General features: G+C 45.8%; 1 protein-coding gene and 1 long non-coding RNA gene across 2 annotated transcripts; both read right to left on the reverse strand.

The window, feature by feature from the left end:
• Positions 1-2088: 2088 nt before the first annotated feature.
• Positions 2089-65849, reverse strand: GINS2 (GINS complex subunit 2). The gene is made up of 5 exons (XM_068259582.1): positions 65708-65849; positions 32440-32554; positions 16635-16734; positions 10028-10154; positions 2089-2639 (listed from the first exon to the last, which is right to left on the reverse strand). The coding sequence occupies exons 1-5, from the start codon at positions 65795-65797 to the stop codon at positions 2514-2516; spliced, it is 558 nt and encodes a 185-aa protein (XP_068115683.1). The 5' UTR covers positions 65798-65849; the 3' UTR covers positions 2089-2513.
• Positions 65850-76564: 10715 nt separating this feature from the next.
• Positions 76565-109531, reverse strand: LOC137539199 (uncharacterized). The gene is made up of 2 exons (XR_011024963.1): positions 109074-109531; positions 76565-77070 (listed from the first exon to the last, which is right to left on the reverse strand). It is a non-coding gene; the product is annotated as an uncharacterized lncRNA (long non-coding RNA).
• Between the last annotated feature and the right edge of the window lie 24367 nt (positions 109532-133898).

Raw genomic sequence — 133898 nt, forward strand, 5'->3', positions numbered from 1 at the left:
GCTGGATCCTGCGCCCAAGTCTACCGGCGCCGATTTCAAATGCACTCGGGATGGGATGGGATCAGTTACCCCCCCCCCCCCCAGCCTGGGAATTATAATGCAGACGCCGCGGAATGAAAAGGGGGATGTGGATGGCGTCCCCTAAGGATGATAAAGAGGAATAGGTATTTAACTTTTTTTTTTTTTAAGTTTTTTGCCTTGTAAGTCCATTAAAGTAAAATTAAAGATCTCCATAACATGAGAATTTTTGCAAACATTTTTCCATGTTTGGAAGTACTGCATGTGCAGACAGATACACACCGCAAAACTCCAGGCGGGTCAGAGCATGCCGATTACTTCAGGTGTGTAGGAAGAGTCCCATCGTTCCTGCTCTGTGCACCTCATTACTCATGCAGGAAGACAGGCGTTACTGGGCAGTCTGTACAGAATACACCAAGGCACAACCCCTACTATGGTTGGAAAAAAGGTTATTCGAGTTTCTGGGCAGTTTCAGACATTCATTCACAGGCTGCAAACTGAAATGAAGTCACAATTCATCTGGCACGGATGTATTATAACAAATAGGGATAATGAATGAGATGCAAATCATTTCTCCTTGCATTTAAATGTCATGTAAATTATATGCAGCATGAAACAGGGCGAATCAGAATAACTTCCTGTCAGCTTTTCTAGGTCCAAATTCAAGCTGCATAACATTTACATGAAATTTGAATACAAGGAAAGTGATTTGGCTGATGAGAGTTCAGATGAGCAGCTTGGTTCTCTGCCAAGCAGTCCATTCTACGCTATGGAGGGGAGGTGGAGTATAGTGAGCAGCTGATGGGGGAAACTACAATCTCCATTGGCAGAGTTGTATCTAGATAATGGTGGCCATACATGGTAAGATTGTATGAAAAAATTGTACCATTTCTATGTAATATAAGGGAACTGCCTAAATTATCCTCACAGTATATTCACTTAATTTTCCCTTATGGTGCCCATACATGATACAATAAAAATGTTCGATTTTCCCATTTATTCGATCTAAATGATCGAATTGAATGACAGTTGAAAACTTTTTTTTTTTCGATCAATAAATTCGAACGATTATCCCGTTTGAGAAAAATCAGATTGGACATGCTGGGAAAAAAATTTATATTCGATCTAATATTCGATCTAATAATCAAACTAAATTATCTAATCAGAAAAAAAAATGAAAAATTGTACCATGTATGACCACCATTAGACTGTTAGACTATATGCCAGGGCCCTCCTCCCTATGTGCTCTTCTCCCCCACCACATGGACTCAGTGACTCGTGTGCTATATTTATCCCGACATTGCAATCTGCGCACCACTGTTTATTGTTACATCACTATTTTGTGCACCACTGTTTAAAGGGAACCCAAATTGAGAGGGGCTGCCATATTTATTTCCTTTAGTAGTGTTTGAATCACACACATGCAGCTAACCCAGAGTCACACTTCAGCCAGAAACACCAGATCTCCTGCATGCTTGTTCAGGGACTATGGCTAAAAGTATTAAGCCCCATCTACACAATACGATTCTTTGTACGATTCGATTACGATTCTATTTACGATCTGATTAAACCCAACATGTCCGATCGGGATTAGATTCAATTCGATTTGCCATTGTTTTGCAATGGCAAATTGAATCGAATCCCTATCGGACATGTTGGATTTAATCGAATCGTAAATAGAATCGTAGTCGAATCGTACAAAGAATCGTATCGTGTAGATTGGGCTTTAGAAGCAGAGGATCAGCAGGACAGCCAGGCACTCTGCATTGTTTAAAAGGAAATAAACATGGCAGCTTCCATACGTACCTCGCCTCTGGTTACCTTTAAAAACAAGCTCTGCAACGGAATGGTCTATGCTTAGCTAGGAAAGCATTAGTGGGTGAAGTGTTGCTTTAAATAAAGTTCATATATTTCCGTCTCTCTAAGAACAGAGCTATGAAACTAATTTTGTGAAAAAGCAGAACACATTTTATTATTAGTTAAGTTTCAGCAATAGACACACATTGTGATGAACATGTCAGCACAAATCTTGTACCCCCAGTCCCCCCCCCCCCCCCCCCCACCCACCCCATTAGTACAGTTCTAGGAAGAGATACAGTTCCAGGTCCTGAGGCTTCTCTCTCTGTCACCGGCACCAAAGTAATTGAGTTCTGCAGACTTCACAGATGCCCCGTGGGCTTAATAATGCAGCCATGTTGCTCAGCCTGTACCCAGATCCATTTACAAGGGAAGCAAATGAAACCGGCCACCAGAAATGAAACCTGCCACCAGGTTACTCCGCTGAATCTGGCCCGTGGTGCTGATAATTTACTGCGATTCTTCTCACCTAAAGCTTTGGCGGGCACCCGGCCGACCTACTCAGCGCAGCGCTGGCAGGGGAGGTGAGGAGAGAGCTTGAATTTTGTGCTCGGCACAGATGAGCTTGCTTCTTCGCCAGCAAGCGGCTAATTACGTCCCCCTCTCTCTTTTTTAATTAGGCCGACACGGTGCACTGGTTAGTATTCCTGGGACTGTCCCTCCTCCGGGGTCTGCAGGCTGGTCCGCAGTTTGTACATGTGGTTTAAGGACTCGGTGAAAAAAGTTCCAATGGTGTTAATCTCCATCAGTGTCAAGTTATCCAGCTGGCAAAGGAGAAGACAGAGAGAACGGTCACAGCCGGGAGCAGAAAAGCAGGTGGCTCAGAGAAGGCCAAGCTGGCCGCAGTAGGCCTGAGCCAAGTTGGACGCTGGTGCCGAGAACAGTTGTAACTGGAAAAACAGATTAAAAAAAAAAAAAGAACAGCCTCCTCTACGCTAATGCATGCAGTACTGCTGGCTCTCTGTGCAGCCATATTTCTGTCCTCGTCATTTTCAGGCTCAGATTTTCATAACTGCTCTTGCCATATAAGTGGGACAACAGCTCACCGTGCCTGCCAGCATCCCCCTCCCATGTATCCCGGGTACCTAAAGAGCTGCTGGATTCCCTCTATGCAGCAGAGCCTGAGCGGAGCTCCAGCACTGAACGCCGGGGCTCTGGCGCTGATCGCAGGAAGGGATGGGAACTGGCTGGACGAGGGACAGAGCTTAGCTCAGGCTGGTAAAGTTCAAGCTCTGTTACATTAAGAGCTTCCAGCAGAGCTCAGGTGCACAATGCTGATTTGTGAGCATTATTATACATTCCAGCCAACACCACAGGGTGCTGCACTCTGGCAATATTATTATTATTATTAATTATTATTATTATGGCCGCTTCAAGCAAAGAAGTCCACTTTGTTTTTCATGGGCGGCTTCCTTGCTGTATTTTAATGCCCAAAAATGCCAAAGGGATAGAGACCCATTAGTTATCCAGGGCTGCACCACAGATGGATTTATTAAAGGACAACTGAGGTGAGAGGGATATGGAGGCTGCCATGTTTATTTCTTGTTAAATAATTCCAGTTGCCTGGCAGTCCTGCTGATCTCTTTGGCTGCAGCAGTGTCTAAATCACACACCTGAAACAAGCATGCAGCTAATCTTGTCACACTTCAGTCAGAGCACCTGATCTGCATGCTTGTTCAGGGGCTATGGCTAAAAGTATTAGAGGCAGAGGATCAGCAACTAGTATTGTTTAACCACTTGAGGACCCACCCTTTACCCCCCCTTAAGGACCAGCGCTGTTTTAGGTGATCTGTGCTGGGTGGGCTCTGCAGCCCCCAGCACAGATCAAAGGGCACTCAGAGCGATCAGATCGCCCCCCTTTTTTCCCCACTAGGGGGATGATGTGCAGGGGGGGTCTGATCGCTCCTCCTGGCTGGCATTTTGCGGGGGGGGGCACCTCAAAGCCCCCCTCCGCGGCGAAATCCTCCCCCTCCCTCTCCTACCTGCCACCCCCGGGAGATCTGGGCTGCACAGGACGCTATCCGTCCTGTGCAGCCAGTGACAGGACGTCCCCTGTCACATGGCGGCGATCCCCGGCCGCTGATTGGCCGGGGATCGCCGATCTGCCTTACGGCGCTGCTGCGCAGCAGCGCCGTTAGCCTGCAAGCCGCCATCGGCGGCCCGCAGGCTATTCACGGAGCCCCCCGCCGTGAATTGACAGGAAGCAGCCGCTCGTACGAGCGGCTGCTTCCTGATTAATTAGGCTGCAGCTGGCGACGCAATACTGCGTCGCTGGTCCTGCAGCTGCCACTTTGCCGACGCACGGTATAAGCGTGCGGTCGGCAAGTGGTTAAAGGACAACTGTAGCGAGAGATTTGTGGTGGCTGCCATATTGATTTCCTTTTAAGCAATACCGGTATCAGTTGCCTGGCTATCCTGCTGATCCTCTGCCTCTAATACATTTAACCATATACCCTGAACAAGCATGCAGCAGATCCAGTGTTTGACATTATTGTCAGATATGGCAAGTTTAGCTGCATGCTTGTGCCTGGTGTTATTCAGACACTACTGCAGCCAAATAGATCAGCAGGGCTGCCAGGCAATTGGCATTTTTTTTTTTTAAAGAAATAAAATATGTCAGCCTCCATATCACTCTGAATTCAGGTGTCATTTAAAAGGATAACAGAGCTGACACCAGTTGTAAAAACCTCCTCCATGACTATCCCATGCCCCACGCAGCTACTTCCAGGTCGGCGAGTCGGGCAACAGTGCGCAGGCGCTGGCCCTACTGCAAGTGTCTTAAAATCGCATGGCTGGGAGTGCTCTGCACATGCGCACAACTTAGTTGTGACGTCATGCATAGATCACTTGCGAGTGTGCCATCTAGTACATGTGCAGCTGGGCCAGTGCCTGCGCACTACTGCCAAACGTGAAATAGGCTGAGGGATGGAGGAAAATGGGGGGGGGGGGGGGGCAGTGGGCATGAGGATTGCTTCCCATACATGCCTGTTCCCCCAGTTTTTACAATAGGTTTCATCTCTGGTATCCTTTAATGCTGAAGAATAGGAGTCAAACGAAAAAAAAAAAAATGGAGGCTGCCATATTTGTTTCCTGTTAGACAATACCAGTTGCCAGGCAGCCCTGCTAATCTATTTGGCTGCAGTAGTGGCTAAATCACACACCTGAAACAAGCATGCAGCTAATCCAGTCACTTCAGTCAGAGCACCTGATCTGCATGCTCATTGAGGGGCTGTAGCTAAAAGTCTTAAGGGGCCCATACACCGAACGATTTTCCCGGCGATATACAGCAGATTCGGTCACTGATCAAATCTGCTGTGAAATTGTTGCGCAAACGCTGACAGAACGATCGATTTCCATCCGAAATCAATCTTTCCCGTCGATTCTCATCGATCCGTCCGTGCGGAAAGTTTCGCTCGATCGCCGGCGGGTCGGGAGTGCGTCGATATCGGCGTTCGAATGCCCGACAACCGACGCTAGCGGCAATACATTACCTGCTCCGGCCGGCGCGTGTCCCCTGGTCTCCGCTGTCCCTTCTCTGTGCTCGGCTCCTCCAGCTTCACGGAACTTCCTGTCCCGGCAGGAAGTTTAAACAGTAGAGCGCCCTCTACTGTTTAAACTTCCCCAGCAGGAAGTTCAGTGAAGCTGGAGGAGCCGAGCACAGAGAAGGGACGGCGGAGACCAGGGGACTCGTGCCGGCCGGAGGAGGTAATGTATGAGGGGGGGGGGGGGGGCGGCAACTTCACGATTGTGATCGGTTTCATGCTAAAATCGATTCACAATCTGTTTGCAGTAAAGGCAGCCATACGATCCCTCTCTGATCAGATTCGATCAGAGAGTGATCTATCTGTTGGTCGGATCTGATGGCAAATCGACCAGTGTATGGCCACCTTTAGAGAGACACAGGATCAGCAGGAGAGTCAGGCAACTGGTATTATTTTAAAAGGAAAAATCCATATGCTTCTCAGTTTAGGTTCCCTTTAACGTATCAGAGGCAGAGAATCAGCAGGACTGCCAGGAAACTGGTAATGTTTAAAGAGACCCTGAATTAAATTCAATTTTGTGACATGTAGTCATGTTAAGAACTATAACCCCTGCTTAACCGTTGCATTCCCTCGGCAAAACGAGGGGTTTATACCCCCCCAAATCCCCTCTCCTTTGTCCGGGGAGCGCTTCCTGCTAGAGGCAGAGCTAATGGCTGTAGCTCTGCCTCTTAGCGCGTCAATCCCGGCTGATCGACGCCTCTCCCCGCCCCTCTCAATCTTCCTTCACAGAGGGGCGGGGGAGAGGCGGAGATCCGTGCGGTGAATGACGCACATGGAGGCAGAGCTACAGCTAAAAGCTCTGCCTCCATGAGCAGCAAAATCCACGACCAAGAAAGTCATGCATTTTGCAGGGGGGGGGGGGATTTGGGGGATATAAACCCCTCGTTTTGCCACGGGATAGGAGCATTTTATCAGGGGTTATAGTTGTTAACAAGACTGCATGTTAAAAAAGTGAATTTAGACTCGCTTCACAGTCTCTTTAAAAGGAAATAAGGCAGCCTCCATATCCCTCACACTTCAGTTGTCCTTTAAAGCGGAACTGTACATAGAAAATAAACACATTGTTTCACATACCTGAGGCTTCCCCAAGCCCCCAGCAGCCGTCCTGTCCTACGCCAGTCCTGCCCGAGCCACCGTTCTCCCGCCGCCAGCTACTTTCGGTTTCGCCCGCCGGGCCACTGCGCCTGCGCGGCTCTGGCCACGTGTATCCTTTCTTCGCGTTCCCCGCTATTGCAGAGGGGAACGTAAAGAAAGGATACGCTTGGCAGGGCTGCGCTGGCCTCGACTTACAAGTCGAGGTACGGGACGGAGCGGCGGCGGGAGAACGGAGGCTCAGGCAGGACCGGCGCGGGACAGGACAGCTGCTGGGGGCTTGGGGAAGAACCAGGTAAGTGAAACAATGTGTTTATTTTCTATCTACAGTTCCACTTTAAAGGGAACCTAAACTGAGAGGGACACGGATGTTTCCTTTTAAACAATACCAGTTGCCTGACTCTCCTGCTGATCAATTTGCTGCAGTAGTATCTGGATCTCACACCTGAAACAGGCATGCAGCTAATCCAGTCTGACTTCAGTCAGAGCACCTGATCTGCATGCTTGTTGAGGGGCTGTGGCTAAAAGTATTAAAGACACCGTATCAGCAGGAGAGTCAGGCAACTGGTATTATTTGAATAAGAAAAATCCATATGCTTCTCAGTTTAGGTTCCCTTTAAGTGATCTAGCGAACCTGGACCAGGTGCACCTTTCTTCTAGCAGAGCATATGCTGGCTTACTGGGTACAAGAAGCAAATTAAAGGGGCACTATGGCTAAATTCTTCTTATATTATCATTTAATATAAAAGATGTGCAATTGTAGCAATGTGTAAGACTTGCATTGTGGCTGAATAAAACTCTGCTTCAATATTGCTTTACCCTAAATCAGTGCTGGAGTCCTGTCGCCAGAGAAAGCTAAGCGACGCTGAACCAGCACATTCCATTCTGCAGGAGGAGGCTGCCTTATCAGTCGTTTCATCTGAAGTTGTAATCTCCCCCTTTGATGTATCAGGAGAGGTTTCACCCAACGTCTAACTGCACATTAGTGCTGTTACAGCTCCTCTGATCTGCCGGACGTCTCCGGACAATGACGTACGGCTCTGATGAAAAAAATGCTCCCCGCTGAGGCCCCCCTTCAGAGACACAAGCAGGACACTGGCTACACAGCACTTGCGTGTGCTGAATCAAGATGCTGGAATCCTGTGCATAAAGAGAAGCTGGTCTCCATGGCAACTGACAACAAGTGGTGACCTGCCTGTGCCAGCTTCTCTGAAGGGGGGCCTCAGCGGGGAGCATTTTTTTCATCAGAGCCGTAAGTCATTGTCCTGAGACATATGGCAGATCAGAGGAGCTGTAACAGCACGAATGTGCAGTTAGACGTTGGGTGAAACCTCTCCCGATACATCAAAGGGGGAGATTACAACTTCAGATGAAACGACTGATTAGGCAGCCTCCTCCTGCAGAATGGAATGTGCTGGTTCAGCGTCGCTTAGCTTTCTCTGGCGACGGGACTCCAGCACTGATTTAGGGTAAAGCAATATTGAAGCAGAGTTTTATTCAGCCACAATACAAGTCTTACACATTGCTACAATTGCACATATTTTATATTAAATGAGAATATAAGAAGAATTTAGCCATAGTGCCCCTTTAAGTAATGGGCAGTTTCTCCATAAACATATACCAAGCAGATACAGATCTCCCAAGTAGGGTTGCTGCAGTATACCGCAGAAACCCTACTTGGGAGATCTGTATCTCCCACGTATGCTGAGTGAGTGGGGCACATCTGGCTACCATACTGGTGTGTGTGGTGGGGGTGCATCATTTAATGCAAGGGGGAGGCCCAGGTCCAAGCAATTGTATAATCCCGTATACCATGGTATTTTATTTATCATACCGTGGATTTTCATACCGTTACAACCCTACTCCCAAGGCTACAGTCTTCCCTATACAGTATAACCCATAACAGCGGTTTCTATTATATTGTTGCCAGGCACATGTAGCCCTTTACCCACTTCAGGTTCCAGAGTTTTTAATCTAGGCATTCGTTGGGTAATATTTTAACAATGGTTTAATTTTATAGGCATTTGACAGGGTTGAAATAGGCAGAGATGCAAAAAATATACATGTTTCAAATGTTTTATCCTTCATAATTGCTAGGCAACAACATAATGATGCATCTGTGCAGCGTTGAGTTCCCAAGATGTCGCCCTCAGGATCGCATTTGATGGTTACATGTGGCAGTCGTTACAGGTGTCCACAGATTTTAAGGCAGTGGCTGGATAGTGTACTGGTTAAAGGCTCTGCCTCTGATACAGGAGACCAGAGTTCAAATCTCAGTAAGCCAGCACCTGTTCAGTGAGGTGACCTTGGGCAAAACTCCCTATTACTGCTACTGCCTACCGAGCACATCCTAGTGGCTGCAGCTCTAGTGCTTTGAGACAGGCAGGAGAAAAGCGTTTGATATAAATGCTCTGTGTCTCGTCTAAGGCCAAGTATAGAGGACAGAATGGGTTAATTAGTTAGATCTACAGTTCAGTACAGGAAATAGAAAGAAAAAAAATATATATATATAATTTTTTGAGGACACTTTACAAAAAAAAGCGCTTTTTTTTATAGTTTTACAACAATCACTCATGTGCGTGCATAGAAGGCTTTGAGTGCAGGACGTGAGTCCCGGAACTTACAGAAGCACTAAACTGGACGAGAGATCATCCAAAAACCTTATGCCGTTTAAAGTGGGAGATGTTATTCTCAGTAGAGATTGAGATAAGACAAAAACCATCAGTATTTTATCTTCACTGCTCTATTCTGGTAATGAGACATATGGGAAGGGTTTGTCCTGCACCCATTGCATGTTAGAAAAAGGCAGGGGAGCCTCTAGGCATAGGCAGTACAGGCCATTGCCTAGAGTGCCATTGGTCCTGGGGGGCGCCATGTTGCTGGATTAAGTCCCACCCCCCAAATTAAGCTCCACCCCTGATAAAGCCCTGCCCTGTGTGTGTGTTCTATTACTTGCTTCTGCTGCATGTACTTAGTGTAAGTAAGTTGCAGGCAGCTGCCACCTCTGTGCCTTATGCATCCTTCTTTCCCCCTTTGTGCCTCCTTCTGTCCCTTTTGTGCCTCCCTCTGTCTCCTTGTATCTTCAGTCTATTGTGCCATGTCTGACCCCCTGTTTTTCCTATCTCCCTTTGTGCCGCCTTTCTCCATGTGCCTCCTTCAGTCCCCCTGTGCCACCTCTGCCTCCTTCTGTCCCCTGTGCCTCCATATGTCACCTTTGCGCCACAGGTTTTCTCGCCTGGAGGGACAAAATGGCTAGAAGCGCCCCTGGAAAAAGGACTACTGGTACACGTCACATAATCCCTAGTGGTGACTGAACTACTAAGGTCAGGGTGACAATACTAAATCCTGATGCTGGATGTCAGTCTGTAGCCCAGCTGGCCATGGTATAAGAGTGGAAGGAGCAGAATCAGAGTAACCAACCCCTTTTGCCAAGAATTGCAGCTAAATTGTTTGTTTTCAGCAACGTCTGCAGTGCAGTACTAACAGACTAGCAAAGTCCTTTATAAACACATGTGTACCTTGGCGTGGGCTTCCTGCTCCCGCACAAAGCTGTCCGCAGACAGCCGCAGTTTGGCGATGCGCGTGTCCCAGGTATCCTTCACAAGCGTCCTGATCTCGTCAGCTTTGGGGATGTTGTCCGAGGCACTGTGATGACAAATTATCAAGTTTTCAGTACAATGTGAGAGAGCCCCTAAGTGATTAAATGTGTACTGGATTGGTCTGTTTCCAAAAGGGTGAAGTATTTCATACCATCTCAGGCTTCTTTTACATTGCAAATCGCAATTCCAATTTTCACTGGATGCTAGCAACACAAGTAGAAAAACACAGAAAAAAAACGCAGCATGGAGGACTTATAATTGCATCAAAAATCCAATTGCATGTAGTGTAAAAGAGCCCTTAATCTGTTTACTAAAGAACATAATGAAAACAAAGGAACATTTCTACAGTAGAATCCCTTTATGGAACACTCCAAGGGACTGGGCAAAGTAGTTTTGCTATATCAGAAATTGTCATACTCAAGCACATGAAGTATTCTATAATACCGGATTTTAATTCAGTCAACATTTGGGAGTAATTTTTCCTTTTCAATGCTTCAGCAAGCGAGCACAGGCAGATCAAAATGCACATTGCCCAATATGCAGGAATTTTCATGGGATAATCACACAACAGCTTGCGCAGGAAGCATAGATCTCACCAGGTAATGCAGTACTGATAGTGTGCTCCTCTGTCCACATTTATGTGCAGCCTGGATGATGCTTTAGCACAAGCAAGTCACAGATGACAAGCAATTCCCTCAGTAATCAGGCAGCAGCTTAGACAGGAAGCCAGGAAGCATAGCACAGTTCGATGCAGTGCAAAGTTTTGAGGCGCCGATCTACCGCAGCTCCTGCAGAGCATCAACCTAGATCTTCCATCCTGGCCAATTAATCAGTATCGATTTTGAGTCTCAAAAAAAAAACAAAAAAACATTTGACCAAAAGTCAATTGATTGATTTTTACAGCAGTCAAGTGACCTATTTTTTTTTAACCTCACTTGGTTAATAGGGATTTGTATGGGATATAGGAGTACAACACTAGGTAGAAGCAGGGCAATTGAAAACTTGTTGGATGATCAAAAGTTAAGTGACTAGTGGCCCACACACACTGCAAACGAGAGATCCTGGCGATTCTCCTTAACCACTTAAGGACCAGAGTCTTTTCGCCCCTTAACCCACTTGCCGTTCCAATTCCGACGGCAAGGGGGCGACGCAGCACTTTTTTAAAAAAAAATTTTTTTAATCATGTAGCAAGCCTCCGGCGATCAGAGTAAGCAGGAAATCCCTTTCAGAGCGGGATTTCCTGCAGGGCTTCCCCCGTTGACTGGCTTCCCCTGGCGACGGAGCGGGATGACGTCGGGACGTCAGAGGGAATCCCGATCCACCCCTAAGCGCTGCCTGGCACTGATTGGCCAGGCTGCGCAAGGGGTCTGGGGGTGGGGGGGTGTCGCGGCGGGTAGCGGCGAATCGGCAGCGATCGAGCTATGCACGCAGCTAGCAAAGTGCTAGCTGCATCCAGTAAAAAATAAAAATTGTGAAATTCGGCCCAGCGGGGCCGGAGAAATCCTTCTGCGCAGGTTACCCCGAGCTGAGCTTGGGATAACCGGCAAGAAGGTTAAGGGCCGGAGCCTTTTTTTCCCCCATTCAGACCACTGCAGCTTTCACGGTTTATGGCTCGGTCATACAACCTACCACCTAAATGAATTTTACCTCCTTTTCTTGTCACTAATACAGCTTTCTTTTGGTGCTATATGATTGCTGCTGCGAGTTTTAGTTTTTATTCTATTCATCAAAACAGACATGAATTGTCAAAAAAATGATTATTTTTTACTTTCTGTGATAAAATTTGTCAAATAAAGTAACATTTCTGTATACATTTTTGTCCAAATGTATTGTGGTACATGTCTTTGATAAAAAAAAAAAACATTCAGTGTATATTTATTGGATTGGGTAAAAGTTATAGCGTTTACAAACTATGGTGCCAAAAGTGAATTTTCCCATTTTGAAGCATCTCTGACTTTTCTGAGCATCGGTCATGTTTCATGAGGTGATAAAATTCCAGGATAGTATAAATACCCCCCAAATGACCCCATTTTGGAAAGAAAAAACATCCCAAAGTATTCACTGAGAGGCATGGTGAGTTCATAGAAGATTTTATTTTGTGTCACAAGTTAGAGGAAAATGACACTTTGTGACAAAAAAAAAAAAAAAAAAAAAAAGTTTCCATTTCTGCTAACTTGCGACAAATAAAAAAAAAAATTAAATCTGCCACGGGCTCACCATGCTCCTCTCTGAATACCTTGAAGTGTCTACTTTCCAAAATGGGGTCATTTGTGGGGTGTGTTTACTGTCCTGGCATTTTGGGGGGTGCCTAATTGTAAGCACCCCTGTAAAGCCTAAAGGTGCTCATTGGACTTTTGGCCCTTTAGCGCAGTTAGGCTGCAAAAAAGTGCCACACATGTGGTATTGCCGTACTCAGGAGAAGTAGTATAATGTGTTTTGGGGTGTATTTTTTACACATACCCATGCTGGGTGGGAGAAATATCTCTGTAAATGGACAATTGTGTGTAAAAAAAATAAATAAATAAAAAATAAATAGTCATTTACAGAGATTTTTCTCCCACTCAGCAAGGGTATGTGTAAAAATAAATACACCCCAAAACACATTATACTACTTCTCCTGAGTACGGCGATACCACATGTGTGGCACTTTTTTGCACCCTAACTGCGCTAAGGGGCCCAAAGTCCAATGAGTACCTTCAGGATTTCACAGGTCATTTTGAGACATTTGGTTTCAAGACTACTCCTCACGGTTTAGGGCCCCTAAAATGCCAGGGCAGTATAGGAACCCCACAAATGACCCCATTTTAAAAAGAAGACACCCCAAGGTATTCCGTTAGGAGTATGGCGAGTTCATAGAAGATTTTATTTTTTGTCACAAGTTAGCGGAAATTGATTTTTATTGTTTTGTTTTTTTTCAAAAAGTGTCATTTTCCACTAACTTGTGACAAAAAATAAAATCTTCTATGAACTCACCATACCCCTAACAGAATACATTGTGGTGTTGTCTTTCTAAAATGGGGTCACTTGTGGGGTTCCTAAACTGCCCTGGCATTTTAGGGGCCCTAAACAGTGAGGCATAGTCTTGAAACCAAATGTCTCAAAACAAGCTGTGAAATCCTAAAGGTACTCATTGGACTTTGGGCACCTTAGCGCAGTTGGGGTGCAAAAAAGTGCCACACGTGGTATCGCTGTACTCAAGAGACATAGTATAACGTGTTTTGGGGTGTATTTTTACACATACCCATGCTGGGTGGGAGAAATCTCTCTGTAAATGGACAATTGTGTGTAAAAAAAAAAATCAAAACATTGTCATTTACAGAGATATTTCTCCCACCCAGCATGGGTATGTGTAAAAATACATCCCAAAACAAATTATACGACTTCTCCTGAGTACAGCAATACCACATGTGTGGCACTTTTTTGCAGCCTAACTGCGCTAAGGGGCCCAAAGTCCAATGAGCACCTTTAGGCTTTACAGGGGTGCTTACAATTAGGCACCCCCCAAAATGCCAGGACAGTGAACACACTCCACAAATGACCCCAATTTGGAAAGTAGACACTTCAAGGTATTCAGAGAGGAGCATAGTGAGTCCGTGGCAGATTTCATTTTTTTTTGTCGCAAGTTAGAAGAAATGGAAATTTTTTTTCTTTTTTTTTGTCACAAGTTAGTGGAAAATGACACTTTGTGAAAAAAACAAAAATCAATTTCCGCTGACTTGTGACAAAAAATAAAATCTTCTATGAACTCCCCATACTCCTAACGGAATACCTTGGGGTGTCTTTAAAATGGGGTCATTTGTGGGGTTCCTATACTGCCCTGGCATTTTAGGGGCCCTAAACCGTGAGGAGTAGTCTTGAAACCAAATGTCATAAAATGACCTGTGAAATCCTAAAGGTACTCATTGGACTTTGGGCCCCTTAGCGCAGTTAGGGTGCAAAAAAGTGCCAAAAGTGCCACACATGTGGTACTGCCGTGCTCAGAAGTAGTATAATGTGTTTTGTGGTGTATTTTTACATATACCCATGCTGGGTGGGAGAAATATCTCTGTAAATGACACATTTTAGATTTTTTTTTTACACACAATTGTCCATTTACAGAGAGATTTCTCTCACCCAGCATGGGTATGTGTAAAAATACACCCCAAAACACATTATATTACTTCTCCTGAATACGGCGATACCACGTGTGACACTTTTTTGCAGCCTAGGTGCGCTAAGGGGCCCAACGTCCCATTCACAGGTCATTTTGAGGCATTTGGTATCTAGACTACTCCTCACGGTTTAGGGCCCCTAAAATGCCAGGGCAGTATAGGAACCCTCACAAGTGACCCCATTTTAGAAAGAAGACAACCCAAGGTATTCCATTAGGTGTATGGTGAGTTCATAGAAGATTTTATTTTTTGTCACAAGTTAGTGGAAAATGACACTTTGTGAAAAAAAAGACTATAAAAATCAATTTCCACTAACTTTTGACAAAAAATAAAATCTTCTATGAACTCGTCATACACCTAACAGAATACCTTGGGGTGTCTTTCTAAAATGGGGTCACTTGTGGGGTTCCTATACTGCCCTGGCATTTTAGGGGCCCAAAACCATGAGTAGTCTGGAAACCAAATGTCTCAAAATGACTGTTCAGGGGTATAAGCATCTGAAAATTTGATGACAGGTGGTCTATGAGGGGGCGAATTTTGTGGAACCGGTCATAAGCAGGGTGGCCTCTTAGATGACAGGTTGTATTGGGCCTGATCTGATGGATAGGAGTGCTAGGGGGGGTGACAGGAGGTGATTGATGGGTGTCTCAGGGGGTGGTTAGAGGGGAAAATAGATGCAATCAATGCACTGGGGAGGTGATCAGAAGGGGGTCTGAGGGGGATCTGTGGGTTTGGCCGAGTGATCAGGAGCCCACACGGGGCAAATTAGGGCCTGATCTGATGGGTAGGTGTGCTAGGGGGTGACAGGTGGTGATTGATGGGTGTCTCAAGGTGTGATTAGAGGGGGGAATAGATGCAAGCAATGCACTGGCGAGGTGATCAGGGCTGGGGTCTGAGGGCATTCTGAGGGTGTGGGGCGGGTGATTGGGTGCCTTAGGGGCAGATAGGGGTCTGATCTGATTGGTAGCAGTGACAGGTGGTGACGGGGTGATTGATGGGTGATCAGTGGGTGATTAGATGGCAGAACAGATGTAAACAATGCACTTTGGAGGTGATCTGAGGGTAGGTCTGCGGGCGATCTGATGGTGTGGGAGGGTGATCAGATGCCCGTAAGAGGCAGGTTAGGGTCTGATCTGATAGGTGGCAGTGACAGGTGGTGATTGACAGGTGATTACAGGGGAGGATAGATCGAAACAGTACACGGGGGGCGGGGGGGGCTGGGGAGGATCTGAGAGTGTGGGGGGTGATCAGAAGCCCCCAGGGGGCAGTTTAGTCTAGTTAAAAAAATAGTGTTGGCAGATAGTGACAGGGGTGACAGGGAGTGATTGATGGGTGATTAGGGGGGGGTGATTGGGTGCAAACAGGGGTCTGAGGGGTGCTGCGGGCGATCAGAGGGAAGGGGGGGGGGGGGAGATCAGTGTGCTTGGGTGCTTACCTGCGTGGCTGCAGCCTGCCCTGGTGGTCCCTCAATCACTGGGACCACCAGGGCAGGAGGTAGCCTGTATAATACGCTTTGTATACATTACAAAGCATATTATACACTTTGTATGCGGCGATCCGGTAGCTAGTAACCCGCCGGCGCTTCCGAACGGCCGGCGGGTTACAGCGCGAGGGGACGGAGCCTGTCACCGGCGGCTGATCGCGTCACGAATGACGTGATCGCCGCACAGCCACGCCTACTGCTGCCGCCGCCGATGGGCGTATTGCGGTCGTTTGGGCCCAGCCCTTGCCGCCGCCCATCTTAAGGCGGTCGGCAAGTGGTTAAAATGCAACTGAAGCGAGAGGGATATGGAGGCTGACATATTTATTTCCTTATAAGAAATCCCAGTTGCCTGGTTATCCTGCTGATCCTCTGCCTTTAATACTTTTAGCCATAGACCCTGAACAGACATGCAGCAGATCAGATGTTTCTGACATTATTGTCAGATCGGACAGGATTAGCTGCATGCTTGTTTCTAGTGTTATTCAGACACTACGGGAGCCAAATAGACCAGCAGGGCTGCCAGGCAACTTAGATTGTTTAAAAGGAAATAATCATGGCACCATTCATATTCTTCTCACTTCAGTTGTCCTTTAAGTAATCAGTCTGTAATGATGATGTGCCTCCATGCTCTGAAACCCCCAAAAAATTGATTGAGTCAATTGAAATCATGTGAACATTAGCCGATTCCTTCACAATCGATCGTCTCCATCCTGCCTGATAGGGTAAATTTGTTGATTTGGGCAGAAATCGGCCAATTTCCAATTGATCGAGGACACTGAAACATGACTGATTCGCCACCCATCACATAGAGAATGTATTGGCACCTTAAGCCATGACTCGAACATGCTGATATTACTTTCTGAAATAACATGTTCACGCTCCATTCACTTACTGGTTTAGTAGCAGTTTGGTAAGCTCCATGTAATGTGGGTTCGGCATCGGTGCGAAGGTCTCCTCTCGGCGTTCCGCGTCGCGGATCTCCTCCAGTTTCTCTGGAAAGGAGTAAATGGAAAAGGTTTTTTTGCGTAATGATTTAGAGATATGATCAGCAGGCTATAGTCATCCCCATCAGCCTGAATTAAAGCCACGGCTATAAATACCGTTCACATAACAGCAAAACATCTCATGGCACATCCCCATAAAAGCCTGGTTAAGGTTCAGGTAATGCTCTTGGATTTCTCAGGGCTTCATAAATATAACTGCAATTTTACTATTCTAAAATCCACCTGCTCTCCCTTCTCTCTTTTGCTGCCATCCTCATTCTTATAGATGTCAGCTGATCCTCATATTGGTACTGGCTTTGGTCTTTAGCACTGTGATACAATGTCTATTGCTATGAAAAAAATGTTTATAGGACTCATTATGGTCTAATGACATTATCCCTTATGTCATCCAAATATGCTCATTAGAGTCAATTTAACAATATACTGTATTTGATGCATATTATATTTTTCTTTAAAGTGAACCTCCGGACTAAAAATCTAATTTTTCCCTGATGCTGTGCAAAGCATGATGGGATTTCCTATGTTGTTATTCACGTTGCCTAGCAACTGGGAGGGGTGATCAGCACACAGGATAGTTGGAACTGTGTCTCATTCTCCCTGTCACCTCCTTTTAACCAGAAAGATGGCTGCCATCATAAAATCAAACATTTGCCTGTTCTTTTAAAACCGGGTGGGTAAGAGATTATATTACCTATTTTAATTAACATAACTAATGTAACTTATTGACAGTATGTTTGTTTAGGCTGAAGTTCCCCTTTAACCACTTAAGGACTGCAGTCATAAAACCCCTTAAGGACCAGAGCCTTTTTTTCCATTCGGACCACTGCAGCTTTCACGGTTTATTGCTCAGTCATACAACCTACCACCTAAATGAATTCTACCTCCTTTTCTTGTCACTAATACAGCTTTCTTTCGGTGCTATTTGATTGCTGCTGCGAGTTTTAGTTTTTATTATATTCATCAAAAAAGACATGAATTTTGTCAAAAAAATGACTTTTTTAACTTTCTGTGCTGACATTTTTCAAATAAAGTAAAATTTCCTATACATTTGAGCGCGAAAGTTATTCTGCTACATGTCTTTGATAAAAAAAAACCCATTCAGTGTATATTTATTGGATTGGGTAAAAGTTATAGCGTTTACAAACTATGGTGCCAAAAGTGAATTTTCCCATTTTCAAGCATCTCTGACTTTTCTGCGCACCTGTCAGGTTTCATGAGGGGCTAAAATTCCAGGATAGTACAAATCCCCCCCAAATGACCCCATTTTGGAAAGAAGACATCCCAAAGTATTCAGTGAGAGGCATGGTGAGTTCATAGAAGATTTTATTTTTTGTCACAAGTTAGCGGAAAATGACACTTTGTAACAAAAAAAAAAAAAAAAAAAAGTTTCCATTTCTTCTAACTTGCGTCAAAAAAAAATGAAATCTGCCACGGACTCACTATGCTACTCTCTGAATACCTTGAAGTGTCTACTTTCCAAAATGGGGTCATTTGTGGGGTGTGTTCACTGTCCTGGCATTTTGGGGGGTGCCTAATTGTAAGCACCCCTGTAAAGCCTAAAGATGCTCATTGGACTTTGGGCCCCTTAGCGCAGTTAGGCTGCAAAAAAGTGCCACACATGTGGTATTGCCGTACTCAGGAGAAGTAGTATAATGTGTTTTGGGGTGTATTTTTACACATACCCATGCTGGGTGGGAGAAATATCTCCGTAAATGACAATTGTTTTCTTTTTTTAACACACAATTGTCAATTTATAGAGATATTTCTCCCACTCAGCATGGGTATGTGGAAAAATACACCCCAAAACACATTATACTACTTCTCCTGAGTACGGCGATACCACATGTGTGGCACTTTTTTGCACCCTAACTGCGCTAAGGGGCCCAAAGTCCAATGAGTACCTTTAGGATTTCACAGGTCATTTTGAGAAATTTCGTTTCAAGACTGCTCCTCACGGTTTAGGGCCCCTAAAATGCCAGGACAGTATAGGAATCCCACAAATTACCCCATTTTAGAAATAAGACACCCCAAGGTATTCCATTAGGAGGATGGTGAGTTCATAGAAGATTTTTTTTTTTTTGTCACAAGTTAGCGGAAATTGATTTTAATTGTTTTTTTTCACAAAGTGTCATTTCCTGCTAACTTGTGACAAAAATAAAATCTTCTATGAACTCACCATACTCCTAACGGAATACCTTGGGGTGTCTTCTTTCTAAAATGGGGTCATTTGTGGGGTTCCTATACTGCCCTGGCATTTTAGGGGCCCTAAACCGTGAGGAGTAGTCTTGAAACCAAATGTCGCAAAATGACCTGTGAAATCCTAAAGGTACTCATTGGACTTTGGGCCCCTTAGCGCACTTAGGGTGCAAGAAAGTGCCACACATGTGGTACCGCCGTACTCAGGAGAAGTAGTATAATGTGTTTTGGGGTGTATTTTTACACATACAGATGCTAGGTGGGAGAAATATCTCTGTAAATGACAATTATTTGATTTTTTTTACACACAATTGTCCATTTACAGAGAGATTTCTCCCACCCAGCATGGGTATGTATAAAAATACACCTCAAAACACATTATACTACTTCTTCTGAGTACGGCGATACCACATGTGTGACACTTTTTTGCAACCTAGGTGCGCTAAGGGGCCTAACGTCCTATTCACAGGTCATTTTGAGGCATTTGGATTCTAGACTACTCCTCACGGTTTAGGGCCCCTAAAATGCCAGGGCAGTATAGGAACCCCACAAGTGACCCCATTTTAGAATGAAGACACCCCAAGGTATTCCGTTAGGGGTATGGTGAGTTCATAGAAGATTTTTTTTTTGTCACAAGTTAGCGGAAAATGACACTTTGTGAAAAAAAAAAACCAATACATATCAATTTCCGCTAACTTGTGACAAAAAATAAAATCTTCTATGAACTCACCATACTCCTAACGGAATACCTTGGGGTGTCTTCTTTCTAGAATGGGGTCATTTGTGGGGTTCCAATACTGCCCTGGCATTTTAGGGGCCCTAAATCGTGAGTAGTCGTCTTGAACCCAAATGTCTCAAAATGACCTGTGAAATCCTAAAGGTACTCATTGGACTTTGGGCCCCTTAGCACAGTTAGGCTGCAAAAAAGTGTCACACATGTGGTATCGCCGTACTCAGAAGAAGTAGTATAATGTGTTTTGTGGTGTATTTTTACATATAACCATGCTGGGTGGGAGAAATATCTCTGTAAATGACACATTTTTGATTTTTTTTACACACAATTGTCCATTTACAGAGAGATTTCTCCCACCCAGCATGGGTATGTGTAAAAATACACCACAAAACACATTATACTACTTCTCCTGAGTATGGCGATACTACATGTGTGACACTTTTTTGCAGCCTAGGTGCGCTAAGGGGCCTAACGTCCTATTCACAGGTCATTTTGAGGCATTTGTTTTCTAGACTACTCCCCACGGTTTAGGGCCCCTAAAATGCCAGGGCAGTATAGGAACCCCACAAGTGACCCCATTTTAGAAAGACGACACCCCAAGGTATTCCGTTAGGGGTATGGTGAGTTCATAGAAGATTTTATTTTTTGTCACAAGTTAGTGAAAAATGACACTTTGTGAAAAAAACAATAAAAATCCAATTTCCGCTAACTTTTGACAAAAAATAAAATCTTCTATGAACTCATCATACACCTAACAGAATACCTTGGGGTGTCTTCTTTCTAAAATGGGGTCACTTGTGGGGTTCCTATACTGCCCTGGCATTTTACGGGCCCAAAACTGTGAGTAGTCTGGAAACCAAATTTCTCAAAATGACTGTTCAGGGGTATAAGCATCTGCAAATTTTGATGACAGGTGGTCTATGAGAGGGCAAATTTTGTGGAAACGGTCATAAGCAGGGTGGCCTCTTAGATGACAGGATGTATTGGGCCTGATCTGATGGATAGGAGTGCTAGGGGGGTGACAGGAGGTGATTGATGGGTGTCTCAGGGGGCGGTTAGAGGGAAAAATAGATGCAATCAATGCACTGGGGAGGTGATCGGAAGGGGGTCTGAGGGGGATCTGAGGGTTTGGCCGAGTGATCAGGAGCCCACACGGGGCAAATTAGGGCCTGATCTGATGGGTAGGTGTGCTAGGGGGTGACAGGAGGTGATTTAGGGGGGTCTCAAGGTGTGATTAGAGGGGGGAAATAGATGCAAGCAATGCACTAGCGAGGTGATCAGGGCTGGGGTCTGAGGGCGTTCTGAGGTGTGGGCGGGTGATTGGGTGCCCGCAAGGGGCAGATTAGGGTCTAATCTGATGGGTAACAGTGACAGGTGGTGATAGGGGGTGATTGATGGGTAATTAGTGGGTGTTTAGAGGAGAGAATAGATGTAAACGATGGATTTGGGAGGTGATCTGATGTCGGATCTGCGGGCGATCTATTGGTGTGGGTGGGTGATCAGATTGCCCGCAAGGGGCAGGTTAGGGGCTGATTGATGGGTGGCAGTGACAGGGGGTGATTGATGGGTGGCAGTGACAGGGGGTGATTGACAGGTGATCAGTGGGTTATTACAGGGAAGAACGGATGTAAATAATGCACTGGCGAATCGATAAGGGGGGGGGGGGGGTTGAGGGCAATCTGAGTGTGTGGGCGGGCGATTGGGTGCCCGCAAGGGTCTAATCTGATGGGTAACAGTGACAGGTGGTGATAGGGGGTGATTGATGGGTGATTGATGGGTAATTAGTGGGTGTTTAGAGGAGAGAATAGATGTAAACGATGGATTTGGGAGGTGATCTGATGTCGGATCTGCGGGCGATCTATTGGTGTGGGTGGGTGATCAGATTGCCCGCAAGGGGCAGGTTAGGGGCTGATTGATGGGTGGCAGTGACAGGGGGTGATTGATGGGTGGCAGTGACAGGGGGTGATTGACAGGTGATCAGTGGGTTATTACAGGGAAGAACGGATGTAAATAATGCACTGGCGAATCGATAAGGGGGGGGGTTGAGGGCAATCTGAGTGTGTGGGCGGGCGATTGGGTGCCCGCAAGGGTCTAATCTGATGGGTAACAGTGACAGGTGGTGATAGGGGGTGATTGATGGGTGATTGATGGGTAATTAGTGGGTGTTTAGAGGAGAGAATAGATGTAAACGATGGATTTGGGAGGTGATCTGATGTCGGATCTGCGGGCGATCTATTGGTGTGGGTGGGTGATCAGATTGCCCGCAAGGGGCAGGTTAGGGGCTGATTGATGGGTGGCAGTGACAGGGGGTGATTGATGGGTGGCAGTGACAGGGGGTGATTGACAGGTGATCAGTGGGTTATTACAGGGAAGAACGGATGTAAATAATGCACTGGCGAATCGATAAGGGGGGGGGGGGGTTGAGGGCAATCTGAGTGTGTGGGCGGGCGATTGGGTGCCCGCAAGGGTCTAATCTGATGGGTAACAGTGACAGGTGGTGATAGGGGGTGATTGATGGGTAATTAGTGGGTGTTTAGAGGAGAGAACAGATGTAAACGATGGATTTGGGAGGTGATCTGATGTCGGATCTGCGGGCGATCTATTGGTGTGGGTGGGTGATCAGATTGCCCGCAAGGGGCAGGTTAGGGGCTGATTGATGGGTGGCAGTGACAGGGGGTGATTGACGGGTGATTGACAGGTGATTGACAGGTGATTGACAGGTGATCAGGGGGGATAGATTCATACAGTACGCAGGGGGGGGGAGGGTCTGGGGGGGTCTGGGGAGAATCTGAGGGGTGGGGGGGTGATCAGGAGGGAGCAGGGGGCAGTTTAGGGACTAAAAAAAAAAATAGCGTTGACAGATAGTGACAGGGAGTGATTGATGGGTGATTAGGGGGGTGATTGTGTGCAAATGGTGGTCTGGGGGGTGGGCAGGGGGGGGTCTGAGGGGTACTGTGGGCGATCAGGGGGCAGGGGGGGGCAGATCAGTGTGTTTGGGTGCAGACTAGGGTGGCTGCAGCCTGCCCTGGTGGTCCCTCGGACACTGGGACCACCAGGGCAGGAGGCAGCCTGTATAATACACTTTGTATACATTACAAAGTGTATTATACACTTTGTAGCGGCGATCGCGGGGTTAACAACCCGCCGGCGCTTCCGATTGGCCGGCGGGTTGACGTCGCGGGTGGGCGGAGCCTATTGCCGGTGGATGCGCGCGCATCCCAGCGCGCGATCCCCGGCCAGAGAGTGCCCCAGGACCTGACGCCAATCTGCGTTACGTGGTCCTGGGGCTGCCACTTTGCCGCCGCCAATATGAAGTAGGCGGTCGGCAAGTGGTTAACTAAAGGACCAAGGTGATTGAAATCCACGCCCTGTTTTGGTGGTTACCTGGCTGGCAGGGCGTAGATTTTAATCACCGCTGCTGCGCGCATCTGCTGTTTTCGTCGCTCCCGACGATCCCGCCGCGTCTTGTCTCTTGCTCTGCCTATCTATTTCATTGGCTCCTGGCCGTGTCTATCAATGAAAGCCTATAAGAGTTGCCTACATTGATAGACATGACCAGGAGCCAATGAAAGCGGCTCCTGACCGGCTCACATGACTCTGCGATCATAGAGACGGCAGAGTGGATGTACTGAGGGTCCCGGCGTGTGGCGGTGACGGCGGGTATATGCGGCAATTCGTCGGGATTCCATTGTTATTGTACCAGCGGTCTCTGAGCAGAGACCGCTGGTACTTAAGTGGTTTATGCTTATACCTTTGGTTATAGGGGTAAAGTTATCTAAAGCCAAATGTACACTACCTATTGATACTTGCTGTTCTTGGCGTCTGAAGATCTCATGTTGTACTTTTCTATTGTCTCAATAAACTTATTTTACTGTTAAAAAAAATTCCACAGCTGTTGCCTCACCTCTGCAATTATTTTTATGAAGCTACATGTTTGGCATCACTTAGAATTGGTTGATAAGGGTATTGAGCATACATGTGAAACTTTGGCCCACGGAGCCATCAAATTTGTCCCACAAGTCGTTTCACCACTTTGCATTGTTTGGTCTACCTGGGAAGCCATATGGGGGAGGGAGGGGGAAAGGACTAGACACCAGGGAACTGTTTAGGAATGTGAGGTAGGACCACTAGACTCGGAAACTGTATGGAGGAGGGGGGGGGGGGGGGTAGGACCACTAGACACCAGGGAACTGTATAGGAATGGGAGGGAGGACCACTAGACACAAGCGAACTCTATACAGGAGGGATGGAGGACCACTAGACACCAGGGGACTGTATAGGGGTGGGTGGGAGGACCACTAGACACCAGGGAACTGTATAGGGGAGGGAGGGGGAGCACTAGACACCAAGGAACTGTAGAAGGGAGGGGGCCACTATACACCAGGAAACTGTTTAGGAATGTGAGGGAGGACCACTAAACACGATGGGATTGTATAGGGGAGGGAGGGAGGACCACTAGACACCATGGAGCTGCTGTGTTCTCCCCAGGCTTTTTTAGCCAGGTGCTCCACCTGGCTAGTTTTGGTGACCACCGGCTGTCATCAGCTCACCTTCTCCTCTGCTGTAAGCAGAATTGTGCAGTAAAACGCCAGCCCTGCATTCTCTCATCTCGCCCCACCCGGTTACTTTATCATGCCACCCGGCTGGAAAAAAATTCTGGGGAGAACACTGAGCTGTATAGGAGATGGAGGGAGGACCACTAAACACCGGACTACTTTATACTTTATAGGTGAGGGAGGACCACTAAGCTTCAGTGTACTGTATAGAGGTGGGGAGAGGTATTAGACACCAGAGAACGTTATAAGGGAGGGAGGAGGGCAGTAGACATTGCCGTTGGCCCGCAACTTGATCCCAGTGTTCAGTTTTAGCCCACTTTGTATTTGACACCCCTGGTATAGAGGATCTTCCCACAAAAGGTAATTTAAACTATAGGCATTCCCTGATTAAAGTGGACCCAACTTAAAAAAACAAGATTTCAGAAATAAAATCTATTTTCTAAATTATAATAATAAATAGCAGCCTTTTTTCAGCTGCATGACGACAAATATAAAATATTTTACATTTATTGGAAAAACCCCTCCCTTCCTTTCATATTGCCGGGAAATAATCCGGCAAACTGGTGGAGTAGAGTGGGAAGGGTCTATGGGATCCAGAGCTTTCCCCTCCATATGTGACGTAAGCATCAAACTATTGTTTTTTGGGGTCGCTTCAAAGGACATCCGAAGTGCAAATAACCTAATGAAACAAACAATTGTATCTATCCTCCTCCTCCTAAAAATGACTTAAGATATTCATTGTATTTTATATTTAAATTTTTAAGTTTGTATTGTTTTATTGTTTTTGCTTAACCACTTGCCGACCGCCCACAGCCATCGGCGGCGGCGGGCGTGGTTATGCGGTGATCGCGTCATGCGTGACGCGATCAGCCGCCGGTGATAGGCTCCACCCCCCTTGCACAGTAACTTGCCGGCCGTTCGGAAGCGTCGGCGGGTTACTAGCTGCCCGATCACCGCATACAAAGTGTATATTACGCTTTGTAATGTATACAAAGAGCATTAAACAGGCTGCCTCCTGCCCTGGTGGATCAAGGGACCACCAGGGTAGGCTGCAGCCACAAAGGTAAGCACCCAAGCACACTGATCTGCCACCCCCAGCACCCCTCAGACCCCCCCTGCCCACCCCTCAGACCCCTGTTTACACCCAATCACCCCCCTAATCACCCATCAATCACTCCCTATCACTATCCGTCAGCACTATTTTTTTGATTAGGTCCTAGACTGCCCCCTGGGGGCTCCTGATCACCACACACACAAACACACACACACACACTGTACTGTATACATCTATCCTCCCCTGTAATCACCCATCAATCACCACCTGTCACTGCCACCCATCAGATCAGACCCTAACCTGCCTCTTACGGGCATCTGATCACCCACACCATCAGATCGCCCGCAGACCCACCCTCAAATCACCTCCAAAGTGCATTGTTTACATCTGTTCTGCCATTTAATCACCCACTGATCACCCAATCAATCACCCATCAATCACCCCCTGTCACTGCTACCCATCAGATCAGACCCTTATCTACCCCCTAGGGCAGTGTTTCTCAACATTTTATTGGTATGTACCCCTTTTAAAACCCTGTACTCACCAAGTACCCCCTAGCATGGTAAACATTATCACACGTACCCCTTGACAAATATATATTTAATCGTAGTACATTATAATTGGTTCTAAACCATTTCCAAGCATTTACTATTGCTTTTAATTAGCTAAAATACTAATTTGGTGCTGTTAAAAATAAGATTTATCATTTTCTAAAACTCTAAATTTGTTATTTTTGGTTAAGTATAATCAAGCCCGAGTACCCCCTAGAACCCTCAGAAGTACCCCCTGGCGTACGCATACCACACGTTGAGAACCTATGCCCTAGGGCACCCTCAGAACACCCTTAGACCCCCCCAGACCTCCCCCCCCCCCCCCCCCCCGTGTACTGTATACATCTATCCTGCCCTGTAATCACCCGTCAATCACCCTGTCACTGCCACCCATCAGATCAGACCCTAACATGCCTCTTACGGGCATCTGATCACCCACACCATCAGATCACCTCCAAAGTGCTTACATCTGTTCTGCCATCTAATCACCCACTGATCACCCATCAATCACCCCCTGTCACCGCTACCCATTAGATCAGACCCCTATCTGCCCCTAGGGCACTCAATAACCCGCCCACACCCTCAGAACGCCCTCAGACCCCAGCCCTGATCACTTCGCCAGTGCATTGCTTGCATCTCTTCCCCCCTCTAATCTGCGGGCTTCTGATCACCCAGCCAAACCCTCACCCGCCCCACCGCAGTGACAGAATTTTTTTTTTCTGATCACTGCTGGTCTCTACGACTTAATTGTGGCTGAGACCAACCGTTATGCCACACAATGCGCAACCGCCAATCCCAGAAGCTACCATGCCCAGCCTTTTCGGTGGAAACCACTCCAAGTTTCTGAACGTCTTATTGGTCTACGCGGTCTTATTGGTCTACGCACCCAACACATCACATGCCCATGTTCTCTGCTGCCATGTCACGATTTGAGAACATCCTGCGCTTCCTGCACTTCAGTGCCAATACAACCTGTCATCTAAGAGGCCACCCTGCTTATGACCGGTTCCACAAAATTCGCCCCCTCATAGACCACCTGTCATCAAAATTTGCAGATGCTTATTATACCCCTGAACAGTCATTTTGAGGCATTTGGTTTCCAGACTACTCCTAACGGTTTTGGGCCCCTAAAATGCCAGGGCAGTATAGGAACCCCACAAGTGACCCCATTTTAGAAAAAAAGACACCCCAAGGTAAAATCAATAAATTGATTTTTATAGTTTTTTTCACAAAGTGTCATTTTCCACTAACTTGTGACAAAAAATAAAATCTTCTATGAACTCACAATACTCCTAACGGAATACCTTGGGGTGTCTAATCTAAAATGGGGTCACTTGTGAGGTTCCTATACTGCCCTGGCATTTTAGGGGCCCTAAACCGTGAAGAGTAGTCTAGAAACCAAATGCCTCAAAATGACCTGTGAATAGAACTAGGACCCCTTAGCGTACCTAGGCTGCAAAAAAGTGTCACACATGTGGTATCGCTGTACTCAGGAGAAGTAGTATAATGTGTCTTGGGGTGTATTTTTACACATACGCATGCTGGGTGGGAGAAATATCTCTATAAATGGACAATTGTGTGTATAAAAAAAAATAAATAAAAAAAAAAATAAAAAAAAATATTGTCATTTACAGAGATATTTCTCCCACCCAGCATGGGTATATGTAAAAATACACCGCAAAACACATTATACTACTCCGGAGTACGGCGATACCACAAGTGTGGAACTTTTTGCACCCTAAGTGCGCTAAGGGGCCCAAAGTCCAATGAGTACCTTTAGGATTTCACCGTCATTTTGAGACATTTGGTTTCAAGACTACGCCTCACTGTTTAGGGCCCTAAAATGCCAGGGCAGTATAGGAACCCCACAAGTGAGCCCATTTTTTTTGTCACAAGTTAGCGGAAATTGACACTTTGTGAAAAAAAAAAAAAAACAATTTCCGCTAACTTGTGACTAAAAAATAAAATCTTCTATGAACTCGTCATACACCTAACGGAATACCTTATGATGTTGTCTTTCTAAAATGGGATCACTTGTGGGGTTCCTCAACTGCCCTGGCATTTTAGGGGCCCTAAACCGTGAGGCGTAGTCTTGAAACCAAATGTCTCAAAATGACCTGTGAAATCCTAAAGGTACTCATTGGACTTTGGGCCCCTTAACTGCACTAAGGGGCCAAAAGTCTAATGAGCACCTGTAGGCTTTAGAGGGGTGCTTACAATTTAGCACCCCCCAAATGCCAGGACAGTAAACACACCCCACAAATGACCCCATTTTGGAAAGTAGACACTTCAAGGTATTCAGAGAGGGGCATGGTGAGTCCGTGGCAGATTTCTTTTTTTTTGTCACAAGTTAGCAGAAATGGAAAAACGTTTTTTTTTTTTTGTCTCAAAGTGTCATTTGCCGCTAACTTGTGACAAAAAATAAAATCTATGAACTCACCATGCCTTCTCAGTGAATACTTTGGGATGTCTGCTTTCCAAAATGGGGTCATTTGGGGGGTATTTATACTATCCTGGAATTTTAGCACCTCATGAAACATGACAGGGGGTCAGAAAAGTCAGAGATGCTTAAAAATGGGAAAATTCACTTTTTGCACCATAGTTTGTAAACGCTATAACTTTTACCCAAACCAATAAATATACACTGATTTTTTTTTTTTTAATCAAAGACATGTAGCACAATACATTTGGACAAAAATGTATACAGAAATTTTACTTTATTTGACAAATTTCAAACAAAAAAAAGTGACAAGAAAAGGAGGGAAAATTCATTTAGATAGTAGGTTGTATGACCAAGCAATAAACCGCAGTTTAAGCTGCAGTGGTCTGAATGGAAAAAAGGGCTCTGGTCCTTAACCTCCTTAGCGGTATGGACGAGTTGTTACGTTGAGCTGGGCCGATTTACATAATTTTTTTTTTTTTTAAAAACAAGTAGCAAGCACTTTGTATAATATCACCGCCACTCTCCACCGATGCGCCGCTACCCGCCGCGTAAGGGCCCCCTCCCGAGACCCCTGCGCAGCCTGGCCAATCAGTGCCAGGCAGCACTGAGGGGTGGATCGGGACTCCGGATGACGTCATCACGATCGTCGCCATGGCGACGGGGGAAGCCCTAAAGGAAATCCTGTTCAAGAACGGGATTTCCTTATAGCTAACAGCGCCGGCGGCGATCGGAGGGGTGGGAGGGATGCGGAAGGGAGGGGGGCATCATGTAGCTAGCGCTAGGCTAGCTACATGATTGAAAAAAAAAAATATTTAAAAAAAATAGCGCTGCGCTGCCCCCTGGCGATCTTAATAGAACGCCAGGGAGGTTAAGGGTCGAAAAGACTGTGGTCCTCAAGTGGTTAATGACACATTCATTGAAGCATGCCAGCTAAAATCTATGACCTATTGACCAATTTTATCTCTTTCCTGCTTTAGAAGCCATTTTCTGCTAGGAAAGTGTTTTATAGTTGTAATTTCTTATCAGTGAAGGTCACTCTGTAGTCTGACCCAGTCCTGACTCACACAGGAACTGCCACTTGCATACCTGATTAACTCTTTCAGGCAGAGAAAGAAAAAAAGGAACACAGCCTAGTTATTTGTGTGCTAGGCACTGTACATACACAGGTCTATCTCATTATGTCACCTCAGGTAATCTTTCAAGGTTACATTAAAGATTGTAAAGTGCAGAGAGATTTCTCTACACTTTATTTATTCATAAAGAGTTTGCACATTGTAAAATCTCTCCTTTCTGATTTACATTCTGAAAAGAAGGTATCCTGAATAATTTGCTGCATCCTGCGTCCACTTGCATCTGTGTGTGGTGCCAAACTGTGCAGGGCCGCACGGCGTGCATGCAGGGCACTTGGGGCCGCAGGTGCAACACTAACCTAGCGCCTGTTAAACAAATTGGCCTAATGCCTAGTACTGCTATATGTCACTACAGTGCCTAATTAAAAATGATCCCATAAAAGTGCTGTTGCCCCGAGTCTGATCCCTGTGCAATATTTCAAAATCTGCAATCAGATTGTTACGTTCAAATCACATCACTACTGGTCGTGAATTTCTCCTAAAAGAAACTTCTTTTAACGCATCAGCTGCCTTAGGGCCTTTCTATACGGATTTCAACTGCTGCAGGAAATTTAGGGATATTTCATCCCTTAGGCTGGTTTCACAGTGGGACGTTACAGGCGCACGTTAGAGCAGCCTGTAACGCACCCCACCGCACAGCAATGAAAAATCAATGGGCTGTTCACAGTGCCCACGTCGCGTTACTTAGTAATGCTGCGCCATAAGACAACGTACTGCATGCAGTACTTTCTAAGCGGCAGAGCCGTGTTAGACTGCTTGCACATGCTCAGTATTGCTGGGGAGGAGCGGAGAGCGGCCAGGCACATGGCTAATTAATATTCACTGCACTCAGTGACGTGCAGTCTTTACTTCCTGGAGCGGCCGCTCTGGGCGGCGATTGGCCGTGCGGGACCACGTGATGCCGCATGCGTCCAAGAGCACGTATCACGGCATCACGGACGCCAGAGTGAGCTGCACAACGCGGCTCACTCTAACGTCCGCATCAGAGAGCACCAGGCGTTGCGTTAGGGGCACGTTATGCAACCTTAACGTCCGATAAAACGCAACGTCCTGGTGTGAAACCAGCCTTAACCATAATGTGCAGCACTAACCATCTTAACCCTCCTGGCGGTTTGCAAAAAAATCGCCAGGGGGCAGCAAATCTTTTTTTTTAATTTTTTTTTTTTTTTTCATGTAGCGATCGGCGATCAGGAGATCCCGTTCAAAGAACGGGATCTCCTGGAGGGCTTCCCCCGTCGCCATGGCGACGGGGCGGGATGACGTCACCGACGTCGTGACGTCATAGGGGATTCCGATCCACCCCATAGAGCTGCCTGGCACTGATTGGCCAGGCAGCGCACGGGGTCTGGGGGGGGGGGGGGGGGGGGGGGCGGCTGCGGCGCGACGGATAGCGGCGGATCGGCGGGTAGCGGCGGCGATCGGGCACTGCACGCAGCTAGCAAAGTGCTAGCTGCGTGCAGGAAAAAAAAAATTATGCAAATCGGCCCAGCGGGGCCTGAGCGGTGCCTTCCGGCGGCATAGCCCGAGCTCAGCTCGGGCTTACCGCCAGGAAGGTTAAGCTGGCCACTAACGGTCCAATTTTTAGCTGAAAATCGTTTGAGCGATCAGAAATTCTGATCGGATTGGTTGTAAATAATCTCAGTTGATGGGCACAATCGATAGTGAACGATTATAAAAACAATCGTCCGATTGAATTTACGTCGAATCAAAATTTGGATTTTCTTGTTGGTCGTGATAGATAGGAAGCAATAATTGGTTAGTTGATGGTGTAGTGAACGATTTTTCGTTGGATCAGAATTTCTGATCGCTCTAATGATTTTTCGCTAGAAATTGGACTGTTAGTGGCCACCTTAAGGCCTCGTTCACATCTGATGAGCTGAAAAACGTATTAAAACCCGCGGTAAAAACCGCATGCGCTTTAGTGCGCGTTTGTGCGTTGTGCTGCGCTTCTTTAACCACTTCAGGATTCTGCGTACGCATAAGTACGCCCCTGAATCCTGAAGCGGTTTCCATGGAGCGGCCGTTCCATGTCAGTTCACAGAGGGTGTCTCCGTGAACACCCTGCGAGCCTCCAATCGCGGCTCGCAGGGTAAATGTAAACACGCGGGGAACATCTTCCCCGCTGTTTACATACATACGGCGCTGCTGCGCAGCAGCACCGTAAAGGAGATCGGCGATCCCCGGCCTCTGATTGGCCGGGGATCGCCGGCATCTGATAGGCTGAAGCCTATCTGAAGCGGCGCAGGACGTATTTCCGTCCTCCGCAGCCCATAATGAAAAGGGGAGGGAGGGAAGGAGGCAAAGGGAGGAATAGCGCTGCGGAGGGGGGTTTTGAGGAGCCCCCCCCCCCCCCGCTAGGCACAGCAGCGCGGCGGCGATCACACACCCCCAGCAGGACATCCCCCCCCAGTGGGGAAAAAGGGGGGGGTGGGAGTCTGATCGCCCTGCTTGATTTCTGATCTGTGCTGCAGGCTGAAGAGCCCCCGCAGCACAGATCAGCCAAACCACCCGAAATCCGGAAGTGGTTAAAGCAAGTTTTGCTTACTGTAGCAGCAGCAGTTGTCAATAAAACTTTGATGGAGTATGTAAATGTATTTTTTTTCTCCAATTAGGGGTAAAAACCGCATGTGCTTCTATGCGCTAAAAAAGCGCACCCATTCACTTGCATTGATGTGCGCTTTACAGCTCAGCGCACAGAAATGCATGCAACCCTACGTTTTCGTAACGCTGCTCAGCGCAGCGCATAGATGTGAACCAGCTTCATTTAGTTACATGGAAAAATCAATACCTTGCTGTACACACAGGGCAGTGCGCTGTGGAAAGCGCACAGAAACGTCCCTGATGTGAACGAGGCCCAACTCTGGCAGGCACCCGTGGGAACTCACAGACCTTTAGACCATGAGTTACAGAGCATGGTAAAAAGGACTAACCTGTACAGAGCAAATGTATCATTGCTTGTGCTGAGAGCAGAATTATCTTGTTTAGACGTTACCCAAGCAGCATCTACTCACAGTTACAAGATTCACTTACCAACATCCATCCACGCAGGGGGGACTATCCGACATTTCTGCCTCTGCTTAAGATTGATGGCCATCCATAGAGGAACTTGGACAGGCAAACCGGGATTGAAAGGACCCAAATCACCCTAGTAAACGGCAAAAAAAAAAAAAAGCCACATTAATGTTGATATACAGCGCAACCGACAGTCCCTCCTCCCATCGGAATAATCTACTCAGTCCAAGTGAATGCAACGGGCAGTGACAGACCTGTCTGTCATTTTTTATAAGGCCTGGGACCCACTAAGCAGGCATTTGAAGAGCTTGCCAATCATTAAAGTGCTACATGAGTGGATTCCTATGCCGGTGGTCCCGCTAGCAGCGTTTTGGGAGCTAAAGTAGCCAAATCACGATAGTTCCAGGAACTGCGTCTTGTGTGCCTCCTTCCACCCTCCATTCTTGGTTGCTTTCACCTTGTACCTGAGGACCCTCTATCCTGGATCATGTAAAGTATATCCATCATCTGGTTACATTGCCACATCTTGCACTTTATATAGGATTTATATCCCCATGGTTATGGGCTTTGAGCATACACACAGTGCATAGATTAATATTGTTGTGGTGGTGTTCATGTTCTCAAGGCATGTTTTAAATGGTTTGAATGTATGTTACAGCATTTAATAAACTTTTGTATTGATTTATAAATGGTGCAGCCGCATATTTGTCAGGATTTCTATTTCTTCTACACATTGAGTTCCGGGAATTGCGGTAAAACTGCAGCACTCCCATGATTCAGCGAACCACCTGTAGTGGGTCACAGGCTCGGAGCGATTTTGGGTAGCTGAAGTCGGAGGTTTCATAAACTGAGGAGTCAGATGCTTTTCGTACAAACTCCATAGCCCTGCCCAGGCCTTAGGTGTGTTTTTCAGTAGTGGTTTATACAAAGATAAAAACTTGTAAAAACACCTGAATATTTGTCATCAATGTTCTTTCCTTCCTTATTGACCTAAAGGGGTTGCTTTAGATTAACAAATTATGTAGCATTCTACTAAAGCATTGATCTGCAAACTTGACTCTCCAGCTGTTAGGGAACTACAAGCCCCACAATGCATTTCCTTTATGAATCATAACTGTGGCTGTCAGACTCCTGCAATGCATTGTGCGACTTGTAGTTCCTTAACAGCTGGAGAGCCAAGTGTGAAGATCACTGTACTAAAGTATAACTCCAGGCATAAACTAAGATAGTGTTGCTTTCTGCATAGCCAGTCTGCAATCCAAAAGCCTGATCCTTGGATTCCTGCACAAATCCCTGTTCCCATTAGTCACAGGAAGGTGCAACCAAAATGGCCTGACCTAACACAGCAGACACATGACTAGATTTCTGTATATTGCACTGGGACAAGCTGCACAATATTATAGCCATCGGTGCCAAGCAGTGCATGTTAACAGGTCCTCCCAGCAGTGTGAACAGGTCCTCCCAGCAGTGCTGCAGCAGTGAACTGCACTCACGCACCACCTACCCAATTCACAAAGTGAAGCCATGCCACACACTACCACAAGTAATGGCAGTAACACAAATGGAGTCATAGAGCATTACTGCATTCAGTAAAGCAGAAAACAGCTGATTTTGCCAAACATTTTGTCGAATGACAATTCACTAGTTGTTAGAGCATGAAAATCAGAAATTACCGACTAGTGAGTTTCCAAGATTACCAAGTTGTGCAGAGAATACCCCAATAAATATAAATTCCCAAAGATTACAGCATTTGGTAAGACAAGTGAGATGTTCAGCTGTCTGTAACTAACAATCAGCTATTCTGTAAAATGAAAAGGCAAAAGGAGGCACCCCATCCTACTCCTCATTCCATTAGTACCAATGTACTGCCGGGCGGGAAAGCAGAAAGTAAACAAAACACAGATGCAAGAGCAGGGCACATTCATAGGAGGTTTCCCTGTAACCCTTTAGCTGTGCACATCTATAGCCTGATACAGAGAATCAGAGAGACTAGAGGAAGCATGCAGCTATAAAGGGATTACTCTTGTACGCTGTCATAGCTCAGAAGCAGAAACTTGCAAAGGAACGGCTCATGTTTTAAAGGTGGCCAAATACCATACACGTTTTTAAATTTCTTTTCAATTCAAGGATTACAATCAATTTTTCTGATTGATTGAAACATTAAAAAGCTAACCAATGTGCCACGCACACACCAATTATTGAGAACTCTTAATTGCTTGGGTGTATATATTAACCACTTTGTCCTCCTTGACGTAGTTCTACGTCAAGGAGGACATGTGCGCTCCCGCGGCCGATCGCGCGCGTGCATGTGCGCTTCCGGCCCACGGTTCGTTAGCCCAGGAATAAATGAATCGGACTATGGTGCCCAATCACTGATTCCTTTCCCCCGCAGAAAAAGCGTACGCTTAGAGTGACGTCATGTAAACAAACTCAAGGTTGCTATCGTGTGGCCAAAAAGTAAAACTACAATAAAAAAAATTAAAAAAAAAAAAAAAAAAAGTAAAAAAAATAAATAAAAACACACATATATTTACCCCAAACAAATACTATTTACATCCCACCCTCCCAAAAATACCCACAAAAAATGTTTAATAAAAAAAAAAAAAAAAATTTACCTAAGGGTCTAAACATTTTAAATATCTATGTAAAGATGAAATACCGTATATACTTGCATACAAGCCGAATTTTTGACCCCCAAAAAGGGGGCCAAAAGTTGGGGGGTCGGCTTGTACGCGAGTCATGTTGGTCAGCGGGTCCCCCGCTCCCCCCACAGACGCCGCCGCTGCTATTACCTGCCCGCATCTTCTATTCCCCTCTCCGTACTTGTAAACATTCACAGCAGCGCGCCCGGCGCTGCTACTGTGACGAGGCAGGAAAGAGTGCGGCTTCCTGTTACTATGGGAACCGCTCTTTCCTGGCTCGCCGCTCGTCACAGTGTCAGCGCCCTTGCGCGCTGCTGTGAATGTTAACAAGCACGGAGAGGGGAATAGAAGATGCAGGCAGGTAATAGCAGCGGCCCCGGGGGGAGCAGGGGACCCACGGACCAGCTAGCTATACTGAGCACTTTACTAGCTAAACTGGGGCACTATACTAGCTAAACTGGGGCACTTTACTAGCTAAACTGGGGCACTTTACTAGCTAAACTGGGGCACTATACTAGCTAAACTGGGGCACTTTACTAGCTAAACTGGGGCACTTTACTAGCTAAACTGGGGCACTTTACTAGCTAAACTGGGGCACTTTACTAGCTAAACTGGGGCACTTTACTAGCTAAACTGGGGCACTTTACTAGCTAAACTGGGGCACTTTACTAGCTAAACTGGGGCACTTTACTAGCTAAACTGGGGCACTTTACTAGCTAAACTGGGGCACTTTACTAGCTAAACTGGGGCACTTTACTAGCTAAACTGGGGCACTTTACTAGCTAAACTGGGGCACTATACTAGCGGAAAAAAACAAGATATAGATCAGTTCATTGCGATAAGTAGTGATAAAGTTATAGGCTAATGAATGGGAGGTGAACATTGCTCGGATGCATAAAGTGAAAACGACCGAGGGTTTAAGTGGTTGATAAAATTGACAATCTACCTTACACCATTCAATTTTCATAAAAATTGCTCAGTAAAAAAATCCACAACTCCCAATCAACTTATCGAATATAAACCGGAAATCCGATCGGATTTATTGCTCGTAAAAAATAAATAAATCACGAAATATTTCCGGACAACCGTTTGTTTTTATTGAATTACCGTAAAGACCACTTTACTTACGGTAAAGTCTTTTCCAGTAGTCATGAGGACAGCACCCCTGGATGAGACTTGTCTCCCTCCCCACTGTGGACAGGAAACTGTTAAAAGAAGAATTTGCATAAGCAATAGGCAGCCACATATAAGATACTACACCTGCCACAGTACCTCAGTTAATAAAAAGATGACACGGACATTTAATGATGCTTACACAAACTTATTTCTCTTTCCTACCCAAATAAGGGCGGGTTGCAGGGGTGCTGTCCTCATGACTACTGGAAAAGACTTTACCGTAAGTAAAGTGGTCTTTCCCAGAACGTCATTTCGGACAGCACCCCTGGATGAGACGATATACAAGAGTTAAAACCTTAGGGTGGGACCACAGCTTGCAAAACTTTCCTTCTGAAGGATAAACCTGCAGAGACAGATACATTAAGGCAATAGTGCTTTACAAACGTATTGTGACTTGACCAGGTCGCAGCTCTGCAAATCTGATCTATAGAGGCCCCTGCCCTCTCTGCCCAAGAAGTCGAAATTCCTCTTGTGAAATGAGCCATGATAGAATTGAATTGCTCCCCCTGTGTCTGATATGCTAATGAAATAGCCCAAACAAATGTATACCGTAATCTGTGTAGGATTTAATTAAGGAAGATTTCTCCCAATTAATGATCCAACCTAGATCTTGTAGTAAGACTACTGTCGTAACAATCTGATCTCTTACCGAATTGGGAGATGTCCCCCAAAACAGAAAATCAAGGTAACCCAAAATGTTAACCTTTCTCTGTCTAAGTGTAGCCAGAACCCCAGACATTACCTTCATAAACAACCCTGGAGCTGAGGATAATCCGAAGGGCAAAGCATTAAACTGATACATTCTTACCTCTTCCTCCATCTGGATGGCAAACCTTAAGTATTATTGAGAAGACAGATGTATCGGTAATTGAAGATACGCATCTTTTCAGTCTAGAAAGGCTAGGAAATCGTCCTTCTGTAAGAGATGAATAATAGATCAAATCCATCCTGAATTTTCTGTATTTTACCTTCTGGTTTAGACTCTTTAAATTTAGTATGAACTGATAATTTCCCTGTAGCTCCTTTACTAGAAAAAACACAGGGCAATAGAATCCCTGTCCTCTGACATTTCGGTACTTCTCGAATTACCCTTTTTTTTTCTAAACAGGGAAAGGACTTTCGATTGTAGGGCTGAAAACTTTATTTGGTCCTGCAAGCGGGGAGTAATGCAAAAGCTCTTAAAAGGAGGCTGGCTGAACTCTATTCTGTATCCCTCCAAAAAAAAAAACACCTTAAGGGCTCTTTCCCACTAAGACGTTGCGTTAGATGCGACGCTAAGTTCACATAACGTGCCCCCAACGCAACGCATGTGAGCTTTGAAGTTGGATGCTATTTAGAGCCACGTTATGCGTCTCCTGATGGGTCTGTGATGCGTACTTTTTGACGCATACTATCGGACGAAAACGGCGCATGCGGCAAAAGACTGGAGAGCACGTGATCGGAAAACTCCGCATCACGTGGTCCTGCCAGCCAATAAGCGGCCGCTCCAGGAAGTTAACACTGCAGTGCATATTAATTAGTCATGTGGCTGGCCACAACAGCGGACTCTCCCCTCCTCTCCTGCAAGAAAAAACAAAAAACACACATTATTGAGCATATGCAAACAGTCTAATGCGGCTAAAACCGTGTATAACGCACAGCATGATGCACTTTCTTTAAACGTCCAGCGTTAGAGTGTAACACAACGTGGGCACTGTGAACAGCCCATTGATTTGTCATTACTGTGAGCTGGGCTGCGTTACAAGCTGCTCTAACCTGCGCCCGTAACGTCCCACTGTGAAAGAAGCCTAAATAACCAATATTTTGTGCACTGTAGTTGCCATGTTTTGAAATTTGCAATTCTCCATCTCACTGGAATACTAGCGTCATTGCTTATCTGACTTCTTGGTAAAAGTGAAGTTGGACTTAGGGCCGGTTCACATTACAAACGCGGACGGCCACGCATGCGGAACGCAACGCGTACGAACGCACGCCATCCGTGTTTGCATGCGTTGCGTGGCTGATCCCATCACTGAAAAGTGAATGGGACAGCCGCGCGTTTTTGCTAAATCTGCGTGCAGCATGCGTTCCCGGACCGCACAGGTCCGGAACGCATGCAGTGTGAACATCAGACAGTGCACTCTGTGCACTGTCTGATGTCGTGCGTGTTGGCCTTCTGCACGCGTTTCCAAAACGCAGCTGGAAACGTGTGCAGTCTGAACAGGCCCTTAGGCTTCTGTGACTTCTAGAGAGCCCATCTCCTGCCCTTAGAGGACTAGGGATCTGACTTATTCTTAGAAGGAGGGACGAAAGGACCGTTTACTTTGAAAAGGTCCTTTCTTAAAGGAATACTATCGATACCCAAGTGTTCTAAAATGACAATGTACAAATAATGTCTAAGTTGCTGTGTAAACATTTTCCTACCTTTCATGTTAAATATCAGAGGCAAAAGCTGTAATTTACTGAGGGTAGGATTAGCTATATTGGGACAAATCAATTGCAGAAGGGGTGTCTACTTCAATGCACAGCCAGAGTTGCATATCGGACTACAGAAAGCAAATATCAAACAAACTCTGAAAGCAAAAAACAGTATGAAAAGCTGTAACAATTAGTTACATTTCCTCTGCTCTCTACAGACACTTCAGTCCGAAACAGGACACAGAAGCTGCAGCTGTTCTCTCTGTCACACACAGTTACACAGAGTTATCTGATCAAGTGTGAGGGGAATTTCCCCTTTCCTCATGGCTCAGAGTCAGTTTTGTCAGTAAAGTTTGAAAGCATTTTGATAACAGTAAACAAAGAGGTTGCTACTAAAATGTATACACCAGTACTTAGCAACACTTCCCAACAATTCCTGTGTCAATTGAAAATATGTGAATCGATAGAATTCCTTTAACAGGAATACTTTTTTTTTTTTTTTTTTTTTTTTAATGTGTGTCTGCCGTTCTGTTTAGAGGGTTGTCTAACTGACTCAAACAGCAGACCCCCTTCACAAGGTACACCACATAACTTGATTTTGAAGAATTGTCATCATTCCAAGTTTTTACCCATACACCTCTTCTGGCTGAATTAACTAATGCCGTAGTTCTGGCCATAAGTTTAACCGTATCATCTGAAGCGTCCACTAGATAATTGGAAGCATTCCAAACTTTAGGGAAATCATTCAAAATTTCCCAGAAATCCTCAAAAAAGTAGGTCAGTTTTGTTTGATACCCTTGAAAAATATGAATCTAATTTAGGCGGGGTTCCCCAAAACCCTGATCTTCAGGAGAAAAAACAACATTTAGATAATGATCTGGGCCAAAAAAAACTTTTCCTAGATTATCCCACTCCTTAATCCTAATCTTAAGAGTAGAATGGACTGGAATAAGGCGAGAATGAGGATCCGCCAAACTCTCATACATTTGATCCAAAGGTGTCAAAGATTTCTGCTCAGACTTAATACCTATTAGTAAGTCTTTCATTAATTCAGGAAAAAAACATTGCGGTTAGGGCTCTTTTCCACTATGAAATGCGATCGCAACCGCATTTGCGATCCCAATCGCACTTCAATTTCCACTATGCGATTGCGCTACTATACTTATAGTACAGCTCAATTGCATACAATGCAGGAGGATGACGATTGTGCTTTGTCCAAATCGCATCGCAATCAGATTGCACTAATGGAAATTGCTGCTGCAGTTTCCATTGGTTTAACGTACCTCGTGATCAGAATCAAATCGTAACTCGCAGAGTAATGAAAAAAAGGCCCTTAGTCAGTTTTACTCAAATCTTCCTCCTAGTTTGATACATTTTCTCTGTGCAGAGAGAGTTACTATAAAGGAGGCAGCCCCAGCATTCCTTTACATGTGCATTTTTGTTTAAATTGCCTCTCCTTGCCCTGAATCTGTCTAGTTCTTTTAAACAATCTATTTAATTGCTGCAGCTTAGAAGAACTTCAAGAATGTTACACATGCAGGCTTTCTAATGTGAAATTTATCTGAAAACAGGTACCCAAGGGGTTAAAAACACAGCCTGGGTATTCTGGGATGCAGTTTGTTCTGCTCTCACTGCAGCTGCCTGGGAGGTCTGTCTCTCCATTAGCTTGCCTGTTATGGCTGGCTTATCGCCTTCTCTAAACAGCCAGGGTTTCTCTGCTCACATTTGCCTGCTTTAATTTTTATGAATTAACCTTCAGTGACCTGTGTTGTGATAATCTCCGCACAAGTTGTTAATTTCCCGCACCTGCTCAGGAATTATAGATTTTCATGCGGACACAGGTTTTATGAATGCACACTTTACTAAATGGTGGGTAAAGTCAGCTGTTTTGAGCATTACCGCATGCAGGAATGCTCAATAAATAGAGGCCTATGTCTCTTGGAAGCAGGAGGCATAGTTAGAGGTGCAGACAACATAGGAGATGATGGATTAGCTATAACAGGTAGATAAGCCATAGCAGTACTAGTCCCAGGCCCATCTGAAGCAGCTGAGGCGGTAGAAGCAATAGCAGAATCTTTAATTTCCTATTGCTGTGGGCCTTCTCTGTACAATACTGGCACAATTTCCATTCAGAGTTGCCAATCCATGCTGACTGGACTGAGTAGAAGATTTTTCAGACTTTTCAACCTTCTCAGTCTTATGTCTTTTGGGGTATAAAACATAATAAACGATAGCCAGCCATTAGACAAATCCCTCTATACATAACATACATCCAGCCAAGCAGAAGAAACATAATCACATCTACTTGCCAGAGAGGGATCCTGGGCAGATTCAGCAGATTGTGCAGGAGCTGACCCAGAGGCGTCCTCCATGATCCCAGCCACAAACCAGAGTGCATCATGGACTCTACAAACTTATACCTGTGCTGCTGATTTGATGCAGCTGATCCAATTATGCATGCGGCCCCTGCCGGCTAAGCATATGCTTAATCAGCTTCTTACCTTAAGGAATCAGCTGTATGCCGATTCCTAATCACCGCCGCAGCCCCTGCCGCCCGGCTCAGACTTCAGATCACGCGGGACGCCAGCGCGTGACTACCTCCGGTTCAACTGGAAGTGAACTCTCTCCAATGCACGCACCTGCGCGCATAAAGTTGCTGCCTCCGATGGAGAAGCCTCCTCCACGCTGCAGGGCTCCGACTGTTCACTGAACAGTGCTGCTTGGAGCCCTGGAAAACGCTGCCCCTGCCGCCTGACATGGATGGCACTCCTGGAGACCTCTCCCATGCATCCCGTCCGGGACAGGAAACTAAACTGAGGTACTGTGGCAGGTGTAGTATCTTATATGTGGCTGCCTATTGCTTATGCAAATTCTTCTTTTAACAGTTTCCTGTCCACAGTGGGGAGGGAGACAAGTCTCATCCAGGGGTGCTGTCCGAAATGACGTTCTGGGAAATTCAGATTACTTTATTGTATATATTTTGTGGCCAACTTTAGGCAGACCACCTGAGGAATCATCGCAGCTCTGGCCAGAAGTGAAAACCTCACCATAGTAGAGCTCAGCTTGCTGCAGAGACCTGCTTCACAGCTGGGTACACTTCTGCTTATTACCCAACAGGTCTAAGTGAATTATGCCCATAAGCTACATTTTCAGGTGAGAAGGTCGTGAACTATCAGTATGGGAGGCAAATATCTAAAATGTGTGCATGAGCTTTAGTGCTCATCTACACTAGAGATATAGGCTCTAGTCTACACTGCAGGAAGCTTCATACAGAACAGTTTGCCAATCACAACACAAAGCGCTGTGATTGGGGAAATATTGTGGGCGTAGTTTACTACAACCTATTAAAGAACTAGCAATTCGAGGGGTTGCTTTCCACCCAATCACGTTAGCAGAATTTTCTTAGATTTCCTTCTGGGTCCCCTAAAGTAGACTAGTGCCGAGATAGTATTTGGAACAGGGTTGCCGCGGTATACCGCAGTTTGATTGTGCATGGTAATCATACCATGCACAATCGCGTTTTACTGGTTTCCCTGGAGCGGGGAGACAAAGCAGCGTGGTTAAACACATACTCTCTTAGCCAGGGTCCTGCACGCGAGTACTACCTACTTCTTCCTGCTCTTGCATTCCATCTCCCTGTAACAGCGCCCCCTGGGAGATGGAACGCAAGAACAGGAAGTAGCACGTACACAGGACCCGGCGAAGTGCGTATGTGTTTAACCCCGCTGCTGTGTCACCCCGTCCCCCACCTGGCTATCTATACTGTGGGAACCTATTCCTAGCTACCTATACTGCGGACATCTATTCCTGGCTGCACCAATCCCTGGCTACCAATACTGCGGCCACCTATTACTAGCTACACCCTTCCCTGGCTACCTATACTGCGGACATTATTATTGGCTGGTGCAGGAAGGTTAACACATACGTTTTTACGCGTTACTGGTTCAACGTGTATGTTTTTACGCATTGAACCAGTAACGTGTAAAGACGTATGTGTTAATGTTCCTGCACCAGTGGGAATGCGTAAAAATGTACGCAATGCGGCCTGCCGACCCCGAGGTTGGCAAAAAGGAAACTAGCTGGTGGCGGGGGACTGGAGCAGAAGTGAGTGACTACGAGGGCACAGGATGGCTGCATGGGGCTGGTAGAAGCCCCAGGTAAGTGACATATTTTTTTTTGCCTGACAATTCCTTTAGGGCCCTTTCACACCAGAGGGCTTTTTCGGCGTTTTAACGCCACTGCCGAAGTTGGCGTTTTGCTTGGTAAAAGAAAGTCCATAGACTTTCATTTTACCATTCACACTAAACGCCGCGTTTTGGAGCGTTGCGTTTCAACGCTCCCAGGCGCTTTTTCTGGGCCTACCGCGGCGTTTCTTATTACAATTGATAGTGATGTACTGGCGTTAAAACGCCTTGAAAACGCCTTCAAAACGCCTGCAGCGAAAACGCAGCGTTTTAGCCTTTTACCGCTGCCTGTAGTGTGAAAGAGCCCTTAAGCATATGCAGTGTTCTCCCCGGGCCCTTTTAGCAGGGTACTGCAACCGGCTAATTTTGTTGAGAACCCGGCTGTCATTGGCTCGCCTCCTCATCCACCTCCTATGCTGTAAGTAGAGTTGCGCTGGCTCTGCTTTCCCTTGTTGCGTCCACCGAGCTACTTTTTCATGCCACCCGGCTGGAAAAACATTCTGGGAATAACACTGCATATGTATGCAGAGGGAGTGGGGCACATCTGACTACCATACTAGTGTGTGTGTCCACATTATTTAATGTAAGGGGGAAGCCTGGGTCCAATTAATTGTATAATATCGTATACCGTGATACCATCATACCGTGGTATTTTCTTTTACTTGTTATCATACAGTGGATTATAATACTGTTGCAACCCTAATTTAGAATCACCAAAATTAAGGTTCCGTAGACCCATTCATTTGCCACTGATGCAGCAAAACTATGATCGAAATCTGACGAGAGAGGCCTCAACTCCATGGAATATGATGGTGCTTTATAAACCATTAACAATAATTCCTTCCACAAACAGCACATCAACTCTCAATAGATCCCCCAGTTTTGCAAAGTTTGATGCAGTACTGCCATTGCCATGTGTACAAATAAATCCAGCTAAGTAGCTAGGTGTACTTGGCGAATAAAGCCAATTCTAATTCTGAATACAATGCTTCAGTCTATCCATCGACCAGAACTTCTGCCCTGCCCCCAACCAACCTAAATGTTTTTATTTTTCCCTGTACCATTTCTGACTGTAAAAGATTCCTGCCAGATCTGTTCCTGGCAGATTCGACTGCAGATCAAAATAGGAAAATTGTTGCACATATGGCCTGCTACTAGCATAACGACCTTTGGCAACCAAATCCCCGTCCCTCTTTCTTCCTTGTGTGTCCCTCTTTCAGAACTCTTGTACAGATCCGTGAAAAGACAAAAATTACTTACGGTAATGTCTTTTCCAGAAGTCGGAAGGACAGCAACCCTGAGACTTGTCTCCATCCAAACTACACTGGACAGGAACTAGATAAAAAAGATTTGCATAATTGGTTAGGCAGGCAGAACATATATAAACCCCTCATGCTCTTACCCCCTCAGTTGGTAAAAAAAGACTCCACACATAATGATGCTTCAAAATAAATTTTAATAGAAACAGCGTTGGGTAGTAAAGGGTGCTGTCCTTCCGACTTCTGGAAAAGACATTACCGTAAGTAATTTTTGTCTTTCCCAGAACGTCTCAGGACAGCAACCCTGAGATGATATACAAGATAACCATTAGGGAGGGACTACAGCCTGTAACACTTTTCTGCCGAAACTTAAATCGGCACTAGATAAGACATCAAGCCTATAGTGTTTCACGAATGTGTTGTGACTTGACCAGGTGGCTGCCTTGCAGATTTGCTCAACCGATGCTCCTGCCCTCTCTGCCCATGAAGTTGATACTGCTCTGGTTGAGTGAGCTTTCACTTTAGCTGAAAGTTGCTTTCCTTGTTTGGTATAAGCGAGATTAATAGCCTGTTTTATCCATCTGGCTATAGTTGCTTTAGAAGCCTGTTTACCTCTGAACTTTCCTGCAAATAGTACCAAGAGGGCGTTCGAAAGTCTCCATGAACTGGTGCGTTGCATGTACTCCATAACACATCTTCTGACATCCAGATGATGCAGTCTTTCCTCCTTTTGGTTTGCTGGATTATTGCAAAAAGAGGGAAGGAATATCTCCTGCGATCTGTGGAATTTTGATACCACCTTAGGCAAAAAAGCTGGATCCAACTTCAGTGTGATTCTGTCATCTGATACAATACAGTAAGGCTCTAGGATGGATAATGCCTGTAGTTCTCCCACTCTTCTGGCTGATGTTATCGCCAAGAGAAATGCTGTCTTGAGTGACAAATGTTTATCTGAACTTTCTTCTAAAGGCTCAAACGGAGGATCACATAACCCTTGCAGTACTGTGTTTAAGTCCCAAGGCGGTACTCTATTCTGAACAGCAGGACGAAGTCTTTTCAAAGCTTTAAAAAATCTTATGACATATTCCTCTTCCGCCAGCCTTCTGTCCAGGAAGACACTCAAAGCTGACACCTGCACTTTCAGGGTACTGATGCTTAAACCCTTCTGAAATCCACTTTGAAGAAACTCCAAAACAGAATTTGATTGCGCCAGCTCTCTGGCGTTGGCGTCACACCAGGAACTATAAACTCTCCATGCCTTATAATAGATCTGACGTGTAACCTTTTTTCTGCTTTGTATAAGAGTCTCTGAAAGTTTGTTAGAGAAGCCTTTCCCCTTTAGTAATCGCCACTCAGGCTCCAGGCAGAAAGATGAAGGAGGTTCAAGTTGGGGTGAACTGCTGGCCCCTGGACTAATAGATCCGAGTGGTCTGGAAGGATTAGATGTTCTGAAGCTAACCTCTGCAACAGTGCAAACCACGGTCTCTTGGGCCAGTATGGGACCACTAGAATTCCCTGAGCTCTGTCTCGATAAATCTTGCTGATCACTTTCGATATCAAATGGATAGGGGGAAACATGTACATAGTCTGGTGACCCCAATTGATTGAGAATGCATCCAGGGCCCAGGGCTTGTCTTCGGGACACAGGGAGCAAAACAGACGGCACTTCGCATTGGTTCTCCTGGCGAACAGATCCACCTGAGGCACCTCCCACCGGTCTGTAAGTTGTTGAAACACTCGGTCGTTGAGGCTCCACTCGTCCTGTGAAAGCTTCTTTCTGCTCAGGAAATCCGCTAGGCAATTTAAGGTTCCTTTTAGATGAACAGCTTTCAAAGACTGCACATTCTGTTCCGCCCAATGTAGAATCCTTGATGATTGATGTAGCAGCGATCTGCTCCTTGTGCCTCCTTGATGATTTATGTAAGCAACCACAGTACTGTTGTCTGTGCGGATCGTGACATGTGCCTGTAGAATCTGAGTACTGAATACTTGTAGAGATTCCCAAACTGCCTGTAACTGTCTGCTGTTTGAGGACCGAAGACGAGATCTGTTCGACCACTGTCCCTGGGCTGTGTGAGAATCGAGGTGAGCTCCCCATCCCCAAGAACTCGCATCTGTTGTTATGACACACTGTGTGGGGAATTCCCAAAGATTCCCTTTCAGGCGATTTTGAGGCTCGATCCACCAGAGTAAGGATTGTTTTACGCTCCATGGGACTAAGAGTCTTTTGTCCAGAGAGGAGATGCGTTTGTCCCATTTGGATAGAATCCAGGACTGTAGAACTCTGGAGTGAAGCTGACCCCACTGTACTGCCGGGAAGGAAGATGTTATTGTCCCCAATAGTGCCATAGCCTTCCTCAGAGATATTAACTTCAGGTTCTGAAAAGAGAGAACAGACTTTAACGACATTGTTGATTTTCTACTAGGCAAAAAAAGTCTTTTGCTGACTGTACAGATCTCAAACCCCAAAAATTCCATCTTTTGGCGGGGAGTTAGGGCTGACTTTTCCCAATTAATTAACCACCCCAGGGATTGAAGGAAGTTTATAGTGATATTCATTTGGTCATTCACAACATCCACTGAAGGGCCCCAAATAAGCAGGTCATCTAAATATGACATGATCTGGATAGACTGAAGCCTAAGGCCTGCTAATACTTCCGCCATGACCTTAGTAAAAAGCCATGGAGCAGATGATAAACCAAAGGGTAAAGCAACAAACTGAAAGTGCCTTACCTCTCCCTGTAACACCACTGCGAACCTCAGGAACTGTTGAGATTCTAGATGAATGGGTAAGTGAAGATAGGCATCTTTGAGATCCAATGACGTCAAGTAGCAGGCTTCCTGTAGGAGGTTTACCACTGAACGGATGTTGTCCATCCGGAATTTTCTGTATCTCACTACTTTGTTCAGTCTTTTGAGGTTCAGAATGAATCTGTAACTTCCCTGAGGTTTCTTGATGAGGAATACAGGAGAGTAAAACCCTCGTCTCTCTTGACACCTTGGTACTTTCCTGATGACCCTCTTTTCCAGTAAGGACGACACTTCTAGTTGGAGAGCCTTGGCCTGAGCTGACGCACTTGGAGGGGGGGTGATAAAGAACTGGGATGGTGCTGGGGCTATAAACTCTATCTTGTATCCCTCTAAGATAATGTCCAATAGCCACCTGTTTTTGAAGACTGTGTGCCATTGTTCGTAATAGTGGGCTAGCTTGCCCCCCACTGGAATCCTGGCGTCATTGCTTTGGTTGTTGTCCGGAGGAAGCATAGGGGGGGTTATTTCTTGATCGCTGAGTTTTATTAGGGATCCACTTTCTTCTCTGGGAACCCTTAATCGTCTGTTCCGATTTGTCCGTGGCACGAAAGGAACGATTAGGGCGGAAAGTTTTCCTCTTGTACGGAAAATTCTTTTTCCTGTCAGCCGATCTTTCTAATGTCTCCTCCAATTTGGATCCAAATAGCAAGTTTCTTTTACAAGGAATACTACATAATTTCGATTTAGATGATGTGTCTCCCTGCCAGGTCTTCACCCAGATTCCTCTCCTGGCTGAGTTAACCAAGGCGGTGGTCCTCGCTGTGAGTCTCACTGAGTCATCTGCTGCATCAGATAAGTAATTAGTTGCATGCAAAATTTTTGGGAAAAAATTCAATATTTCTTCTCTGGGGATTCCAGAGGCAATCTGGGATTGTACCTCTAACAACTATAACTTTAAAGACCTTGCTACTGCAGTGGAGGCGATTGACGGTTTAAAATTCAAGGATGCTGCCTCCCAGGCCCTTCTTAAGATATTATCCATTTTCTTATCGATTGGGTCTTTTAAACTCCCAAAATCTTCAAATTGAAGATCTGACCTTCTGGAAACTTTCGACAGGGATGGGTCTAACTTAGGTGCTGTCCCCCAACATTTCTGGTCTTCCGGACTATAAGGATATCTCTTATTTAATGCTTTTGGCCAAAAAGCTCTATTATCAGGATTATCCCATTCTTTTTTGATAAGCCCCTTAAGACTACTATGTACAGGTATAAAAGCAATCTGAGGGTCAGAAAGGGTTTCATACATCTGGTCGAGGGGAGATAGAGTTTTCCGTTCAATTGTAATACCCATAGCCTGGTGCATCGCTTCTAACAGCTCTTTCATAAAGTCAGTTGAAAAAGCAAACTTTTGATTCTTAACAGATTTATCTGTCGATTTTTCAGTCTCTGATGGAATATCCTCCAATGAGGAAATTTCCAACTCCCCCTCTGACATGTCTGACTCAGCTGAGTCCTCCTCTCTCCTTTTCCTTTTCAAAGTAATATCCTCTACAGGGGCCGGCCCAGATGGAGCCGGTCTTTCTGTAATAGGTGGGGGATCTGAAATAGGATCTGATTTAGAGGAAATCTCAGGCGCTTTAATTGTCTGCACCGCAGATGAGATCTCAGATCTTATCCAACCTTTAAGTTCTTTCATCATAGAGGGAGTTTCGTCTCTAACTATCTTCTTTGTACACTCCTGACACAACACTTTAGATGAGGATGATAAGGTATTGCCACAAACAGCACATTTCCTTGACTTATGTGATGATTTTGACTGAGGTAAAGATTTGTCAGGCTTTTCAGGCTTATCTATTTTATCAGCTTTCTCATGTCTTGATCCGGATCTGGATTCAGATCTAGAGTCTGATTTATCCGGTTTAGGCTGAAATACAAACAAAATACCAGCCATTAGCCTGAAGAAACGCCAAACAAACCTCTCTATCAGATATGAAGCAAATAACACATTGCACATACCAGAGAGGGAACGGAGCTTGACTCCACAGAGCCCTGGGAGGAAGATCCAGTGGCAGCCTCCATAGTCACCAACAACCATATGTGACTATAGCCGAGCTTTTAAATAGCTCACCAAATTTCGCCCGCCCCCCCCCCCCCTCATACAAGGAGTGCCTACCTTGGCGAAAAAACAGCACCCAGAAGCGCTTGTACAGCTGCTGGTTTGCGGAGTCAGCCGCCTTCTCACTCCCTCCCTGCAGCCTCGCTTCAGTGGAGCGCACGCCGATGCCAGGAACTTCCTGCTTCCGGCGCTGGGTCACGTGCGGCGCCGGTCACGTGACTTGGGGGCGGGACTTTCTGAGCCTCCGATCCGCTTCCGCTTCCTCCGCTCAGACCATCCCAGGAAAGGCTGTGCGAGCAGCATGATCCCACGCACTCAAACTAGCGTGCGCAGCCCAGGGGATCATCCAAGCCGCGGCTCCTGCAATCTAGCATGGGTGGCCAGCCCTCCCCGACATCTAGCGTCCTGTGGACAGGAAGACAACTGAGGGGGTAAGAGCATGAGGGGTTTATATATGTTCTGCCTGCCTAACCAATTATGCAAATCTTTTTTATCTAGTTCCTGTCCAGTGTAGTTTGGATGGAGACAAGTCTCAGGGTTGCTGTCCTGAGACGTTCTGGGAAATATATGTAATTTTCTACAGAACAATGTGTTTAACTGACTTTATTCCCATAATTTAAATTGATATATTTTTTATTCTCAAATGTTAAAATGAAGAAAAAAAACTAATGATAAAACGACATGTTTTGATTCTGACTTCTTTGTGAAATTGGGAAATGCATGGAGAAGGCCGTGGCTGGGCATGGCAAGAGGTGTGACAGGGGTGTGTGTCTCAAACTGTCCCTCATTCTTATATCAAAAAGTTGGGATGTAAGTACTAGTAGCAGCTGAACCATAAGTTTACAAGCGGCTCAACTGTGGAAGTAGAAGTTTAAAGCACACCTGAGGTGAGAGTGATATGGAGAATGCCATATTTATTTCCAATTAAACAATACCTGTTGCCTGGCTGTCTTGCTGATCTATTTGGCTGCAGTAGTGTCTGAATCACACACCGGAAACAAGCACGCAGCTAATCCAGTCACACCTCAGTCAGAACATCTGATCTGTATGCGTGTTTAGGGTCAGTTCCCCAACCCTATCCACAAGGCCCACCAACAGTACATGTTTTCCAGAAAACCATGAACATGCACAGGTGAGGTAATTAGTGTCTTAGCAGGGCTGATTAACTACCTCTGTGGATTTCCACAAAACATGCACTGTTGGTGGGCCTTGAGGACAGAGTTGGGGGAAAACTGGCTTAACCACTTGCCGACCGCGCACTCATAACGCGCGTCGGCAAAGTGGCTCCTGGAGGACCAGCGACGCACACCTGCGTCGCCAGGTTCTCGGTAATTAATCAGCGATCGCGCGGCTCGCTGTGTCACGTGGTGCCGCCCCCTTGTGACTACAACCCGCCGGCCAATCCGCAGAGCCGGCGGGTTGTAACTTTTCAAACGAGCCACTTAGAAACGTATAATACAGTTTGTTTACCTAACAAACTGTATTATACTGCCTGCCTTCCCGCTGGTGGTCACACTTAGCAATCGACCACCGGCGAGGAGAGCAGGCACAGTGAGTGAACGCACCACACCCGTTAGGAGCCCCACAGACCCCCCGATCACCCGCAGCACCCATCAGACCCCCCCCCTGTACACCCCTGCAGCACGCAGCTTAGACCCAACCACCCCCCATATCACCCATCAATCAATCCCTGACACCACCTGTCACTCCTATCAATCAGATCAGACCCCCAACTACCCCTTAGGGTTATCTGATCACCCCCCACCCCTTCAGATCCCCCCCCCCCTCCCTCCCCCCCTGTATACTGCATATCTCTATCTCCCTCTAATAGCCCACTGATCAGCTGTCAATCACCTATCAGTCACCTGTCAATCACCTGTCAATCATCCCTTGTCACCACCTGCCACTGCCCCACATCAGACCTCCAACTGCCCGTTAGGGGCTTCTGATCACCCACCAACCCTTTCAGATCCCCCCCGAGACCCCATCCTGATCACGTCAGCGGTCCATTGTTTGCATCTGTTTTTCTCTGTAAACACCCACTTATCACCCGTCAATAACCCATCTATCACCCCCTGTCACTCCTATCCATCAGATTAGACCCCCAACTACCCCTTAGGGGTATCTGATCACGCCCCACCCCTTCAGATCCTCCCCACACCTTCCTAGTGCATTGCTTGCGTATATTCTCCCCCCTGCCATTGTGTATCTTATCTCCTGTCTGTAAGGCTTGATTGTGCTTTGTTTGGCTACAATTGTCTCAATTGTACTGTGATTGTACTGTGATTGGCATCGATTGTCGTGTGATTGGCATCGATTGTCACGTAATTGGTTTTCGATTGTCGCGTGATTGGCTTCAATTGCCCGTGATTGGTTTTGATTGTGCCAATTGCCCTCTGATTGGCTGTTTTGCCCTGTGTCTCGATTGTCTCAATTGCCCTGTGATTAGCATCGATTGTCGTGTGATTGGCTTCGATTGTCACATAATTGGTTTTTGATTGTCATGTTATTGGATTCAATTGCTCCTTGATTGGCTTTGATTGCGCAGATTGCTGTAATTGTGTTGTAATTGCCTCGTGATTGTTTTTGATTATTTGTGATTGCTCTCTGATCCCCAACCACAACCCCCCCCTCACCGTCACTATCCTAGTGATCTAAAAACAGTGATCAGTGAAAACTGTCACTTTTTTAGTATCACTAGTGGTAACAGTTAGGCCAGTAACCCCAAAAGGGTTGTTAGTGTCAGTTAGTGCTCAGCCCACTGCACCACAGTCACTAATTAGCGTCATCACTGTCGCTAATCAGCATTGGTACTATATAGTATCTGTAAGTGATCATTAGTGATCACAGTCAGATCTATATTAGGGTCACTAGGATCCACAAAAAAACGCAGTGTTTGCCCGATCAGACCTGATCGTTCGCCTGTACTGCGTTCAGCCCGCCCCACCGCAGTGACAGAAATTTATTTTTTCTGATCACTGCAAAAAACACTGTACACTAGCTGTGGCACTGTTAACCGCGGTTTTGATTTTTTTTTTATCAAAACTCAGTGACCACAGCTTTCTACCTCTCAAGTACTCCCTTTCGCTAGGTAGGTGCTCTTTTTCCTGGGTAGTCTCTAAGGAATACCTCCTAAATTTAGCAGGCCACCATAGCAAAAAAGAGGTTTTCCAATGAAGACATCTACAGGTACATGGACCAGTCGGATGAGGATGATTGGGTCGAGTTATTCGACGAATCTTCTGGTTCAGAGTACGATCCTGTAGACAGCAGTGGCTCTCTGACCGATAGTTCCGATGACGAGGTTGAGGTCCCGGCTAGAGCCAGGCGTACCACACCCCATGTCACTGGACTGCAGGTGGCGGAAGATCAGTCTCAAGGGCAGCAGAGTGATGCTGGCGCTGATCTGATTTTTCTTGGTGAGGCATGCACCAGCAGCGCAGCATCTCCTGGACCTCTCAACACCAGTACTTCCGTAGAAGACCCTGGTGAAGTGGCGAACACCAGCCCGGAAGTAGAAACTGGTTCGGTGGTACGTGAATTAAGACCCGATTCGCAGCCACCAAGTAGACGGGCCCGTACTCCCATTAGTTTTCCAGAGGTGCTGGCAAACCCTGATTGGCATTCCCCTGATCCCGCCGCACCCGTACTGCCCCCTTTCACCGCCCAGTCTGGAGTCCAGGTGGAGACAGTTGAACTAGGATCGGCCCTAGACTTTTTTGAACTGTTCCTCACCCAGGATCTCCTTGACTTAATTGTGGCTGAGACCAACCGTTATGCCACACAATTTATAACCGCCAATCCGACAAGCTGCCACGCCCAGCCTTTTCGGTGGAAACCACTCCAAGTTTCCGAACTTAAAATTTTTTTGGGCCTTCTCCTCAACATGGGTATTACCAAAAAAATGTATTGTGCTCTTATTGGTCTACACGCGCAATACATAACATGCCCGTGTTCTCTGCTGCCATGTCCAGGGCGCGATTTGAGATCATCCTGCGCTTCCTGCATTTCAATGACAACGACACCTGTCATGCAAGAGACCACCCAGCTTATGACCGGCTCCACAAAATTCGGCCCCTCATAGACCACCTGTCATCCACATTTGCAGATGCTTATACCCCTGAACAGAACATCTGTGTAGACGAGTCCCTCGTACATTTTACTGGGCGCCTTGGCATCAAACAGTACATCCCAAGCAAGCGCGCCCGGTATGGGGTGAAACTGTATAAGCTCTGTGATAGGGCCACAGGCTATACATCTCGTTTTAGGGTCTATGAGGGAAAAGACTCAAAATTGGAGCCGGTCGGATGTCCTGACTACCTGGGGAGCAGTGGAAAGATTGTGTGGGACTTGGTGTCACCCTTGTTCCATATGGGGTACCATCTTTATGTGTACAACATTTAAACACAAGTGTGGCCCTCTTTCAGCACTTAAAGTTAGAAGGAATCCGATGCTGTGGCACCGTGCGGCCTAGTCGCCGGGGCTTCCCCCAACGGCTCGTTAACACCAGACTTCAACGGGGGGAGAGGGCCGCCTTGTGTACCGATGACTTGCTCTCGGTGAAATGAAAGGACAAGAGGGACGTTTACCTTCTGTCTACCATTCACACAGACACGACAGTACAAATTACACGGTCAACAGAGGTCATTGAAAAGCCCCTTGCCATCCACAACTATAATGCCAACATGGGAGGGGTGGACTTCAATGGCCAGATGTTAGGGCCCTATTTAATTTCCCGGAAAACCAGACGCTGGTATAAGAAAGTGTCTGTGTATTTAATTCAATTGGCGACGTACAACAGCTTTGTTCTCTACAGTAAGGCTGGGAGAACTGGATCTTTCCTTCAATTCCAGGAAGAGATCGTTTCGGCACTCCTGTATCCAGAAGGTGCCAGAGCCCAACCCCCAAATGCAACTAGCCGGCTGCATGGAAGGCATTACGCCTACCCGATTCCCAGTACCCCAACTCAACGCAACCCCAGAAAAAGATGTCGTGTCTGCAGCAGGGCTGGAATAAGGCGTGACACCCCCGTTTACTGTCCCTCCTGTCCTGACCAGCCTGGCCTATGCCTAGGGGAGTGTTATGAGAGGTACCACGAGAAGGCACACTTTTAGAACCTAGGGAACTACAAACACAGCAGTAGGCACACAAGGGTCTCTCAGTGCTATTTCACACTGGCGCGATGCGTTAGGGCAAATTGCCTAGCAAAAGTCACACTTTGCGGTCACCCCCTACGCCGGAAGTGCTTGACTTAACGCTAGTGCATGCCTACGTTACTGCGTGGCTTCTGCGGCAATTTGGGTCGGCCCGGAAGTCATGTTAGTCTACGGCGTCGCAGTTAATTACTAGGCCGAATGCTACTCTTGTTGTATTCCCTGAAGATCTATTTTGGGCGAGACGGTGTGGCGGGCTCGACCGACCGGATAGGCCAGTATGCAGTGTGAACCCAAACATCAGGTTTTGAGAGATCCAAATACACTGGCCTGCCAGAAACCTCTCCTTTCACTTGGGACAGAATGCATAATGTACTTCGCCACATATCTGTGCGATTTGCACTTTGCACATTGACCCATGGGGGAGGAGAAGTTTATCCTCAGCTCGCAAGTAAAAAAAAAAACTAAAAAAAAAAAAAAAAAAAAAAAAAACACAGGTAAGCAAAAAAGTTAATATTTGGTTACCAATGTTATTCTTTGGTTTGAACATATTTAACAAAGTTTAAAAAGTTAATGTTATTGAAGTGCTTTGCTGCTTGCTTTTTTTTTTTTTTTTTTTCTTCTTCTCTCTTTTTTTCCAACCGACCAATCAGCTGCAGCACTGATGATGCATCCTGACAGAAGCATTGCGCTTCTGTCAGGTTACACAAAATCGGTGCATGCAGCGCTGTAGGACGAGATTTCTCCTCCACAGTAAAAACGATACGTTTGCCGAGGCATATGGGCCAAGGAGTGGTGTTGGGGTTTATATGCTTTGGCAAGCACTTTGTATCAAAAAAGAACTCAAGCAATGATTTCTCCATTCACATCGATTGATGTGGAGGAATAAATCAGGTTTGCATGGGCATACGAGCTGGTGGGTTTGGATTTTTTGGGGTGACAGCTCCTATGTCCAGGCGGACGCCTTCCCCTCTTTCTTTTCTTTTTTTTTTTCACATTTTTTGGCAGATATTTGTTCATCCACATTGATCGATGCAAATGAAGGGATGTTTGCCGTTCATTTTTCCTTTTAGCCCAGAATGCACTACCTGTATGCCCAATATAAGGAGTATAGAAGAAATACTGGCCATACATGCAATGATTGCAGAGACCCTAAAATGCCAGGACAGACCCCACAAATGACCCCATTTTGGAAAGAGGACACCCCAAAGTATTCCGTGAGGTGCATGGTGAGTTCATAGAAGATTTTGTTTTTTGTCACAAGTTAGCATAAATTGTTGTTTTTTTGTCACAAAGTATCCTTTTCTGCTAACTTGTGGCAAAAAATACATTTTTTTTATAAACTCACCATGCCCCTCATGGAATACTTTGTGGCGTCTTATTTCCAAAATGGGGTCATTTGTGGGGTTTGTTAACTGTCCTGTCATGTGGGGGGGGGCAAATTGTGAGCACCCCTGTAAAGCCCAAAGGTAGTCATTGCACGTTGGGCCCCTTAGCGCAGTTAGGCTGCAAAAAAGTGCCACACGTGCTATCGCCGTACCTGGGAGAAGTAGGCCAATGTGTTTTAGGGTGTATTTTTACACAGAGAAATATCTCTGTAAATGACAATTTTTTGATTTCTTTACACACAATTGTCCATTTACAGAGATATTTCTCCCACCCAATATGGGTATGTGTAAAAATACACCCCAAAACACATTGTACTACTTCTCCTGAGTACGGCGATACCACATGTGTGGCACTTTTTTGCAGGGCTGTGGAGTCGGAGTCGTGGAGTTGGAGTCGTGGAGTCGGGCAATTTTGGGTGCCTGGAGTCGGAGTCGGGAAAAAATGCACCGACTCCGACTCCTAATGAATTTGTAACTGTAATTAAAATAGAAAATATGATAAAATGTTCTATTTCTCAGATAATAGTCATTAAAAATAATGTATATATACAGTAATAGCTGTGCTTAGTCCACAAAAATGAAATAAACCAATCAAAATTAGTTACTTGTGCTGCTTCAATAAAGCAGTCCCCGTATTTTTAAGGTCAGATATACATATCTGATTGTGACTGTATATATGATGTGTACACAGGAATCTCATATATACTAAATAACATTTATGCTGTAAGAATAAAGCCTGATGTGTAGCTGTGTCACTAATAGAGATGGTCAATGAGATGGAAATAATTCTGCACTGATGCTGATTTATGCAAATGTATGCACTCCCTTTGCTCATGAAATCAATTAATTTGATATGTTGTTAAAATTTGGTTTGGTGACTACAAATTAAAGGGTACCTGAGACGGATGAAAAGTAAAGTTTTATACATACATGGGGCTTCCTCCAGCCCCCTTCAGGCTAATCAGTCCCTCGCTGTCCTCCACCACCCGGATCTTCTGCTATGAGTCCTGGTAATTCAGCCAGTCAGCGCTGTCCGGCCAAATGCCGCTCCCACAGCCAGGAACATTCTGCACCTGCGCAATAGTGCTGCACGGGTGTAGTATGCTCCTGGCGGCGGAGTGTGTGCATGCGCACTACGCCCGACTGGCTCAAGTACCTGGACTCATAGCAGAAGATCCAGGTGGCGGAGGAGGACAGCGAGGGACTGATTAGCCTGAAGGGGGCTGGAAGAAGCCCCAGGTATGTATAAAACTTTAATTTCATCTGTCTCAGGTTTACTTTGTCACACAGTAGTACTATACTCTACATATGCACTCTCCACAGAGCTGCAGGGAATCCACTGAGAATGCTGTGCACATTGAACACAGAAGTGTTGTCTGTTTACAATCTCCTCATTCCCCTGCAGAGTACCTGCACATCATTCTTACATGTACCCACAGTTACATTGCCTAGGGCCTGATAGATGTTCTTTGTTCCGGTTTGTACCTTTTACAAGTACTCTTACCAAGGACTAGTTTTAGTCTAAAGGGAATAAATATAGTAGTCTACATATCCTTCAGTTGTCTTGTAAAATTCCTAAGCGTTGGCAGTTAGAGACGAATTTCACGTTACATACTTTTAATCAACAAAATTGTAATATGCAAATTAGAGGAGTCGGAGGAATCCTAAACTGATGAGTCGGAGTCGGTGGATTTTTGGACCGACTCCACAGCCCTGGGTTTAAGCCTGAAATTATCAGAGGCAGAGAAACAGCAGGACAGCCAGGCAACTGGTATTGCTTAAATGGAAATAAATATGGCAGCCTCCATATCCCTCTCACCTCAGGTTCACTTTAAAGGATAACTGTAGGGAGGCTGCCAAGTTTTTTTTTCCTTTTGTGCAATACCAGTTGCTGTCCTGCTGATCCAGTCTCTAATACTTTTAGCCATAGCCCTTGAACAAAACATGCAGCAGATCAGGTGTTTCCGACATTAATATCGGAACTGACAAGAGTGGCTGCATGCTTGTTTCTGGTGTTATTCAGACACTACTGCATCCAAATAGTCCAGCAGGGCTGCCAGACAACTGGTATTGCTTAAGGGGAAATAAACATGGCAGCCTCTATATACCTCTCGCTACAGTTGTCCTTTAATGTATTAGAGGCAGAGGATCAGTAGGACAATCTGCATTGTTGAAAAGAAAACAAATATAACAGCTACCACATCTTTACTAAGGGGTACATTTAACCTAAAAAAACACAATGTTAGATACCTGAATATAGGGAAACCTCTGGTCCACCACTACCAGCTCGTACCCTCATTTGTGCAGCCGCACTCCCCTCTGTGCAAGGGTGCAGCTAAAGTTTTTGTAACCCCTCCCCAGTCAGAGGCCCCTTTTCCCATAATAAGTTGCCGTTTCCTTGTCACCCCCCTCCCAATATAGGTTGTCACCCCTACCACAGGTAGCCAAAAGGCACCTTCATCCCCTTTAGGGCATTGGGGTCAGTGGGTGTATGTAGCTTCCAGCTGCCTCCCCATCCCCAACACCCTCACACCTGCAGATCAGCAGTGACCCGAAAAGAGGAGAGAACCTCAAACTTCAAATGCAGGAAGTGACCAATGACCTCACTTCCTCATCTGTAGTGGTCACTAGGGTTGCAGCGGTGTGATAACCGTCATAAAAAAATACCATAGTATACGGCCCCCACCACCACCACCCCAGTAGTAGTTGCCGGCAACATAGGTAGCCAGGGATAGGTGTAGCCAGAATTAGGTAGCCGCAGCATAGGTAGCCAACGATAGGTGTAGCCAGGATTGCTGCCCGCAGTAGAGAGCCAGGGATAGGTGTAGCCAGGATTGGTGCCTGCAGTAGAGAGCCAGGGATAAGTTTAGCCAGGATAGGTGCCTGCAGCATAGGTAGCCAGGGATAGGTGTAGCCAGGATTGGTGCCCGCAGTAGAGAAAGCCAGGGATAGGTGTAGCCCGGATTGGTGCCCGCAGTAGAGAAAGCCAGGGAGGGATAGCTGTAGCCAGGATTGGTGCCTGCAGTAGAGAGAGCCAGGGAGGGATAGCTGTAGCCAGGATTGGTGCCTGCAGTAGAGAGAGCCAGGGAGGGATAGCTGTAGCCAGGATTGGTGCCTGCAGTAGAGAGAGCCAGGGATAGCTGTAGCCAGGATAGGTGCCTGCAGCATAGGTAGCCAGGGATAGGTGTAGCCAGGATTGGTGCCCACAGTATAGAGAGCCAGGGATATGTGTAGCCCGGATTGGTGCCCGCAGTATAGAGAGCCAGGGATAGGTGTAGCCAAGATTGGTACCCGCAGTATAGAGAGCCAGGGACAGGTGTAGCCAGGATTGGTACCCGCAGTATAGAGAGCCAGGGACAGGTGTAGCCAGGATTGGTGCCCGCGGTATAGAGAGCCAGGGACAGGTGTAGCCAGGATTGGTGCCCGCAGTATAGAGAGCCAGGGATAGGTGTAGCCAGGATAGGTGCCTGCAGCATAGGTAGCCAGGGATAGGTGTAGCCAGTATTGGGGCCCACAGTTTAGAGAGCCAGGGATAGGTGTAGCCAGAATTAGGTGGCCGCAGAATAGGTAGCCAGGGATAGGTGTAGCCAGGATTGTTGCCAGCAGTAGAGAGCCAGGGATAGGTGTAGCCAGGATTGGTGCCTACAGTATAGAGAGCCAGGGATAGGTGTAGCCAGGATAGGTGCCTGCAGCATAGATAACCAGGGATAGGTGTAGCCAGGATAGGTGCCTGCAGCATAGGTAACCAGGGATAGGTGTAGCCAGGATTGGTTCCCGCAGTATAGAGCCAGGGATAGGTGTAGCCAGAATTAGGTGGCCGCAGCATAGGTAGCCAGGGATAGGTGTAGCCAGGATTGTTGCCAGCAGTAGAGAGCCAGGGATAGGTGTAGCCAGGATTGGTGCCTACAGTATAGAGAGCCAGGGATAGGTGTAGCCAGGATAGGTGCCTGCAGCATAGGTAACCAGGGATAGGTGTAGCCAGGATAGGTGCCTGCAGCATAGGTAACCAGGGATAGGTGTAGCCAGGATTGGTTCCCGCAGTATAGAGCCAGGGATAGGTTTAGCCAGGATTTGTGCCCGCAGCAGAGAGAGCCAGGGATAGGTTTAGCAAGCGTTAGTGCCCACAGTATAGAGAGCCAGGGATAGGTGTAGCCAGAATTAGGTGGCTGCAGCATAGGTAGCCAGGGATAGGTGTAGCCAGGATTGGTGCCCGCAGTATAGAGAGCCAGGGATAGGTTTAGCCAGGATTGGTGCCCGCAGTATATAGAGAGTCAGGGATAGGTTTAGCCAGGATTGGTGCCCGCAGTATAGAGAGCCAGGGATAGGTTGAGCCAGGATTGGTGACCGCAGCTTAGAGAGCCAGGGATAGGTTTAGCCAGGATCGGTGCCCAAAGTATAGAGAGCCAGGAATAGGTTTAGCCAGGATTGGTGCCCGCAGTATAGAAAGCCAGGGATAGGTTTAGCCAGGATTGGTTCCCGCAGTATAGAGAGCCAGGGATAGGTTTAGCCAGCATTGGTGCCTGCAGTATAGAGAGCCAGGGACAAGTGTAGCCAGGATACCTGCCCGCAGTATAGAGAGCCAGGCATAGGTTTAGCCAGGATTGGTGCCTGCAGCATAGGTAGCCAGAGATAGGTGTAGCCAGGATTGGTGCTTGCAGTATAGAGAGCCAGGGATAGGTGTAGCCAGGATTGGTACCCGCGGTATAGAGAGCCAGGGACAGGTGTAGCCAGGATTGGTGCCCGCGGTATAGAGAGCCAGGGACAGGTGTAGCCAGGATTGGTGCCACCAGTACAGAGAGCCAGGGATAGGAGTAGCCAGGATTGCTGCCCGCAATATAGAGAGCAAGGGATAGGTGTAGCCAGGATAGGTGCTTGCAGCATAGGTAGCCAGGGATAGGTGTAGCCAGAATTAGGTAACCCAAAGCTTAGGTAGCCAGGGATAGGTGTAGCCAGTATTGGGGCCCACAGTTTAGAGAGCCAGGGATAGGTGTAGCCAGAATTAGGTGGCCGCAGCATAGGTAGCCAGGGATAGGTGTAGCCAGGATTGTTGCCAGCAGTAGAGAGCCAGGGATAGGTGTAGCCAGGATTGGTGCCTACAGTATAGAGAGCCAGGGATAGGTGTAGCCAGGATAGGTGCCTGCAGCGTAGGTAACCAGGGATAGGTGTAGCCAGGATAGGCGCCTGCAGCATAGGTAACCAGGGATAGGTGTAGCAAGGATTGGTTCCCGCAGTATAGAGCCAGGGATAGGTTTAGCCAGGATTTGTGCCCGCAGCAGAGAGAGCCAGGGATAGGTTTAGCAAGCGTTAGTGCCCACATTATAGAGAGCCAGGGATAGGTGTAGCCAGAATTAGGTGGCTGCAGCATAGGTAGCCAGGGATAGGTGTAGCCAGGATTGGTGCCCGCAGTATAGAGAGCCAGGGATAGGTTTAGCCAGGATTGGTGCCCGCAGTATAGAGAGCCAGGGATAGGTTTAGCCAGGATTGGTGCCCGCAGTATAGAGAGCCAGGGATAGGTTTAGCCCGGATTGGTGCCCGCAGTATATAGAGAGCCAGGGATAGGTTTAGCCAGGATAGGTGCCTGCAGCATAGGTAAGCAGGGATAGGTGTAGCCAGGATTGGTTCCCGCAGTAGAGAGAGCCAGGGAGAGGTTTAGCCAGGATTTGTGCCCACAGCAGAGAGAGCCAGGGATAGGTTTAGCCAGGATTGGTGCCCGCAGTATAAAGAGCCAGGGATAGGCTTAGCCAGGATTGGTGCCCGCAGTATAGAGAGCCAGGGATAGGTGTAGCCAGGATTGGTGCCCGCAGTATAGAGAGCCAGGGATAGGTTTAGCCAGGATTGGTGCCCGCAATATAGAGAGCCAGGGATAGGTTTAGCCAGCATTGGTGCCCGCAGTATAGAGAGCCAGGGATAAGTTTAGCCAGCATTGGTGCCCACCGTATAGAGAGCCAGGGACAAGTGTAGCCAGAATAGCTGCCCGCAGTATAGAGAGCCAGGGGGCTGGGGGGGTGCAGCAGCAGGGGGTACAAAACAAATACTCACTTGCCGGTGTAGTGACAGAATGGGCAGTCCCGCATGCACAGTAGTAGCCTGCGCCCCATTAAATTGTGCAGCCACGTAAAACGTCCTAAATATCTCCGCTTCCGCAGCATGTAGACTTCCGACATTCTCAGGGTAGGGAGAGGGGCCCCCGATCTATCTCTGTGCCGAATTGCAGCCCCCGAGCTCCGCTGAGTCCCGAGATAGGTTTGCTGTAATCAATCTCGGGAACCAGCGGGGCTCGGGGGCTGCAATTCGGAACAGAGCTAGATCGGGGCTCCCCTCCCTACCCTGAAAATTTCGGGAGTCTACGTGCTGCGAAAGCAGAGATATTTCAGGAAAATAATGTCTGACTTCCCACTGAGCATGCCCGGAAGCGTGAGGAAGGGAGCTTCCGGGCTGCCCATTCTGATATTGCATCAGCAGCCGGGTGATCTTGCACGCTGTACTAGCTTCATTCTACTTCCTGTTCTTGCATCATCTCCTTGTAATAGCACCCAGAGGGCGCTGTTTCAGGGAAATAGGACAAGAACAGGAAGTACAATGAAGCTAGTACAGCGTGCAGGACGACCCGGCTGCCAGTGAGTATTTGCCTTTCCTCACCGCTGTTCATTCGTTCGCCCGCCACTATGTCGCTCTGCCCCCTGGTAGCCCCGCCCCCCAAAACCAGTAAAACGAGATTGTGCATAGTATGATTACCATGCACAATAAAACCGCGGTATATCGTCATACCGGTATACCGCGGCAACCCTAGTGGTCACTGCACCGTTTTCCTCTCCCGTTGCCACTGATCTGAGGTCCATGTGTGAGTGCTGGGAAGGCAGCGGTAGCAAGGCAAGTCATAGACATGGCAGCATAGGAAGGCCTTGCTGGGGGTGCAGCCACTTGGTTCACCTGGGCCAAGCAGCACCCCTGCACCCATATGCAAACCGGAAGTGCCCTCTCTAATCATTACAATCCTTTTACATTTAAGCAGGCAAGACGAGTGGACGCGCCTGATCTATGCGCCCTTGCTCTGCACGGCTGGTAGCAAGGTAAGATCACTTCAGCATACCTTAAAGTGAACCTCCGGACTAAAAATCTACTCAGCAGAATTGAAAGGGCTTGGTGTTTCTTTAACAGTTTCACAGCATCAGAACTTTGTTTTTCTTACCAAAGCATAACTTTTAGCTGCATTTTTAGCTAAGCTCCACCCATCAAAAAAAAAAAAAAAAAAAAAGCCCGGGCTTTTTTTCCCTGATGCTCTGCAGAGCATGATGGGATTTCCTATGTTGCTATTCACATAGCCTATCAACTGTGAGAGGTGCTCAGGACACAGGACAGTTGGAACTGTGTATCATGCTCCCTGTCAAATCAAACATTTGCCTGTTCTTTTAAAACAGGGTGGGTAAGAGATTATATTACCCATCTATTTTAATTAACATAACTAATGTAACTTAATGACAGCATGTTTGTTTAGGCTGAAGTTACTCTTTAAGGCATTCCTTAGTTCTCTCATACACTGGATGCTTACCCCGCACGGGTTCTATATGAATGGCTGTTGCTATAAATATGCAATAGTGGTTGCTTTGTTTATGTTCATCCTAAAAGGTATATTTACTCCAGAAATACACAGGGGGGTATTATCTTAGAGACGTATGTTAAGAATAGCAAGGCTACATATGCATAAATACATTCTTGTATAGACAGGCTCTAGACCCATCCTTTTACTTCACATACATACGTGTATGTACATACATACATACATACATACATACATACATACATACAAGGGTTGCAACGGTATGAAATACCACGGTATGATAACCGTTAAAAAAAAATACCACGTATACGGTATTAAACAATTATTTGGACCTGGGCCCCACCCCCTTACATTAAATAATGTGCCCCCACCTGTCAGTAATAGGTCGCCACAGCGTAGGTAGCCAGAGATAGGTGTAGCCAGTGGTAGGTGGTGAAGCATGGGTAGCCGGTGGTAGGTGTAGCTAGAATTAGGTGGCCGCAGCACAGAGAGCCGGAGGGAGGGAGAGGTGACAAATACTCACTTGTCGGCAGCCAAGTCCTCAGGCGTGTACTGGGCTTCATTCTACTTCCTGTTTTTGCTTGCATCATCTCCTTGTAATAGCACCCAGGGGGCGCTGTTTCAGGGAAACGTGATGCAAGAACAGGAAGAACAATGAAGCCCAGTACAACTTGGAGAACAGACCTGGTTGCCGACAAGTGAGTATTTATTCCCACCACTTTTCGTGCGCCCGCCGCTACGCCCCCCCCCGGTAGCCCCGCCCCCTGAAAACCGGTAAAACGAGATTGCGCACGGTACCATTACCATGCACAATCATACCGCGGTATAGCGTCATACCGGTATATCGCGCCATCCCTAATACATATATACTACCGGTGGTGTTAATACTAATATTAATGGTGCTAATGCAATTTTGATTACAACGTATATTTTTATATATTTACATATATATTTTTATACGTTTTTGTTATGTATTGGTTACTGTACAGTGTGCTATGTATCAGTTATATGTAATTATGTGTCATGTATTCTTATGATGATCATGCTGCTAATAGTATTATGTCGCTACTATTAAAGGGAAGATCCGCGCAGACTATAAAAAACAAACTGCACTTACCTGGGGCTTCTTCCAGCTCCTGGCAGTCGATCGGTGCCCTCGCCGCAGCTCCTCTCCCTCCATCCAGCGGTGAAGAAGCCGAGGTCGGCTTCATGTGTGCTCTGCGGCGCGGGTCATCTGGTCTCTACTGCGCAGGCGCAGTAGTTCTGCACCTGCGCAGTAGAGACCCGATGATGTCCCTACACCACGTGACCCCCCGCCGTGGAGTGCACAGAAGCCGACCTGGCCTCGGCTTCTTCACCGCTGGACGCCGGGAGTGAGAGGAGCTGTGGCGAGGGCACAGATCGACTGCCAGGAGCTGGAAGAAGCCCCAGGTAAGTGCAGTTTGTTTTTTATAGTCTGCGCGAACCATCCCTTTAAGTTGCTATTTATCGTGCTCATTATGATTATTACTATTTTATATATATTAGGCCTTGTGTATCTCATATTCATGGTTATAGCAATTTTACATTAATGAAAAAGGTGTTTACGACCATGGCATGCAGAGTAATGTTATACTAGAATTTGAAACAACTATTTTGATTGTAGGTTATCTGTCTTATTGACCTGAGGAAGCGGGCTGAGTCCCATGAAACGCGTTGTCCACAGCATAACCATTTTGTTTTAATAAAGACTCCTTTTTTCCATCCAGTGAGTCTTCTTTGGAGGTACGAGACCTCCTTTATTACTTTTTGTTTTATTTTTTTTTTTTTAGTACTTATGTAATATTGATACAATATATAGTCTTGGGCGCCTGTTACCCCTGCCTCAGGGCTCTTTCACATCTGAGCCCATTTTCTGCATTTGTAACCAAGGTAAAATGAAAGTCCATAGACTTTCATTTTACCTTTCACATCCGACGGTGTGTTTTGGTGCGTTGCAGTTCGACGCACTCGGGAGCGTTTAATAGTCCAGAGCTGGCGGTTTACTATCGGGAGAATGAATAACTACTGCAGCTGATTGCATCGCCCCGTAACATCCCCACGACATGCCGCAGGCCAGAACACGTGCACGGCTCCTACACACGTTCTAGTAATGAAAGAAGCCTCAGTGTACAAAAACGGCCGCACTGCGCAGTCACCGGTGGGTAAGAGCACAGACAAAAGAAGCCAGGCAGCCCCCTGCTACCATGCAGGCCGTACTTAGCACACGGAGCAGAGTGCGGCCACAAGATTGTTCAAAAGGTCTATAGATTGTAAGCTCACAAGGGCAGGGTCATTCTCCTAATGTTTACTGTTTTTTGTTGCAATAATTGTTCTTCTTGAGACTGCTGTACATTTTTGGTTGCACCTATGTTTCCAACATCATCTATTGTGCTTTGTAAAGCGCTGCGGAATGTGCTGACCCTATATAAATACAAAATTATAATAATCTAAGGATCTCAGCGCAGGATGGACATAGATAGACCAGGAAGCCTCCAAAGGCTCCACCCTACTGAGGAAAGTAACTTTTTATTTTTTTTAAGGTTACAGCCAGAGCCAGGTACCCTTTTAATGTAAGCTGTGATGTGAGGAACGACATGCAATAGGGACACCCACCCCCCACTCCCTCCCCGAGCCTGCTCACCCCGATGAGATAGACTTTGTCCAAGCTGAAGTTGGGAATGATGGTGACCGACTCTTTCTCCGCCAGGAACTCCACCTCACAGGCGTCCATCGCTGCCTCTCCCGCTAGGCGCCGCCCACCCCCACTTTCCCGCGCTCTTCTCAACCAAAAGCGGCGCGCCGGTTTGCAGACAGTCACTGCGCGTGCTTACAGCTTGAGGTGTAGAACGCCGTCACGTGATGCAAAGCGATACAATATTGCCAGCGCGCGTGCACGCACAGCTGAAGGTGGAGAACGTTGGCTGGCATGTGACGCACAAAGATACAATGCCATTGCGCGTGCACGCTGGGCTGAAGCTACAGTATGTATGTGTGAAGAGAGATGCTGCAGCGGTTGTAATAATGTTTTGGCTGCAAAGACTCTATTGTGGTTCCTGCAAAACTGCATAGTTCCCAGCTTTCCCTATTTTGGAGGGACAGTCCCTTTTTTGGGAACCCAGTCCCTCTTTCTCCTTCATTCATCCTTCTTTAAAGATAACCTAAAGTCAAAAAAAAAAATGAGATAAACTCATCTGGGGCTTCCCTCAGCCCCCTGCAGCCGATCGGTGCCCTCACAGCTCCGCTCCGATGCCTCTGGACCCGCCGGCGACGACTCCCGGTTTCGCCGTCACCGGCCGACAGGCATGGGAACGCGAGTGATTGTTCGCGTTCCCAGCCTGTATATCGCCCCCTATGCTGCTATTGCGGCCATCGTAATGCGTCAGCGTTTCACTCGAAAATAATCGTAATGCAGCAGCGTTTCAACAAAAATAATAGTAATGCAGCAGTGTTTCACCAGAAAATACACATATTGCGGAAGCGTTTCACCAGAAAATAATCGTATTGCAGCAGCGTTTCACCCAAAAATAATCATAATGCGGCAATGTTTCACCAGAAAATAATCATAATGCGGCATTGTTTCACCAGAAATTACACAATGTGGGCAGTGTTTCACCAGAAAATACACATAGGCAGGGCTTCACTTTCTTGAGGCACAAAGGGGGGCAGAAGGAGGCACAGGGGGACTGAATATGGCACACAGGGCGACATAGGGAGGCACAGGGGGACAGAAGGAGGCATGAGGGTCAGAAGAAGTCACTAAGGAGGCACAAGGGAACAGAAGGAGGCACACAGGGGGACACAAGGAGGCACATGGGCAACAAAAGGAGGCACAATGGGGGACAGAATGAGACACTAAGGAGGCACAGGAGGACAGAAAGAGGTACACAGGGTGACAGAAGAAGGCATGAGGGCCAGAAGGGGACACAAAAAAGGACAGGAGGAAGCACAGGGGGAGTGAAGGAGGCACACAGGGACAGAAGGAGGCACAAAGGGGGACAGATTGAGGCACAATGGGGGACAGATTGGGGCACAATGTGGGACAGATTAAGTCACAAAGGGAGACAAAAGGAGGCACAGGAGGAAATAAGGAGGCACAAAAAGCGGCAGAAGGAGGCACGGTGGGGGGCAGAAAAAACACAAAGGAGGCACAGGGAGACAGTAGGAGGCACAAAGGGGAACAGAAGGATGCACAAAGAGGGACAGAAGGAGGCACAAAAGGGTGACAGAAAAAGGCAGAGGGGGATGTACAGGGGCACAGGGAGGCAGAGGGGGACAGACAAAGCCACAGGGAGACAGAAGAAGGCACAAAGGGGCACGGAAGGAGGCACAAGGGGACAGAGGAAGGCAGAGGTAGCACATGGAGACAGAATGAGGCACAAAGGGAGACAGAAGGAGGCACATGAGGACAGAAGGAGGCAGAGTGGGACTGAAGGAGGAACAGGGGGCAAAGGTAGCACAGGGGGATAAAGAAAGGCACAAGGGGACATAAGGAGGTCAGACATGGCACAAGGGGCTGGAAGAGGCACAAGGAGACAGAAGGAGACACAAAGGGGGGGGGAGGATGTACAAGGCACAGGACACAGTGGCAGCTGCCTGCAACTTACGCTAAGCAGAACACCCATGGGGCGGGGCTTAGTCAGAGGGTGTGGCTTCTGTCAGGGGGCATGGCTTAATCCAGCAACATGGCACCCCCAGGACCAATGGCACTCCAGGCAATGGCCTGTACTGCCTATGCCTAGAGGCTCCCCTGTCAGGGTAGTTCAGTAGTGTTTTATTTAGTCTCCATAGAGGGAGGTGATTTTTTTGTATTTGTTTCTTGGAGATCAATAATGAGAGGGGCATGATCTGACCATGTTATTAAGCCAATTTTGGATTGTATGACATCTTGTAGTAAATATTTATCTGTTGAAGCTAGGTCTATACGGGAGTATGATTGATGAGTAATTGAGTATGTGAGAAATATGTGTAATTTCTTTCTGATGCGTATTGACATCTCCATTCTCCATATGTCGTAGAAATTTTCGAGACTAAATATTTCTTAAAGAGAATCTGTATTGTTAAAATCGCACAAAAGTAAACATACCAGTGCGTTAGGGGACATCTCCTATAACCCTCTGTCACAATTTCGCTGCTCCCCGCCGCATTAAAAGTGGTTAAAAACAGTTTTAAAAAGTTTGTTTATAAACAAACAAAATGGCCACCAAAACAGGAAGTAGGTTGATGTACAGTATGTCCACACATAGAAAATACATCCATACTCAAGCAGGCTGTATACACCCTTCCTTTTGTATCTCAAGAGATCATTTGTGTGTTTCTTTCCCCCTGCAGCTATCTTCCACTGAAGTGTCAGGCTGTTTCTTCCTGCAGAGTGCAGTCAGCTCTGCCTGTATGTAATTCCTCAGTATGTGAAAGGCCAGCCAGCTCAGAGGAGGATTTATCCAGCTTGTAAAAGATAAGAGAGAAGAGAGAAGCTGCCCTAATCTAAATAATACACAGGCAGTGCGCAGAGAGGGGCCTGGAGGGGGGAGATGCATCACAGAACCACAACACTGAAGAACTTGGCAACCTTCCAGACACAGGCTGACAAGTCTGACAAGAGAGAGATACGTTGATTTATTACAGAGATGGTGATAGTAAAACGTGCTGCAGTAAGCCAGAACACATTAGAATAGCTTTTGGAACTTGTAGGATGATAAAAAACAGGATGCAATTTTTGTTACGGAGTCTCTTTAAGGGATTTGGGATTTGTTTCCTGTTACGATTAGTCGTGTCTAGCGTTATATCAAGTACAGCATTGAAGTCTCCAATCATTATTATATTGCCTCTGGATTTTTCTTGCTAAGGAGAGTGTTTGTTTAATGAATGGGGTTTGATTCTCGTTAGGAGAATATATATTTACTAGGGTTAAATGTTTATTGTTTAGTTCTGCAACCAGGATAATAAACCTTTCTTTTGGATCTAGAATACTTTTGATGTGAGTAAAGGTGATTTTAGAGAAAATAGCTATTACAACCGCCTTTTTTTTGTTATTTGAGGCTAAATAAATGTAAAGGAAATCTTTGATGGGTACATTTTGGGGTGGCTTCTGAACTAAAATGTGACTCCTGTACACAGACTTTATCTGCATTTTCTTTAATGGCATTGTTCCACAGTCTCAATCTCTTATAGGGCGAATTTAGTCCCTTAGCATTAATTGAGTAAATTCTCATCAGAAGAATATATTAGTAAGTAAAAGTTATGAGGCATCTTAAGTAGCCTGGAAATTAGAATGGTCATACATTTTTTGATAAGTTTGTTTTGATAGGTGCACTGAACTCATGGCATGAAAAATAAAACAGGTCAAACATGAACATTAACATAAACAAGTAACATATCAACATATAATTAACAAAAAGGTCCGTAGATAGATGGACATCGGGAACCATGTCTTTTGCCCACAGTTTAGGCTAAATACTGATGTCATTTCTTCCCTTATTTTTTTTTTTCTCCTCCAATCGCTGAGTCACTTCAGCTTTGCTTGTAAACACAAGTGAGTAGAGGATCATGTTTCAGCTAGGCAGGGAAATAAAAGGAAGAGGAATATATTATAGATTAAAAGAACCCCCTGCATGCAACTGAATGGCAGTGGCTATTAAAGGGCCAGTGCTCCTAAGGTATGTGATAACTCCAAACCATAACATCAGAAAAAGATTTGAAAGCTTTGAATGCAGGATTAGCATCTTTATCACTTAATACACTCAGACCAGCTGCGGTTGAAATTAGATTTTTATGGTGACAATCCAGCTTTAACTACCCCTAAGGGATACATGAGGCAAAATAAATATGAATAGCCGTTTTTCACCTTGCAACTATACTGTAGTGAAAATAAAGTAATGAATAAAATCGCTTGTATTTTTTTTTATTTTTTTATTTTTTTTTACAATATTCATTTTGGGCTCAAACACACTAGCAGCTTTTTTTTGCCAGCATTTAGCTTACTGAAAAACAATTTTGCTGTGATTTTGAAAAATTGCTGCGATTTTACCACTAACCTCATTCTAGTGAATGGAAGAGCATGCTTAAATCGCTTCCAAACAACGCAGCTAGGGAGTTTGAGCCTCTATGCTGGGAATACACATTACGTTTTTTGCTTTCGATTCTTTGCACAATCTATTAACCATTCGATTCTCTGCTCGATTTTCTTATCTTCCGCTCGTTTTTCTTATCTTTTTTTCAATTCATTTCCATGAGAAATCGAGCGGAAAAGAATCGATCGGAGAATCGGACATGACGGAATTCTATCGAAGGCATCTATCGGAACGATTCTGCTGCAAAAACGTAATGTGTATTCCCAGCATTATAAATGATTTAGTCAGGGTTTGCCCATTGTAAAATCTATTTTTTATCACAGTTTGCGATAGCTTGAGTCCTAACGGGTGATCTCTGTGGAATGTTTGTTTTGCTGAGAATACAGGAAGTACTTCTGATGCTGAAACCAGGAACGTTACTGTAAAAGTGGGTATCCTGAATAATTTACTGCATCTACTATATGTCACTACAGGGCCTATTTAATGTGACAATTGCACTACTTGATGTTCATCTTCAGTGAAATCAATCTCAGATCTGTTGAGGTCGGTTATTCACATGTATCACTGAAGCTCCCTGCGAACTAGTGATGTCCGGTTCATGAGTAATTGGTTCATTTGAGCCGGTTCTTTCCTGGGAGTTGTGTTCCCGACTAATCACACTGAACTGAATCAGTTCAGTGGATGAGTCAGGAACTGCAGCTGCACTGGGTCCTTTTCCACTGCAAAACGCTTTTGACCAATTTTGCGGTACGACGCACCTGGGAGCTTTTTATCGCCGGGAGGCAGCGTTTCCCATTGAGTTAATTAATTACTACCACCGCTTATTGCGTCACACCGCAGATCCGTGTCCCGACAACACGCCATGGGCTATTCAACGCGTGTAGGAAACGGCTCCTGCACGCGTTGTCTAATGTGAAAGAGGCCTTAAGAATCAACAAACGCATGCATTTTGCGTTTGTGGCAAAAACGCAGCTAGTGGAAAAGGGCCCACACACAGCTGAAGGAGGAGGAGGAGGAATAATAGATGTTTGGGTCAATTAGCAGGGGAGGGGAGTGACTAGCAACCAGTTACTGCTAGCCACACCCTCCCAAGTGAAATGAATCTATGATTCGGTTCATAATCCAGTTCTTTTTAATGGATTGAATCGATTCATTGAAAAGAGCCAGACTTCCCATCACTACTGCGAACCAGCCCTAAAGTATCAACACGTTGCACAGATTACATACATATACCTTCCAACCTTTTGAGACAAAAAAGAGGGAAACTTTAAGACACACCCTTAATCATCAGCCCCCCCCCCCCCCTTCCTTACACACGACACACCCCTAGTCACTGATACCAGCAAGAATTCAGAAGCAGAAGATTTTATCATTCAGACCACACTGGTCCTCTCATCCTCTCTATTATCATTAGTTTTCCTTCTTCGTAATATTTGAAAACAATAAACATCAATTTAAAGAGACTCCGTAACAAAAATTGCATCCTGTTTTTTTATCATCCTACAAGTTCCAAAAGCTATTCTAATGTGTTCTGGCTTACTGCAGCACTTTGTACTATCACAGTCTCTGTAAAAAATCAATGTATCTTTCCCTTGTCAGACTTGTCAGCCTGTGTCTGGAAGGCTGCCAAGTTCTTCAGTGTTGTGGTTCTGCTATGCACTCCCCCCTCAGGGGGGAAAGAAACACACAAATGATCTCTTGAGATTCAAAAGGAAGGCTGTATACAGCCTGCTTGTGTATGGATGTATTTTCTATGTGTGGACATACTGTACATCAACCTACTTCCTGTTTTGGTGGCCATTTTGTTTGTTTATAAACAAACTTTTTAAAGCTGTTTTTAACCACTTTTAATGCAGCGGGGAGCGGCGAAATTGTGATAGAGGGGAATAGGAGATGTCCCCTAACGCACTGGTATGTTTACTTTTGTGCGATTTTAACAATACAGATTCTCTTTAAGTGAAAGCGAAACTAAGCCATTAAAGGCTTCAGGAGCATCGGGGAGTGGCGGTGATGGACGCTAACTGGCTCACAGGACACACACGTGAACAAGCGCCAGTCGGGCGTGAAACGGCTGTTGTGCCGTCCTTCTCTCCCCATGGTCACCACTATCCCCAGCACCCCAGCACCAGACGCACCAGGTTTGATTGCTTCATATGGTATGGCAGACGCAATGTATTTTACACATGAAGATGAAATGCATGTATGGCTATTAAGGCAATAAAGCGCATAAGTGACAGTGCCCGGTCTACCTTTGTGTACGGAAGAGCTAACTAGCTTACCCCCTGGATCAGGTGGTGTGGTTTTTCCACAGGATAACGCCAGCTCAGGTTCTCTTTAAAATGCACCTGACACCAAAATGTTAAAAGAGTCTATACTTGCCTGGGGCTTCCTTCAACCCCCTTGGCTGTGTGCTCCCTCGCCATCCTCCTGGGACACTCCTGATCCCTTTCTTCCGTCATGCACATTCGGCGTGTACTGCACATGCGCGGCTCCTTTACGTCTCAGATTATCAGATTAAACCTTACGTATGTTCCATTGTTAGTAAAGATGAATGGGTGTATTTCCTGGGATAGTCTTTGGTTTTATTACAGGGATAAAGTTGCATGAAGTTGGAAACTTTCACAGTTTCTGACTTTATGTAACTTTGAGTCACTCTCCCCCCCCCCCCCCCCCCCCCCCCATAACAGGCACACTTGCACACTGAACACCAATGATGGCCAGGTGTGGGGACTGCACTTTGGTTGGGGGGATGATACACAGCATGCAGCAGGGTATTTTTTGTATCCATAATGCCCACTGACACTAGTGATGATACTTGGGGCAGTTGTTTCTGTTTGTATGTGGGATGATTGCTGTGTGTCATATGTGTCATATGTGGGATAAATATTGCATTTCAAATGTAAGGGGGCATCCTCACAATGTTTGCTTCAGGCAGTAAAAAGTCTAGAATTCCAGTTTCTAGACCATTCCAGTTGCTTTCCCAGCACAGAGGTGTCACATGATACCAGCCACCTCCTCCCTTTGCTCTCTTGTTGGTGGGCAGGTTCAGCTCTTTGCTTAGGAGACAGAACTGGCTGGATCCCTTTCCCAGATTATCTTTGACTACCTCATGTGAGGTGTGGGTGAGGAAATTAGACAGCTCACTTGTTCTGCCCAGCAAGCACCATCTGACAGAAGCACAGGAAGACAACTGTGCAATCCCTGCCAACCAGGAAGTGAATTTAACGCAAAGACTGCAATTCAAGATATATTTGGCACCAGGGGCCTTATCCAGTTTTCCTGAGTTTTCTCCCAGGAGATACTTTTTCATCTTATCTACAGATTTTTCGGCACTTAGGAATTAAAAAATTATATCAATCCTATTTTGAGTAATTTCTTGTTTGGTGGGATCAGGTATTTTGTTGGGAAGGCTTGAAAACATCTCCTTGGAGAAAACTCAACAGAAAACTCAATAGGATATGGGCCTACACGCTTTAAAAAGCAATGGACTTGAAATAAGGTTTAAGACTGTTGTACATATATCTGCATACAGAATTTGCATAATTCTGCATCGACTTGGAATTCTTTGAATCTCATTGATCATTCCTAATGGCAACAAAAGAATTTAGGAGAATAGATGTTTTCAAATTCCTTGAATCATCTACTTAACTTATGGGACTTTGAATTTTGGTCAGTGGCGGGAATGACTGAAGAGCTTCTAGTTGATTAACATATAGACATCCTCAGCTCAGTCATGCATGGAATGCACAGATTACCTCTCTTCCCTTAAAGAGGAACGCCGGTGAAAATAATGTAATGAAAAAATTCTTCATTTTTACAATAATTATGTATAAATTATTTAGTCAGTGTTTGCCCATTGTAAAATGTTTCCTCTCCCTGATTTACATTCTGACATCTATCACATGGTGACATTTTTACTGCTGGCAGGTGATGTCAGTGGAGGGAGATGCTGCTTGCTTTTTTTGGGCGTTGGAAACAGCTGTAAACAGTAAAACAGCTGTTATTTCCCACAATGCAATGAGGTTCACAGACAGGAAACGGTCAGGAACATGGTCCTGACATCACACTGTGGGAGGGGTTTTACCACAATATCAGCCACACTAAGCCCCCTGATGGTCCGTTTGAGAAAAGGGAAAGATTCCTCATGGGACAGGGAGCATCAGCTACTGATTGGGCTGAAGTTAAATTCTTGTTCACGGTTTCTCTTTAACATTTTCTAATTATCAGTCGGTTCCCTAGTTACAAACAGGTTCTATTCCCGGAGATTGTACACACAAACACGCACTTTTTGTCACAGTTCCTTTTGAAGAGGAATCATAGCAGTAGAATGCAGTAAATTATTAAGGATACCTACTTTTATGGTAAATATCTTGGTTTCAGCATCAGAAACACTTCCTATATCTATATATTGCTGAATATTGGTATATAGCTCCACCCTCCCAGTGTTATCACAGCCTAGGCTTTTTAGCTACACAGAATCCTCTTTCCAGAGCATTCTGGGAGACCAGGTATTATTTTCACTGACTTCAGAATTCTCAGAATCAAACATTCCACAGAGATCACCTGACAGGACTAAAGATGCCGCTACCTGTGATAAATTTCAGAATGTAAATCAGGAAGAAGAAACATTTTACAGTGTGCAAACACTTGCTAAATCATTTATAATTTAATACTGTAAAAAAAAAAAATGAATCATCTTATTTTGACTACAGTTCCTCTAACTACAGGATTATCTGTTAAAAATTGATTATACTGTCTATTGTGCCTCATTTTTGTAGATAAATTATATTATACTATATACAAACATCCCTGCTCGGAGAACACAAGTGAATGCAACAGTTGTGACTGTATTGAGCGCGGCATCCTGAGGGTGTGATTCCGTAGGCGACGCACGTGATAACATCGCACCATTACAGAGAGCGATCAGAGAGCGGAGCTCGCCTGTAAATGACCCGGCGTATGCGAAACATTTCTGTTGTCTTTTGCCATCTGCTCCTCTCATCATTAAATCTGAGCTCTCATCTGCTGCACAGTTTTATTCCCCCCTCCCCGCTACTGAGCGATCAGCGTCACTGAGCCGAATGTTCCCGCATCAGCTCCTCTCCTGGTATAAATGGGGCAATCCTGCCACCGTGTTTCCAGGCTGCATATAACGAATACTACAAATCCGCCAATGCAATCTGTAGCGCTTTTATCTATATTTTTGTTGACTTCTCTTTGCTGCTCCCATCACCTACTCATGTCTCCCTCGCTTATCACTAGGGATAGTCAATGAGATGTTAATTATTCCAACGTGCTTGCTTATTTTATGCAAATTGTATCGTTTGGAATTTGACCAATCATCAGTCCAAGCTGCCTCCAGTTACGGAACTATTTGCATCTCAGTAAATGGGCCCATGCACTGGTCGATTTCAGCTTTCGATCGATTGGATCTTCTCTAGGGCTGCTAGCATTCTCTGGAACTCCACCGCTCATTGTTTTTGGTTTGATTCTGCTTTTAAAGGGAACCTAAAGTGAGAGGGATACGAAGGCTGCCATATTTATTTTCTTTTAAACAATACCTGGCTGTCCTCCTGATCTTTCATGCATCAGTAGTAGCTGAATCACACACCTTAAACAAGCATGCAGAAGTGAGAGAGATATGAAGGCAGCCATATTTATTTCCTTTTAAAAAATGCAGATTACCTGCCTGTTCTGCTGATCCTTTGCCTCTAATGCTTTTCCATATTAATTTGTAGCCTTCTATAACTTTTCAAAAATGTTTAATCTTGCTGCATGAATAATTACCTGTATGGTGCAATACCCAGTGTTACAACACTTCCATAAATCCATGATATTGCAGTGAATGTTTTCAATCCTACTGGCCAGTTTCTGTTGTCATCAAACGGCTGCATAGCTTTGTGCTGCACTCCCCTCTGTGAAGTGTGCAGGAACGTCACATGATCTCCCAGGGTGCTCTCGGGCGGTGTGACATCATGACCTAGGCTAAGCATTACCAGGAGGGCGGGGTTACACACCAATAAGCTGAAAGCAGAATAATCAAGGTAAAATATACTGAATAATTGATTAAGTTCTACTATATGTGGTTACATTTCCAGGGGAGGATGGACAGGACACCTGCGACCTGCCAGCCAGCAGATATTGTCAGTGAGGACTCCACCCATCCCTCCATCCATCATCCAGCCAAGATAATACAGAAGCCTCCTGAAAAACACTTGATATGGTGCGCAGTTCAAGGATGAGAAATCACATCGCTAATGATAATGTTTCGCGGAATCAGTATTCACAGCAGGGAAGACTTCTCATCTCTTCCTCTCTATGTAACAAATGGCCTGAAATATTACAACAATATATTCTGATGACAAATGATACCACGGCCAGAAACATGGAGATGGATGGGTACAGAGTGAGAATGACAAGATAGGAAAGCGTTTCTCTGTATCAAATACATTTTAATTGCATTCACAATACTTTGCAGTGCAGACATGAGGCATATTTGGTTATTGATTTCGAGGAGCTGTAAGGGATAAAATGATATCTGATCTATCTTCTCAGGTGCGCTATGGGAACTGGATCCGCATACTTCTGGTAATCAGGAACCACCCAATGACCACATTTCTGGGTAGCAATGTTCAGCAGAGCAGTGCCGCCCTCCTCCTGCAGGTGGCGCATTGCTCACAGTATGCCCACCATGTTGCCTGTTGGAGTGTTGGCCTCTTAGTGTTATAAAGTCAGCCCATCCTATGATTATAATACATTTGTGTGCAGTGTTAGCAGCAGTTCATCTCAGGGGAGTCAGGACAGGTCTGCTCTTGCGTCGTTCTGGAATTCATGGTGCCGGTGGGGGTGGGTGGGGTGACAATGATGTCCGGGACCTTTAGGTGACCATTTGGTAACCTTTCAGCCGTTTCTTCAACTCTGTGGCCTGTCTGCAGACCTGAAAACACAACAAAGTTAGATTTATTACAAGAAAATGGCAACTACTGGCCCTTTAGTAATTCACATTTTCTTTTAAGTTTTCTCCTAGGTGATATTTTCACACCTTCTCAATAAAGGGTCTTTAGCCACAGACAGTGGCGGCTCCAGGAATTTTTTTTAGGGGGTGCTAAGCAGGTGCTGGACCAATTTCCGGGGGAGCTGACGACCTAAAAATGGGCGTGGCCAAAACCTGGCGCGCTGAGCGCGGCGCAGCGAAAAGTGGGCGTGGTCATGACCAGATGAGGGCGGGGCTAACTGTAATTTAAAGTGAACCCAGGGTGAGAGTGATATGGTGACTGCCATATTTATTTCCTTTTAAATAATTCTAGTTGCCTGGCAGCCCTGCTGATCTATTTGGCTGCAGTAGTGAACTGAATTACACCAGAAACAAGCATGCAGCTAATCTTGTCAGTTCTGACAATATTGTCAGAAACCCCTGACCTGCTGCATGCTTGTTCAGGGTCTATGGTTGAAAGAATTAGAGGCAGAGGACCAACACGGCAGCCAGGCAGCTGGTATTGCCTAAAAGGAGATAAATATGGCAGCCTCAATATTTTTCTCATCTCAGGTTCCCAAGTTTTGGTGACCCTTTCCCCAGAAAATTCACATCATTGTGCAGGTTTTCTCAAGAAAATACACATATTGTGAGCAGATTTGAACAAAAAACACGTTCAATAACCCCAATATGCACAATCGTTATCAGATATGACCCCAATATGCACAATCCTTATCAGATATGACCCCAATATGCACAATCCTTATCAGATATGACCCCAATATGCACACTCGTTATCAGATATGACCCCAATATGCACAATAGTTATCAGATATGACCCCAATATGCACAATCCTTATCAGATATGACCCCAATATGCACAATCCTTATCAGATATGACCCCAATATGCACAATCCTTATCAGATATGACCCCAATATGCACAATGCACAGCAGATCTGACCCCAATATGCACAATGCACAGCAGATCTGACCACAATCAGCAGCACCACCTGAAAAAGAAAAGAAAAACCCATTTACTCACCTAGTCAGAAGACCTCCTGTTCCGACCTCCTCCTCTCCCGACCTCATTGTGGCGCGCAGCTCCCACGATCCTCTTCCTCCTCAGATATGACCCCAATATGCACAATCCTTATCAGATATGACCCCAATATGCACAATCGTTATCAGATATGACCCCAATATGCACAATCGTTATCAGATATGACCCCAATATGCACAATCGTTATCAGATATTACCCCAATATGCACAATCGTTATCAGATATGACCCCAATATGCACAATCGTTATCAGATATGACCCCAATATGCACAATCCTTATCAGATATGACCCCAATATGCACAATCCTTATCAGATATGACCCCAATATGCACAATCCTTATCAGATATGACCCCAATATGCACAATCCTTATCAGATATGACCCTAATATGCACAATCCTTATCAGATATGACCCCAATATGCACAATCCTTATCAGATATGACCCCAATATGCACAATCATTATCAGATATGACCCCAATATGCACAATGCACAGCAGATCTGACCCCAATATGCACAATCCTTATCAGATATGACCCCAATATGTACAATCCTCAGCAGATCTGACCCCAATATGCACAATGCACAGCAGTACTGACCACAATCAGCAGCACCACCTGAAAAAGAAAAGAAAAACCCATTTACTCACCTAGTCAGAAGACCTCCTGTTCCGACCTCCTCCTCTCCCGACCTCATTGTGGCGCGCAGCTCCCACGATCCTCTTCCTCCACGTGACTTCCTGCCTGCAGCACCCGGTGAGCATGGCTACGGGAAAATGGCCGCCTGAAGCCATGCACTGCAGACTCCAAGTCTGCAGAGCAGGGCTTCGGACGGCCATCTTACCGTAGCCATGCCTGCTGCTCCGGGCTGCCTGCCACTGTGAACTGACTCGGCGTCTTTTAGACGCCTGAAGTCAGTTCATGCCAGGGGGTGCTTTGGGGGTGCTTGGACAATTCTAGGGGGTGCTCGAGCACCCCCAAGCACCCCCCTGGCACCGCCACTGGCCATAGACCCTGAACAAGAATGCAGCAGATCAGGCTTTTCTGACGTTATTGTCAGATCTGACAAGATTAGCTGCAGCTTGTTTCTGGTATTGTTTAAAAGGAAATAAATATGGCAGCGTGGAGATACTTCTCACTTCGGGTTCCCTTTAAAGCGATCCTTAAGCCCCTCCCCCCCAAATGAGTTTTACTCACCTGGGGCTTCCAATAGCCCCCTGCAGCTGTCCGGTGCCCTCGCCGTGTCCCTCCGATCCTCCTGTCCCCGCCGGCGGCCACTTCCGGTTTCGCCCTAAGGACCCGACAGGCTTGGAACGCGAGTGATTCTTTATAGCAGCATAGAGGGAGCTATTGTGGCTGGGAACGCGAAGAATCACTCGCGTTCCCAGCCTGTCGGGTTCGGACGGCGAAACAGGAAGTGGCCGCCGGCGGGGACAGGAGGATAGGAGGGACACGGCGAGGGCACCGGACAGCTGCAAGGGGCTATTGGAAGCCCCAGGTGAGTAAAACTCATTTTTTGGGGGGCGTAACCTCCTTGGCGGTAAGGGGTAAGCCGCGCAGGAGGTTTTCTCCGGCCCTGCTGGGCCGATTTGTAAAATTTTTTTTTTTGCCGGACGCAGCTAACACTTTGCTAGCTGCGTCAGCACACCAATCGCCGCCGCCCCGTGCTCGATCGCCGCTATCCGTCGCGCCGCGCGCCCCCCCCCCCAGACCCCGTCCGCTGCCTGGCCAATCAGTGCCAGGCAGCGCTGAGGGGTGGTTCGGGACTCCCAATGACGTCCCGACGTCGGTGACGTCATCCCGCCCCGTCGCCATGAGAAGAAGCCCTCCAGGAAATCCCGTTCTTTGAACGGGATTTCCTGATCGGAGATCGCCGAAGGCGATCGAAGCGGGCGGGGGGATGCCGCTGAGCAGCGGCTATCATGTAGCGAGCCCTGGGCTCGCTACATGATATAAGAAAAAAAATTTTTTTTTTAAACTGCTGCGCTCCCTCCTGGCAGAATTTTTTATACCGCCAGGGGGGTTAAGGTTCACTTTAAAGTGTAACTGTCGGGCATAAAATCAAAAATCAATTCTTTATTTTTATCTGGCTAACAAGTAATTAGGATGCTAACCAGGCAATCCAAAAGTTAAAATCTCTATTACTTTTCTTGTTGATGAATGATTATTTCCCAGTTTACCTGACTCTTATTTGGTACACACAAACTTTGGTACACAAAAAGGAAGATGCAGGGCATGCTGGGTTGTCATCGTTTGCTTCTCTACTTCTACTTCTCTACTAGAGAAGCAAAAAAAGGACAACCCAGCATGCCCTGCAACTTCCTTTTTGTGTACCAAATTTTTGTGTACCAAATAAGAGTCAGGTAAACTGAATAATCATTCATCAACAAGAAAAGTAATAGAGATTTTAACTTTTGGGTTGCCTGGTTGGCATCTGTATTACTTGTTTACCAGATAAAAATAAAGAATTGATTTTTTATTTTATGCCCGACAGTTACACTTTAAAGAGACTCTAAAAATCTCTTTTATATCAATGCCCTAACTAAAACGCCGCATCCCCGCGCTTGCAAACTAACTAAATCCCCCCAAATTCCCCTGGGCACATTGTGGGGAGCGCTTCCATGAAGAGGCAGAGCTTTTGGCTGCAGCTCTGCCTCTACACGCGTCCATCAGCACGGATAGCCGCCTCTCTCCCGCCCCTCTCAGTCTTCTTTCACTGAGAGGGGCGGAAATACGCGCGGATTGGTAGAGCTGCAGCTGAAAGCTTTGCCTCCTCCAGCAGCAAAATCCACGACCAAGAAAGTTGTGGATTTTTGCTGGGGAGTTTGGGGGGATGTAGTTAGTGTTCAGCCGCGGGGATGCGGCTTTTTAGTTAGGGCAATGATGCTAAAGAGATTTTTAATATAAAAACCTGAATTCTATGAGACTTCAGGTTCCCTTTAAGATTTCTCCTAGGAGATTATTTTTAATTTTCTATTTAAAATAAATTTTCAGCTCTCTGCAAAGTACTGTGAAAATGATTCTGATTATTTCCTTGCTTGCTGGTGGCTTAAAAGGCATTTTCACACTGTGGAGGTGCGTCACGGTGATTTACCGGCCGCACTGCTACCGCAGGGCAATAAAAGTCTATGGGTGCTTTCATATTATTATTATTATTATTTTTTATTTATATAGCGCCAACATATTCCGCAGCGCTTTACAAAGCACAATAAGACGACAAGGGGAACATAGATATACAGTGAAGGAAATAATTATTTGACCCCTCACTGATTTTGTAAGTTTGTCCAATGACAATTTTGACAAAGAAATGAAAAGTCTCAGAACAGTATCATTTCAATGGTAGGTTTATTTTAACAGTGGCAGATAGCACATAAAAAGGAAAATCGAAAAAATAACCTTAAATAAAAGATAGCAACTGATTTGCATTTCATTGAGTGAAATAAGTTTTTGAACCCCTACCAACCATTAAGAGTTCTGGCTCCCACAGAGTGGTTAGACACTTCTACTCAATTAGTCACCCTCATTAAGGACACCTGTCTTAACTAGTCACCTGTATAAAAGACACCTGTCCACAGAATCAATCAATCAAGCAGACTCCAAACTCTCCAACATGGGAAAGACCAAAGAGCTGTCCAAGGATGTCAGAGACAAAATTGTAGACCTGCACAAGGCTGGAATGGGCTACAAAACCATTAGCAAGAAGCTGGGAGAGAAGGTGACAACTGTTGGTGCGATTGTTCGAAAATGGAAGGAGCACAAAATGACCATCAATCGACCTCGCTCTGGGGCTCCACGCAAGATCTCACCTCGTGGGGTGTCAATGGTTCTGAGAAAGGTGAAAAAGCATCCTAGAACTACACGGGAGGAGTTAGTGAATGACCTCAAATTAGCAGGGACCACAGTCACCAAGAAAACCATTGGAAACACATTACACCGCAATGGATTAAAATCCTGCAGGGCTCGCAAGGTCCCCCTGCTCAAGAAGGCACATGTGCAGGCCCGTCTGAAGTTTGCCAATGAACACCTGAATGATTCTGTGAGTGACTGGGAGAAGGTGCTGTGGTCTGATGAGACCAAAATAGAGCTCTTTGGCATTAACTCAACTCGCTGTGTTTGGAGGAAGAAAAATGCTGCCTATGACCCCCAAAACACTGTCCCCACCGTCAAGCATGGGGGTGGAAACATTTTGCTTTGGGGGTGTTTTTCTGCTAAGGGCACAGGACAACTTAATCGCATTAACGGGAAAATGGACGGAGCCATGTATCGTGAAATCCTGAACGACAACCTCCTTCCCTCTGCCAGGAAACTGGAAATGGGTCGTGGATGGGTGTTCCAGCACGACAATGACCCAAAACATACAGCAAAGGCAACAAAGGAGTGGCTCAAGAAGAAGCACATTAAGGTCATGGAGTGGCCTAGTCAGTCTCCGGACCTTAATCCAATAGAAAACCTATGGAGGGAGCTCAAGCTCAGAGTTGCACAGAGACAGCCTCGAAACCTTAGGGATTTAGAGATGATCTGCAAAGAGGAGTGGACCAACATTCCTCCTAAAATGTGTGCAAACTTGGTCATCAATTACAAGAAACGTTTGACCTCTGTTCTTGCAAACAAGGGTTTTTCCACTAAGTATTAAGTCTTTTATTGTTAAAGGGTTCAAAAACGTATTTCACTCAATGAAATGCAAATCAGTTGCTATCTTTTATTTAAGGTTATTTTTTCGATTTTCCATTTGATGTGCTATCTGCCACTGTTAAAATAAACCTACCATTGAAATGATACTGTTCTGAGACTTTTCATTTCTTTGTCATTGGACAAACTTACAAAATCAGTGAGGGGTCAAATAATTATTTCCTCCACTGTACTAACAAATTGTAAAACAGAGTTCCAAGCAGCACAAATATTGTGACAAAAACAGTAAACATTAGAAGGAGGACCCTGCCCTTGCGAGCCTACAATCTAGTGGGTAGTGGGGGACACATTAGGTAAGGGGGTGGAGGATGGATGAGGCAGTGACCCTTTGCCTCTGATTACATTGTGTCAAATAAGTAAATAAGGGCAATAGAATGTTATAAGCTTGTCTGAAAAGGTGTGTTTTAAGAGTGCGTTTGAAGATGTCCAGGTTTGGAGCATGACGTACAGGCTGTGGAAGAGAGTTCCAGATAAGAGATGATGCTCGTGTAAAGTCTTGGATGCGAGCATGAGAGGAGGTGATCAGCTTAGAGGCCAGGAGAATTTCTTGGGAGGAGCGGAGGTTGCGGGAGGGACAATATCTTGTGATTAGTGATGAGATGTATGGAGGGCACAACTCATGGAGGGCTTTGTATGTTAGAGTCAGGAGTTTGAACTGGATCCTCTGGGTAATAGGTAACCAGTGGAGAGAACGGCACAGTGGGGCTGCATCGGAAGAGCATGTGGAGAGGTGAATGAGGCGGGCTGCTGAATTTAGAAGGGATTGGAGAGGTGCTAGCCTTTTTTGTGGTAGCCCACGGAGCAGGGTGTTGCAGTAGTCTAGGCGGGAGATGATTAAGGCATGTACAAGCATCTTGGTGGCCTTTTGTGTGAGGAAGGGACGGATACGGAATATATTTTTGAGCTGGAAATAGCAGGTGGTGGTTAATGAGGCAATGTGAGGTTTAAAGGAGAGCTCTGAGTCGAGTATAACCCCCAAGCAGCGGGCCTTAGTGGTTGAGGTTATTGGGGTGTTGTCTACCGTTATGGTTGCAATTGGTGGGGGTGTAGGTGGAAAAATCACAATTTCCATTTTACTCATGTTGAGTTTGAGGAAGCGGGAGGACATAAATGCAGAAACGGCACGTAGACAGTCGGGGACTCTAGATAGTAGTGATGACAGATCAGGAGCTGAGAGATAGATTTGGGTGTCATCCGCATAGAGGTGATACTGGAAGACAAAAGAGTTAATTAGTTGTCAGAGGTCATGAGTGTAGACTGAGAAAATAAGTGGCCCAAGAACAGAGCCTTGAGGTACACCAACAGACAGTGGGTGTGGGGAGGAATTGGTGTTAGAGAAGGACACAGTGTAAGAGCGTCCAGAGAGATAAGAGGAGATCTAGAAATGTGCTTGTCCCTTGATTCCTAAATATGACAGTGTCTGCAGAAGCAGAGCATGATCAACCGTGTCAAAGGCAGAGGAAAGGTCAAGGAGTATTAGAATGGAGAACTGGCCTTTGGATTTAGCTACCAGTTGGTCGTTAGCAACTTTCGTTAGGACAGTTTCGGTGGAATGGTGTGTGCGGAATCCAGATTGAAAGGGGTCAAGTAAGGAGTTGGTAGAGAGAAAGGCAGACAATTCTGAATGGATGTAACGTTCCAGCAGTTTAGAAGCAAAGGGGAGGAGCGAGACAGGACGGTAGTTGGATAGAGAGGTTGGATCAAGAGAGGGTTTTTTGATTAGTGGTGTGATTATAGCTTGTTTGAATAAGGAAGGAAAAGTGCCAGTGGAGATAGAAAGATTGAATAGAGTTGTTAGAGCGGGATTAAGGGAGGAGGAAAGCTGGGGTATTAGATGGGAGGGAATGGGGTCCAGGGCACAGGTAGTGAGATGAGCTTTGGAGAGTAGTGAGGAAAGACACTGTTCAGTGAGTGTAGTAAAAGATATTAGAGTGGGAGAGTGGTCTTGTGGATCGGGGGGAAGGCAGTTAGTAGTGGGCGAGGATGCAGGCGGACAGAAGGAATCTACAGGTGATGGTTAAGCTGGTAAAAGTGGTTGCGTGTTGAAGCTATTACGTATTGCATACCTCCGGTGCGCCAGAAGTCCTCAACCTGATGCGTTTCCTACGTTAGTGCGAGTATCTGTAAGTCTATGGCGATGCAGGGATTTAAAAAATGTTGGCGGTGCAACGACGTTGCGATGTGCATGCGCGGAAGCATATTTTTACAATACGCTTCCATGCACTTCTGCATACCCAAAACAGGAAGTGACTGCAAGAGTGTGTCACTTTCTGTTTGGCCGGATTCCCGAAGGGGAATACCGCGGTATTCCCTGAAGGGCTGTTTCTGGTGTTGCGGACTGCAACGCTGACGCCAAACTACAGTGTGAAACTGGCCTGAATGTATTAGAGGTGTAGGATCAGTAGGACAGCCAGGCAACTGGTATTGGAAATAAATATGCCAGCCTCCATATCCCTCTCACTTCAGGCGTCCTTTAAGAGAAAAAGATGACAGAATAAGGACTTATGGCTTGTACAATATTGTAAGGATTGGTGTCAGCACGCAGAGAGACTCTGATTATTGGTGATCTGCAGTATCGCCAATAATACAGATGTCACCTGTTTATTGATGATCTGCAGAATCACCAATAATACAAGTGTAACTAACCTCCGGACACCTAATACAGTAATAGACAATAACGGCAATAGATGATTCACACGATCGTGGAAAAATCCACCACACGGTGATTCCTCAGAGGTGTGGTTACCTCTAAATGGGAACCCCGTGTGTGAGATCCTCAACCCAGGCAAAGAGAGGAATCTCGGCTCCTGGCAGTAATTGTCTGCTAGGGCAGGCGTCTCGGAGAGGCAAGCCTCAGAGATAACCCTACAGTGGGAGACGTTCCACTGAAGGGAGAAAGGTCAGACAAGCAGAGGTTCGGCAACAGCGAAGGCGGCAGCAGTACAGAAACGGAAGGCTGATTCAGAGTCGGTAAACAGGCAGGGTCGGCAACTTGAATCAAATAGGCAGAAGTACAAGAGCGCTTAGAGAAAAGAGTAGTCAGGGATAGCCAGAGTCAAAACACAGGTAAATATACAATTACAATCCTAATCTAAGGTGTGACGTCCTTGGTATCAACACCTAGGCAACTGGACTAAGGTCTGAGCGCTAACATAAATGTGTTCACGACAGCAGACAAGGAGCAACTGATGCCTAGCTCCTTATATGCTGGGAGCGCATCTACAGCGCCACCCAGCCGCCCAGCCAATCCAAGAGCTAGTTGGAGTCAGCTGACCTGCAAGTCAGCTGACTCCCCGTCTAGCTGCATAAAGGTCCTGCCGCCGGGCGCGCGCACGCGTAATGCGTGCCCTGTTTGCGGCCGAAGGACCTACGTGTGGCAGCGAGGCGGGGACCGCCGCCGGCTGACTCGTGGAGACGGCGTCCATGCCGCTCTCCGCCGCGGCGGTATCCCCGCCGGCTGTTACAAATATACACCAGTTACTAAAGTTAATAGCATTAGACTTTTGATCATTGAAACAACTTTTGATGATCGGCATCAGTAGGGATGGTCAATGAGATGAAAATAATTCTGAGTTGATACAGGATTATGAAAATATATGCAGTTTGAAACCAATGAACCAATTTAATCCTGTTGAGGTGGTATTTGATTGGTCCTTTTTTCAAGCTGCATAAATTTGCAAATACAGTACAATTTGCACAATCCTGCATAAACTATTTGCATCTCATTGACCATCCCTACTAGTCAGCAGCTTCATATCTGTTCAGGCGTTCCCCATCTTCTGTGTCCAGCATGATGCAGGCGACGGCTGAATATTTCTGCCCAGTTCCTTTGTTTTCAGTGACTGAGGGGAGCCTACCGCTTCTCCTCCCCTTCCTCCCTCCATAGGGCAGTACAAACCAGTGGGGGGGGGGGGAGATAAAATGATATTTTCCACCACTCAAGAGCACTGACAAAAACCTAACTAAACTGAGACTGTCTGAGGCTCTTATGCGATTAACTTTTTCATCTCAGTTCTCTGCTAGGAGATAATTTTCAACTTCTCTGTAAACTAACTTTGCAGCATTTTACAATTGACAAAGTACCCAAAAGTTGGTGTAAAGGTACCATGAAATTTATTTTGAGTATTATCTTGCTTGCTGGTGGCTTAAAATGCATTTTATGACAAGTTGTGAAAAGATCACCAGGGAGAAAACTCAGGAGAAAAAGTGAATTGCATATGGGCCAGGATGTCCTCTGACTCTGAGCTGTCCCATTGCCCTGTTTATCTGCAGTTTACCACATCTCTGTTCACTGACTTTCCTTCACAATAAAATTGTGGCAATATTGTAAAGGTAACGTTAATTTAGACGCTAAATTTCCACACATAATACTACACATTATCCTGCTTGGGCTTCCTTTGGTATTTTTCAACTAGCTCTCTTGGTGGGTCCCATTTCCTGTTAATTATTGAACTTTGAGTTCCCAGTAGGTCAGTTTATGCCATCCCTGTTTCTGAGTTATGTTAAAATTAGCTAAAGCTTGACACTTGTTAAACCTATAACCTATACATAGACCAAGACCTACCAAGCTTTTTGGCTCATTGCATCCCCCAATTTTTCATCTCCCCCTTATTGCCACACATATTCTCCTTGTGTGTGGTCAGTGACATCACATGATGTGGCCCACCAGCTAGCCAATCACTGAGAAGTAAACATTCTCATTGATTGGCTTTAGTCCAGGAAAAGAAGGTCCAGCGCAATGTCCCAAACAATGCATAACCTGCTATGCTATGACTAAGACTCAGACACGAGCACCTCAGACTGACTCTCTGGCCAAAAGGCACTTTTTGTGGCTACTAATGGCCTGATGGAGCAAAAAATTACTTGTGAAATGCGTCCGACCACACTTTGTGCAATCAAGTCTTAAATCTCAGTTGAGTTATATTGGCTGTTTGCCTGCATTGAAACCCACGAGAGAGGTAAGTCAACATTACCTCACCTTTTTAAACAATTTTTAATTGTTTCATACTCTTTGGGCGCCTCCATCTACCAACTGTTACTCATTAACAATTTGTTGGGAGATTGTACTTTTAGCATAGCTTTTGTTCCCAGGACCTACCCATCTACCAGGAGTGCAACCTCCTAGGATCCTCGCAAGCCTGGATGGGGGCAGGAATTTCTCTGTAAGCCTTATTGGTGGTTGCAGCTCTTTTGAGTTATTCTCGTACATTATTTATCCTGGGGTTTTAATATATTGCACTATTGGCTCCTGGTATTGTGTCCCTTGTGTCCACGGATTGCCTTGGCCCACCCCTCTTATCCAGTGCATGGAACTTGTCACCAACAGTCACCAATCAAGATTGTTGTTTCAGTGGAAGGGCAGGAATATTATTTCCCTCCTTCATCGGTCAACCAGGTCACATACCTTAGCCCCTTTAAAAATTTAAAAACAATAAGCATGCCTGGCGTGGCAAGTCCTTGATCTTTATCGCCCGGGATTGCTCTGCGCATGTGCAGTACGTAGTTGTGACGTAGTGCACATGCGCAGAGCGCTGCCGGCTACAGATGCGGGATTGAGGACGAGCGCCGCCGGGCATCATCTGTGCAGTGCTCACCGTGAACACATTAAGTACCATGTGGGCCCCCTTGTGCTTCAGGGTCCCATAGCAGTTGCTATGGCTATCGCTACGCCCTTGGGTGGGGGGACTTCTGGGGCAGCTATATGATCAGGAAAGCTTAGTTTCACTATAAACGCCTCCTGTGATCTGGAAAGTTGAGTTTCGCTATAAACTCTTCAAGCTTGTTCACACCTAGGGCGTTTAGGCGTCTTTTTTTAAAGCACTGGCGATTTCAGAAATTGGTTTGATTCCGATCCGTTTACCAAAGCGCTGTCTGAACCATTTTCTGGGTGATCTGCCTATAATGGAAGGTATAGGGAAATCGCAAAGCGCTTGAAAAAGCACCTTGTATAGCGATTTCCCCAGTGCTTTCATGAATAAATACATTGTATTTATTCATTTCCCGGTGAAAGAGTTCACTTCCTGACTGACGTCAGAAAGTGAAAAAAAATCGTTCTGCAAAACGCTTAAAACAGCTTTATACAGCGCAGGGAAAGGCAATTAAAAAAATTACTCGGCGCTTGAAAAAGTGCTGGCGATTTATAGTGTGAACTTCCTGCGATCTGGAAACTTGAGTTTTGCTATAAACTCTTCCACGCTGGGATGTTTTGATGTGAGGAGAAGTACATAGTTTCCATCCCACTCTCAACTTTCTCAGAGCTTGTGAGGCAGATGAGGACATTTCAGTTTCAGTTTTATGAGCGTTTGAAGCTTGATGAATCTGGAATTTTCCCTGTAAATATTTTGACATTTTGCTGCACTCTAGTTTATATATCACTTTTAGAGATTTACTCCAACCTGTTTCATTGTTTTCTTTTATTCTTCCTGTGAAAGGGAAAAGAGTTCAGTTTATGGAGCAGGATGGGACAGTTCACCAGCCACTGATGTTTCAGTGTTTAAAGGGAACCTGAAGTGAGAGGGATATTGAGGCTACCATATTTATTTCCTTTTAAACCTCATTCCACCGCTGGCCCTTATACTTTATTCCCGAAGGTAGGACAGGAAAGACAGCAGTAAAAACTTCAAGAATTCTAGCTGTTCTAAAGTTACCAATAACAGAAATAAAGAAAAATGGCTGTATTGCCATCGCTGGACTTGCTGGAAAAATGAAGGGCTCTTTTCCACTGAGAAACATGATCACACTGCAATTCAATTGCATTTTTCCCATTTTCCACTACAGTGATTCTTGGCCTATAGATCATGCAGGAAGATTGGGGTCACTGGGCAATCTGTATTGAGGCTGCTTACACACTAAGACGTTACAGGCGCACGTTAGTGCAGCCTGTAACGCTCCCCCAACGCACAACAATGTAACAAAGGTGGGCTGTTCACACTGCCCACGTTGCGTTACATGCAACGCTGCACGTTCTTCCGAAAGTGCAGCATACTACAACGTTACAGCGGCTTAAGCCGCGTTAGACTGTCTGCACATGCTCAGTCATGGTGGGAAGGAGCGGAGAGCGGCCAGGCACATGGCTAATTAATATTCACTGCACGTTGTGACGTGCAGTGTTTATTACCTGGTGCGGCCGCTCTGTGCGGCGATTGGCCGGCGGGACCACGTGATGCTGCATGCGTCCAAGAGTACGCATCACGGACGCCAGAGTGAGCTGCACAACGCGGCTCACTCTGACGTCCACATCGAAGAGCACCAGGCCTTGCGTAGGTGCACGTTATGCGACCTTAACGCAGCACCTAACGCAACGTCTTGGTGTGCAAGTAGCCTTAAAGGACACCTGAACTGAGATGGATATGGAGACTGCCATATTTATTTCCTATTCAACAATACTAGTTGCCTGGCGAGCGCTGTGAAAACAGCACAGGAGATTTGGGCACAACTGACACCCCCATAGGCCATAATAGGAATTACGGCTATAGAATGCTCAGTATTTGTGGCACCATCAAAATAAGGAGCACAAATTAATATAAAAACACTGTAATTCGGCCGCCAGCTATAGCTGGAACCAAATTATGTCCGTCCCCACTATCCATGGCAGCCTGGAGGGAGGGGGGGGGGGAAGTAATTAACGCTGCCGTGATTTGTGCAGGACCAGGCTGAGCCGTTTATCGGCTTTGCCCTGCGCTTAAATCTCCCATTGGCTGATTCAGGCGTATGCATTGCCTGGCTGTCCTGCTGATCTCTTTGACTGTAGTAGTGTCTGAATCACACACCTGAAACTGGCATGCAGCTAATCTAGTCACTCTTCAGCCAGAATACCTGACCTGCATGCTTGTTCAAGGTCAGCAGGATCAGAGGATCAGTAGAAGAGCCAGGCAATCTACATTGTTTAAAAGGCGGCCGGGCCGAGGCAAAGGCAAAAGAGGCTCCAGCCTCAGGGCGCAATGTAAGAGGGGATGCACAATTCACTCAGATATCATTCCCCTATTGTGTTTGAAGCAGAGAGGAATAAGAAAAGGGGATAACTAGAGAATACGGTGTTGGGGTGCGGGTACAGGAGATTGGGGGCCCTGGGGCACCTCTTGGTCTAATAGCAATCAGTGTGTAATGGCTGGAGTGGGAGGGAGGAGGGGCGCACTTTGTTGACTTAAGGGGCCCATACACTTACACGATTTCCCGCCGATATATAGCATATTCGATCGCTGTGATCGAATCTGCTGTGAAATCGTTGCGCAAACGCTGACTGATCGATTTCTGTCCGAAATCGATCGTTCTCGTCGATCTGTCCGCGCAGAAGATTTTGCTTGATCGCCGGCGGGTCGGGAGTGCGTCGATAGCGGCGTTCGAATGTCCGACGACCAATGCTAGAGGCAATACATTACCTGTTCCGCCGGCGCGTGTCCCCGCTGTCCCTTCTCCGCGCTGGGCTCCAGCTGGCTTCACTTACTTCCTGTCGGGGGAAGTTTAAACAGTAGAGCGCCCTCTACTGTTTAAACTTCCCCCGTCAGGAAGTAAAGTGAAGCTGGACGACCGGAGCTGCGGCGAGGGCACAGGACGGCTGCCAGGGGCTGGAGGAAGCCCCAGGTAAGTGAATTTTGATTTGATTTTTTGCTTGGCATTTTATGGGTATGGTTTGAAAATATCACCTAGGAGAAAACTTGTGTGAAAGAGTGAATTGGATAAAGGCCAGATTTACACTTGTGGTGTGTGTTTGCTATGGGACGCCCCGCCGCATCGCACAAAACCACAGACCTATGACCCTGTGGCAGAGTGCTCCGACAGGCTCATATGCATAGTGCCGCCCCCAGCACGCCCCTTGCCACTCTCAACCTGTGATGTACTTCCTGCTGGACAGGAAGTACGTCACTGCCGAAAACCTTTTTAACAGGTATGCGTCGTCTATTGACTTACATTACGCCCGCCACCACAGAAGTCCAGCACTGACAGGATTGGGCACTTCCGGCGCAGCGCATAAAGTGTGCTAGCCCCATTGCCTTGCATTGCTGTTGCGTTACCCTGCGGTAAAAAAGGGTAACGCAGGTTTTCAATGCAAGTGTAAAAGGGGCCTTGTGGAAACATGAAGGGGAAAAAAGTGCCCAATTGGGATACCTACCTCAGTAGATAATCCAGAGGTCTCCCCTATCCCTCTCCACCTCACCGTTCCAGCGCTGGGACCCCTGAAGATTGTCGACAAGGGCTTGATGATGAAGTTCGGCCATATTGTGGAGGTGTAGACGGCTTGCGCCTGTGCACTAGTATGGAGCTGAACGGGCTTGGCTTTTCCCGCCAAGCTTAAAGGATAACCGAGGTGACATGTAACATGATGAGATAGACGTGTATGTACAGTGCCAAGCACACAAATAACTACGCCATGTTCCTTTTTTTTTTTTCTTTCTCTGCCTGAAAGAGTTAAAAATCAGGTATGCAAGTGTCAGTTTCTGTCCAGGTCGGGACCGGGTCAGACTATAGCATAACCCTCACTGATAAGTAATTACAGCCATAAAAGACTTTCCTGTCAGTAACTGGCTTCTGAGAGCAGGAAAGAGATAAGAAGGTTCAATAATTCATAGATTTGAGCTCTGGCATATTTCAATGAAAGTGTAATTGAGCAGAGATAATGAAACAGTAAAAACATAAAAACTAGATTTAAATATAAAATAAAACTGTAGGATATATATATATATATATATATATATATATATATATATATATATATATATATATATATAATGTGTGTGTATGTGTGTCATTTTTAGGAGACTGAGGATAGGTACGATTGTTTTTCTCATCAGTTTATTTTCATCTCGGATGTCCTTTAAGCTTGTTCACAAATGGGAGCACGGCTAAGAGCTTCCAGGGGGGACCCAGCGCCCTGTGGTGTTCTGCAGGAAGCTGTGGGAAGCCTCTACTCTAGAGGATCCAGAGGCTTTCCTCTACTGAGGTAAGTAACTTTTGCAGGTTTGCTTTAACCAGCTGAGCGGTCTGGACGAGCTCAGCTCGTCCAACACCGCCAGCGGCTGCCGCTCAGGCCCTGCTGGGCCGATTTTAATGAAATAAAAAGCAGCACACGCAGCCGGCACTTTGCCAGCCGCGTGTGCTGCCTGATCGCCGCCGCTCTGCGGCGATTCGCCGCGAGCAGCGGCGAAAGAGGGCCCCCCTAGCCGCCTGAGCCCTGCGCAGCCGGAACAAAAAGTTCCGGCCAGCGCTAAGGGCTGGATCGGAGGCGGCTGACGTCAGGACGTCGGCTGACGTCGATGACGTCACTCCGCTCGTCGCTATGGCGACGATATAAGCAAAACAAGGAAGGCCGCTCATTGCGGCCTTCCTTGTTTATTATGGGCGCCGGAGGCGATCGGAAGAACGCCTCCGGAGCGCCCTCTAGTGGGCTTTCATGCAGCCAACTTTCAGTTGGCTGCATGAAATAGTTTTTTTTTTATTTAAAAAAAACCCTCCCGCAGCCACCCTGGCGATTTAATCAGAACGCCAGGGTGGTTAAAGATACCCTAAACCATGCTTATGGTATGTCAGTGCTTACCTTTTTAAATATGAAATTGTTTTTTAAACATGTTAGTCTGTGTTTCTCCTCTCCTCATCCTTTCTTTCATCTGTTCGGCCAATGTTATTTTTGCCTAACGGTCCCTAAGATGGCGCTGCAGCCGCTCTGCTTTCATTTTCAGAGCGGCTGACAGAGCGCAAATTCCCTTTCCCCCGCTCGTGCACTAACCTTCTATGCACAGCATGCGCATGACCACAAATTACAAGGGGACGACTTTATTTACTGAAGCACGAACGCCTGGGGCGGGCAGAAGGGAGCATGCAGTGACTACCGCACACTGTCACCGCGATCACGGGAGCACGCACGCACGTGACGCAAGAGGTGACGTGCGCGCTGGAGAAACAGCCGCGGGTCTGAATTTTGAAATAAAGGACACACATCGGCACTTAGACCCAGGAGGGTTGTGCCGAAAGTCAGAGACTAGCACATCGACTGGCCAGTCGGTGAAAAATGCTGAGGGGGCACCAAAGAGGGAGAAAGCAAGGACGGCACAAAAAAGAAATGGTCAGATAAAGTAAGTGCCTATTTAATAACAATACAATACAATAAAGGGGTTGTGATTATTTTGGGGAAACAGATTGGTTTAGGTTTCCTTTAACCATAATGTTCCATTTACCGCCTCCCACCAGCATACAGCAATGCAGCAATGCTCACATAGAAGATTTACCACTTTGGAAGGTTTGCTGGAAAATGTTTTAATCACGCCTCCTCTCTGATGTCATTTCTATAACATTATGCCTGAGGAAGAGAACAAAGTGTTCTCGGAAGCTGGCTTCTGCCAATATTAGCCAATAAAATGTATGACAACAATCCTTTTGTTTGCTCTTCTATGCTATATGACGGCAGCAGAGACAGAACCTCCCGCCTGGCATCTTGGGAAAAATCGCCCACAGCTCTCCTCTTAGCAATTAAATACTCCGGATATCGTTGCAATATACATAGAACTGCCCTTTTCAGTTCCCACTTATTTTGTCGCAGAATTCTGATGAACATAGACTGTTATTGCACAAACCTTTTTTGTAATTTAATACTGTTAAAATGATATAGTAGAATGCAGTCATTGATTCAGGATACCTACTTGTATGGTAATTTTCCTGGTTTCCGCACCAGAAACACTTCCTATACCTATATATTGCTTTATATTGGTATGTAGCCCCACCTTCCCAGTGATGTCACAGCCTAGGCTATTTAGCTATGCAGAATACTCCTCCCAGAGCATTCTGGGAGACCAGGTGTATTTTTACTGGCTTCAGAATTAAGCAAAAATTACACAAAATTAGAAATGATTACAATTACAGATGAAATTCATAATGATTTTTCCCAAAATTTTGCATTCGATTTGGCATCATAATTGCAAATTTTGATGTGAAATTACGTCTATGCGAAATTTATGCTCATCACTACCCTCATCTGTGACTAATCATGCGTATAATTTTATCTCTCAGCTGTATCAGCTGGCTGCCTCTGCAGCACAAGTAACTATTTTTTGATTGGTTTATTTCATTTTTGTGGACTAAGCACAGCTATTACTGTATATATAAATTATTTATGATGACTAATCTGAGAAATAGAACATTTTATCATACTTTCTATTTTAATTACAGTTTAAATTCATTAGGAGTGCATTTTCTCCCGACTCCGACTCCAGGTACCCAAAAATTGCCCCGACTCCTCAGCCCTGGCGATCAGCAAAGCGCTGAAGTATCGCCCTAGTGTGAACCAGCCCTAACACTAGTCTAGCAATAAAAACATGATATTCCTTGTGCTGCTAATCATAAATGGTATACACATTTCATCAAGCAGGCAGTCAGACAAATGACAGCGCTCAAGGCTGCACCTGAAATACAAACTAACAGAGGCATGCAGAGTGGGGCTTAGTTTGCATTTCAGGTGCAGCCCTGAGCGTTGTCATTTGTCTGTCTGCCTGCTTGATGAATTATATATATTGTGTAGTTTATGAGAACCTTTAGTGACCCATAGCTGCCTGCTTACTCCTTCCTGAACTATTCTTGTGTTAATCACATGGGCATGCAGGTGAGTGTGTGATAGCTCTGTTGGCTGCAGCCTTTAAGGGGTCGTTCACACTAGGGGCATTTTAGGCCTTTTTTCAAGCTCAGCCGATTTTCAAAATTGCCCACAAAACGCTTGTGCAATAAATCTCTGTGAGAAGGTTCATATCATCGCGTTCCGTCCGCTTTGTGCTCCGCAAAGTGGTGCCTGAACCATATTTTGGGCGATTTTGGTTTAATGGAAGGTATAGGAAGAGCGGTAAAAGCTCACAAAATTGCTTTGTGCGGCGATTGTGTTCGCGATTTTAAGAATAAATACATTGTATTTATTCTTTTCCGGGTTAAAGAGTTCACTTCCTGACTTGCGCCAGAGAGTGTATTTAAAAAATCGCTTTAAAAAAGCGCGTAAAAAAACGCAGCGCGCAGATAAGCGCCAAGAGGTGCTAAAAAAATTGCGCGCGACTTTAAATGTGAACAAGGCCTCACTGCTGTCAGTTTCTACTAAGAGGGACATGGCTTTAGACTAACTGCATGTAGTGAGCCGGCAACTGCCGGTGGCAGAGGATCTATGGATCGGTGCTGGAGTGTTATAAATAATTAAAATCCTGCTCTATTAGATGCATCTAGAGAGCCCTGTATCTGAAGTGCTGTGTCAGTGCAGACTGCCCAGGCACAGGAGAGGGAAATGGCTTATCATTCATGCCGGAAGCTTTGGATGATTCTCTGTTGAATGAATGGGTTTATATGGAGAGTGATGAGGTGTGACAGACAACTATAACTCCATTATGTTATTAGCTTTTACCTGCCACAAGACTTTATTCTGGAAGAAGCAATGCAGGACAAACTTCCAGTAACCGGCTATAATAGCTTCTCAGATCCTTTCCGTTTAAATAATGCACATTGCCTGGCTGTCCTGCTGGTCCACTGCATGTACATTAAGGGGGACAACGGCCGGGATTTCCATTCCTCGTTCACGCTCATCGCAAGTCGTTACCAAAGCAGACCGGATCGAGCATAGCAGCGCGAGATTTCCGTGCATGTCTGATCGATGCATGCGACCAATTTTGGTCCAAAATTGGTCACATCGTCGATTGGGCATGCTTTTGGTGGCACCAATTTTCGTCTGCAATTATCAAATCAGATGGTTGATCATCTGCCAAATCTACAGATGTATGGCCACCTCTATACCGAATCCACCGTAAATCGCCACTTTTATCAATAATGTAATTAGAATCCATCACTGATCGTAGGGTCATTTTTAGGCATAGGCATCCCAGAACACTGCCTGGAGTGCCATTGGTCCTGGGGGAGCCATGCCCCTGAGTAAGCCCCCAAACTAAGCCACATCCCCATGCGTGTTTGTGCCACCTTCTGTCGCCCTGTGTCACCTTCAGTCTCCCTGTGCCACCTCTGCCCCCTGTGCGTCCAGAGATGTATTAAGGTGAAATGGTGCCTTAGGCAAGCAACACCTTTGGGCCCACCCTTGATGGCCACCTAGCTTTTATCGCAAGATTTATTGGGGGCTAGCATAAGCCGGGTCCCTAGACTATCTCCAGGACCTAGGCACTGGCCTAAGTTGTTTTGTGGATGATCCGGCTCTGTGTGCGTTCCTCTGTGCCTCCCTCTGTCCCACTGTTACTCCCTCTGTCCCCTTGTGCCACTATCTGTTCCTGTCCCCTTCCTGTGCTCTCCCAGTCAAGTGTGTAAAGGCAGACTAAAGTGCAGCAGAAGCTGTGCTCTAACCTCCCCTCTAGAGTCCAGTGCTGTGCCTGTGTAGCCATCCTGTCTTATCTGCTCCCTCTAGTGCTGGCTCTCCTCATATAGCATGTAATCATGCTACATGTAATATGAGATGCTGAGCACTAGGGCGAGTGGTGAGCGGACAGGCAAGAAGCACAGCACTAGACTCCAGCGGAGAGGTGAGAGCACAGCTTCTGCTGCACTATACTCTGCCTTTACACATTGTACTGGGGGAGCGCAGGAGGGGATGTGCAACGAAATGTGACAGGATCAGCGGGTTGTTTGTATCTCAGGGACTCCCTGTATTATGCATCTACGCTATATGGCACATGGTTTTTATTGTCTAGTGTCTGGGTGTGCAGGGTTTTTTGTTTTATTTTTTTTTAAGGGGGGGGGGGGGCACTGCTTGCCTGGAATGACAAAAGGCTAGAGACGCCTCTGACTGATCTTCACCCCCTGTAGAGATCTGAGGACCCCCTGACTGTAACTATGGTTGCTGTCAACTTACCCAGCCTCCCCCTCTGCCCTCCACATTCACTACCACCAGGGGTGTAACAACAGCCCCAGCAAAGGTGGGCCGGAGGCAATGCTCCTTTAGTGAGGTGAACACCAGGGGCAGCAGAGCGTGATAATTTACCAGCGTCTAGTGTCGTGACAGGTTCTTGCTCTTCTCTTCAGTGTAACCGTGCTTCATAGTCTAGCTCCTTGCAGCTCCTGATGCTGGTCACATGACATGCAGGGACAGGAACTGCAAGGAGAAAGGCTGTACGGAGCTCGGCTGCACTGGAGAGAGGAGTGAAGACCTTATTGGGGGGTGGGGGCGCAACATTTTTTGCCTGGGGGACTGCCAAATTCTGGTTACGCCTCTGTCTACAGGCTCGTACACAGGTCCAACAAAACCGCCTGATTGCCGTCTGATTTTGGTCTATTGGATGGCAATCAGTCGTGTGTATGCGTGGCAAACGGCTAGACAAGCAACTGATAACCGGCAGTATGCCCGATCCATCCGGCAGAGCAACTCACAGGACTGTTGGGCTGATATCGCGCAGTTGGGCACGTGTGTACAAGTCGTTTGAACGACGTTTCACTTGCGCACACAGTATGCAAATGAGTTGGTCGTCTACTTGGTTGGTGCACGGAAAATAGAAGTCAGGTAAACCATTTGTCGCCATGTCAGTCATGTTGTGATGGTGGCTGTGCACTTTGTTGGACATGTGTACAAGTCTTAAGCTGGCCATACATCAGGCAACTTGGCGGCCAATCGACCATCCGATTTCATTATTATAAAGGGATGAAAATTGGTACATGTGCCCACGTATACAACAGCAACCACATGGGGAGCAAGTATGTGGACAGAGCCCGGAGCCATCGGCGGACACGGACAAGTACAGCACACTGCACTTGGCAGAAACATTCTACATTAGGGGGGACACCGCAGAAGGAGGTGAGGCAGCAGATGTGGCGTAACAAGGCCGATTCCCAAGATATTTCATGCTGAAATTGATCGGGAATTAGCCTGTGGTGTATGGGTAGGCAACAGATCTCTCTCTGATCAGATTAAATCAGAGAGATCTGTCTCTTGGTCGATCTGCTCATACATTACAGTGTTTTGCGAAAGTATTCGGCCCCCTTGAAGTTTTCCACATTTTGTCACATTACTGCCACAAACATGAATCAATTTTATTGGAATCCCACGTGAAAGACGAATACAAAGTGGTGTACATGTGAGAAGTGGAACGAAAATCATACATCATTCCAAACATTTTTTTTACAAATAAATAACTGCAAAGTGGGGTGTGCGTAATTATTCAGCCTCCTGAGTCAATACTTTGTAGAACCACCTTTTGCTGCAATTACAGCTGCCAGTCTTTTAGGTTATGTCTCTACCAGCTTTGCACATCTAGAGACTGAAATCCTTGCCCATTCGTCTTTGCAAAACAGCTCCAGCTCAGTCAGATTAGATAGACAGTGTTTGTGGACAGCAGTTTTCAGATCTTGCTACAGATTCTCGATTGGATTTAGATCTGGACTTTGACTGGGCCATAGTAACACATAGATATGTTTTGTTTTAAACCATTCCATTGTTGCCCTGGCTTTATGTTTAGGGTTGTTGTCCTGCTGGAAGGTGAACCTCCGCCCCAGTCTCAAGTCTTTTGCAGACTCCAAGAGGTTTTCTTCCAAGATTGCCCTGTATTTGGCTCCATCGATCTTCCCATCAACTCTGACCAGCTTCCCTGTCCCTGCTGAAGAGAAGCACCCCCAGAGCATGATGCTGCCACCACCATATTTGACAGTGGGGATGGTGTGTTCAGAGTGATGTGCAGTGTTAGTTTTCCGCCACACATAGCATTTTGCATTTTGGCCAAAAAGTTCCATTTTGTTCTCATCTGACCAGAGCACCTTCTTCCACATGTTTGCTGTGTCCCACACTTGGCTTGTGGCAAACTGCAAACGGGACTTCTTATGCTTTTCTGTTAATAATGGCTTTCTTCTTGCCCCTCTTTCATAAAGGCCAACTTTGTGCACGACTAATAGTTGTCCTATGGATAGATTCCCCCACCTGAGCTGTAGATCTCTGCAGCTCATCCAGAGTCACCATGGGCCTCTTGACTGCATTTCGGATCAGCGCTCTACTTGTTGGCATGTGAGTTTAGGTGGACAGCCTTGTCTTGGTTTTTACAGTTGTGCCATACTCCTTCCATTACTGAATGATCGTTTGAACAGTGCTCCGTGGGATGTTCAAGGCTTTGGAAATCTTTTTTGTAGCCTAAGCCTGCTTTAAATTTCTCAATAACTTTATCCCTGACCTGTCTGGTGTGTTGTTTGGACGTCATGGTGTTGTTGCTCCCAATATTCTCTTAGACAACCTCTGAGGCTGTCACAGAGCAGCTGTATTTGTACTGACATTGGATTACACACAGGCGTACTCTATTTAGTCATTAGCACTCATCAGGCAATGTCTATGGGCAACTGACTGCACTCAGACCAAAGGGAGCTGAATAATTACGCACACCCCACTTTGCAGTTATTTATTTGTAAAAAATGTTTGGAATCATGTATGATTTTCGTTCCACTTCTCACATGTACACCACTTTGTATTGGTCTTTCACGTGGAATTCCAATAAAATGTTTGTGGCAGTAATATGACAAAATGTGGAAAACTTCAAGGGGGCCGAATACTTTTGCACACTACTATATCTGATGTATTACCTTGTGTTCTCTCTGTTCTGAATCCCTTATCTGTGTTATCTGTTTATAAACCTAAGGGCCCTTTTCCACTATGAAATGCGATCGCGAGTGCGATCGCGATTCCAATCGCGATCGCAATCGCGTTTCAATTTCCACCATGCGATTGCGATTGAGCTACTATACTCATTATAGTCCAGCTCAATCGCATACAAAACGCGGCAGGACGACGATTGCGCTTTGACCAAAATCGCATCGCAATCGGATCGCACTAATGGAAATTGCTGCTGCAGTTTCCATTAGTTTACTGTACCTTGCGATTTGCGATCAGAAGCAAATCGCAAATCGCAGGCTAGTGGAAAAAGGCCCTAAACCATGCCTTCTGTGATAATCTTCCTTCCTGTCTGTGTGTAGATCACACATGACATTCAGACAGCTGATAACAGATATGAGAGTATTATCACAAATAAAAAGTGATGAGTAGCAAGCCAGTTCTGGGGAGATGGGAGGGCAGAGGAAGAATCAGGGGAATCTAGCAGTAAGCCTAATTACCACAGACACTTGGCAACGTGGACAACTGGAAGGTGGGAGGGAGTCGGGACAGGGCCAGTTCTAAAATTTTTGCTGCCTGAGGCAAACTTGTGAGAATGTTCTAAAGGCGTGATTCCTGCAAACGACGGGTCGTCAGACCCTCCCGCGGGCGTCAGTTCTGCCGACAGTTTGCCAGTGTGTACAGTCTGCCACGAGGCTTTATCAGCCTGACTGATCAGTCAAAACCAGCCTTATCAGCCTGCCGATAGACTGTACACACTGGCAAACTGTTGGCAGAATGGCCGTCGTTTGCAGGAATCAGGCGTGTGTACGCGCCTTTAGTCAGCACGGAAGCATATGCAACAACCTGAGACATGACATGCTGCAGCTCAACACAACGCGTGAAAATCACACAAGTGGCTGGCTGGGAGTCTGTGACAAACAAACTGCTCACCCTCAGCCAGTCGACCGTCCTCCATTCCTCCCGAGTCAGGACAGCAGTGCCCCCTCCTCCCTTCTGCTGTACAAGTCAATTGAAACACTGCTGCTCTCCTGTCTCCCCCTCCGAACTCACTGTCAGACTCCTCACACAGCACAACAAGCTGCTTTCCCCAATGATGACCTCTTCACCTCACTCGCTCTCCTCTCGCTTCTCCTCCTACTCTGACTACATGCTGTAAGTGTAAACACAGTAGAAACATGCTGTCCCCATAATCTCTGCGTCTGATGCAAGTGTTTCACCTTGCTGCATGAGAGAACTGGCTCTGGGTATGGAATGGACTTACTGTTTTAGGCGAGAAGTTATCTTGTGAACTCTGGATTTACATTCTCTTCATGTCAGCCTAGTCCTAGGCAAGTTATGCTAGGTACACACAATTCAATTTCCTGTCAGATTGATTCAATGCAAACTGAATGCAGCTTGGAATTACGCCAGACAAAATCTGCAAGAAATGCACTTCACTGGCCCAGTTCCAATTTGCATACAATTTTCATTAAGTTTTCATGCAAGTTAGAATTATTATCACTTACTGGCCATCCTAGTAATAGGTTATAAAACATAATTACATAATTGATCAGGGCATGCCAAACCTTAGCAAAAAGTGGGTGTTGTTATGATAGGTTGTGGGCAGGGCCAAATGTACATCTACCTAGCAGAGGTATAACTCAAAGTCGTTGGGGCCCTCTCAGGACAACATTGGATGAAGCCCCCTTTCCTGGAAGAAAGACATTACAGGCAGCTGTACCAGACATATCATCAACCACTTCTTAGATGACATTTGGGCAGCATGTTCTCCCAAAATGCATAATTCATCAGCGTTTGCAGCAAAAAACATAATTAGGTAATGTGTTGAACCCCAATCAACATAATTAAGCAGTGTTTCCTCCCCAAATATAAACAGGCCGCGTGTCCCTTAAATAAGTAAAAGTGCAGCTTTCTCCTCCAAAAAACATAAATATGCAGCATGTCCACACATAAATCTGATCAAGACCTATCAATACAAGGTTGTAAATCCATCAATACTCTCCAATCAATTTATCAATGAGAAGTGATTGATCACTGGCTGGATTGAATAGCTTCGGATTATGAGTCACTGAACAAGTATACAGATTTGTTCTGGCTGTTTTTGGCAGCATGCCACCAAACTAAACACATCAGCTTGAGGGCTGGTTTCCACTAGTAAACGCAATCACGCTGCAGTGTGATTACGTTTCTTCCTAATTTCCACTACTGCAGCTGAGCTACCATACTCAGTATAGGAGCTCAATTGCACCCGAAATGTGTCAGCATACCTCGCAACTTTTTGAGAGAAGAAAGACGCTTTAAGACACACCCCTAATTATGTCTCACTACACCCCTAGTCACGGATACCAAAAATAATTCAGAGGCAAAAGACAGCTTTATAATTCAGACCACACTGGTTCTCTCTACCATCACTAATTCTCCTTCATTTTAACATTTGAAAATAAGAAATATATCAAATTAAACCATAGAAATAAGTAATAAACACATTTTTCAGTAGAAAAAAATACATATATTTACATTGATTGGTACATCAGTCCTGAAAGAGGGACAGATGTGGAGGAAAGAGGGACAGATGTGGAGGAAAGAGGGACAGAGGGACTAGATTCCCAAAGAGGGACTGTCCCTCTAAAAAGGTACAGTTGGCAGCTATGCGTCACGGCAACAATTGCACTAGGTAAAAAATTGTGGCGCCAACGAATCGTACAAACGGAAAAGGTGCCATCATTTCCATCCAATCACCATCAGCGATCAAAATAGGATCACAGCGTAGTGGAAAAGAGCCCGAGAGTCTAGTACGTTGGGGGTTTTTTCTAATGTTTGGACGGTTTCCCCATTTTTCATTTTCTGTTCCTCAGAATCATCATTTCCTGATCTAACTGAAACTAGTCAGCATGTGAGACTTCAAAAACCTCAAAAGAAATAAAAAAAACCACAAAAGGACAAAGGAGTCAATCGGGAAGCGTAACAAGTATTGTGCGCCAGTGGTATACTCACAGAAAGATATTGCCTAGGGCAGGGGTCTGCAACCTTTTCTGGCCCAGGGACCACTTTCTGACTAAATTTTTCTCCGGGGGGGCGCGACCTAGTGGACAGTGTTGTGCGCAAGGGGGATATGGGGGGGGGGGGCGCTGGGGAGCGGCGGCATAGCTAGCATAGTTGCCCCAGTATAGGGAGTTTAGTTGCCCCAGTATGGCTAGTATAGTTACCCCAGTATAGCTAGCATAGTGCCCCAGTATAGCTAGCATAGTGTCCCAGTATAGCTAGCATAGTGTCCCAGTATAGCTAGTATAGTGGCCAGTATAGCTAGTATAGTCCCAGTATGGGTAGGTAGTGCCCAGTATATCTAATATAGTGCCCAGTATGGGTAGGTAGTGCCCCAGTATAGCTAGTATAGTGCCCAGTATACCTAGTATAGTGCCCAGTATGGCTAATATAGTGGCCAGTATAGCTAGTATAGTCCCAGTATGGGTAGGTAGTGCCCCAGTATAGCTAGTATAGTGCCCAGTATAGCTAATATAGTGCCCCAGTATAGCTAGTATAGTGCCCAGTATAGCTAGTATAGTGCCCAGTATAGCTAGTATAGTGCCCAGTATAGCTAGTATAGTGCCCACTATAGCTAGTATAGTGCCCAGTATGGCTAGTATAGTGCCCAGTATGGCTAGTATAGTGCCCAGTATGGCTAGTATAGTGCCCAGTATAGCTAGGATAGTTCCCAGTATGGCTAGTATAGTGCCCAGTATGGCTAGTATAGTGTCCAGTATACAGTAGCAGCGGGGGCCGTGTGTGTGGTGGGGGGGGGGGGGAGACGGCAGTCCCGCAGCCCAACTGCAAATGTCCCACGGACCAGCAGTGGGTCGCGGACAGGTGGTTGGGGACCCCTGGCCTAGGGAACCCATCATCTGAGGAAGTGGACAATTGCCATCTTAAAGAGACACTGAAGCGAGAAAAAAATTATGATATTATGATTTGTATGTGTAGTACAGCTAAGAAATAAAACATTAAGATCAGATACATCAGTCTAATTGTTTCCAGTACAGGAAGATTTAAGAAACTCCAGTTGATATCTCTATGCAAAAAAGCCATTAATCTCTACGACTTTCAAAGTCCTGGAGAGGGCTGTTTTCTGACTTTTATTATCTCAACTGTTAGTTAATTTTTTACTTTTCCTCTGCCAGAGGAGAGGTCATTAGTTCACAGACTGCTCTGAAAGAATCATTTTGAATGCCGAGTGTTGTGTAATTTGCACATATTAGAGAATGATGCAATGTTAGAAAAAACACTATATACCTGAAAATAAAAATATGAGAATATTTTCTTTGCTGCTAATCTTCTAGTAATTATTCATAGTACACAACCAATTCATTATATCATATATTTTTCTCGCTTCAGTGTCTCTTTAAATTCAGTCTTGAATCTGAAGAGACTAAAACCATATCTAGCATAACAAAATAACTATACAGTGAGGGAAAGAAGTATTTGACACCCATGCTGATTTTGCTTGTTCGCCCTCTGACCAGGAAATGACCCGTCTGTAATTCTACTGGTTTATTGTAGCTGTGAGAGACAGAATAACAAAAGAACCATCAAAACCCCCTGTACCCCAAAGTCAGAGCTGGATGTGCATTGTAATGAGGGAAATAAGTATTTGATCCTCGATCAGCCAGAAAGATTTCAGGCTCCCAGGTGTCTTCACTGTATGCAGGTAAGGAGCTGAGATTAGGAGCAGCCTCTGTAAGGGCTGGTTCAAACTATGGGCTTGATTCACTAAACCGTGATAACTCATATGACACCTTATCAAAGATATCACACCTTATCAAAGTTAACACGCCTTATCAGAATAGCATAGCGAGTGCTATGAACCTGCAGGGGCTCAGGACAGGACGAGTGCCATTGCCAATTAGCAGGCATAAGTTTGTAGCGCTTGCTATGCTACTCTGATAAGGCGTGTTAACTTTGATAAGGTGTGATATTTGAGTTATCATAGTTTAGTGAATCAAGCCCTATGAGTGTTTCGAGGTTTTTTGTTTTGTTTTTTTAATCGCTAGCGTTTCTAAAAGTGCTGTAAAAGCAATTGTGTAATGAAATCCTCTGTGAGTGTTCTCACATGAGCGATGAGCTTTCTTTCCAATCGCAAACCAGGGCTGCGGAGTCAGAGCAATTCTAAGTACCTGGAGTCGGAGTGGGTGGTTTCAATAAACTGAGGAGTTGGAGTCAGATGATTTTTTTAACCACATCCATAGCCTTATTAAGAATTAAACCAAGGAGTTGGAGCAATTTTGGGTACCTGGAGTCTGAGTTGGTAGTTTCATAAACTGAGCAGTCGGATGATTTTTGTACCAACTTCCACAGCCCTTAAGTATACTCACCAAAACCAGCTCTGTCCTGGTCCCCGGCGATGACGTCAGGCTGACCACCAGGTTGGCCTGTACTGCGCCTGCGCGAGCGGCGCTGTCAATCACAGCCACGTGGAGCGGACTGCGCAGACACAGAGCTACTGCGTCTGCGCAGTCCGTTCCGGTCCACGTGGCGGTGATTGACAGCGCCACTCGCGCAGGCGCAGTGCAGTGAACGGCTGCGGGCAGAGCTGCGGCGAGAGACGCGCTGGGAGCTTGGGGCTGGAGGAAGACCCGGGTAAGTAGCGATTATTTTACTAGAAATTGCATGACAACTCCTTTAAGGTGGCCATACACTTATAGATTTGCAGCAGATTTAACCATCAGATAGATTCCTGTCAGATGCCTGTCAGGTCGAATCTGACAGAATCTATCTGATGTGTGCCACATACTAGGAACAGATTTCCAATAGATTTCAGAATGAAATCTATTGAAAATCGTTCAAAATGCATTATTGCACCATTCGATCCAATGCAACTCTATGGGCCATCGATCGGCTGCCAGCAGCCAAACAACCTAGATTTTCCATCCAGACCGATCGATCATGCTTCCTGCTACTTCAATTTCTAGCCAATTCGATCAGAGTCGAATCGGCCGTCGATCGATGGCTGAAATCGACCAGTGTATGGGCCTCTCAAGCCAAAACGAAACAGAGAGTTCTGGGCCCATATGCAATTCACTTTTTCACCTGAGTTTTCTCCTAGGTCCTAGGAGATAATTTTTAATCTTTGATTTAAAATTACTTTCCAGCACTTTTAACCACTTAACGACCGCCTCGGCAGGACGAAATGGTGTTACCATCGAGCGGCCGTTCCATGTCAGTTCAGCGCCGTAAAGGAGATCGGCGATCCCCGGCCTCTGATTGGCCGGGGATCGCCGGCATCTGATAGGCTGAAGCCTATCCTAGACGGCGCAGCCCACAGAGAAAGGTAAAGATAGGGAAGAGGACGGAGGGCGGAAATCGCTGCGGAGGGGGGCTTTGAGGAGCCCCCCCCGCAAATGAAGGATAGCCGGCGGCGATCAGACCCCCCCAGCAGGACATCCCCCTAGTGGGGAAAAAAGGGGGGAAGCCCTGCCTATTACCTGATCGGTGCTGCGGGCTGGAGAGCCCACGCAGCACCGATCATTGTAAAATCCCCTGGTCCTTAAATTACAAAAAAGTAGGTGAAAAAGTACTATCAAAATTATTTTGAGTATTTTCTTGCGTTCTGGTGGCTTTAAAGTCATTTTATTGACAAGTTTAAAAATATCACCTAGGAGAAAACTCAGGCGAAAAAGTGAATTGCATATGGGCCCAGGTCTCTCTCAAGGACTGTGTACAAAGCTCCTTTTTACAGGAGATGAGTGAAGTCAATTGTTTACTTTAGACAAATGCTAAAGCTACGTACAGACTGTAACTATTATTCAATGGAAATTATTTTTAGAGATCGTTTGTGTGACAGTTTTGAAACCAATGCTGTACAGACGGTGGCCAAGACGATCAGGAATAATTGTTTAGGCTGAAAAAATAAAAACTTTGTACATAGCTCAAAGTGAATCCGAGGTGAAAATTAACTGATGAGATATGAGTAGATATTCCACAGATTTCTTTTATGTTTAAAAACTTTAACCATTTATGGTTGTCCCCCGTTAGCCCGGAGAACAATGAATGTGAACATAGTTCCCATTCATTGATCTAAGTCCCCGGTAGAAAGACCAACAGCTTCTCATCAGAAATCGCCATCTTTCTGACAAAAAAAAAAGGTTTCCCGTCTTCTATATGCTTCCTGGAAGGGAGCACTTAGCTTCCAGGGCTACAAAAAAGAAAAAACATCACTGTGGCTATCTTGTGGCCAAATAGTAAAACTACATCTACATGCATTTTTTTTGATAAAATAAACCCACATTATTACATTTAAAATTAACTGTTTACCTCCCACACCAAAAATTACCCAAATAAAATTTTTTATGAAAAAAGGGTCTGAACTTTTTTTTTAATATGCATGTGAAGGGGGTATATTTTGAACATTCATTTAATTATAAGCTTGTAAATAGTGATGGACGCATAACTGAAAAAATGCACCTTTATTTCCAAATAAAATATTGGCGCCATACATTGTGAAAGGGACATAATTTAAATGGTGTAATAACTGGGACAATTGGGCAAATAAAATACTTAGGTTTTAATTATGGTAGCATGTATTATTTTAAGCTATAATGGCTGATAACTGAGAAATAATGTTTTTGTTTTCATTTTTTTACTTAATATTCCTGTGAAAATTCATTTAGAAAAAAATAATTCTTAGCAAAATGTACCACCCAAAGAAAGCCTAATTGGTGGCGGAAAAAACAAGATATAGATCAATTCATTGTGATAATTAGTGATAAAGTTATTGGCGATTGAATGGGAGGTGAAAATTGCTCTGATGCATAAGGTGAAAAATAAACGCAGACTGAAATGGTTAAAAGGTAGATTTAATGTTTACATTGCCTCTGCTTAATGACACAGTCTTTCAAGTGTCCCATAGCTAAAATATGATTTATTTATTTTTACCTGCACTCAGAAACTGTTTTCTGTCAGGCAAGAGAGTTTTATCAGTGAGGATTAGCTATAGAACAACTGGGTCCTGACTTGCATACCTGAACGTTGACTCTTTCAGCCAGAAAAAAAATGGGAAGCGGTCTAGTTATTTTTATGCTTAGCACTATCTCATCGTATCACATGTCACCTCAAGTATACTTTGAGGCTGGTTTCACACTTAAAAGTGTGCATTGCTATGCCCCGCCCCCACTGTATCACAAACCCCCCACAAACATGACCGAGAGCAGAGTTTGCTGATGTCCCCCAGTGATGTACTCACTGCTAGACAGGAAATGCGTCACTGGGATTCATATTCCCATCCTTCCGTGCATGCGCCCCAACACCGCCGCTAACCTATTCTTTAAAAGGCATGCATTGCCCGTTGACTCTAATGACTTCCACCCGCGCTGAGTATCCAGGAAAGTCACATGTAACACGCTACTGAATTTGCAGTGGCCCAGCATTGATTTGGAAACTTCCGACGCAACACCATAAGTGTGCTAGGCCCCATTGACTTGCATTGCCGTTGCATTTCCCTGCGGTAAAACAGGGTAACACAATGCGCACTTGCAATGCAAGTGTCAAAGGGGCCTCAAGAATCCGGGTCATGAAGGGAGAGAGAGGACACTGATACAACAAATGTGTGCGTCACAATTTCAGTATATAACCATTAGGATGGATTGAGGACACATTTTGAATCCTGCCAATATTTGTCACGTACCTTTCAAACAGGACATTTGGAGTCCCATGCTGCCTCGCTGTTCTGCTCATCGTTGATCCATGTCACAAAAGTTGTCCCCTATATAGCCACTGACTGTAAACAAACAGACAAAAAAAAACGAATTCTGGTGACAAGTAATTTGTGTCCAGTTATGTCCTCCTTCACACTAGAACATGCTGCACATGGGATATATATATATATGGCCAGCCTGTCACTTCTACCAGAATCTTGTCTTGCTCTGCCAACCTGCGACATAAACCTGTTTTGTGTCAGCGGCACAAGGAGAGGCAGGGCGACGCTGCACTCAGTAGGAGCCCGCTGTGGGCGAGTCACACAAGAGCAAGCGACAAGTACAGTGTCAGAAAACCGCTGCCTCTGCCAAAAATAAGATTACGACAAGCTCAGAAGATAAAAGCAAACACAAGTCTGAAACCGCTGGGGTGGCTGCAGCAAAGAGCTGCTAGAGTCATTGCACTGCAAACTCTGGGCTTCCTGTAACTTGCTACATGTGTTCCCTACTCAGTAATCAGGGTAATCTAGAAGGTCAACAAGACAGACAGAAACACACAAAAAAGTCAAGAACGAGGGAAAACAGCTCATTTTAATGTGGCCCTTTCTATGCTTGTTGTGTAAGTTAAACTACAACTTCAGCGGACAAAAGATGTATACTAGTTTAGAGTGGCGTGGAAACGCAGTAGGACATTAAAAGGGAACTCCAGTGAAAATATTGTGAGAAATAAAGCTTCATTTTTACAATAATTATGTATAAATGATTTAGTCAGTTTTTTTGTGCACTGTAAAAGATTTACATTCTGACATTTATAACATGGTGACATTTTTACTGCTGGTAGGTGATGACAGTGGAAGGAGATGTTGCTTGCTTTTTTTGGCAGTTGGAAACAGCTGTAAACAGACGTTATTTCCCACAATGCAATAAGGCTCCCACAGTGTGATGTCAGAACCATGGTCCTGACATCACACTGTGGGAGGGGTTTCACCACAATATCAGCCATACAGAGCCCCCTGATGATCCGTTTGTGAAAAGGAAAAGATTTCTCATGGGAAAGAGGGTATCAGCTACTGATTGGGACAAAGTTCAGTTGTTGATTACGGTTTCTCTTTAAGGGTCGGTTTACACGGACGTCTACATGGCAGTAAACGACGGCCACATCGCTCAGCACTCAAAAGCATCCTGCTGATCTCTTTGGCTGCAGTAGTGTCAGAATCACACACCAGAAACAAGCATGCAGCTAATCCAGTCACACTTCAGTCAGAGCATCTGATCTGCATGCTTATTCAGGGTCTATGGCTAATGCCTGGTACACACATTCAATTTTAATTGACCAACCATTGGCCAGTTTTACCCCTTCCATGAAGTATGCGTATTTAGTATCATACTAAATTTAGGTGGTAAAATTGGTCAGTGATTGGCCAATCATAATTGAAAGTGTGTACCTGGCTTAATGCTGGGTTTACACCATACAATTTTCTGTTAGATTTTTCTGAAGCGAAAAAAAAATTATGATATTATGATTTGTATGTGTAGTACAGCTAAGAAATAAAACATTAAGATCAGATACATCAGTCTAATTGTTTCCAGTACAGGAAGAGATGAGAAACTCCAGTTGTTATCTCTATGCAAAAAAGCTATTAAGCTCTCCGACTAAGTTAGTCGTGGAGAGGGCTGTTATCTGACTTTTATTATCTCAACTGTAATTGAACTGTTTACTTTTCCTCTGCCAGAGGAGAGTTCATTACTTCACAGACTGCTCTGAAAGACTCATTTTGAATGCTGAGTGTTGTGTAATCTGCACATATTATAGAATGACGCAATGTTAGAAAAAACACTATATACCTGAAAATAAAAGTATGAGAATATTTTCTTTGTTGTTAATCTTCTAGTAATTATTCATAGTACACAACTAATTCATTATATCATATTTTTTTTTTCGCTTCAGTGTCTCTTTAAGGCCCATACACACGTCGGATTTTTCCGAACGACGAGTCGTTTGAATGTCATGTCATTCAGTCGTCCGCACGCCAAATCGGGCGTGTGTACAGACTGTCGTTCGGGTGATAAGACTGATTTTGAGCGATCCGCCCGGCGCCAGTCTTATCACCCAAACGACAGTCTGTACACACGCCCGATTTGGCATGCGGACGACTGAACGACGGGACGTTCAAACGACCCGTCGTTCGGAAAAATCCGACGTGTGTATGAGCCTTTAAGCCCCGTCTACACGAAGAGATGTTGTGGCGATCCAGCGGCTCGATTAGCCGTCGGATCGCCTCTTCCGCGTACCCGCCGCGTCCCTGCTCGCCACGCGTGCGCCGGATTCGATTCCGCGCTCGTCCCTGCCGGCGCCGCTTATCTTCCGCTCGATTCCCTGCCATTGTCCCCTTGCGGGGAGCGAGCAGGGAATCGGCGGAAGCAAGATCCGTCCTGTTGGATCTTATCAATCGAGCCGCATCAGCGGCTCGATTGATAAGGAACATCGCGGCCGCATCTACGCGTGTAGATGCGGCTTAAGATTCTCTAAATTCAACATGTTGGAAATGTATCGATCTTACCATCTATCTGCCGAGCAATTAGGCATTGTTCTACTCAGCAGGAGATAAACAGAAGACAATGCACCAGAGATAATGACCATTCTCTACAGAAAATAATCTAATTATGCATTCTAACAGAAAATCTAACAGAAAAATCTAACAGAAGAATCTAACAGGAAATTGTATGGTGTAATCCCAGCATAATGCCTAGTACACACCATACAATTTTCTGCTAGATTTTCTGTTAAATTATTCTCTGTAAAGTACTGGTAGAGACTGGTCATTATCTCTGGTGCATTGTCTTCTGGTTATCTCCTGTTGAGTAGAACAATGCTTAATTGTTAGGCAAATAGATGGTTAGATAGATATTGGAAATTATCTATCTGGCAGGTAAATCTAATGCTGGGAATACACGGCTCGATTCTGAGCCATTTAGATGGCTCGATAGATAATTTCCGACATGTCCAATCTCCCGCCCGATTGTTTCTGCGCTCGATTCTGCATGGAGGACAATGGGAAAAGATAAGAGAATCGAGCGGAAGATAAGAGAATCGCCTGCAGAATCTAGCGCGGAATCGAGCCATGTATGTCCAGCATAATGCTTTATCCACACCACACAATTTTTGGGCAATTTACCTGCCCGATCGATTGTTTCCAGCATGTCCGATCTGAGGATCAATCAATTTTATGACCGATTTCCGTTCGTTTCTAAGGAAATCGATCATAAAATTGCTCATAAAAACGATCCATCCTCAGATCGGACATGCTAGAAATAATCGATCGGGCATGTAACTCGGATAAAAAATTGTATGGTGTGGATCCAGCATAACAGAAAATCTAACAGAAAATTGTATAGTGTGTACCTAGTAAGAGTATTACACGCAGAGGATCAGCAGGACAGTCAGGTAATGTGCACTGTTTAAAAGAAAATAAATACGGAAGCCTCCATATCCCTCTCACTTCAGGTTCCCTTCATGTAAACACTGAGTAGAGAGGAGTATGGTCTAATGATGACTCCGTTTTGAATTGTAAACAATAACAGTGACTTGTACATATTGTAAAACAGGACTAACAATGGTTGTACATGTTCCCTGGGTTTTTCTAAGAGCCAGACATCTGACTTACACAATCTGTTTATAGTATTCAAAATATGTTGGTAGTCGTCCTACATGGAGGGTGTAATTATGTTTGGCCAATTGCTGAACAATTTTATCCCCACTATGTAGTATGAGGGTTTTCGTACACAATCTGCTTATAGTATTCAATATCTGTTGGCCCTCATACTACATGGAGGTGGTAAAATTGGTCAGTGATTGGCCAAACATAATTGAAAGTGTGTATCAGGCTTTAAGCCTGGAATACACATCCAATTTTGATTGGCCAGTTTTACCACCTCCATGTAGTGTTAAGGTGGCCACACACCATACAATTAAAAGATCCAATTTTTCAACAATTTGATAATTACAATCGGTTCTCCCGAAAAAAATAGAGAGCTTTTCTTTGTTTTCGATTGAGAAATCTGATCGTATTTCCCATTTTTTTTTCAATTTTTGGAGATTGGACATGTTGGAAATTTTAGACCAACTTTATCAAGAATTGTATGGTGTGTGATGAATTGTCAATTACTTGATGTACAGTTCCAATCATTTTATTCTGAGCTTTCAATTATTTTATTCATGATTGGGGAAAAATTGAACATAGGTGTGTAGTACATTGGTCAGATTTTTGAATTGTTACAATCTGTCAGAAAAATTGATTGCTATTCTTGAATTGAACAAATATAGAGCTTACCTACACAATCTGTTCACAGTATTCAAAATATGTTGGCCCTCATACTACATGGAGGTGGTAAAATTGGTCTGTGATTGGCCAATCAAAATTGGATGTGTATACCAAGCTTTAAAGAGGAACTGTCGCGAAAATCTTAAAATGTTGCTGGCATTTACAGCAAGTAGTAGAAATCTGGCATTACTGACAGGTTTTGGGCTAGTCCATCACTTTATAGGGGATTCTCAGCATGCCCTGTATTCTTTATAAAGATACTCCCTGAAAAAGATTTATACAAAGATGCTAACCAGCCTCACTGCTCACCGTACACTTTTTTTTTGGCAGTTGGACAGAGCAACTGCCATACAGTAAGTGCATTTTGAAAATAAAGAAATCCTTGTGAACCCCCCCATGAGGAGATGGACTAGTCCAAAACCTGTCGGTTCTGTCAGATTTCTGCTACCTACTGTAGTGACAGAAACATAGGAGAAAAGTAATTTATGGCTCATTTTTCTCTGGAAGAAACTTACTTCTTAATTGTATATGTTTACATATATTTTACATTCTAAGATTTTCGTGACAGAGGTCCTTTAAGCACACTCCCACATGAGACATTTTTATTTCTGTAAGTTTGCTATAAACTGAGCTGTTTTTGTTATTTTACCTTACACTCTGCTTTAAATACTGATTACTGTGTAGATAATGATAAAGGCAGACTTACCTTAACCAACAAGGAGACAGGTTGGTGCGCTCCCCTCCTCGTCTGTCCGTCTCCTCCTCTGCGCTGACTATGGGACCCCTCTCTGCACCAGTCAGCGCTCACACTGCTCTGGCCACTGCTGGGAAAGAAAACTGAAATGAAATCACCTGTTTTCCTCTGTCTTTTTTTCCCTTTTAATGCAGCGTAAGAAGTGAGCAGCGTCTGTTCCTGCTCCTGCCTTTCTGAATGAGGAATTACCCAGGCGCTGCATTAGAGTAGACTTGGCAAGCATCGCTATTTTTTTAAGCTGCGAAGTGCACTTTTAAAGAATTAATGGAACATGTACAGATGTAGCGTGGCCTGATGTGATTGCTCATGGAGAGGATTGGCGAGCGGCTCGCAGAAGCCCGTCAAGAGCGCCCGCACGCCGCTGGAAGATAAAAAGCTATCAATATTTATACGTAAGGAAATTTGCGAGCGGCCTTAATGAAAATTACAGCTATTGATCGTGCAGTAAAGATGACATTAACACATAAAGCTGTCAGTTTCGGACATCGACGCCTCCTCTTTGGCAGCGGGGATGCTGAGCACGCAGCATCTTCAATCTAGACAGGCTACTTCACTGCAGTCCTAATACATCATAACGGAACCATAGACGTCAAATGGCCGTTGCCCAGTCTGGCCCTCTGTCCCACCACCATGGCTATCTGTCGGGATCCGGCTATTGGTGCCATTGTCTTGAGCATAAGATATTGGGGTTAAGATCTGGATGCAAAAAATATTTGCCTGTCTGACCTACCCCCACCTACCGTTTTCGCCCTGGCCGGGGATTGAGTGAAAACATTGCCCAATAGCATTTGTGGTATTAAACTCTAAAAAATTACGATAAAACAAAACAAAACAATTGTATTGTGCTTATTGAAGCTGTATCTATAAATACGCTGCCGATCATATTTTTTACTGTTCAAATGTAAAAACCATTGAACACTGTACGTATTGCACGGTTTGTCCTTTTTTGCCTTTGACAAAGAGGCTGTAATCTTAAAGATTACCTTTTAAAGGAAACCAGAGATGGTTTCCTAGCCCTTATTTATACTTACCTGGGGTTTCCAGCCCCATGAGCACTGGGGCCTCCCTCACCTTCCTGCTTGGGTCCCCCGTTCTGCCGCTATAACTCCCGGTCATCCGGGCAGTTGCAGCCTTCTGCGCATGCACGCTCAGCCGTGCACGCACTCCTTGTTGCACTCCCATCCCTGGTGAGTTCTGTGCCCGTGTAGGCGCAGAACGCTCCAGAGGACAGGAGCGCAGCTGGGGCGCATGCGCAGAAGGCAGTGACTGGTGGCGACTGACCAGATAACCAGGAGTCGTAGCACCAGAACGGGGGACCCGAAGAGGATGGCAAGGGAAGCCCCGGTACTCATGGGTCTGGACATAAGCCCCAGGTAAGTAAAAATAATGGCCAATGTACCATCTTAAGAACACTTTAAAGGGTATCTTTAGTGAAAAAAAAGGGTCCCAAATCTTCCAGACAACCCATCGACAAGGGCTTGTCCATGGAGCTCGCGTCTGCACACTAGCACAGAGTGGAATGGGCTCAGCCTTTTCTGCTTAGCTACGGTGACCATACGTCCTGCTTTACCTGGGACGCGCTGTCTCAGGCTGCATGAGGTCCCGGGAAACATCCCACTTTTAGCAGTGGGACGTCCCGGCCTCGGGACTCTGGCCACCGTACTGAATGAACTAGCCGCAGCGTCTCATAGACGCTGCACTAGTTCATTCCCCACAGCCCAGCTCCAGCAGCCTGCATTGTCCTCCGGCAGGCACAGGCAGAGCAGGGCTACGGCAAGATGGCCTCCAAAGCCCTGTACTGGAGACACAGTCCCCAGTACAGGGCTTCGGGCGCCATCTTGCCGTAGCCCTGCTCTGCCTGTGAGCGTGGGAGATTGGAGGAGGATCGTCCGGGGGAGTTGCACACATACCAGAGGCCGGCTGCGTGAGGGGACTTCTGGCAGGTGAGTAAATGCTTTTTTTTCCAGGTGAAATGTGCCCACATTGCGTTTATTTTGTTCTGACATGTTTGCCCCCATTGCGTTTATTTTGTGCTGAAATGTTGCCCGCAATGCGTTTATTTTGTGCTGACATGTTTGCCCCCATTGCGTTTATTTTGTGCTGAAATGTTGCCCGCAATGCGTTTATTTTGTGCTGAAATGTTGCACGCAATGCGTTTATTATTTTGTGCTGACATGTTGCCCGCAATGCGTTTATTTTGTGCTGAAATGTTGCCCGCAATGCGTTTATTTTGTGCTGAAATGTTGCCCGCAATGCGTTTATTTTGTGCTGAAATGTTGCCCGAAATGCGTTTATTTTGTGCTGAAATGTTTCCCGCAATGCATTTATTTTGTGCTGAAATGTTGCCCGCAATGCGTTTATTTTGTGCTGACATGTTGCCCAAAATGCATTTATTTTGTGCTGAAATGTTTCCCGCAATGCATTTATTTTGTGCTGAAATGTTGCCCGCAATGCGTTTATTTTGTGGTGTCTGGGGTAACTGTTGCTGCATTTATTATTTAATGGTCATAGTTGGCTGTGTTTGCTGCTTTGGGGTTACGGTATACTATTAAATAGCATCACACAGTTTCTGCACACCCATGATGCGAATCCTCGTTTGACCACATCATGGCGTAAACTCTGCTTTCTTATGCCTCGCTGTTACATCATCATCATCATCATCATCATCACATCCGCCCATAGAATGTCATGGCCACACCTATTTTTCGACGCGGCAGCCAGCACATTTTTCGTCGCGGCGCGCCATTTTGTAATCAATTTCATGAGCATTTTCCGGAGATTTTGGTAGGGATTAAAAAAAAAGTGTAAGCTTTTTGCCAGCGATTGTGATTTCAATTCTGATTGGTCCTTTCAAATTATTATAATTATTTTTACAGTTTGCAGTAATTTAAAATCACACAAATTGCTATGTGTAGCGATTCATTAGCGATTTGCCTACGCTAATATACTTTATAATGCGGAGCAAACGCTCCCAAAATGCTGCATGTCCTGCGATTGCGATTTGGCTAATCGGAAATCGCTACTGTGGAACTTATCCCATCCATTTACATTGGCAGAGCGTTTAGGAATCGCTTTAAATTGCAAGCAATTTCTCTAAACGCACAAAAAAGCGCTCTAGTGGGTTCCAGCCCTAAAAGTGTGATGTCATTCTACAGACAGGTCATAGCAGGGCTGGAGAAGCCGGACGTTGCAGCTGACAGTCTGGGTTTCATTCATAGCGCTGAAATGCCTGTAGAAGTGACTGTGTACCTGCCGCTATACTGTGCACACACAGCCTCAAGTACTGAGCCGCTGGAATGCCTGTAGTAGTGACCGGTGTGTAAAGTATTTTGTGTACCTGCCGCTATACTGTGCACACACAACTGAGAGTACTGAGCTACAGAAATGCCTGTAGTAGTGACTGTTGTGACTGGCATGGAAAGATTTTGTGTACCTGCCACTATACTGTGCACACACAACCGAGAGTACTGAGCCTCTGGAATGCCTGTAGTAGTGACTGTTGGGACTGGCGTGGAAAGTATTTTGTGTACATACCGCTATACTGTGCACACAGCCCAAAGTACTGCACTACAAAACAAAGTACACGGTTAAAATTTAACAGCATTGAAGGTCTTCTGAGGGCTGATGGCAACACGCTGCTGGTGATAACGCGACCTTCTTCAGAGGACAAAATAACTCTGGCTGATACACTAACTTAAAGTGGAACTCAAGGGGAAATGCTTCTTCGTTAACGTCTGAGCAGATGGGGAAGGTGAAAACCAGGATTTTGTCTCTGTAGCCACTGATGAGGTTTCCTGATTTCCTGTCCCTGTGACATCAGGCGCTGGGAGAAAACCCGAGGAGATTCACAAACGTTTTTTGGGTTATTAGTAGGGCAGGAGGGTACGTTTCTCAATAGGACAGCTAGGGGCTGATTCACAAAGCATTTCTGTTGAATTATCTCATCTTACTTATTAACTTACAATTTATCTCTCCTTAAACCGGACCTGAACTCAGAACTTCCGCTCTGTTGTAAAAGATAAGCAACAGCATAATAACCTTTAACCTCTTGAGGACTGCAGGGCTAAACCCCCCTAGTGACCAGGCATTTTTTAGCTAAAATGGCCACTGCAGCTTTAAGGCCAAGCTGCAGGGCCGCATAACTCAGCACACAAGTGATTCCCCCCCCCCTTTTCTTCCCACCAACAGAGCTCTCTGTTGGTGGGGTCTGATCGCTCCCCCCATGTTTATTTTTTTTTTAATAAATATTATTGTTTGTTTTTTTTTTAAAAAAAACCCTGTTTCTTTAACTCCCTTCCCTCCCTCCCTCCCTCCCTCCCCACAGCCGGCCAAATATGGCGATCGGCTGTCATAGGCTTCTGCCTATGAGAGCCGATCGCTCTCTTGTCCCCCATGGGGACAGCCGTGTCACACGGCTGTCCCCAGTGCAGCGCTGCTGCTGATCACAGCGCTGCACAAAGTAAATAGACGGCGATCACGCCGTCTACCGGTCTCCCGAGCGGCAATAGCCGCTCGGAGACTGAAGGCGGGGCGGAGCTCCGCCCCCCAAGCAGGAGATGCGCGCGCAGCCTGCGCGCGATCTCCTGCAAAACAGAGCCCCAGGACTTTACGCCAATTGGCGTTAGGCGGTCCTGGGGCTGCCGCCGCGGCCACGCCTACTGGCGTGACGCGGTCGGCAAGAAGTTAAAGAAAAACATTTTTGTTACAGCGAATACAAATCCTGCAATAAATCTGCAGTGTGTCTACTTCCTGCTTGCATGGAAGGAGACATAGGGTTAGCATCCTGTGTTTACAAATTAGCTTCTCTGCTGAGGCAGCCAGGTTCCTGAGCTGCCACAGCTGAGAGATCAAATTACAGTGGTGATCAGTCACAACTGAGGGGGAATTAGACAGGCTAAGCTCTCTAAATACATACAGAGTGCATTTCTCCATGTTTTCCTTCTGTACTGTGCAAGAGTTCAGGTCCACTTAAAGGGAACCCAAGGTGAAAGTGATATGGAGGTTGTCATATTTGTTTCGTTTTAAACAATGCAGATTGTCTGGCTTTTCCCCATGATCCTGTTTTATCCCCCCCCCCCTCCCTGCCACAGTGCCTCGCAGCCCCCATCCTGGCTGCTACCCCCTCAGCCATACATATTTTTTGGGGGGAAAAAAGAAATGCAAAAGGATCAAAAACATATGCTGCAAAAGGGCAGCACAGATCCGTTCGCGTTCCGGTTTCTGAAAACGGGAGCCCAAACCGCGGATTGCGTTCTGCAACCGGGTCTAATGTGGACCGACCCTAACTGGTATTGTTTAAAAGGAAATAAATATGGCAGCCTCTATATCACTCTCACTTTTGGTTCACGTTAATTGACTTAACTCATGGTTTATCTCTTCTTATTTAAAGAACAACTATCAAAGAAACTGTTTTTCTGTAAACCCCAAATACCTATAGAGCGCTTTTAGCCAGCAACACTATAAAGATTTTCAGAGGTCTCTCAGCACAGCCAGAGTGAAAAAAACAAAAAACAATGCTGTGTTTATCAGCTGTTTGTAATAATTTTATGTCGGCATGGGGGAGAGCTGCACTGTAACCTGGCTGTAAACTGTTTACTTTACACTGTGAGGCAGAGTGAGAGAGAGAAAGAAGCACACAGACAGAGCTGCAGCTGATGATTGTTTACACACATTTGAAGCTATATTTCTGCTTTCTATTATTCTGAACAGATTCCAGTCACAGTGTTAGGCCCAGTGCACACCGAAACCGCTAGCAGATCCTCAAAACGCTAGAGGTTTTTGGAGCAGATTTCAGAGCGATTCTAGGCATGTTTAGAGACGTTTTCTAAACATGCCTAGTGTTTTTTGGAGCGTTTTTGTGTAGCAGATTACAAATATTGTTACAGTAAAAGCTGTTACTGAACTGCTTCTGTAACAAAAACGCCTGTAAAACCGCTCTGAAATAGCGTTTTCCAGAGCGGTTTGAGCTTTTCCTATACTTTACATTGAGACAGAAACGCTTCTGCAAACCGCAAAAGTGCTGCAGGACCTACGTTTGCGGTTTGCACCATCCCATTGAAATACATTAGCCAAGCGTTTTCACAGGCGGAAGCGGTTTGGAAAACGCTACAAAAACCGCTGAGTGCACCAGGCCTTAGAGCCAGTAAAGACTTTTTTTTTCTGTATGCTGGATGTGCAGGACACAGTTCTCCATAGTAATGCCCAGAGTGAAAACTGTTCTCTGTAAATGTCATTTTTTTCATACAAAACATGAAAAGATGAAAAAAAGCCTTTGTATTGCTATTTGCAAGTAATTACTGGAAATACATGTGGCATTTAACATTTTAGTTAACTTTGATAATTGTCCTTTAACTCATGGTTTACTGTATTTTTCAGACTATAAGACGCTCCTGACCATAAGATACACCTAGGTTTAGAGGACAAAAACAAGGAGAAAAAAAAAAAAACTAAACCTGGTGCATCCATGGTGAAGGGGCATCTTGTGGATTATGCCCAGTTTGCACCTCATGTCTCCTTGTACCTTTTGTGTCTCCGTGTCCTTTTCTGTCCACTTGTGTCCTCCTATGCCCCTTTGTGTCCCCCTGTATCCTCCTCTATGCCCCTTGGTGTCCCCCCTCTGCATAGGCACAGTACAGGGAGTCCCCGACATTGCGGCGGGTTGGAGGTTTGTATTGGCAGGTGTACACAAGTCAGGAACTCCCTGCATTTGGACTATAAGGTGCAGTGACTTTTTTACCCCACTTTTGGGGGAGAAAAAGTGAGTCGGAGTGCTTGGACACACTAAGGGCGTTTTTGCCCTTTTTTTTAAGTGCAGGCGATTTTCAAAATTGCCCATAAAACGCTTGTGCAATGAACCTCTGTGAGAAGGTTCATATCAGCGTGTTGCGCCCGCTTTGCGGTCGGCAAAGCAGTGCCTGTACCATTTTTGGGTCGTTTTTGTTATAATGGAAGGTATAGGAAAAATGCAAAACGCTCACAAAATTGCTTTGTGCAGCGATTGCGTGAGCGGTTTTAAGAATAAATACATTCTATTTATTCTTTTCCGGGTCAAAGAGTTCACTTCCATCCTGACTTGCGTCAGGGAGTGAATTACAAAACCGCTCTGGAAAAGCACTTAGAAAAGTGCTTTTACCAGAAACGCAGCGTGCAGTGGAGCACCGGGAGGGGGAAAAAAAGCACACAAAAATGCGAAACGCTTGTGTTTGCATTTTCGATTTTAGGTGTGAATGAGGCCTTATAGTCCAAAAAATACAGTATCTCTCAGTGACCCATATTCAATCTATCTTTTCTCCTGAGTTCTGATCGCACGGCCATCTGCGCTACTTAGATATCAAAGTGGCCTTAATCTGTCTCTGTTTCTTTGATGTATAAGTGCTCCAGAAAACAGCAACCCAAATTTGGTCGGAGAGCTCAGAGAGACTCTTTTGCATAGATAACAACTGAGGTTTCTTTACTCTACCTGTACTGGAAACAATATGAGACTCTTTTCTTTGCAACTAATGTTCTATTACTTAGCTGTACTACACATACAAATCATCTCAGAAGTTTATTTTCGCTTCAGATTCCCTTTAAGGCCAGTTCATGTGCTCAACTAAAGTCTTTTCAAATGTCCAACAAACTACAGATTTTGCCGTGTTGGACGACAACCTTGTAGAATAATGTAGCCAAACGACAAGACGAGTGACCGATATCAGGCATTTTGCCCGATGTCATTTCCGCTTGGGCGCGCAGTGTTTGAGTTGGTCTTTTGCAATATCAGGGTATGGAAAAGACCTGTCGTTTCAACAAAGTCGCCGGTAGTGGTGGAAGTGGTTTTGTTTGGCTTGTGTACGGTTTAGGTTAAAAATAAGTGTCGCCTTTCACCACAACTTTTCACCCCTCCCCTTAAAGCTAACAATTGTTACTTCTAGGTAGAACAGAGAGGAGGAGGGTTAAGCCTGGTACACATAGCCAATTTTGATTGGCCAATTTTACCACTATCCTGTAGTGTGAGAGCTTACCTACACAATCTGGTCATAGTATTCAAAATTTGTTGGCCCTCAAACTATCTGGAGGTGGTAAAATTGGCCATTGATTGGCCAATCAAAATTGGATGTGTGTATGCAGCCTTAGAGTCAGATCTCAGAATTGGAAACGTGACAATACAAAACTCTATTCTTTTCCTGTTTTAAATTCTGCTTTAAAGAGACTCCGTAACAAAAATTGCATCCTGTTTTTTATCATCCTACAAGTTCCAAAAACTATTCTAATGTGTTCTGGCTTACTGCAGCACTTTATACTATCACTGTCTCTGTAATAAATCAATGTATCTTTCCCCTGTCAGCCTTGTCGGCCTGTGTCTGGAAGGCTGCCAAGTTCTTCAGTGTTGTGGTTCTGCTATGAACTCCCCCCTCCATGCCCCTCTCTGCACACTGCCTGTGTATTATTTAGATTATGGCAGCTTCTCTCTTCTCTCTTATCTTTTACAAGCTGGATAAATCGTCCTCTGAGCTGGCTGGGCTTTCACATACTGAGGATTACAGACAAGGGCAAAGCTGTTTGCAAGAAGAAAAGAGCAGCCTGAAACTTCAGTGCATGAGAGCAGAAGGGGGAAAGAAACACACAATGATCTCTTGAGATTAAAAAGGAAGGCTGTATACAGCCTGCTTGTGTATGGATGTATTTTCTATGTGTGGAAATACTGTACATCAACCTACTTCCTGTTTTGGTGGCCAGTTTGTTTGTTTATAAACAAACTTTTTAAAACTGTTTTAAACCACTTTTAATGCGGCGGGGAGCGGCGAAATTGTGACAGAGGGTAATAGGAGATGTCCCCTAACGCACTGGTATGTTTACTTTTGTGCGATTTTAACAATACAGATTCTCTTTAAAGTGTTTGTCCACTTACTGAAAACATGATCAATAATACAAAATACCTGCATTATTGATTTAGTTCCATTTTACGATACTAGCATATAGAGTGAAGAGCTGTTACTCTGTGCTTACACTGACGGTAAAGCACAGTAGCGTGTGGGTGAAAATGTAGTTCTAATAAGTTCATTGCCTGAAAACTGGGCTCTTAACCACTTAACCACTAAGGGGTTTTCCCCCTTATGAACCAGAGCAATTTTCACATTTCAGCGCTCCTCCCATTCATTCGCCAATAACATTGTCACTACTTATCACAACAAAATGATCTATAGCTTGTATTTTTCTCCACCAATTAGGCTTTCTTTGGGTGGAATAATAATTCAATGTTGCACGTTTCTTTTGCACATGCAAAAACACAAGTGCAATTTCACCATTTTTAAAGGAATACTGAGCAGAACAGATAGGGCCATATGCAATTTACTTTTTTTGCCTGAGTTTTCTCCTAGGAGATAATTTTTCATCTTCGATTTAAATAACTTTTTAGCAATTTGCAATGGAAAAAGTACCAAAAAGTAGGTGAAAATGTACTGTCAAAATTATTTTCAGTATTTGTTTGCTTGCTGGCGGTTTAAAATGTATTTTATTTAAAAGTTAAATATGAAAATATCACCTAGATCAGTGCTATCCAACTTCGCGGGCACGGAGGGCCACCCCAAGGGAAAAAAAAAAATTAACAGCAGTTTCCCCACAAAATGCAATTAGAGTGATAGCAGATTCTCCACAAAATGCAATTAGATTGGCAGCATATTTCAAGACAAAATGCAATTAGATTGGCAGGAGCGTACCTAGAAATCCCGGGCCCCCCTGCAAAAAAAAAAATCCAGGCCCCCCCACCTCCCTAGGGCCCACTCAGGGACTTTTGTGGGGCAGGAGGGGTCGCAGCATAAGAGGAGAGCGTGGCCGCAGATCAGTGGGGAGGGGGGACATCCCCCCCTCACCTCGGGCTCTCCTCTCAGCGCGCCCCCTCCTGCAATCATTGGTGGCGGCAGGCTGAACACATTACCTCCTTCTCGCCGGAGGTCTTCCGATCTCTAAGAGCTTCATGCAACTTCCTGTGCAAACAGGAAGTTGCTCTTAGAGATCGGAAGACCTCAGGCGAGAAGGAGGTGTGTGCTCAGCCTGCCGCCGCTGCCACCAATGATTGCAGGAGGGGGAGCGCTGAGAGGAGAGCCCGAGGTGAGGGGGGGGGGAATGTCCCCACTCCCCACCGATCTGCGGCCACGCTCTCCTCTTATGCTGCGACCCCTCCTGCCCCACAAAAGTCCCTGAGCGGGCCCTGGGGGCGGCAGCAGGGGTCGCATCCCTTATTGTTACGCCAGTGCAGATTGGCAGCATATGTCCCCACAAAGTGCATTTTGACTGGCCTTCCCCCCCTCGTTCTCCCCCGTGCTGCTGCCGCTGCCTCTAACACATCTCAGATCGGTGGCGAACAGGAGATAGGAACCAACCAGACCGGCGCATAGCAGCCGCACAGTGAATTCAAATGCAGGAAGCGACATCATCGGTCACATCCAGCATTTAAAGTCCACCATGCAGCTGCTAAGTGCTGGTCTGGCTGGTTCCTATCTCCTGTTCGCCGCTGGTCTGAGATGTGTTAGAGGCAGCGGCAGCAGCACAGGAGAGAACGAGGGGGGGGGGGGGGGCTGTTAACATTTCAGCAGCCGCAGCATGAGGGAAAGGGAGTTTAAAAAAAAAAGTACTCTCCACTCTGGGGACTCGGGGGGCTTTGTAGCTCTGCCACTGCATAGAGCAGGCGGCAGGGGGGCCGCAGCAGGAGGGGGCCCCGCGGGCCGCCAGTTGGACAGCACTAACCTAGATCATCTAGGAGAAAACTCCCTGAAAAAGTGAATTGCATATGGCCCATAGTGCTAAAACAAACCTATGTGTATGTAGTGTCGAGGTAGTAAAGACTTACTGCAGTATCAGAACTCCTCTGTAACCCCCCAGCTACTTATAACTCGGCCACCAGCTAGGAAATGTAGGCAAACTCTGACCTGGAGGTACAGTGGGATGCAAAAGTTTGGACAACCTTAATTGTCATGCTTTTTCTGTATAAATCGCTGGTTGTTACAATAAAAAATGTCAGTTAAATAGCTTGAAGCACTTGAGAAAGACCTCTGCGGTCGAAACGTTGTGCTCTGCACTGTGGCACTTGCAATAAAATTGGCCAGCCGGCCTTAAATCCAGGTAGAGACCCAGCATCTTTGTTCTATGTGTGGAAGTAACCTTATGGTGGATGAGGGGCTTTACTGGTCAACTCCCTGGTGCTGTTAAAGATTGGGTTGCAGCGTTGGGATATCTGTATTGCTTTGGCACCTACCTATCTAACCTATACTTGGGGCACCTACCTATCTAACCTATACTTGGGGCACCTACCTATCTAACCTATACTTGGGGCACCTACCTATCTAACCTATATTGGAGGTACCTACAGTGCTATCCATAATTATTCATACCCCTGGCAAATTTTGACTTAAAGGGAATGTCCAAGCAAAATAAAAAAAATGACTTTCACTTACCTGGGGCTTCTACCAGCCCCATGCAGCCATCCTGTGCCCTCGTAGTCACTCACTGCTGCTCCAGTACCCCGCTGGCAGCAAGCCGACCTCGGAGGTCGGCGGGCCGCATTGCGTACATTTTTACACATTCCTGCTAGTGCAGGAACATTAACACATACATTTTTACGCATTACTGGTTCAATGGTTCGTAAAAATTTACATTGAACCAGTAATGCGTAAAAATGTATGTGTTAATGTTCCTGCACCAGTGGGAATGAGTAAAAATGTACGCAATGCGGCCCACTGACCTCCGAGGTCGGCAAGCTGCCAGCGGGGGACTGGAGCAGACAGAAGTGAGTGACTACGAGGGCACAGGATGGCTGCATGGGGCTGGTAGAAGCCCCAGGTAAGTGAAACTCATTTTTTTATTTTGCTTGGACATTCCCTTTAAAGTTACTTTTATTCAACCAGCAAGTAATTTTTTACGGGAAATGACATAGGTGTCTCCTAAAAGATAATAAGACGATGTACAAGAGGCATTATTGTGGGGGGAAAAAAATTTCAACTTATATTCACATTTGAGCAAAAAGTGTCCAATCCAAAATTATTCAGTTACACCACTGCTATTTTCATGTACATTTGGCCCCACCTATGACCAAGCCCATTCATTCCCTCTAGGTGCCCAGGGGTGCCCCGGATCACACAGGAACCTAGCAGTGCCTTTGCATAGCGGTCATCAGCCGATGTAGGAGACAGTGAAAAAATGTCCTTAATTTTTGTACATTTATCTGAAATGTTTTACATTTCAACTTTTATACTCAAAAGAAGGTGTCAGTGCTGTGTGAATTTCACCAGAAAAAAAGCACAACAAAAATACTGCCCATCTTACACTTACACAATGTGAACCAGCAGAGGGCAGCAGAGTACAGCAATCCAGGCAATGCAAAAATGGAGCATTGACCGAGAGGTCTGTTTTTTGTTTTTTTTTAGAGTCAGCTCATTGTGATCAGGAACCACAAGTAAAGCATAAGTGCCTAAAAGAAGCTAATAAGCCCTCTCATGGCCCATACTCACGGGCTACAATTGTCGCCGCAACACGCGGCGTGCGCGTGTTGCCGTGAGTATGCGCCGTTGCACGGGCACGCACCCCGAACTGTCGCCCGTCGCTGATGTCACCAGGCGATTGAACTGCTCAATCGCCTGGCGACAGTCGGCGCCGCAACTGTCGCTAGTCCGCGTGAGTACGCGGCCTAGCGACAGCAACCTCCATTGAAGTATACGGAGCTTCCAGCGGAGGGAGGAGGAACGTCGGCGACAGCTTCCGTCGCGCCGCTGGTCCCTCTTCCGCGTGTGTACGCGGAGGGACCTGGCAAGGAGCTGTCGCCCACACGCTCACGTGTGCTGGCGACAGGCCCTAAAAGTTGCCCGTGAGTATGGGCCATCAGGGCTAGTTCACACTTGTCATCTAGTTCAATAGAATGAGAATCACAGCACAATTGCCCCCAAAACGCTGCAGTGTGAATGTATCTATAGGGATACATTGTAGCAGTGCTTTGCTGATCGCCGACCATCAGCAAAGCGCAGAAGAATTGCCGCAATGTAACCAGCCCTCACTAAAAAGCAACTCGGAATATAAATGTACCTTCTTAAAGAGACTCAAATCTTGTATGTATAAATCTTTTTAGTTTGGAGAGCTCTAGTACACTTCAAGGCCGGAGCCATGCTTTAAGCGCTTTTGTGAGCACTTGCGTTTGATTAGCACTTGCTGAACACTTGTTAAAAAAAATAGCTCCCGTTCAGTTTCATTAAAATTGTGGTAAAAATCGCCATGATTGCATACGCGAAAAACATATGCGATTGCAGCGATTTTTACTGCGATTTTAATAAACGTGAATGGGGGCAGTTTTTTTAAAGAGACACTGAAGCGAGACTAAATCTCGCTTCAGCTCTCATATATAGCAGGGGCACGTGTGCCCCTGCTAAAACGCCGCTATCCCGCGGCTGCACGAGGGTCCCTTCACCCCCAACCCACCCCCCGCTAAAGTTGGTCGGAAAGTTGGTCGTAGGATTTGTCTTCCTGGAGGCAGGGCTAACGGCTGCAGCCCTGCCTCCAGTCGCGTCTATCAGACGCGCATCGCCGCCTCTCCCCCGCCCCTCTCAGTGAAGGAAGACCGAGAGGGGCGGGGGAGAGGCGGAGATACGCGCTGACAGACGTGCGTGGGGCAGGGCTGCGGCGGTTAGCCCTGCCCCAATGCGGAAGCGCCCCCCCGCATTACAGAGCGGATTTGGGGGGACAGGGACCATTCTCGCTTCAGACTCTCTTTAACAAGCGCTCAGCAAGCGCTAATCAAACGCAAGTGCTCACAAAAGCGCTTATAGTGTGGATCCAGCCTAAAACAGAATGCCTTCTGTTTGTAGAATAGTTACAAAGCAACATACATATCGAATAACTGGGAACATTCCGGGAACAATCACTGTACAGATACACTACTCGGAAGCTTTTCCTGTTGAATGGAAAGGGGAGAGGGAGGATGGACGAGAGGTGCCTTCTGCAGGGACTAGGAGAGGAGGACAAGAAAGTTTGGTTGTTTCTGATCCAACAGGACAGATCACACAGGTCCGCCAGTACTCACACTAGATCTCCAGACAATATTTTCACTAAATATCAGCCTGAGCTGATAAAACTCTACTGCGTGTACATAGCTAAGGGTGCATACACACATGCATTTATCACCTCTGTGCAGTATGAGGCTTTACCTGCACAGTCACAATGTGCAGCCGCCCGCAAGTCCTCACTCAGCGCCTTTGTCTTAGCCATGACTGTCCATAAACCAACTGCAGAGAGCTGCTGGTGTTTTTCACCTGTTGAGTTGATTAAAACATCTGTTCCCAATCATGGTAATTAGGCTGCTTTAGAACAGCTTGGACTACTTGGAATGGTATAGAACTTTGGATTTTCCCCCAGACTGTGACAGTTTGTGAAGGGTATGAATAATTTTGGGCTCGACACTTTTTGCTCAAATGTAAATAAAAGCTAAATGTTTTTGTTTTTTTCCTCACAATAATGCCTCTTGTACATCGTCTCATTATCTTTTGAGAGACACCTGCCATTTACCATCAAAAATTACTTTCTGGTTGAATAAAAGTAACTTTAAGTCAAAATTTGCTAGGGGTATGAATTATGGGGCAGCACTGTTGTATGTAGCGCTGTACAGCATAAGAAACAAACTGTGTACGTAATTGTGCAGGTAAATCCTCATGCTACCAGTTTTGCGTTGGCAATTTTACCGTGATTATCGTGGTAAAATCACTGTGCACGATTTTTGAGTGATCGCAATTAGCGCTTTTTAGCATTCTAATCGCAGTCGCTCTAGATCTGCAGTAATATTCTGCATGTAGTGCTTTTTGCGATTGCCACTAATTGCAAATCGCTTGCGCTTTAAAAAGTGCTATCCCCTGCTGGTGATTAGCGGGAATCGCCTGCTAATCGCCCCAGTGAGAACGGCCCTCACACTGCACGGTGGCCTATTGAGCATGTCCCAGTGGCTGCAGCTCTTAAGCTCTTTGAGTCAGGCAGGAGAAAAGCACTATACAAATGTTAGGATTAATATAACTAGAAATACACTGTGACTTGCAGAGTGGTGGAAAGGAGCGACAGACCCCTCTGCTGCTGCGGATCCACTGCAAAGCAGGATTCTGTAAAAACACAAACACACTTTAGGTTGAACTTGTCCCTTGCTGCCCTCTTGTGGACAGAGGTGGAAATGTTATTGCACAATTTGGCATACAAATTTCAGGTAAACGTTAGGCTTAATATATACAGTACTGTATATTAAATGTCTCACAATGTCCAGGGGCTTGCAGACCTGCTAAAAAAAAAAAAAAGAAAATTTAGACACTATGGTTGCAATCTTTGCCCACAACATGGTGCAATTAGAAGTCATGAAAGAGTGCTGTGACTTATTTAACTTTACAAGCTTATGTATCTTCAAAAGAAGTTCCTCTATGTCAGTGTCCGGTGCAGGAAAAAGGGGCGCATGCGGCAAGTGGACTAATTGGGCGCCGCCATAGGCGCCAATACAAAATAGTGCACTTTGGGTGCCAGAACAGAAATTTGGGTGCCAGGTATATACAGGATCTTCTAAAAAAATTAGCATTATTGTGATAAAGATCATTATTTTCTGTAATGTACTGATAAACATTAGACTTTCATATATTTTACATTCAAATACACACAACTGAAGTAGTTCAAGTATTTTATTGTTTTAATATTGATGATTTTGGCATACAGCTCATGAAAACCCAAATTTCCTATCTCAAAAAATTAGCATATTTCATCCGACAAATAAAAGTTTTTTTTAAAACAAAAAAAAGTCAACCTTCAAATAATTATGTTCGGTTATGCACTCAATACTTGGTCGGGAATCCTTTTGCAGAAATGACTGCTTCAATGCGGCGTGGCATGGAGGCAATCAGCCTGTGGCACTGCTCAGGTGTTATGGAGGCCCAGGATGCTTCGATAGCGGCCTTAAAACGGATCCGAGATGAAAAACTAAATATAACAAGTGACTTGTCTATATATCTTATCTGAAGTTTAGATAGTTTACACAGCAAATCTATCTTCAAACAGCTTCAACAGTATATTAATATTTTTTCCTGTGATACAATGGGAGCAGACATGTTTTCTGCTTGTCACTATTACACAATCACACACACAGGCAAGCTTATCTGTATCTAGGCATGCTAATCTGCATATTCTGTGAAAACTCCACTCTTATCTCCTCCATTACACAGGCAACTGATCTGTATCTGCACTGTAGCTCTCAGATTGTGAAAACTCTGCCTCTGAAATCTATAGCTAGTAACACCTTTTTCACCTGCCCAGACTGAAATCCCACAATCCCTTGCAAGCGCCAAGGCACTCTGGAGAAGCTGTGGGTGTGGCTTATTTAGTTTATAGGAAATTAGGGTATTAAAACAAAACAAAACAAGTATTTGGCTTGAGGAATGCCCTATAAACTATATGTAAGGAACACAATTATGCAATGAGTAAAAGTTCATCTCGGATCCACTTTAAGCTCATCCAGAGCTGAAAGTCTGCTGAAGTCTGCTGAAAAGCTTTATGGAGATGAAGATTTCATTTTTCAGCACGACCTGGCACCTGCTCACAGTGCCAAAACCACTGGTAAATGGTTTACTGACCATGGTATTACTGTGCTCAATTGGCCTGCTAACTCTCCTGACCTGAACCCCATAGAGAATCTGTGGGATATTGTGAAGAGAAAGTTGAGAGACGCAAGACCCAACACTCTGGATGAGCTCAAGGCCGCTATCGAAGCATCCTGGGCCTCCATAACACCTGAGCAGTGCCACAGGCTGATTGCCTCCATGCCACGCCGCATTGAAGCAGTCATTTCTGCGAAAGGATTTCCGACCAAGTATTGAGTGCATAACTGAACATAATTATTTGAAGGTTGACTTTTTTTTTTGTTTTAAAAACACTTTTCTTTTATTGGTCGGATGAAATATGCTAAATTTTTTGAGATAGGAAAATTTGGGTTTTCATGAGCTGTATGCCAAAATCATCAATATTAAAACAATAAAATACTTGAACTACTTCAGGTGTGTATTTGAATGTAAAATATATGAAAGTCTAATGTTTATCAGTACATTACAGAAAATAATGAACTTTATCACAATATGCTAATTTTTGAGAAGATCCTGTATATAGCTGGCACTGATACAGCTATTTTGAGGCGGCTACCATAAGTCCACTTGCTGTGTGAACTTTTATCCTGCTCCTCCCTTCTCCTCACACAGTCTGTTCTTGCAGCAGACTTTGTGCAAAAAAAAATGGGCATGGCCATGTACCAGGATGTGGTGACGGGTGGAGCCAAATTTACATGAATTTAGCAATGGTGGGACATTAGATTAGACAAGGACTATGGTAGGGATTAGATTGTGAGCGCCTCCGACACAGGTGCCCCCCCCCCCCAGTTTAGGTAGTGACAGGTACCCTCTTCCAATTAAGGTAAAGACAGGGACCTCCCATGTTTAGTGACAGCGACTCCCCCCAGTTTAGGTGGTGACAGGTGCCCCCCAGTTCAGGTAGTGAAAGGGACCCCCCTAATTAAGGTGCTGGCAGGGACCCCGCATCGTAGGTAATGACAGGTGCCCCCCAGGGATCCCCCATGTTTCGTGACAGGTGCCCCCCAGTTTTAGGTAGTGACAGGGACCCCCACCCCACTCACCATGATGAACACCTGAGATCAGTGCTGCTCGTCCGTCATCGCATCAGACCTCCGATCAGCCGGCTACCAGTGAGAAGCGGGCGCATGGTACACCCTGTGGAAACCGCACTCCATATGCGGAAGTGACAGATGACATCACTTCCGCATAACAGTGTGGTGTCCGTGAGGTACTAGCGTCCACTTCTCACTGGTCACCAGCTGAGCGGAGGTCTGACGCAGGCTGCTGGCACGCTGCCTGTTACATGAGAGGCAGCGGGGAAAGCCGGGGGGGGGGTGTTGGTGTTGCGTCTGCCCAACTTTGCCACTATGTGCGGACTCCCATGACCTTAGCGCATACAAAAGTTTAAAAACAGGGGAGTAGGCATGTGTAATGAGGATCTCCTCGTGCCAACCGCTCCCCGCATTTGTCCTCCGTTACTATTTACCAACCCCCAAAACTTACTGGTCGGGGTGGTCGCGGCTGACTGCGCAGGCCACACATCCCTGATTACGCACACATCACAACTACGTAGTGCGTATGTGCAGAAGGCTCCCTGCCGCATCACTGGGCAATGCCTGCACAGTTAGCTGTGACCACCCCAACCAGGAAGTACGTTTGAAGGACCAGCATACAGTAACGGAGGGGGACAAAAGAGAAAGGGGGGGGGGGGGTGGCATGAGCAGAGCCCCACTACACATGCCTGCTCCCCCTGCTCTTAAATTTTTGTATGTGCTAAGGTATCCATTAAGGCCTGTACACACACTAGATTAAATTTGGCTGAAGGTGTTGATATGACCGCTTCTGCCGATAATCCAGTGTGTAAAGCAGCTCTCAATCGCCGCCCGGCCAGTAATCCGCCGGCCGTATCAATTTAATCAAGCAACAGCTTTCTTCTCCCGACTCACCCCTCCCGCCTCACCCCTCCCGCCGTATGACTGCACACCGGCGCTGCTCCGTCAGCCCCACCTCTTGCATTGCAACAGAACAGGTAGTTAGCCTGAAGACTAACTACGTGTCTGTACAGCCTTGGCCCAGCAATCTCACCCCGAGGGATTGGGTCCTGATCCGTCTGGCGACATCCATCTAGCGTGTGTATGGACCTTCAGGAGTACTGCTCAATTCTTTAAACAGTACATGCTTTACAATGAGTGATTCTTTGGCCATGTTCCCAGAGGGCTTTGTGTTCCCTGTGACAGCAAGAACGCAACAGATCAGGACAGCAGCGCCGCACATTATGCTCGGGTTGCATCGGGGACAGTGAGGCATGCAGTCTGCAGACTGTGGGCATAAATAGGTTTATTCTCGGTTAGGGCCTGAGCACACTTGTGCTCAGCAATGTGTACAACACTTGCTAAAAATGCACTCAGAAAAGTGTTCTCAGCCTCTTAAAGCTAATGGGAACTTTAAGCGCTGGCTCCCCATTTGAATCCCCCCGCAGGAGGAGGCTTCGAAAGTCTTCGGGAGCCTGAGTGCTCCTGTAGACGGGGGCTCCATACTGCGCATGTGTGAGTGCGCGAGAGCATACTAGCGCAGGCACAGTATGGAGCCGCCATCTTTGGGAGCACCCGGGCTCCCGCAGACTTCTGAAGCCTTCTTCAGCGGCAAAGAGCAGTATTTGACCAATTGGTCGAATACCGCCTCCGGGGGATCCAGCGGTGCAACGCAGAGACAGTGAGAGGAGCGGGAAGGCTCTGTAGGACCCAGAGCCTTCCCTCTCCTTAGGCTCCTTAGTATAGGGCTTATTTTTTTTTTTGGTTCCCATTTACTTTAAAGAAAACAGAGGCAGGGGAGAAAGATAAGATTTACTTTCCTGGTGTTTCTTTCTGGCCAATTACCATTGTATAGCGTCCGTTTGGATCTGTTCCATTCTGCAGCACCTTTATGCTTTCTCTTTAAATGTACCCCTGAACTGGGAGCCGCAAAAAGACTGAAGCCTATGTCACTGCTCGTCTTCACGGTCCTTCCATTCCCGATACCCAATGGTCTTCACATTCAAGGGAATCCTCCCGTCAAATATTAAAACCAGGGTGCACCCCCTAGCGACGATGCACAAATCGCAGAAAAAGCAATCGCTCATTTGGAAAACTTGTGCCTGCATAC

This window comes from Hyperolius riggenbachi, chromosome 11 (genome assembly GCF_040937935.1).
Source record: "Hyperolius riggenbachi isolate aHypRig1 chromosome 11, aHypRig1.pri, whole genome shotgun sequence".
Lineage (NCBI taxonomy): Eukaryota > Metazoa > Chordata > Amphibia > Anura > Hyperoliidae > Hyperolius > Hyperolius riggenbachi.

Bases quoted from the DNA above. Each gene is read 5' to 3' on its own strand.
- GINS2 (XM_068259582.1), bottom strand. From the start codon at position 65,797: ATGGACGCCTGTGAGGTGGAGTTCCTGGCGGAGAAAGAGTCGGTCACC. The intron at 32,555-65,707 runs GTGAGCAGGCTC...GCCGTTTACTAG, and splicing joins ACAAAGTCTATCTCATCGGG to GGTGATTTGGGTCCTTTCAA. The intron at 10,155-16,634 runs GTAAGTGAATGG...TTGTCATCACAG, and splicing joins ACCAAACTGCTACTAAACCA to TGCCTCGGACAACATCCCCA.